At 46.9% G+C, this 144179-nt stretch overlaps 1 protein-coding gene and 1 non-coding gene across 2 annotated transcripts; one reads left to right on the top strand and one right to left on the bottom strand.

Moving 5' to 3' along the window:
• Window positions 1–42997: 42997 nt before the first annotated feature.
• On the top strand, window positions 42998–132002 carry WNT10A (Wnt family member 10A). Its single transcript, XM_038748344.1, has 4 exons — window positions 42998–43204; window positions 50188–50450; window positions 112940–113304; window positions 131176–132002. Exons 1-4 carry the CDS (start codon window positions 43116–43118, stop codon window positions 131656–131658), a joined length of 1200 nt encoding a protein of 399 aa, XP_038604272.1. The 5' UTR covers window positions 42998–43115; the 3' UTR covers window positions 131659–132002.
• On the bottom strand, window positions 56454–56590 carry LOC119935060. The gene has a single exon (XR_005453070.1). It is a non-coding gene; the product is annotated as a small nucleolar RNA SNORA68 (small nucleolar RNA).
• Window positions 132003–144179: the final 12177 nt, after the last annotated feature.

The following is a 144179-nucleotide window of genomic DNA, read 5'->3' as shown; positions in this document are numbered from 1 at the left end:
TGACTCTGCCAAATGTCAGCTGTGTGACTTTGGGCAAGTCACTTAACCCCTCTGTGCCTCAGTTACCTCATCTGTAAAAGGGGTATTAAGACTGTGAGCCCCCCCCCCCCCCCCTCCGTGGGACAACCTGATCACCTTGTAACCTCCCCAGCGCTTAGAACAGGGCTTTGCACATAGGAAGCGCTTGCACATATTTACTATTCTATATATTTTATTTTGTTAATATGTTTTGTTTTGTTGTCTGTCTCCCCCTTCTAGACTGTGAGCCCGCTGTTGGGTAGGGACTGTATATATTGCCAACTTGTACTTCCCAAGTGCTTAGTACAGTGCTCTGCACACAGTAAGTGCTCAATAAATACGATTGACAATGAATGAATGCCATTATTATTATTAATAAATATCATTAAAAAATGAGTCATCCATTTTGCATACAAGCCACATTCTTTGATTCATTCATTCATTCAATCAGATTTATTGAGTGCTTACTGTGTGCAGAGCACTGCACTAAGCACTTGGGAAAGTCCAATACAACAATAAACAGAGACATCCCCTACCCACAATGAGCTCACAATCTAGAGTGGGGTGGACAGACATCAAAACAAATAAAATGACAGACATGTACATAAGTACTTTGGGGCTGGATCTGGGAAAGAGCAAAGGGATAAATAAAATTCCACTTTGGCCTATTTAGTCACGCAGGCATTCAGAGGTGAATCTCACCGTCGGTTATTGTGATATTGTTCTAAGCACCGTTCTAAACATTGGGGTAGATTCGTTCATTCATTCAGTCGTATTTATTGAGCGCTTACTGTGTGCAGCGCACTGTACTAAGCACTTGGGAAGTACTCTAATCCGGTTCATTCATTCAATCGTATTTATTAAGCGCTTAGCACAGTGCTCTGTACACAGTAAGTGCTCAATAAATAAGATGGAATGAATGCTTCCTGTGTAGAGCACTGTACTAAGCACTGTACTAAGTGCTTAGAAAAGTCCAATTCAACAATAAACAGTGACATCCCCTGCCCACAATGAGCTCACAGTCTAGAGGGGGGGAGACAGACATCAATACAGATAAATAAAATGACAGATAAAGACGTATCTTTATGTCCCCTCCTTCCTCTTCCCCTCCTCAACCTCCCCATCCCCCCGCCTTACCTCCTTCCCCTCCCCACAGCACCTGGATATATGTATATATGTTTGTACATATTTATTACTCTATTTATTTTACTTGTACATATTTATTCTATTTATTTTATTCTGTTAATATGTTTTATTTTGTTGTCTGTCTCCCCCTTCTAGACTGTGAGCCCGCTGTTGGGTAGGCACCGTCTCTGTATAATAATAATGATAATGATGGCATTTATTAAGCACTTACTATGTGCAAAGCACTGTTCTAAGCACTGGGGAGGTTACAAGATTATCAGGTTGCCCCTCATGTTGCTCACAGTCTCAATCCCCATTTTACAGATGAGGGAACTGAGGCACAGAGAAGTTAAGTGACTTGCCCAAAGTCACACAGCTGACAATTGGCAGAGTTGGGATTTGAACCCATGACCTCTGATTCCAAAGCCTGTGCTCTTGCCTACTGAGCCATGCTGCTCTGTATGTTGCCAGCTTGTACTTCCCAAGCACTTAGTACAGTGCTCTGCACACAGTAAATGCTCAATACATACGATTGAATGAATGAATATGTTTGTACAGATTTATTACTCTATTTATTTATACATATTTATTCTATTTATTTTATTTTGTTAATATGTTTTGTTCTCTGTCTCCCCTTCTAGACTGTGAGCCCACTGTTGGGTAGGGACCGTCTCTATATGTTGCCAACTTATACTTCCCAAGTGCTTAGTCCAGTGCTCTGCACACAGTAAGCGCTCAATAAATACGATTGAATGAACATAAGTCCTGTGGGGTGGGGAGGCTGGAGGTTGGGGGGAGAACAAAGGGAGCAAGTCTGGGTGACCCAGAAGGGAGTGGGAGATGAGGAAAAGTGGGGCTTAGTCTGGGAAGGCCTCTTGGAGGAGATGGGCCTTCGATAAGGCTTTGAAGAGAGAGGAGAAGTCATTGTCTGGTGGATTTGAGGAGGGAGGACATTCCAGGACAGGCAGGACGTGGGCCAGTGGTAAGTGACGAGACAGGGAGATTGAGGGTCCTGTTACCTCATCTGTAAAATGGGAAGGAAGACTGGTGAGCCCATGAGGGACAGGGACTCTGTCCATCTTGATGTGCTTCGATCCACCCCAGCACTTTCTACAGTGCCTGGCACACAGTAAGTGCTTAACAAATACCATTATTATTATGTATTCATTCATTCATTCATTCAATCATATTTATTGAGTGCTTACTGTGTGCAGAGCACGGTACTAAGCACTTGGGAAGTACAAGTTGGCAACATCTAGAGACGGTCCCTACCCAACAGTGGGCTCACAGTCTAGAAGGGGGAGCCAGAGAACAAAACAAGACATGTTAACAAAATCAAATAAATAGAATAAATATGTACAAATAAAATAAATAGAGTAATACATATGTACAAACATCTATAGAGGTGCTGTGGGGAGGAGAAGGAGGTAAGGCAGGGGGATCCGGGGGAGAGGAGGGGGCTCAGATGAGGAAACTGAGGCCCAGAGAAGTGAAATGATTTGCCCAAAGCCACTCAGCAGACACGTGGTGGAGCCAGGATGAGAACCCAGGGCCTTTGAATCCCAGGCTCAAATTCCACTAAACCGTTGCAGTGTGCTAGACTCAATCCAGTGCTCGGCACGCAATAAGCGTGCAATAAATACGATTGATTGACTGATAGACCTTCCTCCTCTTCGGAGATGAAAGACAACTGTCTGTTTGGCCAAGAAGAGCAGCGGGAAGGTGCTCTTGATTGGAGGAATGTCTTGTGCAGAGGTTCAGAGAGTCAAGGAAGAGAGTAGGTTTGCCTTGCTCCAGGGGAGAGGAGGTAAAAGTGAGTAAGCAGGGATAATAATAATAATCATCATCATCATCAATCGTATTTATTGAGCGCTTACTATGTGCAGAGCACTGTACTAAGCGCTTGGGAAGTACAAATTTGCAACATATTATGGTATTTGTTAAGTGCTTACTACGTGCCCCGCACTGTTCAAAGCACCGGGGTAGATACAAGGCTATCAGGTTGTCGGGGCTCACAGTTTTAATCCACATTCTACAGATGAGGTAACTGAGGCACAGAGAAGTGAAGTGACTTGCCCAGAGTCACACAGCTGACAGCGGCGGAACGGGATTAGAATCCACGACCTCTGACTCCCAAGCCCGGACTCTTTTCACTAAGCCACACTGCTTCTCCATAAGTTTGCAGGCAAGCAAGTTTCCAAGCAAGCAGAAAGAGCCCGGCGTGTCGTGAGTTCTAATCCAAGCTCCACCACTTCTCTGCTGGGTGACCGTTACTTTCATTCATTCATTCAATCATATTTATTGAGCGCTTACTGTGTGCAAAGCACTGTACTAAGTGCTTGGGAAGTACAAGTTGGCAACATGTAGAGACGGTCCCTACCCAACAGCGGGCTCACAGTCTAGAAGGCGGGCTCCCAGTATAGAAGGCAACAAAACAAAACACGCGGACAGGTGTCAAATTCGTCAGAACAAACAGAACTAAAGCTAGATCAATCAATCAATCAATCAATCAATCACATTTATTGAGTGCTTACTGTGTGCAGAGCACTGTACTAAGCGCTTGGGAAGTACAAGTTGGCAACATATAGAGACAGTCCCTGCCCAACAGTGGGCTCACAGTCTAAAAGGGGGAGACAGAGAACAAAACCAAACATACTAACAAAATAAAATAAATAGAATAGATATGTACAGGTAAAATAAATAAATAAATAGAGTAATAAATATGTACAAACATATATACATATATACAGGTACATCATACCTGTAGGTAGATGCACATCATTAACAAAATAAATAGAATAGTAAATATGTACAAGTAAAATTACAAGTTACTTGACCTCTTTGGGCCTCCGTTACCTCATCTGTAAAATGGGGATGAAGACTATGAGCCCCATGTGGGTTAGGGACTGTGTCCAACCTGATTAGCTTGTACAGCGCTTCGAACAGTGCCTGGCACATAGTAAGTGCTTAGACTGTGAGCCCACTGTTGGGTAGGGACTGTCTCTATATGTTGCCAACTTGTACTTCCTAAGTGCTTAGTACAGTGCTGTGCACACAGTAAGCGCTCAATAAATACGATTGATTGATTGATTAACAAATACCATTATTATTAATAACACAGGCTTGGCAGTCAGAGGACCAAGGTGTGCTAATCACGTCTTGGGTTTTTTAAAATTGTACTTGTTAAGTGCTTACTATGTGCCAGGCACTGTACTAAGCTTTAGGATTGATGCATGACCGTAAAGTTGGGCAAAGCCCCTGTTCCACCTGGGGCTCACAGTTCAAATCACTCGCCTGCTACTTGTCTGCTGGGTGACCTTAGGCAAGTCACTTCACTTCTTTGTGTCTCAATTTCCTCATCTGTAAAATGGGGATCCAATCGACTGGGAGCCATGTGGTGAAACAGCGACTGTATCTGACCTGATGATCTTGTCTCTGCCCCAGTGCTTGACACATAGTAAGCACTTAACAAATACCATTCATTCAATCGTATTTATTGAGCGCTTACTGTGTGCAGAGCACTGTACTAAGCGCTTGGGAAGTCCAAGTATTATGATGATTAGAGGAGATGGGAGATGCTGAAACGGAGAAGCCACCCGTAGTTTCCAAGTTTTTATTTTGGGGAATGGACAAGGAAGAGCTTTGGATAGATAGATAAAATAAAATATTCATTTTATTTTGTTAGTATGTTTGGTTTTGTTCTCTGTCTCCCCCTTTTAGACTGTGAGCCCACTGTTGGGTAGGGACTGTCTCTATATGTTGCCAACTTGTACTTCCCAAGCGCTTAGTACAGTGCTCTGCACACAGTAAGTGCTCAATAAATACGATTGATGATGATGATGATAGAGAAGCAGCGTGGCTCAGTGAGAAGCAGAGTGGCTCAGTGGAAAGAGCCCAGGCTTGGGAGTCAGAGGTCATTCATTCATTCATTCATTCAATCGTATTTATTGAGCGCCTACTGTGTGCAGAGCACTGTACTAAGCGCTTGGGAAGTACAAGTTGGCAACACATAGAGACGGTCCCTACCCAACAGCGGGGTCACAGTCTAGAGGTCATGGGTTCTAATCCCGGCTCCGCCACTTGGCAGCTGTGTGACTTTGGGCAAGTCACTTCAATCAATCAATCAATCAATCGTATTTATTGAGTGCTTACTGTGTGCAGAGCACTGTACTAAGCGCTTGGGAAGTACAAGCTGGCAACATATAAAGACACTTCTCTGTGCCTCAGCTTCCTCATCTGTAAAATGGGGATTAAGACTGTGAGCCCCATGTGGGACAACCTTGATTACCTTGTATCCTCCCCAGCACTTAGAACAGTGCTTGGCACATAGTAAGCGCTTAACAAATGCCATCATTATTATTTTTATTATTATTTAAAGCACTCAATCAACACGCCCCTTTCTACCTCACTTGGCAGATCTCCTCTGTGCTCTGAACATAGTAAGTACTTAAGAAATACTATTGATTGATTGATTGATAGAAGTAGTAGTAGTTGCAGCAACAGTAATAGCTGCAGTAGTAGTAATAATAATAATAACAGTGGTACTTGTTAAGGGCTTATGATGTGCCAGGCACTGTACTAAGCACTGGGGTAGATACAAGCAAATTGGGTTGGACACAGTCCCTGTCCCAGATAGGACTCCTAGTCTTAATCCCCATTTTGCAGATAAGGGAACTGAGGCACAATGAAGCCAAGTGACTTGCCAGCAGGCAAATCACAGAGCCGGGGTGAGAAACCAGGTTCTCTGACTCACTGAACTGGGTTCTTTCCAGTAGGCCATACTACTAGAGAAGCAGCGTGGCTCAGTGGAAAGAGCCCGGGCTTCGGAGTCAGAGATCATGGGTTCAAATCCCGGCTCCACCAACTGTCAGCTGTGTGACGTTGGGCAAGTCACTTCACTTCTCTGGGCCTCAGTGACCTCATCTGTAAAATGGGGATTAAGACTGTGAGCCCGCCGTGGGACAACCTGATCCCCTTGTAACCTCCCCAGCTCTTAGAACGGTGCCTTGCACACAGTAAGTGCTTAATAAATGCCATTATTATTAGTAATAGTGGTGGTAGTAGTAAGCAGTGACAGTGGTATTTAATCAGTCAAGCAGTCGTATTTATTGAGCGCTTACTGTGTACACAGCACTGTAAGTGCATGGGAGAGGATTATAGAGCGATAAGCAGACACAGTCCCTGCCCAAAATGAGCTGACCATCTAGGGGGGAAACAGACATTACTAGAAATGAATAAATGACAGATTTTGCCATAAGTGGTGTGGGGCTGGGAGGGGGGATGAATAAAGGGAGCAAGTCAGGGGGACGCAGAATAGTAGTAGTAGTAATAGCATTTATTAAGCGCTTACTATGTGCAAAGCACTGTTCTAAGCGCTGGGGAGGTTACAAGGTGATCAGGTTGTCCTACTGGGGGCTCACAGTCTTAATCCCCATTTTCCAGATGAGGGAACTGGGGCGCAGAGAAGTGAAGTGACTCGCCCAAAGTCACACAGCTGACAATTGGCAGAACCGGGATTTGAACCCATGACCTCTGACTCCAAAGCCCATGTTCTTTTCCACTGAGCCACGCTGCTTCTCTAGGGAGTGGGAGAAAAATTTACTGTTGCCGAGCACTGTACTAAGTGCTTGGGAGAGTATAGTAGAACAATAAACAGACAGATTCCCTGCCCACAAATGAGCTGACAGTCTAGAGGGGAGACGGACATGATTAGAAAGAAATAAATGACAGGTTTGTACATGATTCATTCAATCGTATTTATTGAGCACTTACCGTGTGCAGAGCACTGTACTAAGCGCTTGGGAAGTACAAGTTGGCAACATATAGAGACGGTCCCTACCCAACAACGGGCTCGCAGTCTAGAATAAGTGGTGTGGGGCTGGGAAGGGGGATGAATAAAGGGAGCAAGTCAGGGAAGTACAGTGCTAAGCGCTTAGTACAGTGCTTTATCCACAGTAAGTGCTCAATAAATACGATTGAATGAATGATGCAGATGGGAGTGAAAGAAGGGGAGAGGAGGGCTTAGGGAAGGCCTCCTTGGAGGAGATGTGCCTTCAGTAAGTAGTAGTAATAGCAGTAGCAGTTGCAGTAGTAGTAGCAGTAGCAGTAGTAACAGTAGCAGCGTGGCTTAGTGGAAAGAGTCCGGGCTTGGGAGTCAGAGGTTGTGAGTTCTAATCCCAGCTCCCCCACTTGTCAGCTGTGTGAGTTTGGGCAAGTCACTTCATTCATTCATTCAATCGTATTTATTGAGCGCTTACTGTGTGCAGAGCACTGGACTAAGCACTTGGGAAGTACAAGTTGGCAACATATAGAGACGGTCCCTACCCAACAGCGGGCTCACAGTCTAGAAGGGGGTGACGGACAACAAAACAAAACATATTAACAAAATAAAATAAATAGAATAGATATGTACAAATAAAATAAATAAATAAATGTTCATTCATTCATTCAATCGTATTTATTGAGCGCTTATTGTGTGCAGAGCACTGGACTAAGCGCTTGGGAAGTACAAGTTGGCAACATATAGAGACGGTCCCTACCCAACAACGGGCTCACAGTCTAGAAGGGGGTGACAGACAACAAAACAAAACATATTAACAAAATAAAATAAATAGAATAAACATGTACAAATAAAATAAATAAATAAATATTCATTCATCCATTCAATCATATTTATTCAGCGCTTACTGTGTGCCGAGCACTGTACTAAGCACTTGGGAAGTACAAGTTGGCAACATATAGAGACGGTCCCTACCCAACAGCAGGCTCACAGTCTAGAAGTTGTCTCATCTGTAAAATGGGAATTAAGACTGTGTGCCCCACATGGGACAACCTGATCACTTTGTATCTACCCCAGAGCTTAGAACGGTGCTTGGCACATAGTAAGTGCTTAACATATAATAATAATGGCATTTGTTAAGCACTTACTATGTTCGAAGCACTGTACTAAGCGCTGGGGGGGGATACAAGGTGATCGGGTTGTCCCACGTGGGGCTCACAGTCTTAATCCCCATTTTACAGATGAGGTAACTGAGGCCCAGAGAAGTGAAGTGACTTGCCCAAAGTCACCCAGCTGACAAGTGGCGGAGCCGGGATTAGAACCCATGATCTCTAACTCCCAAGCCCGTGCTCTTTCCACTGAGCCACGCTGCATTATTATTTGTAGTAGTCATATGATTGGTAGTAGTAGCAGCATTTATTAATCAACTATGCTCGTTGGGGGGAAGAATGAGTTTGTTTTTATGTTATCTTCTCCCAAGCACCTAGTACAGTGCTCTGCACACAGTAAGCGCTCAATAAATACGATGGAATGAATGAATCACTTGGTGCAGTGCGCTGTACTAGCCTCCTGGGAAGCCCAGAATAGCCAAGTGCCACCTTTCCTACCTACAAGGAGCTGGTAGTCCACAGGGGATGGCACACATCAACATCATCATCATCAATCGTATTTATTGAGCGCTTACTATGTGCAGAGCACTGTACTAAGCACTTGGGAAGTACAAATTGGCAACATATAGAGACAGTCCCTACCCAACAGTGGGCTCACAGTCTAAAAAGTGGGCTCACAGTCTAAAAAATACACCCATAAAAAACACAAAAAACATAAAAAAAACCCATAAAAAACACATAAAAATATCCAGCATGGCTCGGTGGAAACAGCCCAGGCTTGGGAGTCAGAGGTCATGGGTTCGGATCCCGACTCCGCCACATGTCTGCTGTGTGATCTTAGGCAAGTCGCTTGGGCCTCAGTTACCCCATCTGTAAAATGGGGATGAAGACCGTGAGCCCCCCCGTGGGACAACCTGATCACCCTGTATCCTCCCCAGCGCTCAGAACAGTGCTTTGCACGTAGTAAGCGCTTAACAAATGCCAATTATTATTATTACGTCCACAGCGAGAGTGGCTCAAATGAATCATCGACGAAGGCAGCCAACGGGAGTGTTGAGGAGCCTCCAAACAGCTCCAGGGGGGGGAAAACAATGGCCTCACCCAACAGCTACTCCCACCATCCCTTTTGGGGGTCACCCCCCTGCCCCTCCTCTCAGCCCTCTCCGTTCTTGGGTTCCAAGTTGGGTTCCTCCTCTCTCCCTCCGCTCCCTCTTCTTTCTGGATCCCAGTCCGGCTCCCTGCCCACTGTGCTGGACGCCGGGCCGGCGCCCAACCAGGACACCTGGGTTCCATGCTCCAGAAGGACGAGGCGTCCCCTCCCGCGACTCCCAAACTCCAGATGTGTTGGACAGAGTTCACGCCTCCTCCTCCCCAACTTCCTCGGCACATCTGGCCCTGGGGCAGACTGACCTCGGACTGTTGGGAAGAGAATGGGACCCAGGTGTCCCGCTTCCCAGTGCCAACTCCCTCCCCTGGGCCCTGTTCCTTCCTCCTCCTCCTCCTCCTCCTTCGCCCCCACAGATGGAGGAAAGGGCAGTTGTTTGAGCGGGGAGGGCGTCCACGTCAGGAAGGAAAGGAGGAGTCTAAACCACAAGGAAAATAGGGGACCAGACCGCGGCCTAGTACAGCCTGGAAGCCGGAGGACTTGGATTCTAATCCCGTCTCCTCCTCTTGTTGGCTGTGTGACCTTGGGCCACTCACTTTTCTTCTTTGGCCCTGGGTTACCGCAATCTGTAAAATGGGGATTAAGACTGTAAGCCCACTGTTGGGTAGGGGCTGTCTCGATATGTTGCCAATTTGTACTTCCCAAGCGCTTAGTACAGTGCTCTGCACATAATAAGCGCTCAATAAATGCGATTGATGATGACGATGATGATGTGGGACAGGGATGGTGTCTGACCTCATTATCTGGTATCTGCCCCAGCACTTAATAGAAGCAGTGTGGCCTAGTGGAAAGAGCCTGGATTTAAGGGTCAGAGGTCGTGTGTTTTTTATAATGGCATTTATTAAGTGCTTACTATGTGCAAAGCACTGTTCTAATCAATCAATCAATCAATCGTATTTATTGAGCGCTTACTGTGTGCAGAGCACTGTACTAAGCACTTGGGAAGTACAAGTTGACAACATTTAGAGACAGTCCCTACCCAACAGTGGGCTCACAGTCTAAAAGGGGGAGACGGAGAACAAAACCAAACATACTAACAAAATAAAATAGAATGGATATGTACAAGTAAAATAAATAAATAAGTAAATAGAGTAATAAATATGTACAAACATATATACATATATACAGGTTCTTTGGCCCTGGGTTACCGCAATCTGTAAAATGGGGATTAAGACTGTGAGCCCCATGTGGGACAGGGATGGTGTCTGACCTCATTTTCTGGTATCTGCCCCAGCACTTAATAGAAACAGTGTGGCCTAGTGGAAAGAGCCTGGATTTAGGAGTGTTTTTTATAATGGCATTTATTAAGTGCTTACTATGTGCAAAGCACTGTTCTAATCAATCAATCAATCAATCGTATTTATTGAGCGCTTACTGTGTGCAGAGCACTGTACTAAGCGCTTGGGAAGTACAAGTTGGCAACATATAGAGACGGTCCCTACCCAACAGTGGGCTCACAGTCTAAAAAGGGGGAGACAGAGAACAAAACCAAAACATACTAACAAAATAAAATAAATAGAATAGATACGTACAAGTAAAATAAATAGAGTAATAAATATGTACAAGCATATATACATACATATATATATATATATATATATAGGGATGGTGTCTGACCTCATTATCTGGTATCTGCCCCAGCACTTAATAGAAGCAGTGTGGCCTAGTGGAAAGAGCCTGGATTTAGGAGTCAGAGGTTGTGTGTTTTTTATAATGGCATTTACTAAGTGCTTACTATGTGCAAAGCACTGTTCTAAGCGCTGGGGAGGTACAAGGTGATCAGATTGTCCCACGTGGGGCCCACAGTTTTCATCCCCATTTTACAGATGAGGTAACTGAGGCCCAGAGAAGTGAAGTGACTTGCCCAAAGTCACACAGCTGACAATTGGCAGGGCCGGGATTGGAAGACCTGACCTCTGACTCCAAAGCCCGGGCTCTTTTCACTCGCCACGCTGCTTCTCACTAATCACGCCTCTACCACTTGTCTGCTGAGTGACTTTGGGCAAGTCACTTCACTTCTCTTGGAGTCAGAAGTCATGGGTTCAAATCCAGGCTCTGCCAATTGTCAGCTGTGTCACTTTGGGCAAGTCACTTAACTTCTCTGTGCCTCAGTTGCCTCATCTGTAAAATGGGGATGAAGACTGTGCACCCCCCGTGGGACAACCTGATCACCTTATAACTTCCCCAGCACTTAGAACGGTGCTTTGCACATAGTAAGCGCTTAATAAATGCCATCATTATTATTCTCTGTGCCTCAGTTACCGTATCTGTAAAATGGGGATTAAGACTTTGAGCCCCATGTAGGACAACCTGCTTACCCTGTATCTACCCCAGCGCTTAGAACAGTGCTTGGCACATAGTAAGCACTTAAAAATACCATAATAATAATACTTATTATTAATAAAGGCCACAATTATTTAGTAATAATCAATACTTAATAATTAGTAATAATTCATTATTTAGCAGCATGGCCCATAATAATTCAATATTTAGCAGCGTGGCCTAGTGGATAGAGCACCGGCCTGAAGTCAGAAGGACCTGGGTTCTAATCTCAGCTCTGCCCCTTGTCTGCTGTGTGACTTTGGGCAAGTCACTTCACTTCTCTGTGCCTCAGTTACCTCATCTGTACAATGGGGATTAAGGTCGTGATCCCCATGTGGGACAGGGAGTGTGTCCAACCTGATTAGCGTGGCTCAGTGGAAAGAGCACGGGCTTTGGAATCAGAGGTCAGGGGTTCAAATCCCAGCTCCACCAGTTGTCAGCTGTGTGACTTTGGGCAAGTCACTTCACTTCTCTGTGCCTCAGTTACCTCATCTGTAAAATGGTGATTAAGACTGCGAGTCCCCTGTGGGACAACCTGATCACCTTGTAACCTCCCCGGTGCTTAGAACAGTGCTTTGCACATAGTAAGTGCTCATCAGCGCTTAGAACAGTGCTTTGCACATAGTATGCACTCATCAGCGCTTAGAACAGTGCTTTGCACATAGTAAGCGCTTAATAAATGCCATTAAAAAATAAATGCCATAAGTATTATTGTTATTATTCATTCATTCATTCATTCATTCAATCGTATTTATTGAGCGCTTACAATAAGCGCTTAAGGAAAGCGATTGAACTGAACGAACGAATAAAAAAACAAACCAGAACAAATCAATCAATCGTATTTATTGAGCGCTTACTGTGTGCAGAGCACTGTACTAAACGCTTGGGAAAGTCCAATGCAACAATAAAGAGTGACAACCCCTGCTCCACAATGAGCTCACAGTCTGGGGGCAGAGGAGAAAGACAACAAGACAAGTAAACAGACATCAATACAAATAAATAAAATAGCAGATAGATATATAAGTGCTGAGGGGCTGGGAGAGGGGGAAAGAGCAATAATAATCAATAATAATAATAATAATCAATCAATTGCTGCGGGTTTGTGCAGCAATTCCCCATCACGACACCGGAGGGCGCGCTAAGCCTAATTTCCCCAATATAACGCTCCCTGTGGGCCTGGATTTTCATTCATTCATTCATTCATTCAATCGTATTTATTGGGCGCTTACTGTGTGCAGAGCACTGGACTAATCAGTCAATCGATCGTATTTATTGAGCGCTTACTGTGTGCAGAGCACTGGACTAATCAATCAATCAATCGTATTTATTGAGCGCTTACTGTGTGCAGAGCACTGGACTCAGCGCTTGGGAAGTCCAAGTTGGCAACATCTAGAGACGGTCCCTACCCAACAGTGGGCTCACAGTCTAGAAGGGGGAGACGGAGAATAAAACCAAACGTATTAACAAAATAAAATAAATAGAATAGATATGTACAAGTCGGCAGCATATAGAGACGGTCCCTACCCCACAACGGGCTCACAGTCTAGAAGGGGGGAGACAGACAACAAAACGAAACATAACAGGTGTTAAAATCGTCAGAGAAAATAGAATTATAGCCGTATGCACATTATTAACAAAATGAATAGTAAATATGTACAAGTAAAATAAATAGAGCAATAAATCTGTACAAATATATACAAGTGTTGTGGGGAGGGGAAGGAGGTAGGGCAGGGAGATGGGGAGGAAGAGAGGAAAAAGGGGGCTCAGCCTGGGAAGGCCTCCTGGAGGAGGTGAGTTCTCAGTAGGACCTGAATAATAACAATAATGGTGCTATTTGGTAAGCAGTTACTAGGTGCCAAGCACCGTTCTTAGCGCTGGGGTAGATACAAGGTCATCAGTTTGTCCCACGTGGGGCTCACAGTCTTCATCCCCGTTTTACAGATGAGGGAACTGGGGCCCAGAGAAGTGAAGTGACTTGCCCAAGGTCACACAGCTAAGTGTCTATATGTTGCCGACTTGTACTGCCCAAGCGCTTAGTACAGTGCTCTGCACACAGTAAGCACTCAATAAATACGATTGAATGAATGAATGATTGAATGAAAGTGGTGGAGCCGGTATTTGAACCCACGACCTCTGATTCCAAAGCCCGGGCTCTTTCCACTGAGCCACACCTTATTGAGCACTTACTCTGTGCAGAGCACTGAGCAAAGTGCTGAGGAGAGAACAATAAAGGTCCTGAAGCTCTGCTCATCTTATATGTCTCCTATCCTCAAAAACCTCCACTGGCTCTCTCCTTCTCTTGGCATCCTTCATTCATTCATTCAATAATATTTATTAAGTGCTTACTGTGGGCAGAGCACTGTACTAAACGCTTGGGAAAGTCCAATGCAACAATAAAGAGTGACCCCCCTGCTCCACAATGAGCTCACAGCCTGGGGGCAGAGGAGAAAAACAAGACAAGTAAACAGACATCAATACAAATAAATAAAATGGCAGATAGATATATAAGTGCTGAGGGGCTGGGAGGGGGGAAAGAGCAATAATAATCAATCAATCAATCAATCAATGGTATTTATTGAGTGCTCACAGTGTGTAGAGCACTCTACTAAGTGCTTGGAAGAGTACAATAAAACAGAGTTAGTAGACCTGTTCCCTACCCACAACAAATTTAATTATAACAATAGCAACAGCAACAACAACATTCATTCATTCAATTTATTTATAGTAATAATGATAATAATGATGGTATTTGTTAAGCGCTTACTATGTGCAAAGCACTGTTCTAAGCACTGGGGAGGTTACAAGGTGATCAGGTTGTCCCACGGGGGGCTCACAGTCTTCATCCCCATTTTACAGATGAGGGAACTGAGGCACAGGGAAGTTAAGTGACTTGCCTAAAGTCACACAGCTGACAGTTGGCAGAGTGGGGATTTGAACCCATGACCTCTGACTCCAAAGCCCGTGCTCTTTCCACTGAGCCACGGGAGTGCTTACTTTGTGCAGCGCATTGTACTAAGCCCTTGGAAGAGTACAATACAACAATAAACAACAACAATAATAATAATAATAATAACAGTACTTGTTAAGCTCGTACTATGTGCCAAGCACTGCTCTAAGAGCTGGGGGAGACACATGGTAATCAGAATCAGCTTGGGGACAGTTCATGTCCCACATGGGGCTCACCGTCTAAATTGGAGGGAGAAAGATTTAATACCCATTTTTCAGATGAGGCAACTGAGGCACAGAGAGTGTACATATTTGTTACTCTATTTATTTTACTTGTACATGTCTATTCTATTTATTTTATTTTGTTGGTATGTTTGGTTTCATTCTCTGTCTCCCCCTTTTAGACTGTGAGCCCACTGTTGGGTAGGGACTGTCTCCATATGTTGCCAACTTGTACTTCCCAAGCACTTAGTACAGTGCTCTGCAATCAATCAATCAATCAATCGTATTTATTGAGCGCTTACTCTGTGCAGAGCACTGTACTAAGCGCTTGGGAAGCACAAATTAAGAGCACACAGTAAGCGCTCAATAAATATGATTGATGATGATGATGATGATGATGATGATGACTTTCTCAAGGTCATATAGTAGATATGTGGCAGAGGCAGGATTAGAACCCAGGACCTCCAACTCCCAGGCCCGGACTCTATCATCTAGGCCACGCTGCTTCTCAACATTGCATGAAAACAGAAACTGTGTGAAGGTTCTTCCTCCTTTCTGGCCCCACCCTTGTCTAATGATGGTATTTATTAAGCGCTTATTATGTGTCAAGCACTGCTCTAAGCACTGGGGTAGATCCAAGCTAATCAGGTCCGACACAGTCCCTGCCCCACATGGGGTTCACAGTCTTCATCCCCATTTTACAGATAAGGGAACTGAGGCACAGAAAAGTTAAGTGACTTGCCCAAAGTCACACAGCTGACACGTGGCGGAGCCGGGATTAGAACCCATGACTGTGAGCCCGCTGTTGGGTAGGGACCGTCTCTATATGTTGCCAACTTGTACTTCCCAAGCGCTTAGTACAGAGCTCTGCACACAGTAAGTGCTCAATAAATACGATTGAATGGATGAATGAATGAATAAAATGGGGATTAAGACTGTGAGACCCCTGTGGTACAACCTGATCACCTTGTAACCTCCCCAGCGCTTAGAGCAGTGCTTTGCACATAGTAAGCACTTAATCAATCAATCAATCAATCAATCATATTTATTGAGCACTTACTGTGTGCAGAGCACTGTACTGAGCGCTTGGGAAGTACAAGTTAGCGACATATACAGTCCCTACCCAACAGTGGGCTCACAGTGTAAAAGGGGCAGACAGAGAACAAAACCAAACATAGTAACAAAATAAAATAAATAGAATAGATATGTACAAGTAAAATAAATAAACAGAATAATAAATACGTACAAACATATATACATATATACAGGCTTAACAAATACCATCATTATTATTATATCCCAGTCAGCTGCTTTTGCGTGAGAAGCACTATGGCGTAATGGAGAGAGCAAAGACCTGGGGGTCAGAAGGTCATGGGTTCAAATCCTGACTCTGCCGCTTGCCTGCTGTGTGATATTGGGCAAGTCATTTGATTTCTCTGTGCCTCAGTTTCCCTCATCTGTAGAATGAGGATTGAGACTGTGAGCCCCACAAGGGGCAGGGACTGTGTCCACCTTGATTTGCTTCCATCCAATACAACATCTGGCACATAGTGAGCACTTAATAAATACCGTCATTATTATTATTTGCTCTTCCCGAGCCAATCTTCTTCCCGTATCTCGCTCTCAGTCTCCCAACACCATTCCCTTGCTTACACTGTTTCACTGGCTTGGAATTCCCCACCTTTCCCACGTCAAACAGATCACAGCTCTCCTCAACATTCAAATCCCTCCCCTCCTCAAATTCCGCTTCCTCCAGCAAGCCTTCCCTGATTAACTTGCCATCCACCTGGGCCATATCATCCCTTCTGCCAACTCTAGCATTTCATAATAATAATAATAATAGTAGTATTTATTAAGAGCTTACTATGTGCAAAGCACTTTTCTAAGTGCTGGGGAGGTTACAAGGTGATCAGGTTGTCCCACAGGGGGGCTCACAGTCTTCAACCCCATTTTCCAGATGAGGGAACTGAGGCTCAGAGAAGTTAAGTGACTTGCCCAAAGTCACACAGCTGACAATTGGCAGGGCCGGGATTTGAACCCATGACCTCTGACTCCAAAGCCTGGGCTCTTTCCACTAATAATAATAATAATGACGATGATGATGTGGTACTTGTCAAGCCTTTTCCATGTGTCAAGCTCTTTGGGTTTATGAGATCATCAGGTTGGACACAGTCCCCATTGCTCATGGGGTTCACAGTCGAGGTAGAAGAAAGACAAGGTATCGAATCCCCATTTTACAGGTGAAGAAACTGAGGCCTAGGGAAGTTAAATTTTTTGCCCAAGGTCACATAGCTGGTGAGTGGCAGAGGCAGGATTAGAATTCAAGTCTTCTCACTCCTAGGCCTGTGCTCTGTCATTTAGGCCATACTACCACTATAATACTAATAATATAGTCTTTTAGACTGTGAGCCCACTATTGGGTAGGGACTGTCTCTATATGTTGCCAACTTGTACTTCCCAAGCGCTTAGTACAGTGCTCTGCACACAGTAAGCGCTCAATAAATACGATTGATGATGATGATGATAACAACAGTAATAAAAATTGTAGTATTTGTTAAGAGCTTACCCTGTGCCGAGCACTGGTCTAAGCACTGGGGTAGATACAAGGTAATCAGGTTGTCCCACGTGGGGCTCACAGTCTTCATCCCCATTTTACAGATGAGGGAACTGAGGCCCAGAGAAGTGAAGTGACTTGCCCAAGGTCACACAGTAGTCAAGTGGCAGAGCCGGGATCAGAACCCATGACCTCTGACTCCCAAGCACGTGCTCTCTCCACTAAACCACACTGCTCCTATTCATTCATTCATTCAATCGTATTTATTGAGCGCTTACTGTGTGCAGAACACTGTACTAAGCGTTTGGGAAGTCCAAGTTGGCAACATATAGAGACGGTCCCTACCCAACAGCGGGCTCACAGTCTAGAAGTCTACTATTATTATTATTGCTACTACCACTATTATTACTACTTCTTCTACTACTACTAATACCAATAATGATGGCATTTGTTAAGCACTTACAATTTGCGAAGCACTGTTCTAAGCGCTGGGGTAGATACAAGGTGATCAGATTGCCCCACGTGAGGCTCATAGTCTTCATCCCCATTTTCCAGATGAGGTAACTGAGGCCCAGAGAAGTGAAGTGACTTGCCCAAAGTCACACAGCTGACAAGCGGCGGAGCCGGGATTAGAACCCACGACCTCTGACTCCCAAGCCCGGGCTCTTTCCTCTAACCCACACTGCTTCCACTATTTCCACTACTACTATTACTACTATTATCACTAGTATTTCTACAACTATTACTACTATTACTACTAACATTTTGTTAATATGTTTGGTTTTGTTCTCTGTCTCCCCCTTCTAGACTGTGAGCCCACTGTTGGGTAGGGACTGTCTCTATATGTTGCCAACTTGGACTTCCCAAGCGCTTAGTACAGTGCTCTGCACACAGTAAGCGCTCAATAAATATGATTGATTGATACTACACGTGAGAAGCAGCGTGGCTCAGTGGAAAGAGCCCGGGCTTTGGAGTCAGAGGTCATGAGTTCAAATTCCAGCTCCGCCAGTTGTCAGTTGTGTGACTTTGGGCAAGTCACTTCACTTCTCTGGGCCTCAGTTCCCTCATCTGTAAAATGGGCATAAAGACTGTGAGCCCCCCTTGGGACAACCTGATCACCTTGTAACCTCCCCAGAGCTTAGAACAGTGCTTTGCGCATAGCAAGCGTTTAATAAATGCCATTATTATTATTATTACTACTACCACGGCTGATACTATTATTACTACTTCTTCTACTACTGCTAATCCTGGCTCCACTCCTCATGCGCTGTGTAACCTTGGGCAAGTCACTTCTCTTCTCTGGGCCTCAGTGACCTCATCTGTAAAATGGGGATTTCAGTCATTCAATCCTATTTATTGAGCGCTTACTGTGTGCTTACTGTGTGTTCATATTAAGTGGATGAAGACTGTGAGCTCCACAAAGGACAGGGACTGCGTCCAACCTGAGTTGCTTGGATCCACCCCAGCGCTTAGTACAGGGCCTGGCACATTCTAAGTGCTTAACGAATGCCATTATTATTATTATTATTATTTATTATTGTTTTTATTATTATCCCAGAGCAACCGACCCAGATAGGGGAGTGTGGAGGAATCCAATAAGAAGCTTGGTGCCAAGAAACAGGCCAAGAGGAGCAGAGAGACATTCTGAGTGGGGAGAGAGAAGAGGTCAGGAGAATATTCATTCATTCATTCACTCAATCGTATTTATTGAGCGCTTACCGTGTGCAGAGCACTGTACTAAGCACTTGGAAAGTACAATTTGGCAACAGATAGAGACAATCCCTACCCAACAACAAGCTCACAGTCTATAGAACGCCTGTCTATGTGCGGTCCAGCTGGGCAGATGAAATCATTCATTCATTAATTCAATCGTATTTACTGAGCACTTAGTGTGTGCAGAGCACTGTACTGAGCACTGTACAGCAATAAAGAGAGACCATCTCTGCCCACAATGAGCTCACAGTCTAGAGGGGGGGAGACAGACATCAACACAAGCAAACAGACATCAAATAAATACTTAAAATTGCAGATATGTGCATACGTGGTGTGCGGCAGGGAAGGGGGGAAGAGCCGAGGGAGCGAGTCAGGGTGATGCGGGAGGGAGTGGGAGATGAGGAAAAGGGGGCTTAGTCTGGGAATAATAATAATAATAATAATGATAATGGCATTTGTTAAGAACTTACTATGTGCAAAGCACTGTTCTAAGCGCTGGGGGGGATACAAGGTGATCAGTCTGTCCCACGTGGGGCTCACAGTCTTCATCTCCATTTTACAGATGAAGTAACTGAGGCTCCGAGAAGTTAAGTGACTTGCCCAAGGTCTCACAGCAGACATGTGGGGGAGTTGGGATTCGAACCCATGACCTCTGACTCCAAAGCCCGGGTTCTTTCCACTGAGCCACGCTGCTTCTCTAAAGGCCTCTTGGAAGGCCTCTTGGAGGAGACGGGCCTTCAATAAGGCTTTGAAGGAGGGGAGAGTCCTTGTCTGCTGAATAAGAGGAGGAAGGGCGTTCCAGGCAAGAGGTAGGATGTGGGCGAGAGGTTGGCGGCGAGATAGACGAGATTGAGGGACAGTGAGAAGGAGGCCCATTAGAGGACTTGGGCCTCAGTTCCCTCATCTGTAAAATGGGGATAATAATAATGGCATTTATTAAGCACTTACTATGTGCAAAGCACTGTTCTAAGCACTGGAGAGGTTACAAAGTGATCAGGTTGTCCCACTGGGGGCTCACAGTCTTCATCCCCATTTTACAGATGAGGGACCTGAGGCACAGAGAAGTTAAGTCACACAGCTGACAATTGGCGGAGCCTGCATTTGAACCCACGACCTGTGACTCCAAAACCCATGCTCTTTTCCACTGAGCCATGCTGCTTCTCTGATGATTCACAGGATTTCAGACCTTTATCAGACACATTTTCTGGGCATTTTCTGAAGACCGATTTTTGAGGCTTTGGCTTGGGAATATGCTTGTGTCCTGAAGAGGTTTATCTTACTTGTACTTCCCAAACGCTCAGTACAGTGCACTGTACACAGTAAGCGCTCAATAAATACAACTGTGAACCCCACGTGGGACAACCTGATGACCTTGTATCCCCCGCAGTGCTTAGAACAGTGCTTGGCACATAGTAAGCACTTAACAAATACCAACATTATTATTATTATTATGTGAGCTGGGTTGGAGGAGGACAGTAGCAAGGTGAGGTGCCAGGAACTGGGGCGGATACAAGTTAACAAGGTTGGACACGGTCCGTGTTCCACATGAGACTTGATCCCGATTTTACAGATCAATCAATCAATTAATCAATCAATCAATCGTATTTATTGAGCGCTTACTGTGTGCAGAGCACTGTACTAAGCGCTTGGGAAGTACAAGTCGGCAACACATAGAGACAGTCCCTACGCAACAGCGGGCTCACAGTCTAGAAGGGGGAGACAGAGAACAAAACTAAAACCAGATGAGGCAACTGAGGCCCAGAGAAGTGAAGTGACTTGCCTAGGGAAGCAGCGTGGCTCAGTGAAAAGAGCAAGGGCTTTGGAGTCAGAGGTCATGGGTTCAAATTCCGGCTCCACCAATTGTCAGCTGTGTGATTTGGGGCAAGTCACTTAACATCTCTGTGCCTCAGTTCCCTCATCTGGAATATGGGGATTAAGACTGTGAGCCCTCCGTGGGACAACCTGATTGCCTTGTAACCTTCCCAGCGCTTAGAACAGTGCCTTGCACATGATGATGATGATGATGATGGAATGCCCTCCCTCTGCCCATCCGCCAAGCTACCTCTCTTCCTCCCTTCAAGGCCCTACTAAGAGCTCACCTCCTCCAGGAGGCCTTCCCAGACTGAGCCCCTTCCTTCCTCTCCCCCTCATCCCCCTCTCCATCCCCCCATCTTACCTCCTTCCCTTCCCCACAGCACCTGTACATATGTATATATGTTTGTACATATTTATTACTCTATTTATCTTACTTGTACATATCTATTCTATTTATTTTATTGTGTTAGTATGTTCGGTTTTGTTCTCTGTCTCCCGCTTCTAGACTGTGAGCCCGCTGTTGGGTAGGGACTGTCTCTATGTGTTGCCGACTTGTACTTCCCAAACGCTTAGTACAGTGCTCTGCACATAGTAAGCGCTCAATAAATACGATTGATTGATTGATTGATTGCACGTAGTAAGTGCTTAATAAATGTCATTATTATTATTATTATTATTATTATTATTATTATTATTGTCATACAGCAGATGGGTGATGGAACCGAGATGAGAATCCAGCTCCTTCCGATTCCTCAACCCCGGCTCTAGACATTAGATAACTCTGCTTCTCTGAGATGGGGCAAGAAGGGGGAAGGGGGAAGGAAGGTGGCAAGGTCTGGTGGTTATCTATGTCTGTGGTGTGACCTTGGGCAAGTCACTTCACTTCTTTGTGCCTCAGTTCCCTCATCTGCAAAATGGAGATCGAGACGGCGAGCCCCACGTGGGACAGGGACTGTGTCCACCCTGATTTGCTAGTATCCACCCCAGCACTTAGTATAATAATCATAATGATGATGGCATTTGTTTAAGCACTTACTATGTGCCAAGCACTGTTTTTTTGTGGGTTTTTTTGATGGCATTTATTAAGCGCTTACTATGTGCAAAGCACTGTTCTAAGCACTGAAGAGGTTACAAGGTGATCAGGTTGTCCCACGGGGGGCTCACAGTCTTAATTCCCATTTTCCAGATGAGGTAACTGAGGCACAGAGAAGTGAAGTGACTTGCCCAACGTCACACAGCTGACAATCGGCAGAGCCGGGATTTGAACCCATGACCACTGACTCCAAAGCCCGGGCTCTTTTCCACTGAGCCACGCTGCTTCTAAGCGCTGGGGCAGATACAAGGTAATCAGGTTGTTCCACGTGGGGATCACAGTCTCACTGTCTCCCCCTTCTAGACTGTGAGCCCTCTGTTGGGTAGGGACCATCTCTGTTATGTTGCCAACTTGTACTTCCCAAGCGCTTAGTACAGTGCTCTGCACGCAGTAAGCACTCAATAAATACGATTGATTGAATGAATGAATGAATGAATGAATCCCCATTTTCCAGATGAGGTCACTGAGGCCCAGACAAGTGAATCAATCAATCAATCAATCGTATTTACTGAGCGCTTACTGTGTGCAGAGCACTGTACTAAGCGCTTGGGAAGTACAAGATGGCAACATATAGAGACAGTCAATCAATCAATCAATCTTATTTATTGAGTGCTTACTGTGTGCAGAGCACTGTACTAAGCACTTGGGCAGTACAAGATGACAACATATAGAGACAGTCAATCAATCAATTGTATTTATTGAGCCCTTACTGTGTGCAGAGCACTGTACTAAGCGCTTGGGAAGTGCAAGATGGCAACGTATAGAGACAGTCAATCAATCAATCAATCAATCGTATTTATTGAGCGCTTACTGTGTGCAGAGCACTGTACTAAGCGCTTGGGAAGTACAAGCTGCCAACATATAGAGACAATCCCTACCCAACAGTGGGCTCACAGTCTGGAAGGGGGAGACAGAGAACAAAACCAAGCATACTAACAAAATAAAATGAATAGAATAGATAGGTACAAGTAAAATAAATAAATAAATAAATAAAGAGTAATAAATAGGTATATTTATTTATACATATATACTTTTTTTTAAATCGTATTTATTGAGCGCTTACTATGTGCAGAGCACTGTACTAAGCGCTTGGGAAGTACAAATTGGCAACATATAGAGACAGTCCCTACCTAACAGTGGGCTCACAGTCTAAAAATGCATGCATGCATGTATGCATATGCATACATGTATATATGTATAAATAAACATACATATGTATATTTATATAAATATACACATATATTTATATATTATATTTATGTAACATAATATATTTATATATATTTATATAAATATAAATAAGTATACATATATATGTATATTTAAACTTATGTATAGATGTATATATGTATAAATAAATATGCATATGTATATTTATATGAATATACATATAAATATATATTTATATAATATATATTTATATATTTATAAAAATATAAATAAGTATACATGTATATATGTACTTTTAAACATATATACCAGTCCCTACCCAACAACGGGTGACTTGCCCAAAGTCACACAGCTGCCATGGCAGAGCCGGGATTAGAACCCACGACCTCTGACTTCCAAGCTGGGGCTCTTTCCACTAAGCCACACTGCTTCTCCTAAGCGCTTCACAGATACAATAATAATAATAATTCTAGTCATTATTATTATTATAATACAATTATACAATTGTATATACAATATATTATATTATACAATTATTACACAGTTGTATTATTATACAATTATTATACAATAATGCAATAGAGCTCATCTCCTCCAGAAGGCCTTCCCAGACTGAGCCCCTTCCTTCCTCTCCCCCTCGTCCCCCCTCCATCCCTTCCCCACAGCACCTGTATATATGTATATATGTTTGTACATATTTTTACTCTATTTATTTATTTATTTTTTTTATTTGTACATATCTATTCTATTTATTTTATTTTGTTGGTATGTTTGGTTCTGTTCTCTGTCTCCCCCTTTTAGACTGTGAGCCCACTGCTGGGTAGGGACTGTCTCTAGATGTTGCCAATTTGTACTTCCCAAGCGCTTAGTCCAGTGCTCTGCACATAGTAAGCGCTCAATAAATACGATTGATGATGATGATGATGATTACAATAATAATAGTAATAATTCTCCGCCTCCTCCTCTTGCGGTCCCCCAGGCCTCCCCCCCCCCACCAGCCCCAATTTCATTCCCAATCACTTCCAGCCTTCTCTCAATGGGACATTGGAGCCCCCTTCACCTCCTCCCCACTGGGCTTGGAGGGGGAGGGAAGAGAAGCAGCCCCAGATGTGTCTGCTGTTGTGTGTCTGACCACATCACAAGTCCATGTGTGTTGAGGTGGGGTCGGCTGGTGGGGAGGGGGTGGATTCCAGCCCCCCCAAGGCAGAAGGCCAAGGATCTGGGCTGGGCTGAGGTCCCAGGGATGGGGGGGGGGAGGAGAGAGGCCCGGAGGGACCCCCGCCTTTTTGTCCCCACAAAGGAACCAGGCTGAAGCAAGCCAGCCGGGTCCCGGGGCTAAAGAATAATAATAATAATGGTATTCGTTAACTGCTCACTATCATCATCATCATCAATCGTATTTATTGAGCGCTTACTATGTGCAGAGCACTGGACTAAGCACTTGGGAAGTACAAATTGGCAACATATAGAGACAGTCCCTACCTAACAGTGGGCTCACAGTCTAAAAGGGGGAGACAGAGAACAAAACCAAACATACTAACAAAATAAAATAAATAGACTAGATCATCATCATCATCATCATCATCATCATCAATCATATTTATTGAGCGCTTACTATGTGCAGAGCACTGTAGCGCTTGGGAAGTACAAATTGGCAACATAGAGAGACAGTCCCTACCCAGCAGTGGGCTCACAGTCTAAAAGGGGGAGACAGAGAACAAAACCAAACATACTAACAAAATAAAATAAATAGAATAGATCATCATCATCATCATCATCATCATCAATCATATTTATTGAGCGCTTACTATGTGCAGAGCACTGGACTAAGCGCTTGGGAAGTACAAATTGGCAACATAGAGAGACAGTCCCTACCCAACAGTGGGCTCACAGTCTAAAAGGGGGAGACAGAGAACAAAACCAAACACACTAACAAAATAAAATAAATAGAATGGATACGGACAAGTAAAATAAATAAATAGAGTAATAAATATGTACAAACATATATACATATATACAGGTGCTGTGGGGAAGGGAAGGAGGTAAGATGGGGGGATGGAGAGGGTGACGAGGGGGAGAGGAAGGAAGGGGCTCAGCCTGGGAAGGCCTCCTGGAGGAGGTGAGCTCTCAGCAGGGCCTTGAAGGGAGGAAGAGAGCTAGCTTGGCGGATGGGCAGAGGGAGGGCATTCCAGGCCCGGGGGATGACGTGGGCCGGGGGTCGATGGCGGGACCCATGTCCCAAGCCAAGCACTATGTGCCAAGCACTGTTCTAAGCGCTGGGGGGGATAAAAGATAATCAGGTTGTCCCACGTGGGGCTCACAGTCTTCATCCGCATTTGAGAGATGAGGTCGCTGAGACCCAGAGAAGTGAAGTGGCTTGCCCAAGGTCACACAGCAGACAAGTGGTGGACCTGGAGTTAGAACCCATGACCTGTGATTCCCAAGTCCGGGCTCTTGCCACTAAGCCACACTGCTAAAAGGATATATATATATATATATATATATATATATATATATATATATATATATATATATATTTGTACATATTTATTACTCTATTTATTTATTTATTTTACTTGTACATATCTATTCTATTTATTTTATTTTGTTAGTATGTTTGGTTTTGTTCTCTGTCTCCCCCTTTTAGACTGTGAGCCCACTGTTGGGTAGGGACCGTCTCTATATGTTGCCAACTTGTACTTCCCAAGCGCTTAGTACAGTGCTCTGCACACAGTAAGCGCTCAATAAATACGATTGATGATGATGATGATGGTAATAAGAATAATAATAATGATGGCATTTATTAAGCACTTACTATGTGCAAAGCACTAGTTCTTTAGTTCTTAGAACTAGCACTAGTTCTAAGCTCTGGGGAGGTTATAAGGTGATAATAATAATAATTATTATTATTATTATTATGGCATTTATTAAGTGCTTACTATGTGCAAAGCACTGTTCTAAGTGCCGGGGGGGGTAACAAGGTAATCAGGTTGTCCCACGGGGGGCTCCCAGTCTTAATCCCCATTTTACAGATGAGGTAACTGGGGCACAGAGAAGTAAAGTGGCTTGCCCAAAGTCACACAGCTGACAAGTGGCAGAGCCAGGATTTGAACCCATGACCTCTGACTCCAAAGCCAGGGCTCTTTCCACTGAGCCATGCTAAGGATGACAGGGTGGAGAGGGGTGGTCTCCTTGAAGTCTGGCATGGGAGGGTGGCATTGGCACGATGATATGAGGGCTAGGGGTGGGTCCCCCCCCAACCCCACCTGCTCCTCCAGTATCCCCTCCAGGCCCGCAACAGCTGTTCTTGAGGATCTGGGTTCTAATCCTGACTCTACCGCTTGTCTGCTGTGTGACAGTGAGTCACTTCACTTCTCTGGGCCTCGGTTACCTTATCTGGAAAATGGGGATTGAGACTGTGAGGCCCACGTGGGACAGGGACTGTGTGCAGCCCCATGCAGCCTGGGGTAGCAGTGTGGCTCAATGGAAAGAGCACGGGCTTTGGAGTCAGAGGTTGTGGGTTCAAACCTTGGCTCCGCCAGTTGTCAGCTGTGTGACTTTGGGTGAGTTACTTAACTTCTCTGTGCCTCAGTTACCTCATCTGTAAAATGGGGATTAAGACTGTGAGCCCCCTGTGGGACAACCTGATCACCTTGTAACCTCCCCAGCGCTTAGAACAGTGCTTTGCACATAGTAAGCGCTTAGCAAATGCCATCATTATTATTATGGGCTAGTGGATAGCGCATGGGCCTAAGAGTCAGAAGGATATGGGTTCTAAGCCCAGCTCTGCCACTTGTCTGCTGTGTGACCCTGGGCAAGTCACTTCTCTGTGCCTCAGTAACCTCATCTTCTAGACTTTGAGCCCACTGTTGGGTAGGGACCGTCTCTATATGTTGCCAACTTGTACTTCCCAAGCGCTTAGTACAGCGCTCTGCACACAGTAAGCGCTCAAGAAATATGATTGAATGAATGAATGAATTATTTGCCTGTATCCACCTCAGTGCTTAATACAGTGCCTGGCACATAGTAAGTGCTTAACAAATATTCCTTTTTTTTTCATCTCCCCCCTTTGCCCCCAGCTCAAGCATCCCCATTGTGGCCTAGCGGATACAGCCTGAGCCTGGGAATGAGAAGGTCATGGGTTCTCATCCCGGCTCCACCACGTCTGCTGTGTGACCTTGGGTGAGTCACTTCACTTCTCTGAGCCTCGGTTCCCTCATCTGCAAAATCGAGATTGAGACTGTGAGCCCTGTGAGGGACAGGGATGGTATCCAACCCAATTATCTTGTATCTACCCCAGTGCTTAGAACAGTGTCTGGCACATAGTAAGCGCTTAACAGATACCATTTATTATTATTATTATTACGGGAAGTGGGGGGAGAATGCAGGGGAGACCCTGGGATCAGAGAGGGAAGGGATACAGGGGTGGATCACTAGGAAAAAGCATGGCGGGGGGAGGAGAGAGAGTGAGAGTAGTAGGGAAGCAGCGTGGCTTAGTGGAAAAAGCACAGGCTTGGGAGTCAGAGGTCGTGGGTTCTTATCCCGGCTCCGCCACTTGTCAGCTGTGTGACTTTAGGCAAGTCATTTCACTTCTCTGTGCCTCAGTTACATCACCTGTAAAATGGGGATGAAGACTGTGAGCCCCACTTGGGACAACCTGATCACCTTGAATCTACCACAGTGCTTAGAACAGTGCTTGGCACATAGTAAGTGCTTAACAAATACTATCATTATTATTAGTAGTAGGGGAAAAGGGCAAACTAGGTGGGGGAGGGTCCAGATTTAGGGTCACTTTCAGCTTTTCCTCCCCATCTGGGCAGAGAATGATTAATAATAATAATGATGATGGCATTTATTAAGCACTTACTATGTGCAAAGCACTGTTCTAAGTGCTGGGATGGATACAAAGTGATCAGGTTGACGTGGGGCTCACAGTCTTCATCCCCATTTGACAGATGAGGGAACTGAGGCCCAGAGAAGTTAAGTGACTTGCCCAAAGTCACATAGCTGACAAGTGGCGGAGCCGGGACTCGAACCCTTGACCTCTGACTCCAAAGCCCGGGCTCTTTTCCACTGAGCCTCAGCTGCTTCTGTTTATTGTTCTGTTGTCCTCCCCCCCAGGGCTTAGCACAGTGTTTTATACACAGTAAGCGCTCAATAAATACGATTGACTGAATGAATGAGGTCCATCTAGACCAGCAGTGTGATGTGGTGGATAGAGCCCAGGCTTGGGAGTAAGGCGGTCATGGGTTCTAATCCTGCCTCTGCCACTAGTCTGCTGTGTGGCCTTGGGCAAGCCACTTAACTTCCCTGTGCCTCAGTTACCTCATCTGTAAAATGGGGATTATGACTGTGAGCCCCATGTGGGGCAGGGACTGTGTCCATCCTGATTGGCTTGTATCCACCCCCGTGCTTAGTACAGTGCCTGGCACATAGTAAGCACTTAGCAAGTACCATTATTATTATTGTATGACAATGCAAGCACTTAGTCCAATGCTCTGCACACAATAGGCGCTAAATAAATACGACTGAATGAATGACTGAATCTCCATCCCTCCCACACCCAGCCCAGAGAGGCTCCAGCATGTAATGCGCTGGAAAGTATGGTGACGGTTATATTCTGGGAATTGTAGTCTGGGACCACCCATCCCATTCATTTCTTCGTATTTATTGAGCGCTTACTGTGTGCAGAGCACTGGACTGAGCGCTTGGGAAAGGACAACAGAACGATAAACTGACATATTCCCTGCCCAAAATGAGCCAAATTCATTCGATTGTGTTTTATTCAATCATATTTATTGAGCGCTTACTATATATGGAACACTGTACTAAGCGCTTAGCACTAAACTTCTGTTTAATATATATATATGTATATATGTATATATATTTGTACATATTTATTACTCTATTTATTTATTTATTTATTTTACTTGTACATATCTGTTCTATTTATTTTATTTTGTTAGTGTGTTTGGTTTTGTTCTCTGTCTCCCCCTTTTAGACTGTGAGCCCACTGTTGGGTAGGGACTGTCTCTATATGTTGCCAATTTGTACTTCCCAAGCGCTTAGTACAGTGCTCTGCACATAGTAAATGCTCAATAAATACAATTGATTGATTGACTGATTGATTTAGGTGTCTGCAACTCCCAGACCTCCATCCTCTGACCCTTGGAGACCTCAGGAGTTGGCAATGAGAGAAACTGAGGAATAGAGAGGGTCCCAACTCCCCTCCCCCTGCCCCCAGCCCCAAGCCAGGGACAGGTCAACCTTGCCTTAATAGGGAGGGGCTGGGGGAGGCAGGTCCTAGAGGGAACCCAATCCCTCCCATCTAGGTGCCTGACTCATTATTATTATTTTTTTAAAATGGTATTTGTTAAGTGCTTACTATGTTCCGGGCACTGTACTAAGTGCTGGGGCAGATACAAGATAATAGGGTTGGACATGGTCCCTGTCCCTCATAGGGCTCACAGTCTTTCATTCATTCATTCATTCATTCAATCGTATTTATTGAGCACTTACTGTGCGAAGAGGACTGGACTAAGTGCTTGGAAAGCACAATTCAGCAACAGATGGAGACAATCCCTACCCAACAACGGACTCAAGGTCTATAATAATGATAATGATAGCATTTATTAAGCACTTACTATGTGCAAAGCACTGTTCTAAGCGCTGGGAAGGTTACAAGGTGACCAGGTTGTTCCACGGGGGTGTTCACAGTCTTAATCCCCATTTTACAGATGAGGTAACTGAGGCGCAGAGAAGTGAAGTGACTTGCCCAAAGTCACACAGTTGACAAGCGGCAGAGCCGGGATTTGAACCCATGACCTGTGACTTCCACTGAGCCACGCTGCTTCAGGTGCAAGGCAACAATAAGCAGATACATTCCTTGCCCACAACGAGCTTACAGTCTAGAGTGGGGGGAGACAGACACAAATGGAAAGAAATAAATGAGGGATGTGGACGTAAGTGCCGTGGGGCTGGAAGGGAGGATGAATAAAGGGAGCGAGTCAGGGTGAAGCAGAAGGGAGTGGGAGAAGAGGAAAGGGGGACTTAGTCAGGGAAGGCCTCTGGGAGGAGTTGGGGAGAATAAAGGATGCAAATCCAAGCACCTTTTGGGCCCACTTTCTCAGTAAGTAACAAGAGAAGTGATATCATCATCATCATCATCATCAATCGTATTTATTGAGCACTTACTGTGTGCAGAACACTGTACTAAGCACTTGGGAAGTACAAGTTGGCAACATATAGAGACAGTCCCTACCCAACAGTGGGCTCACAGTCTAAAAGGGGGATATCACACAGTGGTTAAAAAGATTCACTACTGCGAGCAGATGGATTTTTTTTTTTAATGAGGCGAGGGTTTGCAATGTTGCTTTTATGCGGCTCTTGTTTTCTCTCGATGATCGTTTCTTGTTTTCTTCTGAAAAAAGAAGAGAACTCAATGGAAAGAGCACGGGCTTGGGAGTCAGAGGTCATGGGCTCCAATCCCAGCTCTGCCGCTTGTCAGCTGCGTGGCTTTGGGCAAGTCGCTTAACTTTTTTGTTGTTCTGTTTTTAAGGTATTTGTTAAGCGCTTACTATGTGCCAGGCACTGTGCTAAGCACTAGGGGTGGATACAAGCAAATCAGATTGGACACACTTCAGCCCCTCATGGGGCTCCCAGTCCTTGTATTGTACTTTCCCAAGCACCCAGTACAGAGATCTGCACATAATAAGCACTCAATGAATATGGTTAATCCCCATTTTATAGATGAGGGAACTGAGGCCTGGAGAAGTGAAGTGATTTACCCAAGGGCAGACAGCAGACAAGTGGCTGTCCTGAGTGCTTGGGACAGTACAATATAACAGACACATTCCCTGCCCACAACGAACTTACGGTCTAGAAGGGGAGACAGATATTAATATAAATAATTGAATTACGGATATGTACTTTAGTGCTGTGGGGCTGGGAGTAGGATGAATGAAGGGAGCAAGTCAGGGTGATGCAGAAGGGAGTGGGAGAAGAGGAAAGGAGGGCTTAGTCGGGGAAAGGACTCTTGGAGGAGATGTGACAGCGTGGCTCAGTGGAAAGAGCACGGGCTTTGGAGTCAGAGGTCAGGGGTTCGAATCCTGGCTCCCCCACATGTCTGCTGTGTGACCTTGGGCAAGTCACTTAACTTCTCGGAGCCTCAGCTACCTCATCTGTAAAATGGGGATAATGACCGTGAGCCCCGCGCGGGACAACCTGATCACCTTGTATCCCCCCAGCGCTTAGAACAGTGATTTGCACATAGTAAGCGCTTAACAAATGCCATTGTTATTATTATTATTATTCTTCCCTGTGTCTCAGTTACCTCATCTGTAAAATGGGGATGAAGACTGTGAGCCCCACGTGGGACAATCTGATCACCTTGTATTCTCCCCAGAGCTTAGAACAGTGCTTTGCACATAGTAAGCGCTTAACAAATGCCATCCAAAAGAAGTGCAAGGGCGACACAGAAGGGAGCAGGAAAACAACCTGGGCTCCTCATTCATTCTATTGTATTTATTGAACACCTTCACTGTGCAGAGCACTGTACTCAGCGCTTGGGAGAGTACAACAGGACAATCAACAGACAGCATGGCTCACTGGAAAGAGCACGGGCTTTGAAGTCAGAGTTCATGGGTTCAAATCCCGGCTCTGCCAATTGTCCGCTGTGTGACTTTGGGCAAGTCACTTCACTTCTCTGGGCCTCAGTTCCCTCCTCTGTAAAATGGGGATTAAGACTGTGAGCCCCCCATGGGACAACCTGATCACCTTGTAAACTCCCCAGCGCTTAGAACAGTGCTTAGCACATAGTAAGCGCTTAATAAATGCCATCATCATCTTCATCTTCCCTGCCCACAAAGAGCTTATAGTCTAGGGGCTAAACAGCCACACTGCTTCTGGTTGCCTCCTCTTTTGAGTCCTGAACTCATCTCATCTCCTCCTCCCTACTGCTTCGCCCTCACTCGCTCCCTTTGCTCTTCCCCCCTTCCAGCCCCACACCACTTATCATCATCATCATCATCAATCATATTTATTGAGCGCTTACTATGTGCAGAGCACTGTACTAAGCGCTTGGGAAGTACAAATTGGCAACATATAGAGACAGTCCCTACCCAACAGTGGGCTCACAGTCTAAAAGGGGGAGACAGAGAACAAAACCAAACATACTAACAAAATAAAATAAATAGAATAGATATGTACAAATAAAATGAATAAATAAATAGAGTAATAATTTACTCTATTAAATTAGAGTAATTTAATAGATTTAAATTGCACATACATTATACATATACATATGTATATACATATATATGCATATATATGTATATATACACATATATACATATATATGTATATATATGTGTGTATATATACATATATATGTATATATACATATATATGTATATACGTATATATATGTACATATATACATATATACATATGTATATGTATATACATATACATATATATGTATATATATGTATATATACATATATACAGGTGCTGTGGGGAAGGGAAGGAGGTAAGATGGGGGGATGGAGGGGGGACGAGGGGGAGAGGAAGAAAGGGGCTCAGTCTGGGAAGGCCTCCTGGAGGAGGTGAGCTCTCAGCAGGGCCTTGAGCTCTCAGCAGGGCCTTATGTACATCTATGTCATTTTATTTATTTGCACTGATGTTCATGCAAACAATGATTGCATGATAATGATTGAATAATAATAGTGATTGCATTCATTCAACCGTATTTATTGAGCGCTTAATGTGTGCAGAGCACTGGACTAAGCGCTTGGAAAGTCCAATTGGGCAACAGATAGAGACAATCCCTACCCAACGACGGGCTCACGGTGGGAAGCAGACAACAAAACAAAACAAAACACGATTGAATGAATGATGTCTATCTTTCCCCCCCTCCGCCACCCCAGACCGTGAGCTCGTTGTGGGCAGGGACTGTCACTGTTGATGTTGGACTGGACTTTCCCCAGCGCTTAGTACAGTGCTCTGCACAGAGTAAGCGCTTGATAAATATGATTGAATGAATGAGTGGTGGTGAGGGGGAGGGGAGGCTGAGGAAGAGGAGGAGGGGTGGGGAGTTGGAGGGATGGCAGAGAGCTTGGACCAGGGTCAGGCGAGGCTTCAGCTGCTGTTTCCTGCTTCAGGCTGTTTTCCTCTAGTCCAGCCAGACGGTCTCCCCCCTTCCCCACACACCCCACCCCTGCAGCCCCCAGCCTTTAATTCCCCCCAGCTGCTCTGTCTGCAGACAGGGACATTCATTCATTCACTCCATCCTATTTACTGAGCGCTTACAGTGTGCCAAGCGCTTTACAAAGCGCTTGGGAGAGGGCAACAGAGCAACAAATGGACTCATTCCTGCCCCCAGTTAGCTCACAGTCTAGAGGGGGAGATAGACATTAACATAAATGATAAATAAGATATGTAGATCAATCCATCAATCGTATTTATTGAGCGCTTACTGTGTGCAGAGCACTGGACTAAGCGCTTGGGAAGTACGAGTTGGCAACATATAGAGACGGTCCCTACCCAACAGTGGGCTCACAGTGCTTGGGTAGAGAAGCAGCGTGGCCCAGTGGAAAGAGCCCGGGCTTTGGAGGCGGAGTTCATGGGTTCAAATCCCGGCTCTGCCAACTGTCAGCTGTGTGACTTTGGGCAAGTCACTTCACTTCTCTGCGCCTCAGTTACCTTATCTGTAAAATGGGGATTAAGACTGTGACCCCCCCGTGGGACAATCTGATCACCTTGTAACCTCCCCAGCACTTAGAACAGTACTTTGCACATAGTAAGCGCTTAATAAATGCCATTGTTATTATTATTAGTATCTGTAAAATGGGGATTAAGACTGTGACCCCCCCCCCAGTGGGACAACCTGATCGCCTTGTAACCTCCCCAGTGCTTAGAACAGTGTTTTGCGCATAGTAAGCACTTAATAAATTCCATTATTATTATTATCTGTAAAATGGGGATTAAGACTGTGACTCCCCCGTGGGACAACCTGATCACCTTGTAACCTCCCCAGCGCATAGAACAGTGCTTTGCACATAGTAAGCGCTTAATAAATGCCATTATTATTATTATTATTACGATCTGTAAAATGGGGATTAAGACTGTGACCGCCCCGTGGGACAACCTGATCACCTTGTAACCTCCCCTGAGCTTAGAACAGTGCTTTGCGCATAGTAAGCACTTAATAAATGCCATTATTATTATTATCTGTAAAATGGGGATTAATCAATCAATCAATCAATCAATCAATCGTATTTATTGAGCGCTTACTATGTGCAGAGCACTGTACTAAGCGCTTGGGAAGTACAAATTGGCATCACATAGAGACAGTCCCTACCCAACAGTGGGCTCACAGTCTAAAAGGGGGAGACAGAGAACAGAACCAAACATACCAACAAAATAAAATAAGTAGGATAGAAATGTACAAGTAAAATAAATAAATAAATAGATAAATAGAGTAATAAATATGTACAATTAAGACTGTGAGCCCTCCGTGGGACATCCTAATCACCTTGTAACCTCCCCAGCGCTTACAACAGTGCTTTGCCCATAGTAAGCACTTAATAAATGCCATTATTATTATTACAAATTGGCAACATATAGAAACCATCCCTACCCAACAACGGGCTCACAGTCTATATATATACACACACAGATATATACATTTGTGCTGTGGGGATGGGAGGGAGGATGAATGAAGGAGCAATTAAGAGCGACACAGAAGGTAGTGATTGTCTCTTTATTTACTGTATTGTACTTTCCTAGCGCTTAGTACAGTGCTCTGCACAGAGTAAGCCCTTGATAAATACGATTGAATGAATGAATGAATGAATGAATGAAAGGGAATGGGAGAAGAGGAGGCCTTCCCAGACTGAGCCCCTTCCCTCCTCTCCCCCTCATCCCCCTCTCCATCCCCCCATCTTACCTCCTTCCCTTCCCCACAGCACCCGTATATATGTATATATGTTTGTACAGATTTATTACTCTATTTATTTATTTATTTTACTTGTACATATCTATTCTATTTATTTTATTTTGTTAGTATGTTTGGTTTTGTTCTCGGTCTCCCCCTTTTAGACTGTGAGCCCACTGTTGGGTAGGGACTGTCTCTATATGTTGCCAACTTGTACTTCCCAAGCGCTTAGTACAGTGCCTTGCACACAGTAAGCGCTCAATAAATACGATTGATTGATTGAGGAGGGGAGGGTTTAGACAGGGAAGGCTTCTTGGAGGAGAAGGGCCTCCAGAAAGGCTTTGAAGTGGGGGAGAGCAATTATGTGTATGCTACGGTGTGCAGAGCAGTGCACTAAGCGCTTGGGAGAGTCCAATAGAGCAACAGAACGTATTCCCTACCCACAAGGAGCAAGGGGGACGGAACAGGGAGAGGTGGTTTCTTGGTCTCTGGTCTGTCCCACCTATACTGCCAAAGTCCCTGGGGAACTGGGGTCTCTGAGGGGGTCTCTGAGGGGGTCTCTAAGGGGGTCTCTGAGGGGGTCTCAGCTCCAAGGCCCCTGTAGGAGACTCAGTGGAGGGGAAGGAGCAAGGAGAGGTGGAGGCGAAAACCCAAAGCTCCACCCCTCCAGAGTAGAGAAGCAGCGTGGCTCAGTGGAAAGAGCCTGGGCTTCGAAGTCAGAGTCACGGGTTCAAATCCCAGCTCTGCCACTTGTCAGCTGTGTGACCTTGAGCAAGTCACTTCACTTCTCTGGGCCTCAGTGCCCTCATCTGTAACATGGGGGTGAAGACTGTGAGCCCCACGTGGGACAACCTCACTACCTTGTATCTACCCTAGCGCTTAGCACAGCGCTTGGCACACAGTAAGTGCTTAACAAATGCCAACATTATCATTACTATGAGGGGAATGTTGCTGATAAACCTTCACTTAATTTAAACCTTACCCCCTCTAGACTATAAACTCATTGCGGGCAGGGAACGTGGCTGCTAACTCTGTTGGATTGACTCTAGACTGTGAGCTCATTGTGGGCAGGAATGTGTCTGTTTATTGTTCTATCTTCCTCTCCCAAGCGCTTAGTAAAGTGCTTTGCACACACTAAGCGCTCAATAAATATGATTGAATGAATGGATGTTCCCAAGTGCTTAGTACAGTACTCTGCACATAGCAAGTGCTCAATAAATACCGGTGATTGAGTAACTCATCTCATGAGGCTGGGCGTCAGAGGATCTGAGTTCTAATCCCAGCTCTGCGACTTTTCTGCTCTGTGATAATAATAATAAATAATTGTGGCATTTGTTAAGCGCTTACTATGTGCCAGGCACTGTACTAGCGCTGGGGTGTATACAAGCAAATCGGATTGGACACAATCCCTGTCCCACATGGGGTTTACCATCTTAATCCCCATTTTATAGATCGGGGAATTGAGGCACAGTAGAATTAAGTGACTTGCCCAAGGTCACCCAGCAGACAAGTGGTGAAGAACCCAGGTTCTTCTGACTCTCAGGTCTGGGCTCTAGCCATTATAATATAATAATAATGACATTTATTAAGTGCTTACTATGTACAAAGCACTGTTCTAAGTGCTGGGGAGGTTACAAGGTGATCAGGTTGTCCTATGGGGGGCTCACAGTCTTCATCCCCATTTTACAGAGGAGGGAACTGAGGCCCAGAGAAGTGAAGTGACTTGCCCAAAGTCACACAGCTGACAGTTGGCAGAGCAGGATTTGAACCCATGACCTCTGACTTCAAAGCCGGGCTCTTTCCACTGAGCCACGCTGCTTCTCTAAGCTTATACTAAGCTGCTTCTTCACATCTCTGGGCCTGTTACTTCATCTGTAAAATGGCTATTAAGATGGTGGGGACATTCATTCATTCATTCCTTCAATCGTATTTATTGAGCGCTTACTGTGTGCAGAGCACTGTATTAAGCACTTGGGAAGTACAAGTTGGCAACATATAGAGACGGCCCCTACCCAACAGTGGGTCCACAGTCTAGAAGGGACATGGACATGAACTGTGTCCAGCTTGATTAGCTCGTATCCACACCCCGGTGCTTAGTACAGTGCCTGGAATAGAGTAAGTACTTTCCAAGTGCTTAGTATAGTACTATGCGTTCAGTAAGCATTCAATAAATGCAACTAGATAAATACGTTCAATAAATACGATTGATGAACTAGATGAATGAATAAAATAGCATAAACAACAACAACAGTACCAGCAAAACCTCCTCTTTCCCCAGTTCCCATCCCATCTCTGGAGTTTGGGGAGAGCGTTGTTGGTTATGTGTATCTATAATTCTATTTATCGATTTTGTTGCTTTTGATGCCTGTCTACTTGTTTTGTTTTGTTGTCTTGTCTCCCCTTTCTAGGCCGTGAGCCCATTGTTGGGTAGGGATTGTCTCTATCTGATGTCCAAATCTACGTTCCAAGCGCTTAGTTCAGTGCTCTGCGCACCGTGGGTGCTCAGTAAATATGATTGAATGAATAAATCGAGGGTCCCAGGCAAAAACACCCGTGTCCCACCTCCAGCCCTAACCCTCACCACCCCCAAGATCCACACCACATATATATGATATATAATAATGATGGCATTTATTAAGCGCTTACTATGTGCAAAACACTGTTCTAAGTGCTGGGGAGGTTACAATAATAATAATAATGGCATTTATTAAGCACTTACTATGTGCAAAGCACTGTTCTAAGTGCTGGGAGGTTACAATACTAATAATAATGGCATTTATTAAGTGCTTACTCTGTGCAAAGCACTGTTCTAAGCGCTGGGGAGGTTACAAGGTGATCAGGTTGTCCCAAGGAGGGCTCACAGTCTTAATCCCCATTTTACAGATGAGGTAACTGAGGCCCAGAGAAGTGAAGTGACTTGCCCAAAGTCACACAGCTGACAATGATCAGAGCCGGGATTTGAACCCATGACCTCTGACTCCAAAGCCCTTGCTCTTTCCACTGAGCCACGCTGCTTCTCTACAGGTGAACAGGTTACAAGGTGAACAGGTTGCCCCATGGGGTGCTCACAGTCTTAATCCCCATTTTACAGATGAGGGAACAGGCACAGAGAAGTTAAGCAGAGAAGTGAAGTGTATTTTACAAGTATTTTACTTGTACATATCTATTCTATTTATTTTATTTTGTTAGTATGTTTGGTTTTGTTCTCTATCTCCCCCCTTTTAGACTGTGAGCCCACTGTTGGGTAGGGACTGTCTCTGTATGTTGCCAATTCGTACTTCCCCAGCGCTTAGTACAGTGCTCTGCACATAGTAAGCGCTCAATAAATACGATCGATGATGATGATGATGATGATGATGAAGTGACTTGCCCAGAGTCACACAGCTGACAATTGGCAGAGGCAGGATTTGAACCCATGACCTCTGACTCCAAAGCCCAAACTCTTTCCACTGAGCCATGATATGTATGTATATATATATATCTCCCCAGGTCTCCTCCCCACCTTTCAGCCGCAGCCCTCACCCCAACCCTTCCAGCTTTGGGGATTGGAAAGTTGGGAAGCCTGAATAATAATAATAATAATGGTATTTGTTAAGCGCTTACTTTGTGCAAAGCACTGTTCTAAGCGCTGGGGAGGTTACAAAGTGATCAGGTTGTCCCACACGGGGCTCACAGTTTTCATCCTCATTTTACAGATGAGGTAACTGAGGCACAGAGAAGTGAAGTGACTTGCCCAAAGTCCCACAGCTGACAGTTGGTAGAGCTCGGATTTGAACCCATGACCTCTGACTCCAAAGCCCGGGCTCTTTCGACTGAGCCATGCTGCCTCTCAATAATGTTGGTATTTGTTAAGTGCTTACTATGTGCCGAGCACTGTTCTAAGCACTGGGGTAGATACAGGGTATTCAGATTGTCCCACGGGGGGCTCACAGCCTTAATCCCCAGTTTTACAGATGAGGTCACTGAGGCACAGAGAAGTGAAGTGACTTGCCCAGAGTCACACAGCCGACAAGTGGCGGAGCCGGGATTAGAACCCACGACCTCTGACTTCTAAGGCCGTACTCTTTCCACTGAGCCACGCTGCTTCTGATGTGATACTGTGAGCCCACTGTTGGGTAGGGGCCGTCTCTAGATGTTGCCAACTTGTACTTCCCAAGCGCTTAGTACAGTGCTCTGCACACAATAAGCGCTCAATAAATACGATTGAATGAATGATATGGCATGTGATGTGATGCGACGCAGACCCTCCCTACTGGGATTTCTCCCTCAAGCCTTGGGGACCCGGGGGGAAAGGGTCGAAGCCGCAACTCGGGAAATCAGACAGCTGCCTTGGGAAGCAGCGTGGCTCAGTGGAAAGAGCCCGGGCTTTGGAGTCAGAGGTCATGGGTTCAAATCCTGACTCCGCCAATGGTCAGCTATGTGACTTTGGGTAAGTCACTTTACTTCTCTGGGCCTCAGTGACCCCTCTCTAAAATGGGGATGAAGACTGTGAGCCCCTTGTGGGACAACCTGATCACCTTGTTACCTCCCCAGCGCTTAGAACAGTGCTTTGCACATAGTAAGCGCTTAATACATTATTATTATTATTATTATTATTATTACACGCACAAACACACACACACACATGCATGCACAAACCCATGTTCCGCCTCACACAATTCACAGAATTGCAGTTCATAAAAAACACCAAAACAGGTCTCTCCCTGTTATGCCCACGTACTAGACACACACACACACACACACACACACACACACACACACACACACACACACACAGTCGCTCCAGTGGACGCAATTCACAGAATTCCAGTTGTAGAAACACCTGGCCTTGCACGCATCATCTCTCTTGTCCATCACGTGCGCACACCTACATACACACACGCACGCACACATACGCGCACACAAGCACCCCACCCACCCTTCTAGACACACACAGACACACACAGACACACACACACACACACACTCCCTCGTGCACACAGATTACCCGAATTCATTTGTAGGAACCCCCATCCTCAGACGCATCATCTCTCTGCCCTTCTCTCTCTCTCTCTCTCACACACACACACACACACACACACAAAACACACTCGCTCCGGTGGACACAATTCACAGAATTCCAGTTGTAGAAACACCCAGACTCACATACATCATCTCTCTCTGTCCTACACCTCACACACACACAAGCAGACACACACAGACACACACACACACACACAAGCAGACACACACAGACACACACACACACACACACACAAAACACACTCGCTCCGGTGGACACAATTCACAGAATTCCAGTTGTAGAAACACCCAGACTCACATACATCATCTCTCTCTGTCCTACACCTCACACACACACAAGTAGACACACACAGACACACACTGGCACACACTCACACACTCACACACACACTCTGTCTCTCTCTCTCTGTCTCTCGCTCTGTCTCTCTCTCTCTCTCTCTCTCTCTCTCTCTCTCTCCCCCCCAAGCTCCGAGTCACCGAATCCACAGAATTCCAGTTTCAGCAACGCCCAGACTCGCATGTCTCTGTCCTATACCCTCACACACACACACACACGCACACATACGCAGACACACACAGACACGCACAAACAACACACAGACACACACATGCAGGCCCTCTCTCTGTCTCTCTCTGTCTCTGTCTGTCTCTCTCTCCCTCCCAGGCTCCAAGTCACCGAATCCACGGAATTCCAGTTTTGGCAACGCCCAGACTCACATGTCTCTCTCTGTGCTGCACCCTTACATACAGACACACAAACACAAACACACACAGAGACACACAGTCTCTCTCTGTCTCTCTCTGTGTCTGTCTGTCTCTCCCTCCCTCCCAAATCCCGAGTCACCGAATCCCCGGAATTTCAGTTCTAGTAACGTCCAGATTCGCATGTCTCTCTCTGTCCTACACCCTCACTCACACACACACACACACACACAGACACACAATCTCTCTCTGTCTCTCTATCTGTCTCTGTCTCTGTCTATCTCTCTCTCCCTCTCAAGCTCCGAGTCACCGAATCCACGGAATTCCAGTTCTAGCAACGCCCAAACTCGCGTGCCTCTCTCTGTCCTATACCCTCACACACAGACACACACACACACAGACACACACAGACACACACAGACGCACAATCTCTCCCGGTCTCTCTCTCTGTCTCTCTCTCCCTCCCAAGCTCCGAATCACCGAATCCACGGAATTCCAGTTCTAGCAACGCCCAAACTCTCGTGCCTCTCTCTGTCCTATACCCTCACACACAGACACACATACACACACAGACACACACGGACACACACAGACACACAATCTCTCCCTGTCTCTCGCTCTGTCTCTCTCTCCCTCCCAAGCTCCGAATCACCGAATCCACGGAATTCCAGTTCTAGCAACGCCCAAACTCGCATGCCTCTCTCTGTCCTATACCCTCACACACACACACACACATACACACACAGACACACACAGACACACAATCTCTCCCTGTCTCTCTCTCCCTCCCAAGCTCCGAATCACCGAATCCACGGAATTCCAGTTCCAGCAACGCCCAGACTCGCATGTCTCTCTCTATCCTTTACCCCCATATACACACACGCACACATACGCAGACACACACAGACACACAATCTCTCTCTCTCTGTCTGTCTGTCTCTCCCTCCCAAGCTCCGAGTCACCGAATCCACGGAATTCCCGTTTTGGCGACGCCCAGACTCACATGTCTCTCTCTGTCCTATACCCTCATATACACACACGCACACATACGCAGACACACACAGACACACAATCTCTCTCTCTCTCTCCCCCCCCCTCTCTCTCTGTGTCTGTCTGTCTGTCTCTCCCTCCCAAGCTCCGAGTCACCGAATCCACGGAATTCCAGTTCCAGCGACGCCCAGACTCGCATGTCTCTCTCTATCCTTTACCCCCATATACACACACGCACACATACGCAGACACACACAGACACACAATCTCTCTCTCTCTGTCTGTCTGTCTCTCCCTCCCAAGCTCCGAGTCACCGAATCCACGGAATTCCAGTTCCAGCAACGCCCAGACTCACATGTCTCTCTCTGTCCTTTACCCCCATATACACACACGCACACATACGCAGACACACACAGACACACAATCTCTCTCTCTCTGTCTATCTGTCTCTCCCTCCCACCCAGGCTCAGAGTCACCGAATCCACGGAATTCCCGTTTTGGCGACGCCCAGACTCGCATGCCTCTCTCTGCCCTACACCCTCACACACAGACCCACACACGCACACGGACACACACCCAGACACCCAATCTCTCTGTCTCCCTGTCACCCAGACACACAATCCCTCCGTCTCTCTGGCTGCCTGTCTCTGTCTCCCTCCCATGCCCCGAGTCACCGGGCCCCCGGCTATCCCCCAGTTCCAGCCCGGCCCAGCCTGGCCTGTGCCTCTCCGGATCCTGCACACACACACAGACAGACAGACAGACAGACAGACAGACAATCAATCAATCGTATTTATTGAGCGCTTACTGTGTGCAGAGCACTGTACTAAGCGCTTACAGGCAGACAGACACACACACATCTACACAGACCCACCCACCCCAACCCACCCACTAAGGCCCCAAAGCCCACGAGGGCCTGTCCTGGGATCCCCCACGGACCCCCACTCACACCCCCCCCACCCCCTCACACCCAGCCAGCCACACACCCGCACCCAGGCAGCCCCACCGAGCCACAGACACACGCCCCCCGCCCCTCCCTGGCGGCCTGTCCCGTCTTATGGCGTCACCCGGGGGTGGGAGGAGGTGGGTGGGGGCCTGGGGAGACACACACACACACACACACACACACACACACACACACACACACACACTCTTCCACCCACTCAGAGGGACTGAGAGAGCCCCCTCCCCACCCCCCTAGCCCCCCAACCGCCCCCCTCCCGGGCTGGGAGGGGATCCCCGGGGTGTCCGGAGTGGTGGGGGAGGTGCCCACCCTCTGCCCCACCCCCTGGCCACCCCTCCCCGGGGGCACTGCCCCATGGGGAGGGGAGGAGGGTGGCACCTCCCCCCGGAGCCCTGATCCTGGTGGCCGGTGCCCCCCGGGGGGGGAGCCCAGCGCGGGGCTCTGAGCCCCCTCCCCACCCGAGCCCTGGCAATGGGCAGCCCCCGGCCTGGGCCTCGACGCCGGCCCACTCTCTGTGCCCTCCTGCTGCTGCTGCTGCTGCTGGCCGCCGCCGTGCCCAGGTGAGAGATCTCCCCCCTCCTCCTCCTCCTCCTCCTCCTCATCATCATCATCATAAAGCGCCTACTATGTGCCAAGCACTGCTCTAAGCGCTGCGGAGGTTCCAAGGTGATCAGGTTGTCCCACAGTCTTAATCCCCATTTTCCAGATGAGGTCACTGAGGCCCAGAGAATAACAAAACTAATGATGGCATTGATAGAGCGCTTACTCAGTCGTATTTATTGAGCGCTTACTGGGTGCAGAGCACTGGACTAAGCGCCTGGGAAGTCCAAGTTGGCAACATATCCCCTGCTCACCTCCGACAGGCACCAGCCGGGCCCACCGAGGGACCAGAGGGGGGCTGCCCCCCCCAACCACCCACCCAACCACCCACCCATCGGGTGGCTCTGGCCGCAGGGAGGGTGGGGGGCGAGCAAATCAGGAGCCCACCCCTGCAGAGACAGAGACAGAGACAGAGAGACAGAGAGACCCCCCCTTCTCCTCCCTCAAGGGCGGGGCCTGGGGGGGGGGGTGGGGGAGAAAGGAGGGGTCAGAGAAGGGGTGCAGCGGGCAACTCAATCAGTCAATCAATCAATCAATCAATCGTATTTATTGCTCTGCACACAGTAAGCGCTCAATAAATGCGATTGATGATGATGCAGAGCACTGTACTAAGCGCTTGGGAAGTACAAGTTGGCAACATATAGAGACAGTCCCTACCCAACAGTGGGCTCACTCGCCCCAACAACAATAATAATAATGATGGTATTTGTTAAGCGCTTACTATGTGCAAAGCCCTGTTCTAAGCGCTGGGGGGGAACACAAGGAGATGAGGTTGGCCCACGTGGGGCTCACAGCCTTAATCCCCATTTTACAGATGGGGGAACTGAGGCCCAGAGAAGTGAAGTGACTTGCCCCAGGTCACACAGCAGACACGTGGGGGAGGTGGGATTCAAACCCGTGACCTCTGCCTCCCAAGCCCGTGCTCTTTCCACTGAACCACGCTGCTTCTCTATGATGGTATTGGTGAAGCACTTACTATGTGCAAAGCACTGCTGGGGAGATTACAAGGTGATCAGGCTGTCCCACGGTGGGCTCCCAGTCTTCATCCCCATCTTCCAGATGAGGGAACTGAGGCCCAGAGAAGTGAAGGGACTCGCCCAAAGTCACAGAGCTGACAGCTGGCGGAGGTGGGATTTGAACCCATGGCCTCTGACTCCAAAGCCCCGGCTCTTTCCACTGAGCCACGCTGAGCCGAGGCTGGGGTGGGAATCTCTCTGGGTCTGCCCCACTTTGGGAGGGGATTTGGGGGGCCTCGTGGGTCAGTTGAGGGTCTCTGGGAGGGGGGAACCCAACGTAGGAAAGGTCTTCTGGTGGGGAGGGGGGCGGCGGTAGGAGTGTGTGTGTGTGTGTGTGTGTATGTGGGTGAGAGTGCGTATGTCTGTGCATGTTCATAAGAGTGGAATTTGGGGAGTGCGTTGGGCTGACCATGAGGGCCAGTTGTGTGTCTCTCAGAGGGTCTGGAGCCCATGTAGGAAAGGGCTTCCCCTGGGGAAGTATCGAAGTGTGGTGTGCGTGTGTGTGTACATGCACATGAGTGACACTTTGAGAGAGAGTTTGGGTGACCTTGGGGGCCGGTTGTGTGTCGTCCAGGGGAGACTGGGGGTACCCATGTAGGAAAGGGCTTCTGTTGGGGGTAGGTATTAAGGTCTGTGTGTGTGTGTGCACTCCCATAAGAGTGACCCTTTGAGAGAGAGTTTGGGTGACCTTGGGGGCCGGTTGTGTGTCTCCTGGGGAGACTGGGGGTTCCCATGTCAGAAAGGCCTTCTGCTAGGAGTAGGTGTTAATATGTGTGTGTGTGTGTGTGTGTGTGTGTGTTTGCATGCAGTCCCATAAGAGTGACCCTTTGAGAGAGAGTTGGATGACCTTGGGGGCCGGTTGTGTGTCGTCCAGGGGAGACTGGGGGTACCCATGTAGGAAAGGGCTTCTGTTGGGGGTAGGTATTAAGGTGTGTGTGTGTGTGTGTGTGTGTGTGTGTGTGTGTGTGTGTTTGTGTGTGCACTCCCATAACAGTGACCCATTGAGAGAGAGCTTGGATGACCTGGGGGGCCGGTTGTGTGTCTCTGGGAGGGGCTGGGGGTGCCCATATAGGAAACGACTTCTACTGGGGGTGAGTGTTAAGGTCTGTGTGTGTGCTCACACATAAGTGACCCTTTGAGAGGGAGTTTGGGTGACCCCATGGGCCAGTTGAGTGTCTGGGGTAGCCAGCATGGCCTAATAATAATAATAATGTTGATATTTGTTAAGTGCTTACTATGTGCAAAGCACTGTTCTAAGCACTGGGGAAGATACAATGTGATTATGTTGTCCCACGTGGGGCTCACAGTCTTAATCCCTATTTTACAGATGAGGCAACTGAGGCATAGAGAAGTTAAGTGGCTTGCCCAAGGTCACACAGCTGAAAAGGGGCTGAGTGGGGATTCGAACCCATGACCTCTGACTCCCAAGGCCGTGCTCTTTACACTGAGTCAGAACACGGGGTTGGGAGTCAGAGGGGATGAAGTGTTCTAATCCCTGCTCCGACGCTTGTCTGCCGTGTGGCCTTGGGCAAGTCACTTCACATCGCTGGGCCTCAGTTCCCTCATCCTTAATAATGATGGCATTTATTAAGCGCTTACTATGTGTAAAGCACTGTTCTAAACGCTGGGGAGGTTACAAGGTGGGTCAGGTTGTCCCACGGGGGGCTCACAGTCTTCGTCCCCATTTTCCAGATGAGGTAACTGAGGCCCAGAGAAGTTAAGTGACTTGCCCAAAGTCACACAGGGGACAAGTGGCAGAGCCAGGATTAGAACCCATGAGCTCTGACTCCCAAGCCTGGGCTCTTTCCACTGAGCCACGCTGCCTCTCCAGGAATAATAATGTTGGTATTTGTTAAGCTCTTACTATGTGCCAAGCACTGTTCTAAGTGCTGGGGTAGATACAAGGTGATCAGGTTATCCCACACGGGGCTCACAGTCTTCATCCCCATTTTCCAGATGAGGGAACTGAGGCCCAGAGAAGTTAGGTGACTTGCCCAAGGTCACACAGCTGACAGGTGGCGGAGCCGGGACTAGAACCCACGACCTCTGGCTCCCCAGCCCGTGCTCTTTCCATTGAGCCACGCTGCTCTTCTGTCTGCTGGTGCACCTTGGGCAAGTCACTTCACTTCTCCGGGCCTCAGTGACCTCATCTGTCAAACGGGGATTGAGACTGTGAAGCCCACATCATCATCATCAATCGTGTTTATTGAGCGCTTACTGTGTGCAGAGCACTGTACTAAGCGCTTGGGAAGTCCAAGTTGGCAACATATAGAGACAGTCCCTACCCAACAGTGGGCTCACAGTCTAAAAGAGGGAGACAGAGAACAAAACCAAACATACTAACAAAAAGGGACTGTGTCTGATCCAATTTGCTTGTATCCACCCCAGCGCTTAGTTCAGTGCCTTGCATACAGTAAACACTGAACAAAAACCATAATTGTTATACAAGGTGATCAGGATGCCCTCCCCGCCAGTCTAATCAATCAATCAATCAATCAATCAATCGTATTTATTGAGCGCTTACTGTGTGCAGAGTACTGTACTAAGCGCTTGGGAAGTACAAGTCGGCAACACATAGAGACAGTCCCTACCCAACAGCGGACTCACAGTCTACCCCCTTTCGACCTACTCCACATCCCTCCCCGTTGCTAAGTGACTCGCCCACCCCCAATCCCCCCCATCTCTAGACTGTAAGCTCATCCCTAGACTGTAAGCTCATCGTGGGCAGGGAATGTGTCCATTCTACAGAAGCAGCAAGGCCTAGTGGAAAGAGCCCAGGCCTGGGAATCAGAGGCTGTGAGTCCTAATCCCGGCTCTGCCCCATGTCTGCTGTGTGACCTTGGGCAAGTTACTTCACTTCTCTGGGCCTCAGTGACCTCATCTGTCAAATGGGGATTGAGACCGTGAGCCCCCCGTGGGACGACCTGGTCACCTTGTAACCTCTCCCCAGCACATAGTAAGCATTTAATAAATGTCATTATTATTATTATTATTATAACTCAGCTCCCCTGACTTTCAGGTCTGCAAAATCTTTCCCCCTTCCAGACTGTGAGCCCACTGTTGGGTAGGGACCGTCTCTATATGTTGCCAACTTGTACTTCCCAAGCGCTTAGTACAGTGTTCTGCACACAGTAAGCGCTCAATAAATACGATTGATTGATTGATTGATTGACAGGGACTGTGTCTAACCTGATTACTTGTACCTACTCCAATGCTTAGAACAGTGCTTGGCATATAGTAAGTGTTTAACAAATACCACAATTATTATTATTATTATTGCTATACTGGACTCTACCGAGTTCTTAGTCCAGTGATGATGATGATGATGATGGTATTTGTTAAGTGCTCACTATGTGCAAAGCACTGTTCTAAGCACTGGAGGGGATATAAGGTGTTCAGGTTGTCCCGTGGGGGGGCTCACAGTCTTAATCCCCATAATAATAATAATAATGGCATTTATTAAGTGCTTACTACGTGCAAAACACTGTTCTAAGTGCTGGGGAGGTTACAAGGCGATCAGGTTGTCCCACGGGGGGCTCACAGTCTTCATCCCCATTTTACAGATGAGGGAACTGAGGCACAGAGAAGTGAAGTGACTTGCCCAAAGTCACACAGCTGACAATTGGTGGAGCCGGGATTAGAACCCATGACCTCTGACTCCCAAGCCTGTGCTCTTTCCACTGAGCCACGCTGAGCACCACAAACAGTAAACACTCAATAAATAAACTTGCTGTGGGCAAAGAATGCATCTATTTATTGTTTTATTGTGCCCTCTCAAGTGCTTAGCCTAGTGCTCTGCACACAGTAAGGGCTCAGTAAATAAGCTTGTTGTGGGCAGGGAATACATCTGTTTTCTGTTGTATTGTGCCCTCCCAAGCACTTAGTACAGTGCTCTGCACACTGTAAGCGCTCAATAAATAAGCTTGTTGTAGGCATGGAATGCACCTGTTTATTAATAATGTTGGCATTTGTTATGCACTTACCATGTGCCAAGCACAGTTCTAAGCACTGGGGAGGTTACGAGATGATCAGGTTGTCCCACGGGGGGCTCACGGTCTTAATCCACATTTTACAGATGAGGGAACTGAGGCACAGAGAAGTGAAGTGACTTGCCCAAAGTCACACAGTTGACAAGTGGTGAAGCTGGGATTAGAACCCATGACCTCAGACTCCCAAGCCTGGGCTCTTTCCACTAAGCCACACTGTGGGGCTACTAAGCCACGCTGTGGGGCTACTCTCTCAAGTGCTTAGTCCAGTGCTCTGCACAGAGTAAGCGCTCAAAAAATAAGCTTGTGTGGGCAGAGAATGCATCTACTGCATTATTATTGTTATTATTATTATTATTATTATTATTATTATTATTGAAGAAGCAGCATAGCTCAGTGGAAAGAGCCCGGTCTTTGGAGTCAGAGGTCATGGGTTCAAATCCCGGCTCCACCAATTGTCAGCTGTGTGACTTTGGGCAAGTCACTTCACTTCTCTGGGCCTCAGTTACCTCATCTGTAAAATGGGGATTAAAACTGTGAGCCCCCCGTGGGACAACCTGATCACCTTGTAACCTCCCCAGCAGTTAGAATAGTCCTTCATTCATTCATTCATTCAATCGTATTTATTGAATGCTTACTGTGTGCAGAGCACTGTACTAAGTGCTTGGGAGGGCACAATACAACAGAAAACACATGTGTTCCCTGCCCACAACAAGCTTACTTACTGAGCCCTTACTGTGTGCACTAAAATAATGATAATTATGGCATTTGTTAAGCCCTTACTATGTGCCAAGCACTGTTCTAAGCACTGCGGTAGCTATGAGATAATCAGGTTGGACACAGTCCCTGTCTCATATAGGGCTCACACTCTTCATTCCCATTTTCCAGAGGAGGGTACTGAGGCCCAGAGAAGTGCAGTGACTTGCCCGAGGTCCCCCAGCAGACAAGTGGCAGAGTGGGATTAGAACCCATGACCTCTTGATTCCCAGGCCCAGACTCTAGCCATTAGGCCACGCTGCTTCCCATATTGTGCTCTCCTTAGCGCTCAGCACACTGTGAGCCCATCTTCTTGACTGTGAGCCCGTCTTTTAGATTGTAAACCCACTGTTGGGTAGGGACCGTCTCTATATGTTGCCGACTTGTACTTCCCAAGCGCTTAGTCCAGTGCTCTGCACACAGTAAGTGCTCAATAAATACGACTGAAAGAATGAATAAAATGGGATTTAGACTGTGAGCCTCCCCGTGGGACAACCTGATCACCTTGTAACCTCCCCAGCGCTGGAACAGTGCTTTGCACATAGTAAGTGCTTAATAAATGCCATCATTATTATTATTAATTGGCAGAGTTAGGATTAGAACCTCCCCCTCTCCATCTTCCCTGCCTTACCTCCTTCCCCTCCCCACAGCACTTGTATATATGTATATATGCTTGCACATATTTATTACTCTATTCATATATTTATTTTATTTGTACATATTTATTCTATTTATTTTATTTTGTTGATATGTTTTGTTTGGTCGTCTGTCTCCCCCTTCTAGACTGTGAGCCCGTTGTTGGGTAGGGACCGTCTATATGTTGCCAACTTGTACTTCCCAAGCGCTTAGTCCAGTGCTCTGCACACAGTAAGCGCTCAATAAATACGATTGAATGAAAAAATATGATTGAATGAATGATTGAGAAAAGCAGCATCGCTCAGGGGAAAGAGCCCGGGCTTGGGAGTCAGAGGTCGTGGGTTCAAATCCGGTCTCCGCCACTTGTCAGCTGTGTGACTTTGGGCAAGTCACTTAACTTCTCTGTGCCTCAGTGACCGCATCTGTAAAATGGGGGTGAAGATTGTGAGCCCCACATGGGACAACCTGATCACCTTGTATCCTCCCCAGTGCCTTAACAAATATCAAAATTATTATTGTTACAACTGAACGAACCCCGTGCCCCCTCAGATCGGAGCCAAATGACATCCTGGGCCTGCGCCTGCCGCCGGAGCCGGTGCTGAACGCCAACACCGTGTGCCTGACCCTGGCCGGGCTGAGCCGGCGCCAACTGGACGTGTGTGTCCGTCGCCCGGACGTGGCCGCCTCGGCCGTCCAAGGTATCCAGATCGCCATCCACGAGTGCCAGCACCAATTCCGCCACCAACGCTGGAACTGCTCCAGCCTGGAGACCCGCAATAAGATCCCCTATGAGAGCCCCATCTTCTCCAGAGGTACCGCCCACCCCCCTCACCGACGGGACAAGGCAAACTTGGGCCTGTTATTCCGCGCTTTTTTAATGATTATTGTGACTAGTCAGTCGGGCAGTCGATCGTATTTACTGAACGCTTACCGTGCGCAGAGCACTGGACTAGGCTCTTGGGAGAGTTCTGTGAGCCTGTTGTTGGGTAGGGATTGTAGCTATCTGTTGCCGAATTGTACTTTCCAAGTGCTTAGTACAGTGCTTTGCACACAGTAAGCGCCCAATAAGTACGATTGAATGAATGATTGTGACTCAGGCAGTCGGGCAGTCGATCGTATTTACTGAACGCTTACCGTGCGCAGAGCACTGGACTAGGCTCTTGGGAGAGGACTGTGAGCCTGTTGTTGGGTAGGGACTGTAGCTATCTGTTGCCGAATTGTACTTTCCAAGTGCTTAGTACAGTGCTTTGCACACAGTAAGCGCTCAATAAGTACGATTGAATGAATGAAAGAATGAATGAGACTTCGATAGAACAATAAGCAGATGCATTCCCTGCCCACAACGAGCTTGCCGTCTAGAAGGAGCTTACAATTTAGAGGGATTATTATTATTATTATACTTATTAAGTGCTTGCTATATGCCAAGCACTGTTCTAAGTGCTGGTTGCCCCGCTAAAAGGAAGAGTCAAAGTTGGACAGGTCATTCTGAACTTTCTATTATTATTGTGATTATTCAGTTAGTCAGTCGTATTTACTGAGCGCTTACCACTGTACTAAACTCTTGGGAGAGGATGATAGAACAATGAACAGGCAAATTCCCTGCCCACAGTGAGTTTACAGTCTGGAGGGAGTTTATAGTCTGGAGGGAGTTTATAGTCTGGAGGGAGCTTATAGTCTAGAGGGATTATTATTATTATTATTATATGTATTAAGCACTTACTATATGCCAAGCACTGTTCTAAGCACTGGGGTACATACAAGGTTATGCTGGTCAGCATGGCATAATGCAAAGAGCTTGAGCCTAGGAACCCGAAGGATCTAATAATAATAATAATAATAATGGCATTTATTAAGCACTTCCTATGTGCAAAGCACTGTTCTAAGTGCTGGGGAGGTTACATGGTGATCAGGTTGCTCCACGGGGGGCTCACAGTCTTCATCCCCATTTTACAGATGAGGTAACTGAGGCACAGAGAAGTTAAGTGACTTGCCCAAAGTCACACAGCTGGCAGTTGGCGGAGCAGGATTTGAACCCATGACCTCTGACTCCAAAGCCTGGGCTCGTTCCACTGAGCCACGCTGCTTCTGAGTTCTAATCCCAGTTCTGCCACTTGTCTACTGTGGGACCTTGGCAAGTCCCTTAATTCATTCAATCATTCATTCATTCAATTGTATTTATTAAGCGCTTACTGTGTGCAGAGCACTGTACTAAGCGCTTGGGAAGTACACATCGGCAACATATAGGGACGGTCCCTACCCAACAAGGGGCTCACAGTCTAGAGCTCGGGCTTTGGAGCCAGAGGTCAGGGGTTCAAATCCCATCTCCGTCAACTGTCAGCTGTGTGACTTTGGGCAAGTCACTTCACTTCTCTGTGCCTCAGTTACCTCATCTGTAAAATGAGGATTAAGATTGTGAGCCCCATGTGGGACAACCTGATCACCTTGTATCCCCCCAGCACTTAGAACAGTGATTTGCACATAGTAAGCACTTAACAAATAACCGTCATTATTATCATTATTATTATTATTAGAGGGGTGGAGACAGACATCAGTACAGATAAATAAAATGACAGGTATATGCATAATTGTTGTGAGGCTGGGAACAGGGGAAAGACAAAGGGAATAAGTCAGGGTGATGCAGAAGGGAGTGGAAGATGAGGAAAAGTGGGGCTTAGTCTGGGAAGGCCTCTTGGAGGAGGTGTGCCTTCAATAAGGCTTTAAAGAGGGGGAGAGTCATCGTCTGGCAGATTTGAGGAGGGAGGGCCGTTCCAGGCCAGAGGCAGGATATGGGCCAGGGGTCGGCAGCGGGACAGTATTTATTAATTATTACTCTATTTATTTATTTATTTATTTTACTTGTACATATCTATTCTATTTATTTTATTTTGTTAGTATGCTTGGTTTTGTTCTCTGTCTCCCCCTTTTAGACTGTGAGCCCACTGTTGGGTAGGGACTGTCTCTATATGTTGCCAACTTGTAATTCCCAAGCGCTTAGTACAGTGCTCTGCACACAGTAAGCGCTCAATAAATATGATTGATTGATTGATTGATTGACAGGCGGGACAGAGGCCCAGTGAGAAGGTTAGCGGCACCAGAGGAGTGAAGTGTGTGGGCTGGGATGGAGAAGGAGGGAAGCGAGGTGAGATAGGAGAGGCAAGGTGATGGTGGACTTTCAAGCCAACGGTGAGGAGCTTTTGTCTGATACAGAGATGGACGGGCAACCACTGGAGATTTTCGAGGAGGGGGTTGACATGTCCTGAACGCTTTTGTAGAAAGATGATCCGGGCAGCAGAGTGAAATATGGATTGGAGTGGGGAGAGACAGGAGGTTGGGAGATCAGCAAGGAGGCTGATGCAGGAATCTAGGCCGGATAGGATGAGTGATTGGATTAATGTGGTAGCAGTTTGGATGGAGAGGAAAGGGCGGAGAGGAAGGGGCCCAGTCCTCTGGGCCTCAGTTCCCTCATAATATGGAAAATGGGGATTGAGACACTGAGCCCAATGTGGGACAGGGACTGTGTCCAACCGATTTCCTTGTATCCCCCTAGCACTTAGTCCAGTACCTGGCACACAGTAAGTGCTTAACAAATACCATAATTATTATTAGTATTATTATTTATTCAGTGCTTAATGTAAATATCTATTCTATTTATTTGATTTTGTTAGTATGTTTGGTTTTGTTCTCTGTCTCCCCCTTCTAGACTGTGAGCCCACTGTTGGGTAGGGACTGTCTCTATATCTTGCCAGCTTGTACCTCCCAAGAGCTTAGTACAGTGCTCTGCACACAGTAAGCGCTCAATAAATACGATTGATTGATTGACTAAGCTCTTGGGAGTATTCATTCATTCATTCAGTTGTATTTATTGAGCGCTTACTGTGTGCAGAGCACTGGACTAAGCGCTTGGGAAGTACAAGTTGGCAACATATAGAGACGGTCCCTACCCAACAGTGGGCTCACATTCTAGAAGGGGGAGACAGAGAACAAAACAACATATATTAACAAAATAAAATAAATAGAATAAATATGTTCAAGTAAAATAAATAAATAAATAGTAGAACAATAAACAGACAGATTCCCTGCCCACAATGAATAGAGAAGCTGCATGGCTCAGTGGAAAGAGCCCGGGCTTGGGAGTCAGAGGTCATGGGTTCAAATCCTTACTCCACCACTTGTCAGCTCTGTGACTTTAGGCAAGTCACTTAACTTCTCTGTCGCTTAGTTACCTCATCTGTAAAATGGGGATTAAGACTATGAGACTCACGTGGGACAACCTGATCACTTTGTATCCTCCCCAGTGCTTAGAACAGTGCTTTGCACATAGTAAGTGCTTAACAAATGTCCTCATTAATTAATTAATTAATGAGCTTACAGTGTAGAGGGATGATTATTATTATCCTTATTGTACTCATTAAGCTCTTACTATGTGCCAAGCACTGTTCTAAACACTGGCTGCCCCACTGACAGGAGGAGTCAAACTTGGTCACACTATCATGCACTTTTTATTATTACTCTGATTATTCAGTGAATTAGTCAGTTGGATTTATGATTGCTTACTGCGTACAGAACACTGAGCTCAGCGCTTGGGAGAGGATAGTACAACAATAAACAGACACATTCCCTGTCCCCAGCAAGCTTACAGTCTAGAGGGAGCTTACAGTGTAGAAGGATTATTATTATTATTATTATTATTATTATTATTATTATTATTTTACTTGTACATATCTATTCTATTTATTTTATTTCGTTTGTATGTTTGGTTTTGTTTTCCGTCTCCCCCTTTTAGACTGTGAGCCCACTGTTGGGTAGGTTCTGTCTCTATATGTTGCCAACTTGTACTTCTCAAGCGCTTAGTACAGTGCTCTGCACACAGTAAGTGCTCAATAAATATGATTGATTGATTGATTAGGATCTAATCCTGGCTCCACTACTTGTATGCTGTGTGACTGTAAGGCGAGTAATTTCACTTCTCTGTGTCTCAGTTCCCTCATCTGCAAATTGGGGATTCGATACCTGTTCTCCCTCTGACTTTGACTGTGAGTCCCATGTGTGATGTGATTATCTTCTATAATAATAATAATAAAATAATAATTTTGATATTTGTTAAGTGCTTACTACATACCAGGCACTGTGCTAAGCCCTGGGGCGGACACAGTCCCTGTCCCACTTGGGGCTCACAGTCTCAATCCCCATTTGACAGATAACTGAGCCCCGAAAGTGACTTGCCCAAGGTTACACAGCAGACAAGTGGCAGAGCTGGAATTAGAACTAATGACCTTCTGAGTTTTAGACTGTGAGCCCACTGTTGGGTAGGGACTGTCTCTATATGTTGCCAATTTGTACTTCCCAAGCGCTTAGTACAGTGCTCTGCACACAGTAAGCGCTCAATAAATACGAATGATGATGATGAGTCCCAGGCCTGTGCTCTACCCACTACACCATGCTGCTTCCAGCGCTTAGTACAGTGCTTGGCACATAATAAGGGCTGAACAAATACCATCATTATTACTATTATTATATGTTGTGAGGTCACATGTTCAGAGTGTCTAGAAGGGATGAGGTGGTAGTTAATAATAATTATAATAATTATTATTGTTATAATTATGGTACTTGTTAAGTGTTTACTATGTGCCATGCACTGTTCTAAGCACTGGGGTAAGTGCAAGTTAAGCAGGTTGGATACAGTCCCTGCCCCACATTGGGCTTACACTCTTAATCCCCATTTTTTACAGATGAGGTAACTGAGGCCCAGAGAAGCGAAGTGACTTGCCTAAGGTCAAGAAGCAGACAAGTAGTGGTCCCAGGATTAGAACCCATGACCTTTTGACTCCCAAGCCAAGGTTCTAGCTACTACATCGTGGTGAGAATAGCAATTAGGGAAAGAGTCCTGGCGAAGAGAGGATTTCAGGAGGGATTTTAAGGGTCTCTCAGACTTGAAGGGGGAGGAAGTTCTTGGCAAAGAAGAAGGGTGGGGGTGGGGGGCATGGGTGGGAGATATAGGAACAAGGCACAGAGAGTAGGTTGGCTTGTCAGGAATGAAGACTGTAAGCTGGAGGATAGTGAGAAAAGAGAAGCAGTATCATCATCATCATCACCAATCGTATTTATTGAGCGCTTACTATGTTCAGAGCACTGTACTAAGCACTTGGGAAGTACAAATTGGCAACATATAGAGACAGTCCCTACCCAACAGTGGGCTCACAGTCTAAAAGGGGGAGACAGAGAACAAAACCAAACGTACTAACAAAATAAAATAAATAGAATAGATATGTACAAGTAAAATAAATAAATAAATAAATAAATAGAGTAATAAATATGTACAAACATATATACATATATATAGGTGCTGTGGGGAAGGGAAGGAGGTAAGATGGGGGGGATGGAGAGGGGGAACTGGGAGACAAAGAACCTGAGTTCTAATAATAATAATAATAATAATGGCATTTATTAAGTGCTTATTATGTGCAAAGCACCATTCTAAGCACTGGGGAGGTTACAAGGTGATCAGATTGTCCCACCGGGGGCTCACAGTCAATCCCCATTTTACAGATGAGGTAACAGGCGCAGAGAAGTGAAGTGACTTGCCCAAAGTCACACAGCTGATAATTGGCGGAGCCGGGATATGAACCCATGACCACTGACTCCAAAGCCCGCGCTCTTTCCACTGAGCCACGCTGCTTCTGCTGGAATAACACCTTAAATGCCAAAATCGTAGTAGTGTATTATGAGCAGCTTATTGATCTTTCTGGGCTGTTTCAAAGTTGCAGAGTTTAAGATTGCTTCACCTTCCAAATTCCCACCAGAACAGCTTCCTAGGTGTGTGTAGACCCTTCTATTTCACTTTCATGAGCACTTTAACCAGCTCCTGAAAGGCGACAAGATACATATAATGTTAGCACCCCAGATAAGATCATTATTAATGGAAAACAATGATCTTTGGGGTTCGGGGTGCTAATAATAGTAATGATGGCATTTATTAAGCACTTACTGTGTGCAAAGCACTGTTCTAAGCGCTGGAGAAGTTACAAGGTGATCAGGTTGTCCCACGGGGCGTTCACAGTCTTAATCCCCATTTTACAGATGAGGTAACTGATGCACAGAGAAGTTAAGTGACTTGCCCAAAGTCACACAGCTGACAATTGGCAGAGCCAGGGTTTGAACCCATGACCTCTGACTCCAAAGCACGTGCTCTTTCCACTGAGCCAAGCTGCTTCTCAGCTCGACCACATGTCTGTCGTGTGCGTGACTTTTGGCTAGTCTTTTCACTTCCTCATTTTTTGCTGTGAGGTCACATGCTCAGATGGTCCAGGAGTGATGAGGTGGTAGTTAATAATAATAACTATTATTATTATGGTACTTTTTTGATGGCATATATTAAGCACTTACTATGTGCAAAGCACTGTTCTAAGTGCTGGGGAGGTTACAAGGTGATCAGGTTGTCCCATGGAGGACTCACAGTCTTAATCCCCATTTTACAGATGAGGTTACTGAGGCACAGAGAAGTTAAATGACTTGCCCAAAGTCACACAGCTGACAACTGGAAGAGCCGGGATCCGAACCCACGACCTCTGACTCCAAAGCCCGGGCTCCTTCCACCAAGCCACGCTGTACTTGTTAAGCACTTATTATGTGGCAAGCACTGTTCTAAGCACTGGGGTAGATACAAGTTAAGCAGGTTCCTTAGCTGATCCGTAAAATGGGAATTAAGACCATGAGCCCCAATGTGGGACAGGGACTGTGTCCAACCTGATTAGCTTGTATTTACCCCAGCGCTTAGTACAGTACCTGGAACACAGTAAGCACTTAAATACCTTTTTTTAAAAAAAGGTAAAGTAGTTAGGTAGTCAGTCGGTCAACCGTAAGAGGACAATAGAACAATAAACAGATGCATTCTCTGCCTACAGTGAGCTTATGGTCTAGAGGGGGAGACAGACATTAATATAAATAAATAATGAATAAGTGTAAATAATAATAAATATGAAGTAAAAAGGAGAGAGTGAGCACGGAGAAGTTAGGGGTTTCTGCTTGGTGCAGAGAGGAATGAGTAATCACTGGAGGTTTTGGAGGAGGGGGGAGACTGAGAAGCAGTGTGGCTTAGTGGAAAGACCCCAGGGTTGTGGGTTCTAATCCCCGCTCCGCCACTTGTCAGCTGTGTGACTTTGGGCAAGTCACTTAACTTCTCTGTGCCTCAGTTACCTCATCTGCAAAATGGGGATTGAGACCGTGAGCCCCATGTTGGACAACCTGATAACCTTGTATCTACCCCAGTGCTTAGAAAAGCACTTGGCACATAGTAAGCGCTTAACAAATACCATCATCACCATCATCATTATACACAACATTTTAGAAAAATGAACTGGGTTCATAGTGAAGGACAGACTGGAGAGGGGAGAGACGGGAGGCAGGGAGGTCAGAGAGAAGACTGAGGCAGTAGTTAAGGCAGGGTACGGAGTCTGAAGGTCGTGGGTTCTAATCCCGGCTCCGCCACTTGTCTGTTGTGTGGCCTTGGGCAAGTTCATTCATTCATTCATTCATTCATTCATTCAATGGTATTTATTGAGCGCTTACTGTGTGCAGACCACTGGACTAAACACTTGCAAAGTACAATTCGGCAACAGATGGAGACAATCCCTACCCAACAACGGGCTCACGGTCAAGAAGGGGAGGAGACAGACAACAAATCAAAACAAGTAGGCAGGCATCAATAGCATCAAAATAGATGAATAGGATTATAGATATGCACATCATTAATAAAATAAATAGAATAATAAATATGTACAAATGTACACAAGTGCTGTGGGGAGGTGGGGGGGCAGCAGAGGGAGGGAGTAAGGGTGATGGGGAGGGGAGGAGAAGAGGAAAGGGGGCTCAGTCTGGGAAGGCTGCTTGGAGGAGGTGAGCTTTTAGTAGGGCTTTGAAGCAGAGGGGAACAGAGCTAGTTTGGCGGATGTGAGGAGGGAGGGCATCTAAGCCTTACTGTTCTACTTATTTTGTTAATGATGTACATATTGCTTTGACACCTGTCTACATGTTTTGTTTCATTGTCTGTCTCCCCCTTCTAGACTGTAAGCCCGTTGTTGGGTAGGGACCGTCTCTATATGTTGCCGACTTGTACTTCCCAAGTGCTTAGTCCAGTGCTCTGCACACAGTAAGCGCTCAATAAATACGATTGAATGAATGAATGAACGAACCTCATCTGAAAAATGCAGATTAAGAATGTAAGCCCCACATAAGACAGGGACTTTGTCCAAGCTGATTTACTTGGATCCACCGTAGAGCTTAGTTCAGTGCCTGGCACATAGTAAGCACTTAACAAATGCCATTATTATTATTATTATTATAAGTACTTGGATCAGAGTGGCCTTTTGGATTGAGGGGAAGGGTGGATTTTAGCAGGGTTGTGAAGGTCAAACTGACAGGATTTGATGAAAGACTGAACGTCCACAAGATTCCCTTCCACACACAAACCATTTCCTCTGAAAAGGAGCTTGAGATCTGCGCGGATTCCCAACTAAGCTCTCATTCATTCAATCGTATTTATAGAGCGTTTATTGGGTGTAGAGCTCTGTATTCAGAGCTTGGGAGAGTACAATATAACAAAAAACGGAGACATTCCCTGCCCACAACAAGCTTACAGTCTTGAGGGGGAGACAGATGTGACTAGAAATAAATCAATGAGGGATGTGGACATAAGTGGTGTGGGGCTGGAAGGGGGTGATGAAGAAAGGGAGCAAGTCAGGGCGATGCAGAAGGGAGTGGGAGAAGAGGAAAAGAGGTTCTTAGTCAGGGAAGGCCTCTCAGAGAAAAGCTCTCATTTCCCCTGTTTTCTCATACTTCTGCATTGCTCTGGCACTTGGATTCATCCCCTTTAAACACTTGATATTATTAATAATAATAATAATGATGGCATTTATTAAGCACTTACTATGTTCAAAGCACTGTTCTAAGCGCTGGGGAGGTTACAAGGTAATCAGGTTGTCCCACGGGGGACTCACAGTCTTCATCCCCATTTTACAGATGAGGTCACTGAGGCACAGAGATGTTAAGTGACTTGACCAAAGTCACACAGCTGACAACTGGCAGAGATGGGATTTGAACCCATGACCTCTGACTCCAAAGCCCGTGCTCTTTCCACTGAGCCACGCTGCTTCACCCCAGCCTCAGCCCCGCAGCACTTATGTCAGTATCCCTAATTCATTTTAATGTCTGTCTCCCCCACTAGACTGGAAGCTTCTTGTGGGCAGGGAATGTTCCTACCGACCCTCTTGTATTGGACTCTTCCAAGTGCTTAGAGCAGCACTCAATAAATATGATTGATGGCTGGATTGACGGGCGGGAGGGAGGCGGGGAAAGAGAAGGAGGAATGAAGGATGATGCCAAAGTTGTGGAATTAGGGATAGGGAGGATGATTGTGTAATCCCGACTCTGCCACTGTCTGCTGTGTGACCTTGGGCAAGTCACTTTGCTTCTCTGTGCCTCAGTTATCTCATCTGTAAAATGGGGATTAAAAAATGTGAGCCCCATGTGGGGCAATCTGATTACCCTGTATCTACCCCACTGCTTAGAACAGGGCTTTGCACATAGTAAGTGCTTAACAAATACCATAATAATAATTATTATTACTACTATCAGCTGTGATGGGAAAGTTGGGTGGCAGAGAGGATTTGGGAGGGTCACTGCACCCCAACTTCCAATCTTGTACTCTACTCCCTGCACCCCAATTCGTGGTGTCATACCCCGCCCCTCAAACTTGCAATCCTGCTCCCTGAACTTGTACTTGAAGCATAATAATAATAATAATAATGGTAATTGTTAAGCACTTACTATGTGCCAAGCCCTGTTCTAAGCACTGGGGTAGATACAAGGTAAATCAGGTTGTCCACGTGGGGCTCACAGTCTTCATCCCCATTTTACAGATGAGGTAACTGAGGCGCAGAGAGTTAAGCAGCTTGCCCAAGGTCGCTCAGCAATCCAGTGGTGGAGCTGGGATTAGAACCCCCATCCTCTGACTCCCAAGCCCGGGATCTTGCCACTAACCCACACTGCACTGCCTTCTTATCCCTGCTCCTCCACTTGTCTGCTGTGTGGCCTTGGGCAAGTCACTTCACTTCTCTGAGCCTCAGGTCCCTCGTCCATAAAATGGGGATGAAGACTGTGAGCCCCTCGTGTGATAACCTGATTACCTTGTATCTACCCCAGTGCTGAGAACAGTGCTTGGCACATAGTAAGTGATTAACAAATATTATTGTTATTAATTATTATATTAATATATTATATTATAATAATCATATAATAATAACCCCTGAACTTATACCATACTCCCTGCACCCCAATTCCTGGACTCAAATCCTACTCCCTGCACCCTACTCCTCTGATCTCAATCCCTGTCCCCTGCACCCCAAAGCGTGACTCTGCCCCATGTTCCTCAATGGTGCCATTCTCCCCTCCCTTTGTCCACGCATAACCCACTTTTCTCTTAACCTCTGCACTCCAAATATACTCTGCACTCCAAATATAATAATAATAATGGAATTTATTAAGTGCTTACTATGTGCAAAGCACTGTTCTAATTGCTGGGGGAGGTTACAAGGCGATCAGGTTGTCCCATGGGGGGCTCACAGTCTTCATCCCCATTTTACAGTTGAGGCAACTGAGGCACAGAGAAGTTAAGTGACTTGCCCAAAATCACACAGCTGACAATTGGCAGAGTTGGGATTTGAACCCATGACCTCTGACTCCAAAGCCCATGCTCTTTCCACTGAGCCATGCTGCTTCAAATCCCCTCCACCTAAATATACCCCCACAAAGTAATTACCTCTACACACCCAACCTCTTACACTCTCTCACCCCAGGACCTACCTTCTAATAATAACTGTGGCATTTGTTAAGCACTTACTGGATGCCAAGCACCGTGCTAAGCACTGTGTTGCACACATGCAGATCAGGTTGGACACAGTCCCTGTCCCACATGGGGCTCCCAGTCTCAATCCCCATTTTATAGTTGAGGGAAATGAGACCCAGAGAAGTGAAAGAATTTGCCCAAGGTCACACAGCAGACAAGTGGCGGAGGCGGGATTAGAACCCACAACCTTCTGACTCCCAGGCTGGTGATCTATCTACCATACTGTGCTGCCTCTCTACCTCTTCCTTTGACCAGATGCCCACTCTTTGTTGCACTGAACCCTCAGTCCCCCTCCCCCCTGCAGCTATTGATGGGGAAACTGAGGTACAGGGGAGGGAGAGAGGTGAGGTGAAGTGTACAAAGCCCAGGCCTGGCAATCAGCAGACTTGAGTCCTAATCAATCAATCAATCAATCAATTAATCAATCATATTTGTTGAGTGCTTACTGTGTGCAGAGCACTGTACTAAGCACTTGGGAAGTCCAAGTTGGCAACATATAGAGACAGTCCCTACCCAACAGTGGGCTCACAGTCTAAAAGGGGGAGACAGAGAACAAAAACAAACATACCAACAAAATAAATGGAATAGATATGTACAAGTAAAATAAATAAATAAATAGAGTAATAGAGTAATCTCACCTCTGCCTCTTTCCTATAGTGTGACCTTGAGCAAGTCACTTCACTGGGCCTCAGTTTCCTCATCTGTTAAATGGGGATGGAGACTGTGAGCCCCACATGGGACAACCTGATTACCTTGTATCTATCTCAGGGCTTAGAACAGTGCTTGGCACATAGTAAGCGCTTAACAAATACCATTATTATTATTTCAAGTTAAACAGGTTGGACATAGTCTCTGTCCCACATGGGGCTCACACTCTAAATCCCCATTTAACGGATAAGGGAACTGAGGCAGAGATGTGAAGAGCCTAAGGTCACCGACCGGACAAGTGGTGGAACTGGAATTCGAACCCAGGTCCTTCTGACTCCTGGGCCTAGGCTCTATCCACTAGGCCAAGCTTCTTCACTTCATCTGTGATCCCCCCCCCCATGTGGGATGGGGATTATGTCTGACCTGATTTTGTTTCTAACTATAGAAGCAGCATGGCACAATGGATAGAGCATAGGCTTGAGAGTCAGAAGGTCTTGGTTTCTACTCCCGGCTCTGCCACTTGTCCACTGTGTGTCCTTGGACAAATCATTTTTCTTCTCTGTGCCTCAGTTCCCCCATCTGTCAAATGGGGATTGAGACTTTGAGCCCCATGTGGGACAGGGACTCTGTCCAACTGGATTTGCTTGGATCCACCCCAGAGGTTAGTACAGTGACGGGCAGACAGTAAACACTTAACAAATACCACCATTATTATTGATAATAATAATGCAGCTATTGACGGGGAAATTGAGATACAGGGAAGAGAGAGAGTTAAGGAGAAGTGTGCAGAGCCCAGGCTTGGAAATCAGCAGACTTGGGTCCTAATCCCAGCTCTACCTCTTTCCTGTGGTGTGACCTTGAGAAGAGGACAAGGAGGAGGCAGACAAGAGGAGGAGGAGGAGGGGAAGGAGAAACGGAAAGGAGGAGGGGGAGGAGGAGGAGAAAGGAGGGGTGGAAGAGAAGGAAGAGCAGATATTGATTATTATCAATAATAATGGTGGTATTTGTTAAGCTTACTATGTGCCAAGCGTTGTTCTAAGTGCTGGCACTGTTCTAAGCGCTGGATGGGAGAGGAGACAGTGGAGGCTCATGAGGAGAGGGAGGCCTCAGGGACAGAAAAGGTTCAGGAAGAGCTGGGGACAGGGGTCAAGAGAAGCGGTGTGGCCTAATGGGTAGAGCCTGGACCTATTATATTGTTATATTGTCCTCTCCCAGGCACTTAGTACAGTGCTCTGCAAACGGTAAGTGCTCAATAAATACGATTGACTGACTGACTGACCAGCCTGGGAGTCAGCAGGAACTGGGTTTTAGTCCCTGCTCCGCCGCCACTTGTCTGCTGTGTGACCTTAGGCAAGTCACATCACTTCTCTGGGCTTGTTACCTCATCTGTAAAATGGGGATGAAGACTGTGAGGACCATGTGAGACATGGACTCTGTCCAACCTGATTGGCTTGTACAGTGCTTAGTACAGTGCCTAGTACAGTATAGTAAATGCTTAACAAATACCTTAAAAAAATGATCCCCCAAGGGGCGATTTTGCCTTTTCTTCTCAGAAAGCAGCCCCTCCCCGGCTGCCTCCTCCAGAAAGTTCCCCCTCCCTCCGGGAATTCCATGAGGCAAAGAGAAGACTCTCATCACACAAACCTTGGGTCACCTTTTCCCTCCCCTCCCTGCATCCCAGCCTTTACATCTGTGGCATTGGGGAATGGCCAGAGCTGGGAGGCAGTTGGGATAGCTGCTGGAAGAGAGGGAGGAGGAGAAAGAGGAGGAAGAAGAAGAGAAGGAGAAGAAGAAAAGGGACAAGGGGGAGAAAGAAGGGAGGAGGAGAAGAAGAAAAGGAAGGGAAGAAGAGGAGGAGAATATAGAGGGCAAATGTGTCCGTTCGTTGTTGTATAGTACTCTCCCAAGCACTTAGTACAGTGCTCTGCACACAGTAAGCACTCACTAAATTATAGATATTTATTCACTCAATCACATCAATAAATACAATTGAATGACTGAGTATCCTTAATTTATTTATTTAGATTAATGCCTGTCTCCCCCTCTAAGCTGTAAGCTCGTTGTGGGCAGGGAATGGGTCTGTTTCTTGTTGGATTGTACTCTCCTGAGCGCTTAGTCCAGTGCTCTGCACACAGTAAATGCTTAATAAATGCAATTGATTGCATGAATGAATGAGACAGAAGAGAGGAGAAAGGAGTGGAGGAGGAGAAGGAGGAGGGGAAGAAGAGGAGGGGAAGAGGGCAAGGAAGAAACAGAAGAGAGGAGAAAGGAGAGGAGGAGGAGATGGAGATGGAGAAGGAGGAAGGGAAGAAGAGGAGAAGAAGAAAGAGGGCAAGGAGGAAACAGAAGAGAGGAGAAAGGAAAGGAGGAGGAGGAGGAGGTGGAGAAAAGGTGGAGGGGAAGAAGAAGAGGAGGCGAAAGGAGAAAACAGAAGAGAGGAGAAAGGAGAGGAGGAGGAAGTGAAGAAGATGAGAAGAAAGAGGGCAAGGAGGAAACCAGAAGAGAGGAGAAAGGAGAGGAGGAGGAGGAGATGGAGAAGGAGGAAGGGAAGAAGAAGAGGAGAGGAAGAAAGAGGGCAAGGAGGATACAGAAGAGAGGAGAAAGGAAAGGAGGAGGAGGAGGAGGTGGAGAAACGGTGGAGGGGAAAAAGAAGAGGAGGAGAAGAAATAGGTCAAGGAGGAAACAGAGGAGAGGAGAAAGGAGAGGAGGAGGAGGAAGTGAAGAAGATGAGGAGAAGAAAGAGGGCAAGGAGGAAACCAGAAGAGAGGAGAAAAGAAAGGAGGAGGAGACGGACAATGAGGAGGGGGGAAAGAGGAGAAGAGAGCAAGGAGGAGATAGATGAGAGGAGGAGAAGGAGGAGGAGGCGGGGAAGAAGAGGAGGAGGAGAAGAGGACAAGGAGGCAGACCAGAGGAGGAGGAGGGGAAGGAGAAACAGAAAGGAGGAGGAGGGGGAGGAGGAGAAAGGAGGAGGAGAAAGGAGGATGAGAAAGAGAAAGACGAGGGGGAGGAGGAGAAGGAAGAGGAGGAGGAAAAAGAAGAGGATGAGAAAGAGGAGAAGGAGGAGGAGAAGGAAAAGGAGGAGAAAGAAGAGGATGAGAAAGAGAAAGAGGAGGAGAAAGGAGGGGAAGGAGGAGGAAGAAGAAGAAGGGGGAGTGGGGAGCCGGAGTTTCCATTTGCTGTTGCCTTTGGGCTGTTTTCTTTAGCCCCTGCCTCGTCTGTTCTGCGGCCGTGTGCGGGGGGCGGGGGGCCCCAAGCCAGCCGCTCATCCATCAATCACCGCAGGCCGGCCCCCTCCCACCCCCTCCTTGGGTGTGGCGCTGGGGGACGAGGGGAGGAGGGGGGCCGCAGGCCGGAGGGGGAAACCGAGGCAGCCGGAGCCGCGCAGGCCGGGCCCCCGCGTAAATCTTTCGTCCCGCGCCCCCCGGCCGCACCTGAGCCCCTCCCGAGGAGGCGGGCGCCCCGCCCTCCAGCCCCGGGGAGCCCCCCTGGCCCCGGCCCCGGCCCGCCCCCTGGCCCTGGCCCTGGCCCCGGCCCACCCCCTGGCCCGCCCCCCTCCCCCGCTAGGCCCGGAGCTCTGTTTCTGGCTCTGCCCGGCGAGGCCCAGCCCTGACCCGCGTGTGGCGGCATGTACCGCGCCGTCTCATGACCCACCCACCCCTCCCCCCCAAAACACCCCTTTCCCCTAGTCCCCTCGTGCCCCCCGCCCCCTCTTCCCCAGCCCACACAAGTCCCCAGACCCCAGCTGCGCCTGGATACCCCCGGTCCCTCTCCATGGACGCCCCCTGATCACCCCAGGATTGCTTTCACCCCCCTCCCCAACACACACACACACACACACACACACACACACACACACTCTGCTCCGCTCCCTCTTTCATGCGGCCCTCCCACCGCCCCCAGCCCCCCGCAACCCACCCAACCATTTCCAACTGGCAGCTTCTACCGCCTCCCTTCCTTCTCCTTCCCTCTCTCTCCCCTTCCCTCTCTCTCCCTCTCAAGCGCTTTCCCTCTCTCCCCCTCTCCCTCTTAATCTCTCCCTTTCTTTCTCCTCCCTTTCCCTCTCCCATCTCTTTCCTTCTCTCTTTCACCCTCTCTCCCCCTCCCTCATTCCCCCTCTCCCTCTCTTTCTCTCCCTCTGCCCCCTCTCTCCCTTCTCTGTCCCCCTGCCTCTTCCCCCTCCCTTCTCTTTCCCTCTCTCTTTCACCCTCTCTCCCCTCGCCCTCTCTTTTTCTCTCCCTCTCCCCTCTCTCTTCTCTCTCCCCCTCTGCCACTCTCTTTCCCCCTTCCATCTCTTTCCCTCTCTCCCCTCTCCCCATTCCCCCTCTCCCTCTCTCTTTCTCTTCCTCTCCCCTCTCTCTCCCTTCTCTCTCCCCCCTTCCTCTTTCCTCTTTCCCCCTCCCTTCCCTTTCCCTCTCTCCTTCACCCTCTCTCCCCTCTCCCTCTCTCTTTCTCTCCATCTCCCCTCTCTTCTCTCTCCCCCTCTGCCTCTCTCTTTCCCCCTCCCTTCTTTTTCCCTCTCTCTTTCACCCTCTCTTCCTCTCTCACTCTTTTTCTCTCCCTCTCCCCTCTCTCTCCCCCTCCCTCTCTTTCCCTCTCTCCCCCCTCCCTCCCTCCCTTCCTCTCTTTTTCCCTCTCTATCCCCCTCTCCCTTTTCCTTCTCCCTTCTCTATCCCTTTTCCCTCTCTCTGCCCCCTCCCTTTCCCTCTCTTTCCTTTCTCTCTCCCTCTCTCTTTCACCCTCTCTTCCCCTCCCTTTCTCTTTCTTTCCCTCTCCCCTCTCTCCCCCCTTTCCCCCTCTTCCTTCTCTTTCCCTCTCTATCACCCTCTCTCACCTTCTCCCTCTTTCCCCTTCTCCCTCTTTCTCTCCCTCTCCCTTCTCTCCCCCCCCTCTGCCTCCCTCTTCCTCACTCTCCCTTCTCTCTCCCTTCTCTCTCCCTTCTCTCTCCCTCTCATTCTCCCCCCTCTCTCTCCCTCCCTCTTTCTGTCTCAATGCCTCAATCTCCATCTGTCTGCTCTGGCTCTACCTCTGTCTGTCCATCTCTTCCACCACCCCCCTCTTTCCCTCTCTTCCCCTTCTCTCCCTCTCTCTTTCACCCTCTCTCCCCCCCTCCCTCCCATTTTCTGTCTCTGTCTCAATCACAATCTCTGTCTGCTCTCGCTCTACCTCTGTCTGTCCTCCACCATCTCTCCCTCTCTCCCTCCATCCCCCCCTTTCTTTCCTCCCTCTGGAGTTTTCTCTGAATGTCCCTTTCTGAATCTGTCCATCTCTGTGGGTGTATTTCTCTGTGGCTTCTCTCTCTCTGGGTCTCTTTCCCTGTCTGTGTAGCTTTCATTTGCCCTGACTCTACCCATGGCTCTGTCTCTTTCTGAGCTTGATAATAATAATAATAATAATAATGGCATTTATTAAGTGCTTACTATGTGCAAAGCACAGTTCTAAGTGCTGAATGCCTCTGAGTCCCTGTCTGCCTCTTTTTAATTCCTGGCTCTCTAATAACAATAGTAATTCTGCTACTTGTTAGCGTTTACTTTGGGCCACTGTACCAAAACCCAGGAGTAGATATGAAATAATCCCAACAGACCCAATCCCTGTCCCGTGTGAGTTTAAATTGGACTCATTTAGGGGACTCCTTGAATCTCCATTTTACAGAGGAGGCAACTGAGGCACAGAGAACTGAAGTGACTTGCCCAAGGTCACAAATTAGGCAAGTGGCAGAACCGGGATTAGAACCCAAATCCTCTGATCCCCAGGGTAGGCTCTTACCACTCATGTTTTTTTGTTTCGTTTTGTTTTGTTTGATATTTGTTAAGCACCTACTATAAGCCGGGCACTGTTCTAAGCCCCAGGGTATATACAAAATAATAATAATAATGGTATTTGTTAAGCACTTATTATGTGCCAAGCACTGTTCTAAGCACTGGGAGAGATACAAGTTAATCACGTTGTCCCACATGGAGCTCATAGTCTTAATACCCATTTTACAGGTGAGGGAACTGAGGCACAGAGAAATTAAGTGACTTGCCCAAGGTCACACGGCAGATAAGTGGAAAGATCACGGGCTTGGGAGTCAGAGGATGTGAGTTCTAATTCCGGCTCCGCCGCTTGCCTGCTGGGTGACCTTGGACACTTCTCTGTGTCTCAGTGACCTCATCTGTAAAATGGGGATGAAGACTGTGAGCCCTTGGACACTTCTCTGTGTCTCAGTTACCTCATCTGTACAATGGGGATGAAGACTGTGAGCCCCCCGTGGGACAACCTGATTATCTTGTATCTACACAGTGCTTAGAACAGTGCTTGGCACATAGTAAGCGCTTAACAAATACCATCATCATCATCATCAGATAAGCGGTGGAGCTGGGATTAGAACCTATGACCTCTGACGCCCAAGCCTGGGCTCTTTCCACTGAGCCACGCTGCTTCTAACACAGTCCATGTCCCACATGGAGCTCACAGCCTTAATCCCCATTTTACAGCTGAGGGAACTGAGGCCCAGAGAAGTGAAGTGACTTGCCTAAGGTCACACAGCCGACAAGTGGCGGAGCCAGGATGAGAACCCTGGTCCTTCTATCTGTCATGCAGCTTCTCTGAGTTTCTGCCTATCTCAGAGTTTCTCCCCTCTGTCTCTCTCTCTCTCTTTGGGTCTCTGTTTCTCTCTGGAGCTCTAGGTCTCTCTGAATCTGTCTCTCTAAATATTTCGCTCTCTCTGAGTCTTTGGTACCCCGAATTCTTATCTGACTCTCCAAATCTCTCTATCTGGGTCTCTATCTCTGCCTCTCTGAGCGTCTGACTCTCTTAATCTCCGTCTCCCTGAGTCTGAATCACTGAATCTCCCCGACTTTGGCTAGAGGGAAACTCCTGTCCTCGGGGCTATGGAGTTAAAATAGAAGCTTAACCCAGCCCCACTGCCCCCACTTTTCCCTCCCCATTTTTCCCCTTTTATAAAGTCAGCTTTTCCCCCCAGGGGGAGGGGGAGTCCCAGGGGTGGGGTGGGGGTAAGAGCAGAGCAGGCGAGAGTCCCTCTCAAGGACACTCCACCACCCCAGTTGCATCTTTTCCTTCTTTGCAGAGAGGAAACTGAGTCACAAAACAGAAAAAGGCACCGGTCACCCCCTTGCCTCTTTCTCCTTTCTCTCTTCCCGCCCTTCTCCTTTCAGCCTCCATCTCCGGGGCTCTCTGTCCAACCCCTTTGGGCCGGATCTAGGGGCGGTGTATGAAAAGGAGAAGACGGAGGCTCAGCGAACAAGCCTGGGCCTGGGAGACCTCTTACCTTTTACTTTTATGGCATTTGTTAGTCAGTCAGTCACTCAGTTGTATTTATTGAGCACTTATTGTGTACAGAGCACTGTACTAAGTGTTTGGGAGAGTACGCTATAAGGCTTAGGCCTAGGAGTCAGAAGATCATGTGTTCTAATCCCAGCTACACCACAGATCTGCTGTGTGACCTTGGGCAAGTCCCTTAACTTCTCTGTGCCTCAGTTACCTCGTGTTTAAAAATTGGGATGAATGTGAGCCCCATGCGGAACAGGGACTGTGTCCAACCCGATGAACTTGTGTCTACCCCAGTGCTGAGAACAGTGCTTGGTATATAATAAGTGCTTTACGAGAACCATAATAATAATTATTATTATGATTATTAATAATATAATAGACAAGCTCTCTGCCATTCATTCATTCAATCGTATTTATTGAGCATGAACTGTGTACAGAGTTTGGTATTAAATGCTTGGGAGAATATACTATAATGAGAAGTAAAGACATTCTCTGTCCAAAACAAGTTTACAGTCTAGAAGTCGAGAAGCAGCTTGGCTCAGTGGAGAAGAGCATGGGCTTTGGAGTCAGAGGTCATGGGTTCAAACCCCAGCTCTGCCAATTGTGAGCTGTGTGACTTTGGGCAAGTCACTTAACTTCTCTGGGCCTCAGTTACCTCATCTGTAAAATGGGGATTGAAACTGTGAGCCCCACGTGGGACAACCTGATCACCTTGTAACCTCCCCAGCGCTTAGAACAGTGCTTTGCACATAGTAAGCTCTTAATAAATGCCATCATTATTATTATTATTATTAGAAGACTGTTAAGCACTTACTGTGTGCCAGGCACTAAGCGCTGAGTTAGTTATAAACTAATCAGGTTGGATATAGTACGCCCTACACAAGGCTCATAATCCCGATCCCCATTTTACAGTTGAGGTACCTGAGGCCCAGAGAAGTGAAGTGACTTGACCGAGGTGACACAGCAGGCAGGTGGCGGAGCTGGGATTAGTGGCCTAGTAGACAGAGCCTGGGTTTTGGAATCAGAAGGACCTGGGTTCAAATCCCCACTCTGCCCCTTGTCTGTTGTGTGACCTTGGCCAAGTCACTTCTCTGGGTCTCATCCATAAAATAAGGATTAAGACTGTGAGTCCTATGTGGGGCAAGGACTTTGTCCAACCCGATTGGCTTGCATCCATCTCAGCGCTTAGTACAGTGCCTGGTCCATAGTAAATGCTTAATAAATACCCACAATTGTTATTATTATCATTATTATAGTTATTCTGACTCCCATGCCTGTGATCTCTCCAGGAGGCCATGCTGCATTACCTGGGCCAGGACTTCTCATTTTGGACAGCAGAGCAGGGGCCTCTCATTGAAACGCTCTTCCCCTAATAATAATAATAATAATTATGGTGTTAATTAAGCACTTACTATGTGCCAGGCACTGTACTAAACGCCGGGGTGGACACAAGTAAATCGGGTTGGACACGATCCCTGTCCCACGTGGGGCTCACAGTCTCCATCCCCATTGTATAGATGAGGGAGCTGAGGCCTAGAGAAGTGAAGTGACAAGCCCAAGGTCACACGGCAGACAAATGGTGGAGCCGGAATTAGAACCCAGGACCTGCTGACTCCAGGGCCTGTGTTCTATCCACCTGCTGACCCCTTCCCACCTGGACCTCGAGGTCCTCCCTTCCCTTGCTCCCAAAGGCCCAAGAGGAGAAACCCTCCATATTCCTCTGGAGATGAGACAAGCCTAGACACGGTCAGAGAGGCCAAGATAGGGAGAGACAGAAGCTTAAACTCAGTTTACCCTGCTTCCTTCCCCCTTTCCCCTTCTCCAGGGCTGCAGAGTCAATCAGTCCATCAATCCTATTTATTGAGCGCTTACTGCACGTCGAGACTATGCTAAACACTGGGGAAAGGCCACCAGAACCCTAAACAGAAACAGCGTGGCTCAGTGGGAAAGAGCACGGGCTTTGGAGTCAGAGGTCATGGGTTCAAATCCAGGCTCCGCCAGTTAGCTGTGTGACTTTGGGCAAGTCACTTAACTTCTCTGGGCCTCAGTTCCCTCATCTGTAAAATGGGGACGAAGACTGTGAGCCCCCCCCCCCCCCCCCCCCCCCGTGGGACAACCTGATCATCTTGTAACCTCTCCAGCGCTTAGAACAGTGCTCTGCACATAGTAAGCACTTAATAAATGCCATTATTATTATAAACAGACACATTCCCTGCCCACAGTGAACTTACAGTCTAGAGGGGGAGACAGACAGGAGGAGAAGCAGCGTGGGTTAGTGTCAAGAGCCCGGGCTTGGAAGTCAGAGGTTGTGGGTTCTAATCCCGGCTCCGCCACTTATCAGCTGGGTGACTTTAGTCAAGTCACTTCACTTCTCTGCACCTCAGTGACCTCCTCTGTAAAAAAAACCCAGCATAGCTCAATGTAAAGAGCCTGGGCTTTGGAGTTAGAGGTCACGGGTTCAAATCCCGGCTCTGCCAACTGTCAGCTGTGTGACTTTGGGCAAGTCACTTAACTTCTCTGTGCCTCAGTTACCTCATTTGTAAAATGGGGATGAAAACGGTGAGCCCCCCGTGGGACAACCTAATCATCTTGTAACCTCCTCAGTGCTTAGAACAGTGCTTTGCAAATAGTAAGCGCTTAATAAACACCATTATTATTATTATTATTAAAATGGGGATGAAGGCTGTGAGCCCCACGTGGGACAACCTGATTACTTTGTATCTACCCCAGTGCTTGGAACAGTGCTTGGCACATAGTGAGCGCTTAACCAATATCATTGTCGTTATTATTATTATATAAATAAGTTTGTACAGATTTATTACTCTATTTTACTTGTACGTATTTACTATTCTATTTATTTTGTTAATGATGTGCCTATAGCTTTAATTCCATTTGTTCTGACGACTTTGACACCAGTCTACATGTTTTGTTTTGTTGTCTGGCTCCCCCTGCTAGACTGTGAGCCTGTCGTCGGGTAGGGACTGTCTCTATATGTTGACGAGAAGCAGCGTTGCTCAGTGGAAAGAGCCCGGGCTTTGGAGTCAGAGGTCATGGGTTCGAATCCTGATCCGCCACATGTCTGCTGTGTGACCTTAGGCAAGTCACTTAACTTCTCAGAGCCTCAGTTACCACATCTGTAAAATGGGGATTCATTCATTCAATCGTATTGATTGCTTACTGTGTGCAGAGCACTGTACTAAGCGCTTGGGAAGTACAAGTTGGCAACATCTAGAGACGGTCCCTACCCAACAGTGGGTTCACAGTCTAGAAGGGGGAGACAGACAACAAAACAAAACATGTGGTCAGGTGTCAAATCATCTTGGCTCAGTGGAAAAAACGTGGGCTTGGGAGTCACAGGTCATGGGTTCGAATCCTGCCTCCCCCACATGTCTGCTGTGTGACCTTGGGCAAGTCACTTCACTTCTCTGTGCCTCAGTTCCTTCATCTGTAAAATGGGGATTAAGACTGTGAGCCCCACATGGGACAACCTCATCTCCTTGTATTCCCCCCAGCGCTTAGAACAGTGCTTTGCACATAGTAAGCGCTTAACAAATACCAACATTATTATTATTATAATTAGAATAAATGACGACTGTGAGCCCCACGTGGGACAACCTGCTCACCTTGTATCCCCCCAGCGCTTAGAACAGTGCTTTGCACATCGTAAGCGCTTAACAAATACCAACATTATTATTATTATTATTATTATTATTATTATTATTATTATTATTAGAATAAATGACGACTGTGAGCCCCAGGTGGGACAACCTGCTCACTTTGTATCCCCCCCAGCGCTTAGAACAGTGCTTTGCACATAGTAAGCGCTTAACAAATGCCATCATTATTATTATTACTTCCCAAGCGCTTACTCCAGTGCTCTGCACACAGTAAGGGCTCAATCAACACGGTGGAATGGATGAATGAAGTTACAGATCAGAGGTCATGGGTTCAAATCCCGGCTCCGCCAACTGTCAATCAATCAATCAATCAATCGTATTTATTGAGCACTTACTGTGTGCAGAGCACTGTACTAAGCACTTGGGAAGTACAAGTCGGGAACACACAGAGACAGTCCCTACCCAACAGCGGTCTCACAGTCTAGAAGGGGGAGACAGACAACAAACCCAAACATATTAACAAAATAAAATCAATAGAATAAATATGTACAAGTAAGATAAATAAATAAATAGAGTAATAAATATGTACAAACATATATACATATATACAGGTGCTGTGGGGAAGGGAAGGAGGTAAGATGGGGGGATGGAGAATAAATGACGACTGTGAGCCCCAGGTGGGACAACCTGCTCACTTTGTATCCCCCCTGCTCACTTTGTATCCCCCACAGCGCTTAGAACAGTGCTTTGCACATAGTCAGCACTTAACAAATGCCATCCTTATTATTATTATTACTTCCCAAGCGCTTAGTCCAGTGCTCTGCACACAGTAAGGGCTCAATCAACACGGTGGAATGGATGAGTGAAGTTACAGATCCCCCCATTGCAGTTCCATCCCCCCATCTTACCTCCTTCCCTTCCCCACAGCACCTGTATATATGTATAGATGTTTGTACAGATTTATTACTCTATTTATTTATTTATTTTACTTGTACATATCTATTCTATTTATTTTATTTTGTTAGTATGTTTGGTTTTGTTCTCTGTCTCCCCCTTTTTAGACTGTGAGCCCACTGTTGGGTAGGGGCCGTCTCTATATGTTGCCAACTTGTACTTCCCAAGCACTTAATACAGTGCTCTGCACACAAGAAGCGCTCAATAAATACGATTGATTGATTGATTGATTACAGATCAGAGGTCATGGGTTCAAATCCCGGCTCCGCCAACTGTCAGCTGGGTGACTTTGGGCGAGTCGCGTCACTTCTCCGTGCCTCATCTGGAAAATGGGGATGAAGACTGTGAGCCCCAAGAGGGACAACCTGATCACCTTGTAACCTCCCCAGCGTTGAGGACAGTGCTCTGCACATAGTAGGCGCTGAAGAAGTACCATCATTATTATCTGGACAGCAGTGCCGCGGGGCTGGGAGGGTGGCGGGGAGGAGAGAGGACCCTGGCGTCCAGGTTCTCCAGGCCCAAGGGCCCGGAGAGCGGGTGGCAGCAGGCCCAGGGGAAGGCCACGGTGGCTTTGAAGCGTGGGGGCGAGTTGGGAGCCGCGGAGCCCCGGGAGGCAACTGGCTGGGCGCCAGGGGCTCCTGGGTTCACCTGCAGTTTAATGAGCAGGAGGCAGGCGAGGGGAGAGGCGGGTGCCCGGGGGAGACGTGTCCAGGCGGCGCCCAGCACCAAGGGAGGAGAACATGATCCATTCAGTCATTCAATCGTATTTATTGAGCGCTTACTGAGTGCAGAGCACTGGACTAGGCGCTTGGGAACTCCAAGTTGGCAACAGAGACAGTCGCCCCCTCCTACCTCACCTCCTTTCTCTCCTTCTCCAGCCCAGCCCGCGCCCTCCGCTCCTCTGCAGCTAATCTCCTCACCGTTAGGCCTCGTTCTCGCCTGTCCTGCCATCGACCCCCGGCCCATGTCCTCCCCCGGGCCTGGAATGCCCTCCCTCTGCCCATCCGCCAAGCTAGCTCTCTTCCTCCCTTCAAGGCCCTACTGAGAGCTCACCTCCTCCAGGAGGCCTTCCCACACTCAGCCCCTTCCTTCCTCTCCCCCTCGTCCCCCTCTCCATCCCCCCATCTTACCTCCTTCCCTTCCCCACAGCACCTGTATATATGTATAGATGTTTGTACATATTTATTACTCTATTTATTTATTTTACTTGTACATGTCTATTCTATTTATTTTATTTTGTTAGTGTGTTTGGTTTTGTTCTCTGTCTCCCCCTTTAAGACTGTGAGCCCACCGTTCGGTAGGTACTGTCTCTATATGTTGCCAACTTGTACTTCCCAAGCGCTTAGTACAGTGCTCTGCACACAGTAAGCGCTCAATAAATACAATTGATGATTGATTGATTCACTCATTCATTCCCTCCTTCCCCACATCCACCAAGCTAGCTCTCTTCCTCCCTTCAAGGCCCTACTGAGAGCTCACCTCCTCCAGGAGGCCTTCCCACACTGAGCCCCCTCCTCCTCCTTTCCATCCCCCCACCTTACCTCCTTCCCTTCCCCATAGCACCTGTATATATGTATAGATGTTTGTACATATTTATTACTCTATTTATTTTACTTGTACATATCTGTTCTATTTATTTTATTTTGTTACTTCCCAAGAGCTTAGTACAGTGCTCTGCACACAGTCAGTGCTCAATAAATACGATTGATTGATTGATTTTTACATATTTATTACTCTATTTATTTTACTTGTACATATCTATTCTATTTATTTTATTTTGTTACTTCCCAAGCGCTTAGTACAGTGCTCTGCACACAGAGCACAATAAATACGATTGATTGATTGATTTTACATATTTATTACTCTATTTATTTTACTTGTACATATCTATTCTATTCATTTTATTTTGTTACTTCCCAAGCACTTAGTACAGTGCTCTGCACACAGTCAGCGCTCAATAAATATGATTGATTGATTGATTTTTACATATTTATTGCTCTATTGATTTATTTTACTTGTACATATCTATTCTATTTATTTTATTTTGTTACTTCCCAAGCGCTTAGTACAGTGCTCTGCACACAGTCAGCGTTCAATAAATATGATTGATTGATTGATTTTTACATATTTATTACTCCATTTATTTTACTGGTACATATCTATTCTATTTATTTTATTTTGTTACTTCCCAAGCGCTTAGTACAATGCTCTGCACACAGTCAGCACTCAATAAATATGATTGATTGATTTTTACATATTTATTACTCTATTTATTTTACTTGTACATATCTATTCTATTTATTTGGTTAATATGTTTGGTTTTGTTCTCTGTCTCCCCCTTCTAGACTATGAGCCCACTGTTGGATAGGGACCGTCTATATATGTTGCCAACTTGGACTTCCCAAGCGCTTAGTACAGTGCTCTACACACAGTCAGCGCTCAATAAATATGATTGATTGATTGATTTTTACATATTTATTACTCTATTTATTTATTTTACTTGTACATATCTATTCTATTTACTTTATTTTGTTAATATGTTTTGTTTTGTTCTCTGTCTCCCCCTTCTAGACTGTGAGCCCACTGTTGGGTAGGGACCATCTCTATATGTTGCCAACTTGTACTTCCCAAGTGCTTAGTACAGTGCTCTGCACACAGTAAGCACTCAATAAATATGATTGATTGATTGATTTGTATGTATTTATTACTCTATTTATTTATTTTACTTGTACATATCTATTCTATTTACTTTATTTTGTTAATATGCTTTGTTTTGTTCTCTGTCTCCCCCTTCTAGACTGTGAGCCCACTGTTGGGTAGGGACCATCTCTATGTGTTGCCAACTTGTACTTCCCAAGTGCTTAGTACAGTGCTCTGCACACAGTAAGCGCTCAATAAATATGATTGATTGATTGACTGATTGATTGATTCATTCATTCATTCATTGAGCTTTTACTGTGTGCAAAGCACTGGACCAGGCGCTTGGGAACTCCAAGGTGGCAACAGAGACAGTCATTCATTCATTCACTGAGCGCTTACTGTGTGCAGAGCACTGGACTAGGCGCTTGGGAACTCCAAGTTGACAACAGAGACAGTCATTTATTCATTCATTCATTGAGCGCTTACTGTGTGCAGAGCACTGGACTAGGCGCTTGGGAACTCCAAGTTGGCAACAGAGACAGTCATTCATTCATTCATTCATTGAGCGCTTACTGTGTGCAGAGCACTGGACTAATCACTTGGGAAGTCCAAGTTGGCAACATATAGAGACGGTCCCTACCCAAGAGCGGGCTCACAGTCTAGAAGGGGGAGGCAGAGAACAAAACAAAACATATTAACAAAATAAAATAAATAGAATAAATATGTCCAAATAAAATAAATAAGTAGAGTAATAAATATGTACAAACATATATACATATATACAGGTGCTGTGGGGAGGCGAAGGGGGAGACAGACAACAAAACAAAGCATGTAGACAAGTGTCAAAGTCGTCAGAACAAATAGAATTAAAGCTATGTAATAATAATAATAATAGTGGTATTTTTTAAGCGCTTACTATGTGCAAAGCACTGCTCTAAGGGCTGGGAAGGTTACAAGGTGATCATGTTGTCCCACGAGGGGCTCACGGTCTTCAACCTCATTTTACAGATGAGGTTACTGAGGCCTAGAGAAGTGAAGTGACTGGCCCAAAGTCACACAGCGGACAAGTGCAGAGAAGCAGCGTGGCTCAGTGGAAAGAGCCCGGGTTTTGGAATCAGAGGTCATGGGTTCAAATTCCGACTCTGCCAGTTGTCAGCTGTGTGACTTTGGGCAAGTCACTTAACTTCTCTGTGCCTCAGTTCCCTCATCTGTAAAATGGGGATTAAAACTGGGAGCCCCACATGGGACAACCTGATCACTTTGTATCCCTCCAGCGCTTAGAACAGTGCTTTGCACATAGTAAGCGCTTAACAAATACCATCATCATTATTATTATTATTAAATGGCGGAGCCGGGTTTTGAACCCATGACCTCTGACTCCAAAGCCCGGGGTTTTTCCACTGAGACACGCTGCTTCTCCCAGGTAGAGACGGTCCCTACCCAACAATGGCCTTACAGGCTAGAAGGGGGAGACAGAGGACAAAACAAAGCATGGAGACAGATGTCAAAGTCGTCAGAACAAACAGAATTAAAGCTATATTTATTCAATCGTATTTATTGAGCGCTTACTGTGTGCAGAGCACTAGACTAAGCGCTTGGGAAGTACAAGTCGGCAACATATAGAGACGGTCCCTACCCAACAACGGGCTCACAGTCTAGAAGGGGGAGACGGACAACAAAACAAAACATGTAGACAGGTGTCAAAACCATCAGAACAAACAGAATTATATCTATGAGCACATCAGTAACAAAATAAATAGAATAGTAAATATGTACAAGTAAAATAAATGGAGTAATAAATCTGTACAAATATATATATATATACGAGGGTTGTGGGGAGGGGAAGGAGGTAGGGCGGGGGGGATGGGGAGGAGGAGAGGAAAAAGTGGGCTCCATCTGGGAGGGCCTCCCGGAGGAGGTGAGCTCTCAATAGGGCTTTGAAGGGAGGAAGAGAACTAGCTTGGTGGATGAGCTCACAGTCTAGAAGGGGAGACAGACATTAATATTATTCATTAATTCATTCATTCAATTGTATGTATTGAGGGCTTACTGTGTGCAGAACACTGTACTAAGTGCTTGGAAAGTACAGTTTGGCAACAGATAGAGAAAACCCCTACCCAACAAAGGGGTCACAGTTTATAACAATAATAATGGTGGCATTTATTAAGCGCTTACTATGTGCAAAGCACTGTTTTAAGCGCTGGGGAGGTTACAAGGTGATCAGGTTGTCCCACGTGGGGCTCACAGTCTTAATCCCCATTTTACAGATGAGGTCACTGAGGCACAGAGAATAATAATAATGTTGGCATTTGTTAAGCGCTTACTATGTGCAGAGCACTGTTCTAAGCGCTGGAAGTGAAGTGTGACTTGTCCAAAGTCACACAGCTGACAGTTAGCGGAGCCGGGATTTGAATCCATGACCTCTGACTCCAAAGCCAGGGCTCTTTCCACTGAGCCACGCTGCCTGGCACATAGTAAGCACTTAACAAATGCCACAATTATTATTATTAGAAACAGCGCAACCCAGTTCACGCTGTTCAGGCCTGGTGGAGGACGTGGGCCGGGGGTCGATGGCGGGACGGGCGAAAATGAGGCCCAGTGAGGAGGTGAGTGATGGCAGAGGAGCAGAGGGTGAGGGCTGCGATGGAGAAGGAGAGAAGGGAGGTGAGGGAGGAGGGGGCGAGGTGATGGAGAATGTTGAAGCCGAGATTGAGGAGTTTTTGCTTGATGTGGAAGTTGACAGGCAGCCACTGAGATTTTTGAGGAGGGGTGTAACAGGCCCAGAGCGTTTCTGCACTCCTCCCCCACACCCCACCCCACGACCCCCGGCCCTGGAGGGGAGAGGTCTTTGCTAGGAGACCCCCTCTCCTCCCCCCCCATTTAGCCAGAGAGGCCATTTACTGCTGGTGAAAGGGGTCCCTTGGGCTTGAATTTATTCCCTCCCACCTTAAGGGCCTGGAGGGGTTGGGAGGGATTTGGGGGGCTGGGGGTCCTTGGGGGGGTGGGTTGGGGAAGGGGGAGGAGAAATGGGGGGAGGGTCCCAGCCTCCCACCGGTCCCAGCTTCTCCCATCCTCCGCAAAGATGTTTTGGGGGTCGGTGGGCTGGGTGGGGGGAGCACAGATGGGGAGAGAAGGAAGAATTTAAGATCGAATAGGGGCAGGCCTCAGGGGTCCTGTTGCCCATCATCATCATCATCATCATCATCAATCGTATTTATTGAGCACTTACTGTGTGCAGAGCACTGTACTAAGCCCTTGGGAAGTACAAGTTGGCAACATATAGAGACAGTCCCTGCCCAGTCCAGGGATGACAAAACAACACACACATACTAACACATAGTAACTTAAACCCAAGATGTTGGTGATGGCTTGTGCTTAAAGCCCACACTTTTATTTTCATTTGTTTTAGACTGTGAGCCCACTGTTGGGTAGGGACTGTCTCTATATGTTGCCAATTTGTACTTCCCAAGCGCTTAGTACAGTGCTCTGCACATAGTAAGCGCTCAATAAATACGATTGATGATGATGATGATGACATACACACACACTCTCTCTCTCTCTCTCTCTCTCTCTCTCTCTCTCTCTCCCCGCCCCCCCCTGCACCCCCAAGAAGCAAACTGGGCAGAAAATTTGCACAGACCTGCGCCTATCCAACCAGACAGGCCTACAGACTAATGTCATGTGGCCTAGTGGATTAATAATAATAATAATAATAATAATAATAATAATAATAATAATAGAATTTATTAAGCGCTTACTATGTGCAAAGCACTGTTCTAAGCGCTGGGGAGGTTACAGGGTCATCAGGTTGTCCCACGTGGGGCTCACAGTCTTAATCCCCATGCAGATGCGGGATAGGCCTGGGAGCCATGGGACCAAAGTTATAATCCTGGCTCCATCGTTGGCCTGCTGGGCGGCCTTGGGTGGTCGCTTTCCCTCTCTGAGCCTCAGTTTCCGCATCTGTGCGATGGGGTTTCAGTACCTGTTCTCCCGCCTACTTAGATCGTGAGTCCCAGGTGGGAAAGGGGATTGTGCTCAGTGTGATTATCTTATATCAACCCCACCACTTAGTACAGGACCAGCACACAGTAAATGCTTAACAAATATCATTATTATTATTAAATTAATATTCATATTATTATTAAATGGAGCTTGAGACAATGAGCCCCACGTGGGACAATCCGATTACCTTATATCCCCCCCAGTGCTTAGAACAGTGCTTTGCACATAGTAAGCACTTAACAAATACTATTATTATTATTGTTATTTTTACAGACATAAGCAGACCTATAGTCATCTAGACTGTAAGCCTAGTATGGGCAGAAATTGTCTCTATTGATGAATTGTACTTTCCAAGCGCTTAGTGCAGTGATCTGCACACAGTAAGCACTCAATAAATATGATTGACTGAATACCCAGGCAGAAATTCAGTTAAGCAGATACTCTTCACTTAAACCAAAAAACACCTACTCTAGCACTCTGACTACCACAGACACTCAGACTTGTTAATAATGTTGGATTCAGATTCATTCATTCATTCAATCATTGGAGAAGCAGCGTGGCTCAGTGGAAAGAGCCCGGGCTTTGGAGTCAGAGGTCATGGGTTCAAATCCCGGCTCTGCCAATTGTCGGCTGTGTGACTTTGGGCAAGTCACTTCACTTCTCTGGGCCTCAGTTCCCTCATCTGTAAAATGGGGATGAAGACTGTGAGCCCCCCGTGGGACAACCTGATCACCTTGTAACCTCCCCAGCGCTTAGAACCGTGCTTTGCACATAGTAAGCGCTTAATAAATGTCATTATTATTATTATTATTATTATTATTATTATTGAGGGCTTACTGTGTGCAGAGCACTGTACTAAGCGCTTGGGAAGTACAAGTCGGCAACATATAGAGACGTTCCCTACCCACCAACGGGCTCACAGTCTGGAAGGGGGAGACAGACAGCAAAACAAAACCTGTGGACAGGTGTCAAGTCATCAGAATAAATGGAAGTAAAGCTAGATGCACATCATTAGCAAAATAAATAGAATAGTAAATATGTACAAGTAAAATAGAGTAATAAATCTGTACAAATATATACAAGTGCTCTGGGGAGGGGAAGGAGGTAGGGCCCGGGGGGGATGGGGAGGAGGAGAGGAAAAAGGGGGCTCAGTGTGGGAAGGCCTCCTGGAGGAGGTGAGCTCTTAGTAGGGCTATGAAGGGAGGAAGAGAGCTAGCTTGGCGGATGGGCAGAGGGACTGGGGGCATTCCAGGCCAGGGGGAGGATGTGGGCCGGGGGTCGATGGCGGGACAGGTGAGAAAGAGGCACAGTGAGGAGGTAAGTGGCAGAGACAGAGGGTCAGAAACTACCCCCCCCACACACACACACAAGCGCACACACACACACACACACACACACACACACACACACACACACACACATGCATTGTCACTTCACTTCTCTGGGCCTCAGTGACCTCATCTGTAAAATGGGGATGAAGGCTGTGAACCCCACGTGGGACAACCCGATCACCTTGTATCCCCCAGCGCTTAGAACAGTGCTTTGCACGTAGAGAGCTCGCTCTCTTCCTCCCTTCAAGGCCCTAATGAGAGCTCACCTCCTCCAGGAGGCCTTCCCAGACTGAGCCCCTTCCTTCCTCTCCCCCTCGTCCCCCTCTCCATCCCCCCATCTTACCTCCTTCCCTTCCCCACAGCACCTGTATATATGTATAGATGTTTGTACTTATTTATTACTCTATTTATTTATTTATTTATTTTACCTGTACATATCTATTCTATTTATTTTATTTTGTTAATATGTTTGGTTTCGTTCTGTCTCCCCCTTTTAGACTGTGAGCCCACTGTTGGGTAGGGACTGTCTCTAGATGTTGCCAACTTGTACTTCCCAAGCGCTTAGTCCAGTGTTCTGCACACAGTAAGTGCTCAATAAATACGATTGATTGATTGATAGTAAGTGCTTAACAAATGCCATTATTTTATTATTATTATTATTATTATTGTGTGGTCTAGTGGATAGAAGACAGCCTTGGGAGTCAAGGGACCTGGGTTCTAATTCCGGCTCCGCCACCTGTCGTGTGAACTTGGGCAAGACACTGCAATTCTCTGTGCCTCTGTTCCCTCATCCGTAAAATGGGGATTAAAACTGTGAGCCCCACATGGGACAGGGACTCTGTCCAACCTGATTAGCTTGGACCTACCCCAGCGCTTAGTACAGTGCCTGACACCTAGTAAACACTGGTACCATAAAAAAAATGATCATCATCATCAATCGTATTTATTGAGCGCTTACTGTGTGCAGAGCACTGTACTAAGCGCTTGGGAAGTACAAATTGGCAACACATAGAGACAGTCCCTGCCCAACAGTGGGCTCACAGTCTAAAAGTTACCATTCATTCATTCATTCATTCAATTGTATTTATTGAGCGCTTACTGTGTGCAGAACACTGTACTAAGCGCTTGGGAAGTACAAGTTGGCAACATCTAAAGACGGTCCCTACCCAACAGTGCGCTCACATACCAACTCAAGAACACACCCAGGCACCACACACTCACACATAATAATAATAATGGCATTTATTAAGCAATTACTATGTGCAAAGCACTGTTCTAAGCGCTGGGGAGGTTACAAAGTGATCAGGTTGCACCACAGGGGGCTCACAGTCTTAATCCCCATTTTACAGATGAGGGAACTGAGACGAAGAGAAGTTAAGTGACTTGCCCAAAGTCACACAGCTGACAATTGGCAGAGCTGGGGTTTGAACCCGTGACCTCTGACTCCAAAGCCCATCCTCTTTCCACTGAGCCACGTTGCTTCTCACCGTTAGAGGAGAATTCATTCAATCATATTTATTGAGCACTTACTATGTGCAGAGCACTGGACTAAGCGCTTGGGAAGTACAAGTCGGCAACATATAGAGATGGTCCCTACCCAACAACGGGCTCACAGTCTAGTACATAGTAAGTGCATAGTTGGCACATAGAAAGCGCTTAACAAATACTATAATTATTATTACTGTTCATTCATTTATTCATTCATTCAACTGCACTTACTGAGCACCCACTGTGCACAAAGCACTAAGCGTTTGGGAGAGAACAATAGAACAGTAAACAGTATATTCCCTACCCACAAGGAGCTTACAGTTCTAGACTGTGAGCCCGTTGTTGGGTAGGGATTGTCTCAATCTCTTGCCGAATTGTAATAATCATGATGACATTTATTAAGCACTTACTATCAATCAATCAATCAATCATATTTATTGAGTGCTTACTGTGTGCGGAGCACTGTACTAAGTGCTTGGGAAGTGCAAGTTGGCAACATATAGAGACAGTCCCTACCCAACAGTGGGCTCACAGTCTTAAAGGGGGAGACAGAGAACAAAACCAAACATACTAACAAAATAAATTAAATAGAATAGATATGTACAAGTAAAATAAATAAATAGAGTAATGAATATGTACAAACATATATATATATATAGATATATATATAGATATATACTATGTGCAAAGTACTGTTCTAAGCGCTTGGGGGATACAAGGTGATCAGGTTGTCCCACGTGGGGCTCACAGTCTTAACCACCATTTTACAGTTGAGGTAACTGAGGCCCAGAGAAGTTAAGTGGCTTGCCCAAGCTCACACAGCTGACAAGTGCCGGGATTCAAACCCATGACCTCTGATTCCCAAGCCCGGGCTCTTTCCGCCGAGCCATGCTGCTTTCCAAATGCTTAGTACAGTGCTCTCCACACAGTAAGCGCTCAATAAATACGATTGAACACTCTAGAGGAGGAGACAGGCATGAATAGAAATCAGTAAATGATAGATTTGGACATAATAATATTTAATATTAATTAATCAATAATAATTAATATATAATATATGATAATATTTAATAATGACAATAATAATTCCCCACATCCACCAAGCTAGCTCTCTTCCTCCCTTCAAGGCCCTACTGAGAGCTCACCTCCTCCAGGAGGCCTTGGCAGTCTGAGCCCCCTCCTTCCTCTCCCCCTCGTCTCCCTCTCCATCCCCCCCATCTTACCTCCTTCCCGTCCCCACAGCACCTGTATATATGTATATATGTTTGTACAGATTTATTACTCTATTCATTTATTTATTTTACTTGTACATATCTATTCTATTTACTTTATTTTGTTAGTATGTTTGGTTTTATTCTCTGTCTCCCCCTTCTAGACTGTGAGCCCACTGCTGGGTAGGGACCGTCTCTATATGTTGCCAAATTGTACTTCCCAAGCGCTTAGTACAGTGCTCTGCACACAGTAAGCTATGAATAAATACGACTGAATGAATAAATGAATGAATAATAATAATGATGGCATTTATTAAGCGCTTGCTATGTGCAAAGCACTGCCCTAAGCGCTGGGGAGGTTACAAGGTGGGAAGTGGCGTGGCTCAGTGGAAAAGAGCCCAGGCTTTGGAGTCAGAGGTCGTGTGTTCAAATCCCTACTCTGCCACTTGTCAGCTGGGTGACTTTGGGCAAGTCAGTTCACTTGAAGCAGCGTGGCTCAGTGGAAAGAGTGCGGGCTTGGGAGTCAGAGGTCATGGGTTCAAATCCCGGCTCTGCCACTTAGCTGTGTGACCTTGGGCAAGCCACTTTACTTCTCTGGGCCTCAGTTACCTCATCTGGAAAATGGGGATTAAGACTGTGAGCCCCAAGTGGGACAACCTGATCACCTTGTAGAGCCCGCAGCACTTAGAACAGTGCTTTGCACATAGTAAGCGCTTAACAAATACCACCATTATTATTATTATCCCCCTTCTAGACTGCGAGCCCACTGTTGGGTAGGGACCGTCTCTATATGTTGCCAACTTGTACTTCCCAAGCGCTTAATACAGTGCTCTGCACACAGTAAGTGCTCAATAAATACGATTGATTGATTGATCAGGTTGTCCCACGGGGAGCTCACAGTCTTCATCCCCATTTTACAGATGAGGGAACTGAGGCCCAGAGAAGTTAAGTGACTTGCCCAAGGTCACACAGCTGGTAATTGGCGGAAAAGGGATTATAAATGCTGTGGGGCTAGGAGGGACAGAAGGGAGGGACAGTGTGGGGAAGGGGCTGCTCTCTTCGACCCTCTTCTCCCCTGCCTCCTCCCCCTTCTCCTCCCCTTCTCCCCCTTTTAGACTGTGAGCCCACTGTTGGGTAGGGACTGTCTCTATATGTTGCCAACTTGGACTTCCCAAGCGCTTAGTCCAGTGCTCTGCACACAGTAAGCGCTCAATAAATACGATTGATTGATGGGGGTAGTCCCTGTCCTAGATCAAAGGCAGGATGGCTAATTGTGTGTCTTAATGAGCTGGGGCCCTGGGGCAACTTTGCCACTAAGCCACCCGCCCTCTTCTCCTCAGTGGCCAGCTGGTCTACTCAGGAGAAGCAGCGTGGCTCAGTGGAAAGAGCCCGGGCTTGGGAGTCAGAGGTCGTGAGTTCGAATCCCGCCTCTGCCACGTGTCTGCTGTGTGACCTTGGGGAAGTCACTTCACTTCTTCCCCTCTCTTTCCCCCGTCTTGCCTCCTTCCCTTCCCCACAGCACCTGTATATATATTTGTACATATTTATTACTCTATTTATTTATTTATTTTACTTGTACATATCTATTCTATTTATTTTATTTTGTTAATATGTTTGGTTTTATTCTCTGTCTCCCCCTTCTAGACTGTGAGCCCACTGTTGGGTAGGGACTGTCTCTATGTGTTGCCAACTTGTACTTCCCAAGCGCTTAGTACAGTGCTCTGCACACAGTAAGTGCTCAATAATTACGATTGATTGATTGATTGATTGATTCTCTGTGCCTCAGTTCCCTCATCTGTAAAATGGGGATGAAGACTGTGAGCCCCACGTGGGACAACCTAATCACTTTGTATCCTCAGTGCTTAGAACGGTGCTTGGCACATAGTAAGTGCTTAACAAATACCATTGTTATTCATTAGTATTTATTTATTCATTCATTCATTCAATTGTATTTATTGAGCACTTACTGTGTGCAGAGCACTAGACTAAGCGCTTGGGAAGTACAAGTCAGCAACATATAGAGACGGTCCCTACTCCGCAACGGGCTCACAGTCTAGAAGCAGCGTGGCTCAGTGGAAAGAGCGCGGGCTTTGGAGTCAGAGGTCATGGGTTCAAATTCCATCTCCACCACTTAGCTGTGTGACTTTGGGCAAGTCACTTCACTTCTCTGTGCCTCAGTTCCCTCATCTGTAAAATGGGGATGAAGACTGTGAGCCCCCCGTGGGACAACCTGATCACCTTGGAAGCTCCCCAGCACTTAGAACAGTGCTTGGCACATAGTAATAAATAATAATAATCAATAATTATAATTATCAATTATAATTAATAATCATGATTAATAATAATTAATAAACGATAGCATTATTATAATTGATAATAATAATAGAATTAATAAAATTAATCCGTAATAATTAATAATTATTGTTAATAATAATTAATAAGTGTTATCATTATTATTATTAGAAAGGGGAGACAGACAACAAAACAAAGCACGTAGACAGGTGTCAAAATCCTCAGAATAAATAGAATTACAGCTATATGTACATCATTAACAAAATAAATAGAATAGTAAATATGTACAAGTAAAATAGAGTAATAAATCTGTACAAATACATACTAGAAGAGTGCTTTGCACATAGTAAGCGCTTAATAAATGCCATCATCATTAATATTATTATACAAGTGCTGTGGGGAGGGGAAGGAGTTAGGGTAGGGGGGATGGGGAGGAGGAGAGGAAAAAGGGGGTTCAGTCTGGGAAGGCCTCCTGGAGGAGGTGAGCTCTCAGTAGGGCTTTGATGGGAGGAAGAGAGCTTAAGCGCTTACTGTGTGCAGAGCACTGTACTGAGCGCTTGGGAGAGGACAATACAACAATAAACAGTGACACACTCCCCTTCCCCACCTCAGCACCACCATGCCATCCAAGCCCAAATACTGAGGACCGGAGAGTGGGAGTAAAGTGGTCTTGATTCATTCTCCCCCTTCTAGACTGTGAGCCCACTGTTGGGTAGGGACCGTCTCTATATGTTGCCAACTTGGGCTTCCCAAGCGCTTAGTACAGTGCTCTGCACACGGTAAGCGCTCAATAAATACGATTGAATGAATGAATGAATTTGACTATATTTATGGAGCATTTACAGAGCTCTGTAGTAATGAGAAGATGAAGAGTTGTGGCAACCGTCCCTTCCTCCTTGAAACACTTTCAGGCCTTGATTAATCAAAGTTCTCACTTGGTTCTCCTCCTACCTTCACTTTCAGAGAAGCAGCATGGCTCAGTGGAAAGAGCCCGGGCTTGGGAGTCAGAGGTCATAGGTTCCAATCCTGACTCTGCTACTTATCAGCTGTGTGACTTTGGGCAAGTCACAACTTCTCTGTGGGGCTTGAGACTGTGAGCCCCACGTGGGACAATACTGAGAGCTCACCTACTCCAGGAGGCCTTCCCAGACTGAGCGCCTTCCTTCCTCTCCCCCTCGTCCCCCTCTCTATCCCCCCCCATCTTACCTCCTTCCCTTCCCCACAGTACCTGTATATATGTATATATGTTTGTACATATTTGTTACTCTATTTATTTATTTATTTTATTTGTACATATCTATTCTATTTATTTTATTTTGTTAGTATGTTTGGTTTTGTTCTCTGTCTCCCCCTTTTAGACTGTGAGCCCACTGTTGGGTAGGGACTGTCTCTATATGTTGCCAACTTGTACTACCCAAGCGCTTAGTACAGTGCTCTGCACACAGTAAGCGCTCAATAAATACGACTGATGATGATGATTACCTTGTATTCCCCCCAGTGCTTAGAACAGTGCTTTGCACCTAGTAAGCATTTAACAAATACCATTATTATTATTGTTACTATTTTTTAAGTGCTTTCCACTTGCCAGGTACTGTACTAAGGGCTGGGGTAGATTCAAGATAATCATTCAATCGTATTTATTGAGCGCTTACTGTGTGCAGAGCACTGTACTAAGCGCTTGGGAAGGACAAGTTGGCAACATATAGAGACGGTCCCTACCCAACAGTGGGCTCACAGTCTAGAAGACGCAGTCCCTGTCCCAAATGGAGTCCCCAGTCTCAATACCCATTGGGCAGATGAGGGAACTGAGGCCCAAAGAAGTGAAGAGACTTGCCCAAGGATACACAGGAGCTGACTGGTGGAGCCGGAATTAGAACCCAGGTCCTTCTGACCCTTAGGCCCATATTCTATCCACTAGGCCATGCTGCTTCTCACTGTACTAAGCGCTTGGGAGAGTACAATACAACAATAAACGGATATAATTCCTGCCTAGAATGAGCTTACAATCTAGAGGCATGGAGACAGATATTAAAATATATCAATAAATTACAGTTATGGACATTACTTTGTATCTATCCCAGTGCTTAGAACACTGCTTGGTACATAGCAAGTGCTTAATAAAATAATAATAAAAAATAATGATGGCATTTGTTAAGTGCTTACTATGTGCAAAGCACTGTTCTAAGCGCTGAAGCACTGTTCTAAATGCTGATAATAATGGCATTTATTAAGCACTTACTACGTGCAAACACTGTTCTAAGCGCTGGGGAGGTTAGAAGGTGGTCAGGTTGTCCCACGGGGGCCTCACGGGCTTCATCCTCATTGTACAGATGAGGTCACTGAGGCCCAGAGAAGTGAAGTGACTTGCCCAAAATCACACAGCTGACAAGTGGCGGAGACGGAATTTGAACCCATGACCTCTGACTCCAAAGCCCGTGCTCTTTCCACTGAGCCACGCTGCTTAACAAATACCATCATCATCATTATTATTTTCCCTTCCTTCCCCCCTCCCCCAATTCATTCATTCAATCAATCGTATTTATTGAGCCCTTACCGTTTGCGAGGCACTGTAATAAGCGCTTGGAAGAGGACAATACAATAGACACGTTTCCTGCCCTCAATGAGCTTAGAGTCTCCAGAGGGAGAGACCAATTGATACAGTAAGCAGAGATACTAAAAAATAAGAGATCCAGGGATCTTGGGATGTGCCCAGGTTTGGAGGACAGACTGTGAGCCCGCTGTTGCCGACTTGTACTTCCCAAGCGCTTAGTACAGTGCTCTGCACACAGTAAGCACTCAATTAATATGATTGATTGATTGATTGGAGGAGGGGGTTGGGGAATTCTGGAGGAGTAGAGGCAGAAGGAATGTGGGGAGTGGTCTCATTGGGGGTGGGAACTCTCCAGGCTGGGGTCTTCAGTGGAGGGTTGGAGGTGGTGGAAGGACAGCTCTTGCCCCAGGAATTCATTTCACTTCGACTTCTTCTCTTTACCCCCTTCCCTTCCAATAATAATCACCAATGGGATATTGGCTGAATAATAATAATAATAATGACATTTATTAAGCGCTTACTATGTGCCAAGCACTGTTCTAAGCACTGGGGAGGTACTCCTTGCCATCACTGTGCTAAGTGCTGGGGCCTATACAGGCAATAATAATTATTATTATTATTATGGTACTTGTTAAGTACTTATTATATGCCAAGCACTGTTCTAAGTGCTTAATCAATCAATCAATCAATCAATCAATCATATTTATTGAGCGCTTACTGTGTGCAGAGCACTGTACTAAGCGCTTGGGAAGTACAAGTTGGCAACATATAGAGACAGTCCCTACCCAACAGTGGGCTCACAGTCTAGAAGGGGGAGACAGAGAACAAAACCAAACATATTAACAAAATAAAATAAATAGAATAGATATGTACAAGTGAAACAAATAAATAAATAGAGTAATAAATATGTACAAACATATATACAGGTGCTGTGGGGAAGGGAAGGAGGTAAGACGGGGGTATGGAGAGGGGGATGAGGGGGAGAGGAAGGAGGGGGCTCAGTCTGGGAAGGCCTCCTAAGTAGATGTACTTCCCAAGTGCTTAGTACAGTGCTCTGCACACAGTAAGCGCTCAATAAATACGATTGATTGATTAAGTAGATACAAGTTAATCCGGTTGGACACAGTCCTTATCCCCCCCACAGTCTTAATCCCCATTTGAAAGATGAGGTCACTGAGGCCCAGAGATGTGAAGTGGCTTGCCCAAGGTCACGCAGTAGACATGAGAAGCAGCGTGGCGTAGTGGATAGAGCACGGACCTGAGAATCAAAAGGTCTTGGGTTCTAATCCAGGTTCTGCTGCTTGTCTGCTGGGGGATTTAGGCAAGTCACTTCACTTTTCTGGGCCTCCATGAGCTCATCGGTCAAATGAGAATGAAGACTATGAGCCCTAAGTGGGACAGGGCCTGTGTCCAACCCAATTTACTTGTATCGATCTAAGCACTTAGTACAGTGCCTGACGCATAGAAAGCACTTAAGCTTAATGAGAAGAAGTCTGGCTCAGTGGAAAGAGCACAGGCTTTGGAGTCAGAGGTCGTGGGTTCAAATTCCGTCTCCGCCACTTAGCTGTGTGACTTTGGGCAAGTCACTTCACTTCTCTGGGCCTCAGTTACCTCATCTGTAAAATGGGGATTAAGACTGTGAGCCCCCCGTGGGACAACCTGATCACCTTGTAACCTCCCCAGCGCTTAGAACAGTGCTTTGCACATAGTAAATGCTTAATAAATGCCATAATTATTATTAACAAATACACCATTACTGCTATTAATCCCCATTTGACAGATGAGCTGAAGCCCAGAGAAGCAAAGCGACTTGCCCAAGGTCACCCAGCAGACACTAGAGAAGCAACGTGGCTCAGTGGAAAGAGCCCGGGCTTTGGAGTCAGAGGTCATGGGTTCAAATCCCAGCTCTGCCAACTATCAGCTGTGTGACTGCCAACTTGTACTTCCCAAGCGCTTAGTACAGTGCTCTGCACACAGTAAGCGCTCAATAAATATGATTGATTGATTGATTGACTTGGAGCAAGTCCCTTCACTTCTCTGTGCCTCAGTTACCTCATCTGTAAAATGAGGATTAAAACTGTGAGCCTCCTGTGGGACAACTTGATCACCTTGTAACCTCCCCGGCGCTTAGAATGGTGCTTTGCACATAGTAAGCGCTTAACAAATACTATTATTATTATTATTATGTGGCAGAGCTGGGATTAGAAATTCAGGTCCTTCTAACTCCCAGGCACAGACTCTATCCACTTGGACACACTGCTGCTGCTGCTGCTGCTTCTTCAATCATATTTATTGAGCACTTACTGTGTGCAAAACACTGAACTAAGCGCTTAGCACTGTTCTGAGCTTCCCAGATGGGACAAAGTCCACCGGGATTCTCCCAGTCCAACCGGGCCCAGTCTTCGGACCTTTACAGTGAAAGGGACCAGGGGAAATCAGGCGTCCCCCTGTTGCCAGACAGGCCCAACTTGTTGGCCCCGTTGGCCCAGGGCAAGGCGTCCTCTGGATTCCCTGAGAGGATGGGGCTTTGAGATCCCGAGATGAAAGCAGGGTATAAACGCCTCGGGTGTGCTCTCTGCCTGCCTCCATTTCTCACTCCTCTGATGCTCCCACACCTCAGTCCATCCTAATAATCACCCGCATCATCGTAATAATTGTGGTGTTTGTTGGGAAGCAGCCTGGAGTCCTGGATGGAGCCCGGGAGGCAGAAGGTGGTGGGTTCTAATCCCCACTCTGCCACTTGTTTGCTGGGGGACCTTGGGCAAGTCGTTTCACTTCTCTGGGCCTCAGTTCCCTCATCTGTAAAATGGGGATGATGACTGTGAGACCCACCCGGGACAACCTGATCACCTTGTATCCCCCCAGTGCTTAGAACAGTGCTTTGCACATAGTAAGCTCTTAACAAATGCCATCATTATTGTTATTATTAAGCGCTTACTATATGCAAAGCACTGTTCTAAGCACTGCAAGGTGATCAGGTTGTCCCACGGGCGGCTCACGGTTTTAACCCCCATTTTACAGATGAGGTCACTGAGGCCCAGAGAAGTTAAGTGACTTGCCCAAAGTCACGCAGCTGACAGTTGATGAGCTGGGATTTGAACCCATAACCTCTGACTCCAAAGTCAAGGCTCTTTCCACTAATCCACGCTGCTTCTCAGAGATGGAAACTGGGAGCCCCATGTGGGACAGGGACTATGTTCAACCCGATTTTCTTGTATCTACCCCAGTGCTTAGTACAGTGCCTGGCACATAGTAAGTGCTTAGCAAATGCCACAATTATTATTATTATTATTATCCTTGGTGGGGGGAGTACAAGGGGCGTGGCTCAGTGGAATGAGCCCGGGCTTTGGAGTCAAAGGTCATGGGTTCAAATTCCGGCTCCGCCACTTGTCAGCTGTGTGACTTTGGACAAGTCACTTCATTTCTCTGGTCCTCAGTTACCTCATCTGTAAAATGGGGATTGAGAATGTGAGCCCCCGTGGGACAACCTGATCACCTTGTAACTCCTCCAGCGCTTAGAACAGTGCTTTGTACATAGTAATTGCTTAATAAATGCCATTATTATCAGCACTTAGAACAGTGCTTTGCACATAGTAAGTGCTAAATAAATGCCATTAAAAAAAAGGGGAGGGTACAAGCTACTGCTTCTCTGGGCAAATGTGATCAGTCTCATGGGCTGCCTTTTTAAAATGATATTTGTTAAGCACTTAAATACCATTATTATTATTAGTAGTAGTAGTAGTAACAATTATTAAGCACCTATTGTGTGCACAGCACTGTGCTAAGATTAGGAAAAATTATATACAGTCCCTCCTCAAGGAACTCAAAATCTAAGGAAGAAACAGGGAGAGAGGACTAGCGAAAGACAAATAAGGAGAAATGAAACAATAAAACAAAACAACACAAAAGCAGCATTCATTCATTCAATTGTATTTATTGAGCGCTTACTATGTGCAGAGCACTGTACTAAGCACTTGGGAAGTACAAGTTGGCAACATATAGAGACGGTCCCTACCCAACAACGAGCTCACAGTCTAGAGTAGCCCGGGCCTGGGAATCAGAAGCCCTGGGTTCTAATCCAGACTTGTCTGATGTATATATGTATATATATATACATGTACATATGTATATATGTATATGTATATATGTCTATCACCTGTATATATGTATACATGTTTGTATATATTTATTACTATATTATTTATTTATTTATTTTACTTGTACATATCTATTCTATTTATTTTATTTTCTTAATATGTTTGGTTTTGTTCTCTGTCTCCCCCTTCTAGACTGTGAGCCCACTGTTGGGTAGGGACTGTCTCTATATGTTGCCAACTTGTACTTCCCAAGCACTTAGTACAGTGTTCTGCACACAGTAAGCACTCAATAAATACGATTGATTGATTGATTGATTGATTGCTGTGTGAATTGTTTTGGTTTTTTTAAATGGTATTAAGCGCTTACTATGTACCAGGCACTGTACTAAACACTGGGGTAGGCACAAGCTAATCAGGTTGGACCCAGTTCCTCTCCCACATGGGGCTTACAGGCTTCATCACTATTTTGCAGAGGAGGTAACTGAGGCACAGAGAAATGAAGTGACTTGCCCAAGGTCACACAGCAGGCAATTGGCGGAGCTGGGAGTAGACTCCCGGGCTCTACCCGCGCCATGCTGCTTGTCGTGCTATTCTTCGTGGCTCAGAGCCCAACAATCATGGTAGCAGCCATGATTCATTCATTCCTTCATTCATTCGTATTTATTGAGCACTTATTGTGTGCAGAGCACTGAACTAAGCACTTGGGAAGTACAAGTTGGCAACATATAGAGAAGGGCCCTACCCAACAATGGGCTCACAGTCTAGAGGGGGAGACAGAAAACAAAACAAAATATGTGGACAGGTGTCATCATTAGAATTAAGTGCTTAGTACAGTGCTCTGCACACAGTAAGCACTCAATAAATATGATTGAATGAATTAGAATAAATAGAAGTAAAGCTAGATAATGATGATGGCATTTGTTAAGCGCTTCCTATGTGCAAAGCACTGTTCTAAGTGCTGGGGAGATACAATGTGATCAGGTTGTTCCACGTGGGGCTCACAGTCTTAATCCCTATTTTACAGATGAGGTAACTGAGGCACAGAGAAGTGAAGTGACTTGCCCAAGGTCACACAGCTGGCAATTGGCAAAGCTGGGACTTGAACCCATGACCTCTGACTCCAAAGCCCATGCTCTTTCCACTGAGCCACGCTGCTTAGATGCACATCATTAACAAAATAAATGGAATAGTACATATGTACAAGTAAAATAAATAGAGTAATAAATCTGTACCAACATGATGGTTACGGTTCCAGCAGCTGCCAGGTCCCTCTCAACATTGTATGCTTAGAACAGTGCTTTGCACATAGTAAGTGCTTAACAAATGCCATCATTATTATTATTATTGTTACGTTGTGGAGAGGGTGAGAGGTTGTTGTGGAAAGAGAGGGAGGTCACTGTGGAGAAGCGGGGAGGTTGCTGTGGACAGGGCGGAAGGTTGTTGTGGAGAATGATAATAATAATAATAATAATAATAATAATTCATTCATTCATTCAATTGCATTTATTGAGCGCTTACTGTGTGCAGAGCACTGTACTAAGTGCTTGGGAAGTACAAATTGGCAACATATAGAGACTGTCCCTACCCACTAACGGGCTAACTGTCTAGAATGGGGAGACAGACAACAACACAAAACAAGTAGACGGGAGTTTTGTGTGTAATTACTATTCTATTTATTTTGTTGATGGTGTGTATCTAGCTTTATTTTTATTTATTCTGGTGATTTGATACCTGTCCACATGTTTTGTTTTGTTGTCTGTCTCTCCCTTCTAGACTGTGAGCCCATTGTTGGGTAGGGACCGTCTCTATATGTTGCCGACTTGTACTTCCCAAGCGCTTAGTACAGTGCTCTGCACACAGTAAGCGCTCAATAAATACGATTGAATGAATGAATAATTACAGTATTTGAGAAGGGGGAGGTCACTGTGGGTAGGGTGGGAGGTTGTTGTGGAGAGGGTGGGAGGTCTCTGTGGAGAGGGTGGGAGGTTGCTGCGGGCAGGAGGTCATTGTGAGGAAGGGGGAGGTTGCTGTGAAGAAGAGAAGCAGCATGTCTCAGTGGAAAGAGCTCGGGCTTTGGAGTCACAGGTCATGGGTTCAAATCCCAGCTCTGCCAATTGTCAGCTGGGTGACTTTGGGAAAGTCACTCCACTTCTGTGAGCCTCAGTTACCTCATCTGTAAAATGAAGGATTAAGACAGAGCCCCCCCATGGGACAACTTGATCACCTTGTAACCTTCCCATTTATTCATTCATTCATTCATTCATTCGTATTTACTGAGCGCTTACTGTGTGCAGAGCACTGTACTAAGCGCTTGGGAAGTACAAGTTGGAAGTTCCCAGTGCTTAGAACAGTGCTTTGCACATAGTAAGCACTTAATAAATGTTATCATTATTATTAAAGGGGGGAGGATACTGTGTAGAGGACTGGAGGTCATCGTGAAGAGGGCAGGCGGTCGCTTTGGAGAGGGAGGGACGTTGCCGTGGAGAGGGAGGGAGGTTGCCGTGGAGAGGGAGGAAGGTTGTCGTGGAGTGGAGGAAGGTCACTGTGGAGAGGATGGGAGGTCGTTGGGGAGAGGGCCGGAGGTCTCTGTGGAAAAGGGGGGAGGTCTCTGTGGAGAGGGTGGGAGGTCACTGTGGAGAAGTGGGGCAGTAGTTGCGGAGAGGGTGGGAGGTTGCTGTGCAGTGGGTGGGAGGTCATTGTGGAGAGGGCCGGAGGTCACTGTGAAGAAGGGGGGCAGTCTCTGTGGAGAGGGCTCACTCTCACTCTCACTCCTCACTCTCGGCTTCAAAGCTGTCCATCACCTCTCCCCCTCCTACCTCACCTCCCTTCTCTCCTTCTCTGGCTCAGCCCGCACCCTCCACTCCTCTGCTGCCGCTTACCTCTTCACTCTACCTCATTCTCTCCTGTCCCGTTGCCGACCCCCGGCCCACGTCCTCCCCCTGGCCTGGAATGGCCTCCCTCTGCCCATCCGCCAAGCTAGCTCTCTTCCTCCCTTCAAGGCCCTACTGAGAGTTCACCTCCTCCAGGAGGCCTTCGCAGACTGAGCCCCTTCCTTCCTCTCCCCCTCATCCCCCTCTCCATCCTCCCCATCTTACCTCCTTCCCTTCCCCACAGCACCTGTATACATGTATATATGTCTGTACATATTCATTACTCTATTTATTTATTTTACTTGTACATATCTATTCTATTTATTTTATTTTGTTAGTATGTTTGGTTTTGTTCTCTGTCTCCCCCTTTTAGACTGTGAGCCCACTGTTGGGTAGGGACTGTCTCTATATGTTGCCAACTTGTACTTCCCAAGCACTTAGTACAGTGCTCTGCACACAGTAAGCACTCAATAAATACAATTGATTGATTGATTGATTGACTTGACACCCGTCCACATGTTTTGTTTTGTTGTCCGTCTCCTCCTTCTAGACTGTGAGCCCATTGTTGGGTAGGGACCGTCTCTATAGGTTGCTGACTTGTACTTCCCAAGCGCTTAGTCCAGTGCTCTGAACACAGTAAGCGCTCAATAAATATGATTGAATGAATGAATGAATGAATTAATGAATTGTGGAGAGGGTGGGAGGTCACTGCGGAGAGGGTGGGAGGTCACTATGGAGAGGGTGAGAGGACGCTGTGGAGAGGACAAGAAGTCATCGTGGAAAGGGTGGAAGGACGCTGTGGAGAGGGTGGGAGGTCATTAAAGAGAGGGTGGGAGGTCATTAAGGAGAGGGTGGGAGGCTGTGGAGAGGGTGGGACGTCATTGTGGACAGGACAGGAGGTTGCTCTGGAGAGGGAAGGAGTTCAGTGTGGAGAAGGCTGGAGGTTGCCATGGAGAGGTGGGAGGTCGCGGTGAGGTGGGGCCATTTGCTGTAAAGGCCTTCCCAGACTGAGCCCCCTTTTTCCTCTCCTCCTCCCCATCCCCCCCACCACCTCCTTCCCCTCCCCATAACACCTGTATATATGTTTGTACAGATTTATTACTCTATTTTACTTGTACATATTTACTATTCTATTTATTTCATTGATGTGCATATAGCTATAATTCTATTTGTTCTGATGATTTTGACACCTGTCCACATGTTTTGTTTTGTTGTCTGTCTCCCTAGTCTAGACGGTGAACCCTTTGTTAGGTAGGGACCATCTCTATATGTTGCCAACTTGTACTTCCCAAGCGCTTAGTACAGTGCTCTGCACACAGTAAGCGGTCAATAAATAGGATTGAATGAATGAATGAATGAATGAATGAAGGAGGGGAGGTCGCTGTGGGGAGGGTGGAAGATCATTCATTCATTCAATCGTATTTATTAAGCACTTACTTTGTGGAGAGCAATGTACTAAGCATTTTGGAAAGTACCATACAACAATAAAGAATGACAATCCCTGCCTACGATGAGCTCACAGTCTAGAGGGGGGAGGCAGACATCAATATAAATAAATACAATTAAAGATATATACATAAGTCCAAGTTGGCAACATAGGGAGATGGTCCCTACCCAACAGCGGGCTCACAGTCTAGAAGGGGTAGACAGACAACAAAACAAAACATATTAACAAAATAAAATAAATAGAATAAATATGTACAAGAAAAATAAATAAATAGAGTAATAAATATGTACAAACATATATACACACATCCTCCCCCTCCCCAGAGTGGCTCAGTGGAAAGAGCCCGGGCTTTGGAGTCAGAGGTCATGGGTTCAAATCCTGGCTCCACCACTTGTCAGCTGTGTGACCTTGGGCAAATCATTTAACTTCTCTGTGCCTCAGTTACCTCATCTGTAAAATGGGGATTAAAATTCTGAATGCCCTGTGGGACAACCTGATCACCTTGTAACCTCCCCAGCGTTTAGAACAGTGCTTTGCACATAGTAAGCGCTTAATAAATGCCATCATTATTATCAATCAATCAATCATATTTATTGAGCACTTACTGTGTGCAGAGCACTGTACTAAGCGCTTGGGTAGTACAAGTTGGCAACATATAGAGACGGTCCCTACCCGACAGTGGGCTCACAGTCTAGAAGGGGGAGACAGAGAACAAAACCAAACATATTTACAAAATAAAATAAATAGAATAGATATGTACAAGTAAAATAAATAAATAAATAGAGTGATAAATATGTACAAACATATATACATAAATACAGGTGCTGTGGGAAGGGAAGGAGGTAAGGCTGGGGGGATGAAGAGGGGAAGGAGGGGGAGAGGAAGGAGGGGGCTCAGTCTGGGAAGGCCTCTTGGAGGAGGTGAGCTCTCAGTAGGGCCTTGAAGGGAGGAAGAGAGCTAGCTTGGTGGAAGGGCAGAGGGAGGGCATTCCAGGCCAGGGGGATGACTTGGGCTGGGGGTCGACGGCGGGACAGGCAAGAACAAGGTACGGTGAGGAGATTAGCGGCAGAGGAGCGGAGGGTGCAGGCTGGGCTGTAGAAGGAGAGAAGGGAGGTGAGGTAGGAGGGGGCCAGGGGATAGACAGCCTTGAAGCCGAGGGTGAGGAGTTTCTGCCTGTTGCATAGGTTGATTGGTAGCCACTGGAGATTTTTGAGGAGGGGAGTAACATGTCCAGAGCGTTTCTGGACAAAGACAATCCGGGCAGCGGCGTGAAGTGTGGATTGAAGTGGGGAGAGACAAGAGGATGGGAGATCAGAGAGGAGGCTGATACAGTAGTCCATACGGGATAGGATGAGAGCTTGAACGAGCAGGGTAGCGGTTTGGATGGAGAGGAAAGGGCGGATCTTGGCAATGTTGCGGAGCTGAGACTGGCAGGTTTTGGTGACGGCTTGGATGTGAGGGGTGAATGAGAGAGCAGATGACACCAAGGTTGCGGGCCTGTGAGACGGGAAGGATGGTAGTGCCTTCAACAGTGATGGGAAAGTCAAGGAGAGGGCAGGGTTTTGGAGGGAAGACAAGGAGTTCAGTCTTGGACATGTTGAGTTTTAGGTGGTGGGCAGACATCCAGATGGAGATGTCCTGAAGGCTGGAGGAGATGCGAGCCTGGAGGGAGGGGGAGAGAGCAGGGGCAGGGATGTAGATCTGGGTGTCATCAGCGTAGAGATGATAGTTGAAGCCGTTGGAGCGAATGAGGTCACCAAGGGAGTGAGTGTAGATCGAGAACAGAAGGGGACCAAGAACTGAACCTTGGGGAACCCCCACAGTAAGGGGATGGGAGGGGGAAAAGGAGCCTGCAAAAGAGACTGAGAATGAACAACCGGAGAGATAAGAGGAGAACCAGGAGAGGATGGAGTCTGTGAAGCCAAGGTTGGATAGCTTGTTGAGGAGAAGGGGGTGGTCCACAGTGTCGAAGGCAGCTGAGAGGTCGAGGAGGATTAGGATAGAGTAGAAGCCTTTGGATTTGGCAAGTAGGAGGTCATTGGTGACCTTAGAGAGGGCGGTTTCCGTGGAATGTACGCGATGGAAGCCAGACTGGAGGGAATCGAGGAGAGAGTTGGTGTTGAGGAATTCGAGGCAGCGTGTGTAGACAACTCGTTCAAGGAGTTTGGAAAGGAATGGTAGGAGGGAGATGGGGTGATAACTAAAAGGTGAGGTGGGGTCAAGAGAGGGTTTTTTTAGGATGGGAGAGATATGGGCATGTTTGAAGGCAGAGGGGAAGGAACCGGGGGAAAGTGAGTGGTTGAAGATGGAAGTTAAGGAGGGGAGTAGGGACGGAGCGAGAGATTTTATGAGATGAGAGGGAATGGGGTCAGAAGCACAGGTGGCCGGAGTAGCACTTGAGAGGAGGGAGATGAGCTCCTCTGAGGATATTGCTGGGAAGGATGGGAGAGTAGCAGAGAGTGTTGAGAGCTGGGGGGTTGGAAAAGCAGGGGGAGTGACTTTGGGGAGGTCAGACCTGATGGATTTAATTTTGTTAATGAAGTAGGAGGCCAGATCGCTTGGGGTGAGGGAAGGAGGAGGGGGAGGAACCGGGGGCCTGAGAAGGGAATTGAATGTACGGAAGAGCTGACAGGGATGAAGGGCATGGGTGTCAATAAGAGAGGAGAAATAGTTTTGTCTGGCAGAGGAGAGGGCTGAGTTAAGGCAGGAAAGGATAAACTTGAAGTGAACGAGGTTGGCATGGTGTTTAGACTTTCGCCAACAGCGTTCGGCAGCTCAAGCATAAGAGCGAAGGAGGCGGACAGTGGCAGTGATCCAGGGCTGTGGGTTAGTGGTACGAGAGCGGCGAAGGGAAAGGGGAGCGAGTGAGTCTAGCTGAGTAGAAAGGGTAGAGTTGAGAGCAGCAATCTGATCATCAAGATTGGGTAGAGAGAAGAGGGAGGCGAGGTGGGGTGTGAGGCGCTCGGAAAGATGGATGGGGTCAAGAGAGCAGAGATCTCTGTGAAGGAGTAATATGGATTTACAAGGGAAAGGAGTGTGAGTGAGGAGGCAGGTGAGAAGATTATGATCAGAGAGAGGGATTTCAGAGTTGGACACAGTGCAGCGGTAGGAGATGATGAGGTCGAGGGTATGACCAAGTTGGTGAGTGGGCGAGGTGGGGTGGAGCAAGAGGTTGGCAGCGTCAAGGAGAGATAGAAGGCGGGTGGCAGAGGAGTCACCAGGGATATCCATGTGGATGTTGAAGTCTCCGAGGATCAGAGTGGGCATGGAAAAGGGGAGAATTATTAAGTCCTGTGGAGCTGGTTCGGGGGGAGAGCACAAAGGGAGCAAGTCAGGGTGTGGCAGAAGGGAATGGGAGATGAGGAATGTGCATCTAGCTTTATTTCTATTTATTCTGATGCCTGGACACCTGTCCACATGTTTTGTTTTGTTGCCTGTCTCCCCCTTCTAGACTGTGATCCCGTTGTTGGGTAGGGACTGTCTTCATATGTTGCCAACTTGTAATTCCCAAGCGCTGAGAACAGTGCTCCGCACACAGTAAGCGCTCAATAAATACGATTGAATGAATGAATGAATGAAAAGTGGGGCTTAGTCTGGGAAGGCCTCTTGGAGGAAATGGGCCTTCAGGAAGGCTTTGAAGGGGGGTAGGTCACTGTGGAGGGGGGGAGGTGGCTGTGGATATCCTTGCAGGGGCAGAGGCTGAGGCCCAGACTAGAATCAAACTTGACTACGTCCATACTGGATTTGAACTGAATCAGCCACTTTTCCTCTCTGTCTGGGGCGGATTCAGGCCTAGGACTAGAGCAGACCAATAGGGAAGCTGTGAGCCATGTGCTTTTACTTCATCAATCAATCAATCAATCTATCTATTTTTGGTATTTATTGAGTCCTTATGGTTTGCAGGGCACTGTATTGAGTGCTTGGGAAAGTACAGTAATAATAATAACAATAATACTTATGGTATTTGTTGAGCACTTACTATGTGCCAAGCACTGTTCTAGGTGCTGGGGTAATAATAATAATCATAATAATAATAATGGTATTTGTTAAGCACTTACTATGTGCAAAGCACTGTTCTAAGCGCTGGGGAGGTTACAAGGTGATCAGGTTGTCCCATGTGGAGCTCACAGTCTTAATCCCCATTTTACAGATGAGGTAACTGAGGCCCAGAGAAGTGAAGTGACTTGCCCAAAGTCACGCAGCTGACAAGTGGAAGAGCCGGGATTTGAATAATAATAATAATAATCATGATGGCATTTATTAAGCACTTACTATGTGCAAAGCACTGTTCTAAGCACTGGGGAGGTTACAAGGTGATCAGGTGTCCCACGGGGGGCTCACAGTCTTCATTCCCATTTTACAGATGAGGTCACTGAGGCCCAGAGAAGTGAAGTGACTTGCCCAAAGTCACACAGCTGACAAGTGGCGGAGCCGGGATTTGAACCCACGACCTCTGACTCCAAAGCCCAGGCTCTTTCCACTGAGCCACGCTGCTTCTCTAGAAGCAGCCCGGATACCTCCCGGGCCTGGGAGTCAGAAGGTCATGGGTTCCAATCCCAGGTCTGCCACGTGTCTGCTATGTGACCTTGGGTAAGTCACTTCACTTCTCTGGGCCTCGGTTCCCTCATCTGTAAAATGGGGATTGAAACTGTGAGCCCTGTCTGGGACAGGGATTGTGTCCAGCTCAATTTGTTACAGTGCCTGGCACATAGTAAGTGCTTAAACAAATATCATCATTATTGTTATTATTATTATTCTCCCAAGCACGTAACACAGCACTCTAAACGGAGTAAGCTGTAGACTCCTTGAGGCAGGAATTGTGTCTCTTTAAGCTCTTAGTACAGTGCTCTGTGCACAGTAAGTGCTCAATAAATACGATTGATTGATTGATTGATTGATTTACTTTGTTGGACTCTACCAAGCGCTTAGTTCAGTGCTGTGCACAGAGTAATAATAATAATAATAAAACTGTGGTATCTGTTAAGTGCTTACAATGTGTCAGGCACTGTACTAAGTGCTGGAGTGGTACAAGCAAGTCAAGTTGGACACAGTCCTGGTCACACATGAGGCTCTCAGTCTCAATCCCCATTTTAAAAGTGAGATCACTGTTGTCCAGAGAAGTAAAGTGATTTGCCCAAAGTCACACAGCAGACAACCACCGTGGCTAGTGGAAAGAGCCCGGGCTTTGAAGTCAGAGGTCATGGGTTCAAATCCTGGCTCCTCCACTTGTCAGCTGTGTGACTTTGGGCAAGTCACTTCAGTTCTCTGGGCCTCAGTTCCCTCATCTGTAAAATGGGGATTAAGACTGTGAGCCCCCTGTGGGACAACCTGATCACCTTGTAACTTCCCCAGCGCTTAGAACAGTGCTGTGCACATAGTAAGCGCTTAATAAATGCCATTATTATTATTATTATTATTATTATTATTCAGTCAATCATATTTATTCATTCATTCAATCGTATTTATTGAGTGCTTACTGTGTGCAGAGCACTGTACTAAGCTCTTGGGAAGTACAAGTCTGCAACATATAGAGATGGTCCCTACCCAACAACGGGCTCACAGCCTAGAGGGGGGAGACAGACAACAAAACATGTACATAGATTAAGACAAAATCTTAACCCCTATTTTACAGATGAGGGAACTGAGGCAAAGAGAAGTTTAGTGACTTGCCCAAGGTCACCCAGCAGACAAGTGATGGAACTGGGATTAGAACCGAGGTCCTTCTAACTCCCAAGACCATGTTCTGTCCACTAGGCCAGGCACTCGTCCACTGGGTGACCTTGGTCAAGTCATTTCACTTCCTCTATGCTTCAGTTACCTCATCTACAAAATGGGGATGAAGACTGTGAGCCCTATGTGGGACAGGGACGGTGTCCAGTGTGATTAATTTGTATATGCCCCAGAGTTTAGAACAGTATTTGGCACATAGTAAGTGCTTAAGAGGCACCATTATTATTATTATTATTATTTATGTGGTATTAAAAAGGAACAGGAAGGTGACCTTCAACAAGGGGGAAGGTTGAGGAGAGAGAGGAAAAGAGTGGCTTCATTGGGCTGCAGAATGAATGGGGAGGGAAGTTCGATCTAATAATCTTGGTATTTGTTAAGCGCATACTATGTGTTTGGCACTGTAATAAATGCTTAGGTGGAGTCAAGCAATCTAGATAGCAACAACAACAACAACAATAATATTCATTAATTCATTCAATCATATTTATTGAGTGCTTACTCTGTGCAGAGCATTGTACTTGGGAAGGTACAATACAACAATAAGCAGACACAATCCTTGCCCACAATAATAATAAATAATAACCATAATTGAGGCACTTGTTAAGCACTTACTATGTGTCTGGAATTATACTAAGCACTGGAATGGATAGAAGCAGTCTGGATAACAATAATGATAATAATCGTGGTTTTTTTTAAGTGCTTACTATGTGTCTGGCATTGTACTAAGCATTGGAGTGGATGCACTGGAATGGATAGAAGCAGTCTGGATAACAATAATGATAATAATCGTGTTTTTTTTAAGTGCTTACTATGTGTCTGGCATTGTACTAAGCATTGGAGTGGATGCAATTAATATAGAGAACAATAATAATAATAATTGTGGTATTTGTTAAGTGCTTGCTAGATGAGCAGCGTGGTTTAGTGGAAAGAGCCTGGGCTTGGGAATCAAAGGTCGTGGGTTCTAATCCCAGCAACACCACTTGTCTGCTGTGTGACTTAGGGCAAGTCACTTCACTTGTCAGTGCCTCAGTTACCTCATCTGTAAAATGGGGGTGAAGACTGTGAGCCCCATGTGGGGAAATCTGCTTACCTTCTATCCACCCCAGCGCTTAGAACAATGCTTGACACATAGTAAGTGCTTAACAAATACCATTATCATTACTATGTGTCTGGCACTGTATTAAGCACTGGGATGGATACAAGGAATCTAAATATCATTAACAACAGTAACAATAATAATAATAATGGTGTTTGTTAAGCACTTACTTTGGGCAAAGTGCTGGGGTTAGTATGGGACAAGTAAATCAGACATAGTCGGACAAGTAGAGTGGCTTAATGGAAAGAGCACAGGCCTGAGGGTGAGAAGACTTGGGTTCTAATCCAGGTTCTGCCAACTGTATGCTGTGTGACCTTGGTCAAGTCGCTTCACTTCTCTGTGCCTCAGTTTCCTCAACTGCAAAATGAGGATTAAATCTTACTCCCCCCTACTTTTACCATGAGCCCCATGTGGGACAGGGACTGTGTCCAACTTGATAAACTTGTATCTACCCCAGTGCTTAGAACAGTGATTGACACAAAGTGAGTGCTTAACTAATACCATAATTAAAATAGTCCCTGTCTCTCAAGGGGGCTCCCAGTATAAGTAGGAGGGAGAAAAATAATGAACCCCCATTATGCAGATGAAGAAAGTGAGTCCCAGAGAATGATCATAATAATAATAATAATTGTGGTATTTGTTAAGCGTTTACTATGTGCCAGGCACTGCACTAAGCTCTGCAAGCAAATTGGGTTGGATACAGTCCCTGTCCCATACAGGGCTCACAGTTTTAATCCCCATTTTACAGATGCGGTAATTAAAGCCCAAAGAAGTGGAGTGACTTGCCTAAAGACACAGCAACAGACAAGTGGCAGAGCAGGGATTAGAACCCAAGTCCCTTTGACTCTCAGGCTTGGGCTCTAGCCATTAGGCCATACTTCTCCCAAGCACTTAGTACAGTGCTTTTCACATTGCAAGTGTTCAGTAAATACCTAGGAGAAGCACCATGGCCTGTGAGAAACAGCGTGGCCTTGTATGAGAAGCCACATGGTTTGGGAGTCAGAGGGACCTGGATTCTCATCCGGGCTCTAACACTTTCATTCAATCAATCAATCAATCAATCAATCAATCATATTTATTGAGTGCTTACTGTGTGCAGAGCACTGTACTAAGCGTTTGGGAAGTACAAGTTGGCAACATATAGAGACAGTCCCAACCCAACAGTGGGCTCACAGTCTAAAAGGGGGAGATAGAGAACAAAACCAAACATACTAACAAAATAAAATAAATAGACAAAATAAAATAAATCATCAATCGTATTTATTGAGCGCTTACTATGTGCAGAGCACTGTACTAAGCTCTTAAATAATAAATTCATTCAGTCATTCATTCAATTGTATTTATTGAGCACTTACTGTGTGCAGAGCACTGTACTAAGCACTTGGAAGAGTACAATACAACAATAAACAGACACATTCCCTGCCCACAGTGAGTTCGCAGTCTAGAAGAGGGGAGACAGACATCAATACAAATAAATAAACTACAAATAACTGCTGTACTTGTTTGCTGTGTGATCTTGGGCAAGTCACTTCACTTCTCTGGGCCTCAGTGACCTCATCTGTAAAATGGGGATTAAGACTGTGAGCCCCACGTCCAACATGATTACCTTGTATCTACTCCAGCGCTTAGTATAGTGCCTGACACATAGTAAGCACTTAAATACCTTAAAAAAATGATAAGAACTCATGTTCATTGGGTTGGGGTTAACAAGAAGAGCTGAAATGACAGTTGAGGGAGAAACATGGTGGGAAGACGAGTACAAGCTCTTAGTACAGTGCTCTGCACACAGTAAGCGCTTAATAAATATGATTGAATGAATTAATCAGAGAAGTCCTCCTGGAGGAGATGTGATTTCAGAAGGGCTTTGAAGATAGGGAAAGTGGTGGTGTGCCAAATGTGACATGGACACATTCCCGTTCCCATTCCACATTAGAAGCAGTGTGGCTCAGTGGAAAGAGCCCGGGCTTTGGAGTCAGAGGTCATGGGTTCAAATCCCTGCTCCGCCACTTGTCAGCTGTGTGACTTTGAGCAAATCACTTACCTTCTCTGGGCCTCAGTTACCTCATCTGTAAAATGGGGATTAAGACTGTGAGCCCCCCGTGGGGCAACCTGATCATGTTGAAACCTCCTCAGTGCTTAGAACAGTGCTTTGCACATAGTAAGTGCTTAATAAATGCCACCATTATTATTATTACTGTGGGTCTAGGAGGTGGGAAGAGGAAAGGGAACAAGTCAGGGTGATTCACGTGGCTCAGTGGAAACAGCCTGGGCTTTGGAGTCAGAGGTCATGGGTTCAAATCCCGACTCTGCCAACTGTCAGCTGTGTGACTTTGGGCAAGTCACTTAACTTCTCTGGGCCTCAGTTACCTCATCTGTAAAATGGGGATTGAGACTGTAAGCCCCTCGTGGGACAACCTGATCACCTGGTAACCTCCCCAGCACTTAGAACAGTGCTTTGCACAGAGTAAGCGCTTAATAAATGCCATCATTATTATTATTATTATGCAGAAGGGAGTGGGAGAGGAGGAAAGGTGGGGCTTAGATTGGCAAGGCCTCTTGGACGAGAAAAATCTCCAGTGGTTGCCTATCAACCTCCGTATCAAGCAAAAACCCCTCACTATTGGCTTCAAAGCTGTCCATCACCTTTCCTCGTCTTACCTCACTTCCCTTCTCTCCTTCTCCAACCCAGCCCACACCCTCCGCTCCTCTTCCGCTAACCTCTTCACTGGACCTCATTGTCATCTGTCCCGCCATCGACCCCTGGCCCACATCCTACCTACGGCCTGGAATGCCCTCCCTCCTCAAATCCGCCAAACTAGCACACTTCGCCCCTGCAAAGCCCTACTGAAAGCTCACCTCCTCCAGTAGGCCTTACCGGACTAAGCCATCCTTTTTCTCAGCTCCCCCTCCCCTCCCCATCACCCCCACTCACTCCCTCTGCTCTACCCCCATCCCCGCCCCACAACACTTGAGTGTATAGGTGTACATATTTATAATTCTATTTATTTTTATTAATAATGTGTATATTTATATAATTCTATTTATTTATATTGATACTATTGATGCCTGTTTACTTGTTTTAATGTCTGTCTCCTCCCTTCTAGCCTGTGAGCCCACTGTGGGCAGGGATCATCTCTATTTGTTGCTGAATTGTACTTTCCAAGTGCTTAGTATAGTGCTCTGCACACAGTGAGCGCTCAATAAATATGATTGAATGAATGAACGGGCCTTTAATAAAACTTTAATGGGTGGGGGGAGTCGTTGTGTGTGGGATTTGAAGAGGGAGGGCATTCCAGGCCAGAGGCAGGATGTGGGCCAGGGGTCCGCAGAGAGACAGGAGATATCAAGGCGAGGCAGGGGAGATGGAGGCCCAGTGAGAAGGTTAGCAGTAAAGCAGTGAAGTGTATGGGCTGGATTTTTTTGAGGAGTGGGGTGACATGTCCTGAACATTTCTGTAGAAAATTGATCCAGGCAGCAGAATGAAGAATGGACTGGAGAGGGGAGAGGCAGGAGGCTGGAAGGTCAGCAGGAGGCTGATGCAGGAATCCAGGCTGGAAGAGATGAGGGATTGTATTAACGAGGTAGCAGTTTGGATGGAGAGGAAAGGGTGGATTTTAGCCGTGTTGTGAAGGTGGGGCTGACAGGATTTGGTGAAGGATTGAATATGTGGGTTGAATGACAGAGAGGACTCAAGGATGAGCTGAGGTTGCGGGTTTGTGAGACAGAAAGGATGGTGGATCCTTCTGACTCCCAATCTCGTGTTCTATCCACTTAGACCACACTGCTTCTCAGCTGTTCTGTTATATTGTACTCTCCCAAGCACTTAGTACAGAGCTCTGCACTGAGGGATTGATTGATTGAGATAAAGGAGACCAGGACACAGAGATCAAAGCCCAGGAATGAGTGTCTCCGTTGTCGCAGGTCCCCCAACGATGTCCCCCTGCTTCCAGGACCACAGTGTTAGGGAGAAAGTCCTGGGTTCTAATCCCATCTCTGCCACATGTCTGCCTTGTGACTTTACTATTTTGTGCCTCAGTTACCTCATCTGAAAAATGGGGATAGGAGTGGGAGCCCCATGTGGGACAGGGACCGTGTCCAACGATTTACTTGTATCTATCCCAGTGCTCAGAACAGTGCTTGGCACAAAGGAAGCACTTAACAAGTACCATAATTGTAATTATTATTAGAGAGACAGGGACCCTGTCAAACCTGCCCTACTCTCCACTCAGTACCTCGGAAAAACTGAGCTACATTCATTCATTTGTTCATTCAATCATAATTAGTGAGCGCTTACAGTGTGCAGAGCACTGTACTAAGCGCTTGAGTGAGGACAATGTAACAGTAGACAGACACATTCCCTGGCCACAGAGAGCTTACAGTATAATAATAATAATAATGATGGCATTTGTTAAGCGCTTACTTGTGCCAGGCACTGTACTAAGCGCTGGGGTAAATACAGGGTAATCAGGTTGTCCCACGTGGGGCTCACACCTTTAATCCCCATTTTACAGATGAGGGAACTGAGGCCCAGAGAAGTGAAGTGACTTGCCCACACAGCAGACTAGTGGAGAAGTCAGGATTAAAACCCATGTCCTCTGACTCCCAAGCCTGTGCTCTTTCAAGTAAACCACGCTGATGAGTTACTGGATTGAATCCTCACCCAATTCCTGGAGTTCTCACCTCCAGGCTTCTGGGAAGGGAACATGTCTACCAACTCCACTTTACTGTCCTCCCCAAAGTGCCTAGTACAGTGCTTTGCACACAGTAAATGCTTAATGAATACCATTGATAATGATGGTGATGACAGGCAAGGATCCCTTTTGCAAGTGTGAGCTCTTACTGGCAGGGTTTTATTTTAGGTTTTTTTTTCCAAGTGCTCAGTATAGATAGTGCTCTGTACCAAAGTAAACACTCAATAAATACCAAGGGTTGATTGAGGGATTGCTTTCCTGCAGGGACCTGAGTTTGAAGCTGAACGCCTCTGCTCCTTTAAGCGTTTCTACATATGGACAGAGCACGGCCCGGGAGTCAGAAGTCATGGATTCTAATCCTGCTCCACCCCTTGTCTGCTGTGTGGCCTTGGACACATCTCATCAATTCTCTGGGCCTCAGTTACTCCATCTGTAAAATAAGGATGAAGACTGCAAGCCATACATTGGACAGGGATTTGCTCATATCCATCCCAGGGCTTAGTACAGTGCCTGGCACGTAGTAAGGGTAGTAAGCGCTTTACAAATACTCTCATTACTATGATTATTTTTCTGCAGTGGGGGGGCTTCTCTGATCAGCTGTCTTCCGCAACCCTGGAGGACTTCAAGGGTGGTCTTCCCTGAGAAGATTCAATCAGCTGGTTGTAAAGTTTTAATTGAACTCCCGGAGGCAGACCCATATTCAGTGCTTAGAGTTCTTGTCAGAGAATCAGTCAGTGGCATTTATTGAGCACTTACTTTGGGCAGAGCACTGTGCTAAGCGCTTGGGAGAGTACCATACAATAGATTTGGCAGACACGATCCCCTCCCTCATAGAACTTCAGTCTAACAGACAGAGGATGGAGGCGAGAGGGTTTTTTTTTTTCTCATGGCATTTATTAAGCACTTACTATGTGCAGAGTACTGTTCTAAGCGCTGGGGAATTTACAAGGTGATCAGGTTGTCCCACGTGGGGCTCACAGTCTTCATCCCCATTTTACAGATAAGGGAACTGAGGCCCAGAGAAGTTAAGTGACTTGCCCAAAGTCACACAGCTGATGAGTGGTGGAGCTGGGATTTGAACCCATGACCTCTGACTCCAAAGCCCGGGCTCTTTCCACTATATACACCGTCATTATTACCATTATCAGTTGAAATGGGTCGGGACTTTAGTGTGGGTGGGGTGAATCAGGGAAGACTTTCTGGAGGAGAGCTTTGGAGTCAAGAGGTGTTGAAGGTGGAGGGGGGTGGGAGAGTCTGGTTGCAGATATCCACTCTCCACCCTGACCCCCTGACCGCCCCCGGCCCCCTCTGCCCCGCCCTGAGGGTCATGGGTTCTTCACTTGTCTGCTGTGTGACCTTGGGCAAGTCACTTCACTTCTCTGGGCCTCAGTATCCTCCTCTGCCAAATGGGGATTGAGCCCCATGTGGAACAGGGACTGTGTCCAACCTGACGTACGTGTATCCACCCCAGCGCTTAGCACAGTGCCTGGCACACAGTAAGTGCTTAACAATTACCGCAATTATTCATTCAATCATTTACTGAGTGCTTACCATGTGCCCATTGTTATTATTATTAATTATTATTATTATCCCCACCCTGGCCCCCTCTCTACCCCCCTCCCCGCTCCCCCCATTCTGGCCCCCCTGCTTCACCCTAATTCCTCTCCCATCACCCCTCTCCCCTCCCTGACTTCCTCATCCCCCTTGTCCCTCACCCCACCCTTGACCCCTCTCCCTTCTCCCACCCCTCTCCCCTCCCCTCTCCCCTCCCCCCCTCCTCGCCCCTCACCCTTTCAACCCCGTCTTTCCTCCCCTCTCCCCCCCCATGACCCGCTCTCCCCCTGACTCTCGCCCCTTTCCTCCCCTCCCTTCCTTGACCCTTTCCCCCACAACTCCACCCCCCCTCGCCCTGCCCTGACTCCCTTTCCCCTCCCCTTACCCCCTCCCCTCCCTCACCCCTCCCCCTCCTCTCCTTGACCCCCTCTCCCTTCCCTGACCCCCCTCCCTTGCCTTTCTCCCTTCCCCTCTCCCCTTCCTGACTTCTTCCTCCCCCCTTGCCCCTCCCTGACCCCCTCTCCCTTGCCCTCGCCCCCTTCCCCTCTTGCCCCTCCTTGCCCCCCTCTCCCTTGCCCTCTCCCCTCTCCCCTTACCTATCACCCTGCTCTGACCCTCTCCCCTCCCCTTTCCCTTCCCCTCTTGCCCCTCCTTGCCCCCCTCTCCCTTGCCCTCGCTCCCTCCCCTCCCCTCTTGCCCCTCCTTTCCCCCCCTCCCCTCCCCTCTCCCACCTCTCCTCCCTGACTCCCTCACACCTCCACTCGCCCCTCTCCCTTCCCCTCTTGCCCCTCCTTGCCCCCCTCTCCCTTGCCCTCTCCTCCTCCCCTCCCCTCTTGCCCCTCCTTGCCCCCTCTCCCTTGCCCTCTCCTCCTCCCCTCCCCCTTGCCCCTCCTTTCCCCCCTCCCCTCCCCTCTCCCATCTCTCCTCCCTGACTCCCTCACACCACCACTCGCCCCACTCCCTTCCCCTCTCGCCCCTCCCTGCCCCCCTCTCCCTTACCCTCGCCCCCTCCCCTCTTGCCCCTCCTTGCCCCCCTCTCCCTTGCTCTCTCCCCTCTCCCCTTACCCCTCACCCTGCTCTGACCCCCTCTCTCATCTCTCCCCCCTGACTCCCTCACACCTCCTCGCCCCTCTCCCTTACCCCCTCGCCCCTCCTTGCCCCCCTCTCCCTTGCCCTCGCCCCCTCCCCTGTTACCCCTCCTTGCCCCCTCTCCCTTGCCCTCTCCCCTCTCCCCTTACCCCTCACCCTGCTCTGACCCCCTCTCTCATCTCTCCCCCCTGACTCCCTCACACCTCCTCGCCCCTCTCCCTTACCCTCTCACCCCTCCTTGCTCCCCTCTCCCTTGCCCTCGCCCCCTCCCCTGTTACCCCTCCTTGCCCCCTCTCCCTTGCCCTCTCCCCTCTCCCCTTACCCCTCACCCTGCTCTGACCCCCTCTCCCCCGCACCTCTCCTCCCTGACTCCCTCACTCCTCCACTCGCCCCTCTCCCTTCCCCTCTCACCCCTCCTTGCCCCCTTCTCCCTTGCCCTCGCCCCCTCCCCTCTTGCCCCTCCTTGCCCCCCTCTCCCTTGCCCTCTCCCCTCTCCCCTTACCCCTCACCCTGCTCTGACCCCCTCTCCCCTCCCCTCTCCCACCTCTCCTCCCTGACTCCCTCACACCTCCACTCGCCCCTCTCCCTTCCCCTCTCGCCCCTCCTTGCCCCCCTCTTCCTTGCCCTCGCCCCTCCCCTCTTACCCTTCCTTGCCCCCCTCTTCCTTGCCCTCTCCCCCCTCCCCTTACCCCTCATCCTGCTCTGACCCCTTCTCCCCTCCCTTCTCCCACCTCTCCTCCCTGACTCCCTCACACCTCCACTTGCCACCGTCTCCCTGTCCCCCGGTGCCCCCCGGTGCCCCCCGCCCTGTCCCGGTCCTTCCAGGTTTCCGTGAGAGCGCCTTCGCCTATGCCATCGCAGCGGCGGGAGTGGTCCATGCCGTGTCCAACGCGTGTGCCCTGGGCAAGCTGCGGGCCTGTGGCTGTGACCAGGCCCGACGTGGGGACCAGGACACATTCCGCCTCAAGCTGCACCGCCTGCAGCTACACGCTCTGCAGAGCCGCAAGGGACTGAGCCACGGTGTCCCCGAGCGGTCCCTGGGCCGGCCCCAGGACTCGTGGGAGTGGGGCGGCTGCAGCCCCGACGTGGGCTTCGGGGAGAGGTTCTCCCGCGACTTCCTCGACTCGAGGGAGCCCCATCGTGACATCCACGCCCGCATGAGGCTGCACAACAATCGCGTCGGGAGGCAGGTACGGACCCACAAACCTCCACCCCACCGGGACCGGTCATTCCATCAGAGATCTGGGTTCGAATCCCGGCTCTGCCAATTGGCAGCTGGGTGACTTTGGGCAGGCCACTTCACTTCTCTGGCCTCCAGTTCCCTCATCTTTACAGTGGGGATGAAGACTGTGAGCCTCTGGTGGAACAACCTGATCTCCTTGTAACCTTCCCAGCACTTAGAACAGTGCTTTGCACATAGTAAGCACTTAATAAATGTCATTATTATTATTAGTAGTAGTAGTAGTATTCAATCCTATCTATAATAATAATAATAATAAAGAGAAGCAGCGTGGCAGGTCAGTTTTCAGCTGGGTGACTTTGAGCAAGCCACTTCACTTCTCTGGCCTCCAGTTCCCTCATCTGTACAATGGGGATGAAGACTGTGAGCCTCTGGTAGGACAACCTGATCTCCTTGTAACCTCCCCAGGGCTTAGAACAGTACTTTGCACATAGTAAGCACTTAATAAATGCCATTATTATTATTATTTGTAGTAGTATTCAATCCTATTTATAGTAATAATAATAATAAAGAGAAGCACCGTGGCTCAGTAGAAAGAGCACAGGCTTTGGAGTCAGAGGTCAATTGTCAGCTGGGTGACTTTGGGCAAGCCACTTCACTTCTCTGGGCTCCAGTTCCCTCATCTGTACAATGGGGATGAAGACTGTGAGCCTCTGGTGGGACAACCTGATCTCCTTGTAACCTCCCCAGCGCTTAGAACAGTGCTTTGCACATAGCAAGCGCTTAGTAAATGCCATTATTATTATTAGTAGTAGTAGTATTCAATCCTATTTATAGTAATAATAATAATAAAGAGAAGCAGTGTGGCTCAGTAGAAAGAGCATGGGCTTTGGAGTCAGAGGTCAGTTGTCAGCTGGGTGACTTTGGGCAAGCCACTTCACTTCTCTGGGCTCCAGTTCCCTCATCTGTACAATGGGGATAAGACTGTGAGCCTCCTGTGGGGCAACCTGATCTCCTTGTAACCTCCCCAGCGCTCAGAACAGTGCTTTGCACATAGTAAGCGCTTAATAAATGCCATTATTATTATTATACAATCCTATTCATAATAATAATAATAATGATAATGAAGAGAAGCAGCGTGGCTCAGTAGAAAGGACATGGGCTTTGGAATGAGAGGTCAATTGTCAGCTGGGTGACTTTGGGCAAGTCACTTCACTTCTCTGGGCTCCAGTTCCCTCATCTGTACAATGGGGATGAAGACTGTGAGCCTCCTGGAGGGCAACCTGATCTCTTTGTTACCTCCCCAGTGCTTAGAACAGTGCTTTGCACATAGTAAGCACCTAATAAATGCCATTATTATTATTAGTAGTATTCAATCCTATTTATAATAATGATAATAATAAAGAGAAGCAGCGTGGCTCAGTAGAAAGAGCACGGGCTTTGGAGTCAGAGGTCAGTTGTCAGCTGGGTGACTTTGGGCAAGCCACTTCACTTCTCTGGCCTCCAGTTCCCTCATCTGTACAATGGGGATGAAGACTGTGAGCCTCCTGTGGAGCAAGCTGATCTCCTTGTAACCTCCCCAGTGCTTAGAACAGTGCTTTGCACATAGTAAGCACTTAATATATGCCATTATTATTATTATTATCATTATTATTCAATCCTATTTATAATAGTGATAATAATAAAGAGAAGCAGCATGGCTCAGTAGAAAGAGCATGGTCTTTGGAGTCAGAGGTCAATTGTCAGCTGGGTGACTTTGGGCAAGTCACTTCACTTCTCTGGCCTCCAGTTCCCTCATCTGTACAATGGGGATGAAGACTGTGAGCCTCCTGTGGGACAACTTGATCTCCTTGTAACCTCCCCAGCGCTTAGAACAGTGCTTTGCACATAGTAAGCGCTTAATAAATGCCATTATCATTATTATTCAATCCTATTTATAATAATAATAATAATAAAGAGAAGCAGCATGGCTCAGTAGAAAGAGCACGGGCTTTGGAGTCAGAGGTCATGGGTTCAAATCCCTGCTCCGCCAATTGTCAGCTGGGTGACTTTGGGCAAGTCACTTCATTTCTCTGGGCTCCAGTTCCCTCATCTGTACAATGGGGATGAAGACTGTGAGCCTCAGGTGGGGCAAACTGATCTCCTTGTAACCTCCCCAGTGCTTAGAAAAGTGCTTTGCACATAGTAAGCACCACCTTCCCTTCCCCACAGCACCTGTATATATGTATATATGTTTGTACATATTTATTACTCTATTTATTTATTCATCTTACTTGTACATAACTATTCTATTTATTTTATTTTATTAGTATGTTTGGTTTTGTTCTCTGTCTCCCCCTTCTAGACTGTGAGCCAGCTGTTGGGTAGGGACTGTCTCTATGTGTTGCTGACTTGTACTTCCCAAGCGCTTAGTACAGTGCTGTGCACACAGTAAGCACTAAATGCAATTGATTGATTGATTGATTAATAAATGCCATCATTATTATTCAATCCTATTCATAATAGTAATAATAATAATAAAGAGAAGCAGTGTGGCTCAGAAGAAAGAGCCCGGGCTTTGGAGTCAGAGGTCATGGGTTCAAATCCCTGCTCCAACAATTGTCAGCTGAGTGACTTTGGGCCAGCCACTTCACTTCTCTGGGCTCCAGTTCCCTCATCTGTACAATGGGGATGAAGACTGTGAGCCTCCTGTGGGGCAACCTGATCTCCTTGTAACCTCCCCAGCGCTTAGAACAGTGCTTCACACATAGTAAGTGCTTAATAAATGCCATTATTATTATTATTATTATTCAATCCTATTTATAATAATAATAATAATAAAGAGAAGCAGCATGGCTCAGTAGAAAGAGCCCTGGCTTTGGAGTCAGAGGTCATGGGTTCAAATCCTGACTCCACCAGTTGTCAGCTGGGTGACTTTGGGCAAGTCACTTCACTTCTCTGGGCCTCAGTGACCTCATCTGGAAAATGGGGATTAAGACTGTGAGCCCCCCTTGGGACAACCTGATCACCTTGTCACCTCCCCAGTGCTTAGAACAGTGCTTTGCACATAGTAAGTGCTTAATAAATGCCATTATTATTATTATTATTATTATTATTATTATTATTCTCTGGGCCTCAGTTACCTCATCTGTAAAATGGGGATTAAGACTGTGAGTCCCCCTTGGGACAACCTGATCACCTTGTAACCTCCCCAGCACTTAGAACAGTGCTTTGCAAGTAGTGATAATAATAATTATAATAATAATAATAATGGCATTTATTAAGCGCTTACTACGTGCAAAGCACTGTTCTAAGCGCTGGGGAGGTTACAAGGCGATCAGGTTGCCCCACGCGGGGCTCACAGTCTTAATCTCCATTTTACAAATGAGGTAACTGAGGCACAGAGAAGTTAAGTGACTTGCCCAAAGTCACACAGCTGTCAATTGGCAGAGCCGGGATTTGAACCCCTGACCTCTGACTCCAAATCCCGTGCTCTTTCCACTGAGCCACGCTGCTTCCCGTGTAGTAGGTGCTTAATAAATGCCATCAGTATTATTATTATAATAATGATGAGGGCATTTGTTAAGCCATATTCAGTGCTTAGAGTGCTTGTCAGGGTATCAGTCAGTGGCATTTATGAAGCGCTTACTTTGGGCAGAGCACTGTGCTAAGCGTTTGGGAGAGTACCATACAGTAGAGTTGGCAGACATGATAATGATAATAATAATAATAATAATGGCATTTGTTAAGCATTTACTATGTGCCAAGCACTGTGGAGGATACAAGGTGATCACATGTTCCCACGTGGGGCTCACAGTCTTCATCCCCATTTGACAGATGAGGGAACTGAGGCATAGAGAAGTTAAGTGACTTGCCCAGAGTCACCCAGCTGACAATTGGCAGAGTGGGATTTGAACCCATGACCTCTGACACGCAAGCCAGGCTCTTTCCACTGAGCCATGCTGCTTCTCATGATTCCCTCCCTCATAGAACTTCAGTCTAACGGACAGAGGATGGAGGCGAGGGGGTTGGGGAAAACAATCGAGCGATCAATCAGTGGTAATAATAATAACAGTAATAATAATAATAACAACACAGCAGACAAGTGGTGGAGCGGGATTAGAACCCATGGCCTTTTTACTCCCAGGCCCGGGTCGGTGTCATTCAATCCTATTTATAATTCATTCATTCATTCAATCGTATTTATTGAGTGCTTACTGTGTGCAGAGCACTGTACTAAGCGCTTGGGAAGTCCAAGTCAGCAACATCTAGAGACGGTCCCTACCCAACAGCGGGCTCACAGGCTAGAAGGGGGAGACAGACAACAAAAATAATAATGATGGCATTTCTTAATAACCCGCCTGGACCGGTCATTCAATCCTATTTATAATAATAATAATAATGATGGCATTTGTTAAGTGCTTATTATGTGCCAAGCACTGTTCTAAGCGCTGAGGAGGATACGAGGTGATCAGGTTGCCCCACATGGGGCTCACAGTCTTCATCCCCATTTTACAGATGAGGGAACTGAGGCCCAGAGAAGCGAAGTGACTTGCCCAAAGTCACACAGCTGACAAGGAGTGGAGCCGGGATTGGAACCCATGACCTCTGACTCCCAAGCCCGGGCTCTTTCCTCTGAGCCACACTGCTTCTCTATGGAGCGCCTTTATGGAGCACTTACTGGGTGCAGAGCAAACCCCCCACTCAGGACCAGTCACTCAATCCTATTTATTGAGTGCCTCCTGTGTGCAGAGCACTGGACTAAGCACTTTAGGACTAAGCATCATCCCTCGGCACCCGCCCCCCGCCCCCAGGACCATTCTTTCAATCCTATTTATTGAGCACCCACTGTGTGCCGAGTACTGGACTAAGCATTTAAAGACTGAGGGCCACCCCTCGGCCCACCACCGCCCCGAAGACCTCCCACTCAGGACCAGTCATTCAATCCTATTTATTGAATGCCCACTGTGTGCAGAGCACTGGAATAAGCATTTAAGGACTGGGACCACCCCACACTCCCCGAAGCCCCCCCGCCCCCGAGGCAGGACCATTCATTCAATCGTATTTATTGAGCACCCACTGTATGCAGAGCACTGGACTAAGTGCTTAAGGACTAAGGACCACCCCACATTCCCGAAGACCCCCCCCCCCCACTCAGAACCATTCATTCAATCCTATTTACTGAGCTCCTCCTGTGTGCAGAGCAGTGGACTAAGTGCTTAAGGACTAGGGACCACCCCCCACCCCCCAGAAGACCCCCAACTCAGGACCGTTCATTCAATCCTATTTATTGAGCGCCTCCTGTGTGCAGAGCACTGGACTAAGTGCTTAAGGTCTAAGGACCACCTCTCGCCCTCCCTCCCCAAGATCATTCATTCAATTCTATTTACTGAGTGCCTCCTGTGTGCAGAGCACTGGACTAAACGTTTAAGGATTAAGGACCACCCCTCGTTCCCACCGAAGACCCCCCAACTCAGGACCATTCATTCAATCCTATTTATTGAGCGCCTACTATGTGCAGAGCACTGGACTAAGCGCTTAAGGACTAAGGATAACCCCTCGCCCCCCGAATAATAATAATAATGATGACATTTATTAAGTGCTTACTATGTGCAAAGCACTGTTCTAAGCCCTGGGGAGGTTACAAGGTGATCAGGTTGTCCCACGGGGGGTGGGCTCACAGTCTGAATCCTCATTTTACAAATGAGGTAACTGAGGCCCAGGGAAGTGAAGTGACTTGCCCAAAATCACACAGCTGACAATTGGCAGAGCCGGGATTTGAACCCATGACCTCTGACTCCAAAGCCCGGGCTCTTTCCACTGAAGACCCCTCAACTCAGGACCATTCATTCAATCCTATTTACTGAGCGCCTACTGTGTGCAGAGCACTGGACTAAGCGCTTAAGGACTAAGAATCACCCCTTGCCCCCCGAAGACCGCCCCCCCCCCCCCCCCACACTCAGGACCATTCATTCAATCCTATTTACTGAGCGCCTACTGTGTGCAGAGCACTGGTCTAATCGCTTAAGCACTGAGGACCACCCCTCACCCCCTCACCCCCCAAAGACCACACTCAGGGCCATTCATTCAATCCTATTTATTGAGCGTCTCCTCTGTGCAGAGCACTGGACTAAGCACTTAAAGACTAAGGACCACCTCTGCCCCCGCCCTCCCCCATCATTCATTCAATCCTATTTACTGAGTGCATCCTGTGTGCAGAGCACTGGACTAAGCGCTTAAGGACTAAGGACCACCTCCCACCCCCCGAAAGATAAGGGCCACCCCCCGCCCCCCAAAGACCTCCCACTCGGGACCATTCATTCAATCCTATTTATTGAGCGTCTCCTCTGTGCATAGCACTGGACTAAGCACTTAAGGACTAAGGACCACCTCTAGCCTCCTCCCCCCCCAGGATCATTCATTCAATCCTATTTACTGAGCGTCTCCTGTGTGCAGAGCACTGGACTAAGCGTTTAAGGATTAAGGACCATCCCTCGCCCCTCCCCCCCCCCCCCCCCCCCCCCACTCAGGACCATTCATTCAAACCTATTTACTGAGCACCTACTATGTGCAGAGCACTGGACTAAGTGCTTAAGGACTAAGGATCACCCCTGGCCCCCCAAAGACTCCCCCACTCAGGACCATTCATTCAAACCTATTTACTGAGCATCTACTGTGTGCAAAGCACTGGACTAAGCGCCTAAGGACTAAGGACCACCCCTCGCCACCCCCCCCCCCCGAAGGCCCCCCCCCGACAGGACCGTTCATTTAATGGTATTTATTGAGCTCCTACTGTGTGCAGAGCACTGGACTAAGCACTTAAAGGACTAAGGACCACCACTCCCCCCCCCCCCCCCCCCCCGCCACAAGACCCCCCACTCAGGACCATTCATTCAATCCTATTTACTGAGCGCCTTCTGTGTGTAGAGCACTGGACTAAGCCCTTAAGGACAACCCCTCACCCCCCTCCAAGACCCCCCACTCAGGACCATTCATTCAATCGTATTTATTGAGCACCTCCTATGTGCAGAGCACTGGACTAAGCGCTTAAGGACTGAGGCCCACCCCTCACCCTCCCACCCTCTTATCAGCCACTTCTCTGATGGGTGACCTTGGGCAAGCCACTTAACTGGTGGCAAGAGTTATGTTGCCAACTTGTACTTCCCAAGCGCTTAGTACAGTGCTCTGCACACAGTAAGCGTTCAATAAATACGACTGAATGAATGAAAGAGCCCGGGATGGGGAGTCAGAGGTCGTGGGTTCTAATCCCGTCTCCGCTACTTGTCTGCTGTGTGACTTTGGGTGAGTCACTTCACTTCTCTGGGCCTCGGTGACCTCATCTGGAAAATGGGGATTGAGACTGTGAGCCCCACGTGGGACAACATGATCACCTTGTATCCATCCCAGTGCTTAGAACAGTGCTTGGCACATAGTAAGCACTTAATAAATAATATCATTATTATTAGCAGTAGCAGTAGACTGTGAGCCCGTTGTTGGGTAGGGACCGTCTCTATATGTTGCCAACTTGTACTTCCCAAGCGCTTAGTACAGTGCTCTGTGCACAGTAAGCACTCAATAAATACAATTGAATGAATAAATACGATTGAATGAATGAATGAATAATAGTAGTAGTAGTAGTAGTAGTACAGTGCCCCAGCGCTTAGTACAGTGCCCCCAGCGCTTGGTATAGCGCCTCCATTCATTCATTCATTCATTCAATCGTATTTATTGAGTGCTTACTGTGTGCAGAGCACTGTACTAAGTGCTTGGGAAGCACAAGTTGACAACACATAGAGACGGTCCCTACCCAACAACGGGCTCACAGTCTACTACTACTAATAATAATAATGATGTTATTTATTAAGTGCTTACTATGTGCCAGCACTGTTCTAAGCGCTGAGGTAGATACAAGGTGACCTTGTAGGTCCCGAAACCAACCCCTTGCCCACATAATAATAACTGTGCCATTTGTTAAGCGCTTACTATGTGCCAGGCACTGTACTAAGCACCGGGGTGGATATGAGCAAATCGGGTTGGACACGGTCCCTGTCCCACGTGGGGCTCTGTGTCAATCCCCATTTTACAGATGAGGGAACTGAGGCGCAGAGAAGAGAAGTGACTTGCTCAAGGTCACACAGCAAACAAGGGGCGGAGATGGGATTAGAACCCACGACCTTCTGACCCCCGAGCCCGGGCTCTATCCACGACGCCGTGCTGCTTCTCTGCGGGCCTGCCTCTGTGATATCAGAGGAATCAATCAATCAATCAAACATATTTATTGAGCGCTTACTATGTGCAGAGCACTGTACTAAGCGCTTGGGAAGTACAAATTGGCAACATATAGAGACAGTCCCTATCCAACATTGGGCTCACAGTCTAAAAGAAGCCGCGTATCCTGGCGGAAAGAGCCCGGCCTGGGAATTGGAGGATCTGGGTCCTAATCCTGGCTTTGAGTCGTGCCCGCTGTGTGGCCTCAGGCAAGTCACTTCGCTTCTCTGTGCCCCAGTTTCCTCACCTGGAAAACGGGGATTCAATACCCGTTAATTTATTGAAGTCAATTAATAAATTCAATTTATGGAGAAGCAGCGTGGCTCAGTGGAAAAGAGCCCGGGCTTTGGAGTCAGAGGTCATGGGTTCAAATCCCGCTCCGCCACTTGTCAGCTGGGTGACTTCGGGCAAGTCACTTCACTTCTCTGGGCCTCATCTGTAAAATGGGGATGAAGACTGGGAGCCCCATGTGGGACAACCTGATCACCTTGTAACCTCCCCAGCGCTTAGAACAGTGCTTTGCACTTAGTAAGCGCTTAATAAATGCCATTATTATTATTATTATTATACCTGTTCTCCCTCCCTCTTAGCTTGTGAGCCCCAGGACGGGGACTGTGTCCACCCTGATTAATATAGCTTGGCATGTCATTTTTAGACTGTGAGCCCACTGTTGGGTAGGGACTGTCTCTATATGTTGCCAATTTGTACTTCCCAAGCGCTTAGTACAGTGCTCTGCACATAGTAAACATTCAATAAATACGATTGATGATGATGATGTCATTAGGGCGTAATAAATACCATCAGTATAATTATTATTATTATTAGAGGCAGGCGGGATTTGATGTGTTAATAGGTGTTGGGGTCTAGAAAGGGAACACTGACTTCTTCCATCAATAGAATTCATTGAGTGTACATATCTACTATTCATTCAATCATATTTATTGAGCGTTTACTGTGTGCAGAGCACTGTACTAAGCGCTTTAAGACAGTGCCTGGCACATAGTAAGCGCTCGTAGAGAAGCAGCGAGGCTCAGTAGAAAGAGCCCGGGTTTGGAAGTCATAGCTCATGGGTTCTAATCCTGCTTCTGCCTAGTCAGCTGGGTGACCTTGGGCAAGTCACTTCACTTCTCTGGGCCTCAGTGACCTCATCTGGAAAATGGGGATTAGGACTGTGAACCCCACGTGGGACAAGCTGATCACCTTGTGTCTACCCCAGCGTTTAGGACAGTGCTTGGCACAGAGTAAGATCTTAACAAATGCCATCATCATTATTATTCTTATTAGCTGTAGTAGTAGTAGTAGTATAGTACCCCCAGCGCTTAGTATGGTGCCACCAGCTCTTAGTACAGTGCCCCCAACGCTTAGGACAGTGCTCCCAGCGCTTAGTACAGTGCCTCCAGCCATTAGGAGCAGTGTGGCTCAATAGAAAGAGCCCGGGCTTTGGAGTCACAGGTCATGGGTTCAAATCCCTGCTCCACCACTTGTCAGCTGTGTGACTTTGGGCAAGTCACTTCACTTCTCTGTGCCTCAGTTCCCTCATCTGTAAAATGGGGATGAAGGCTGTGAGCCCCCCGTGGGACAACCTGATCACCTTGTATTCCCCCAGCGCTTAGAACAGTGCTTTGCACAGAGTAAGCACTTAATAAATGCCATTATTATTATTATTATTATTATTGTGGGTTCAAATTCTGTCTCCACCACTTAACTGTGTGACTTTGGGCAAGTCACTTCACTTCTCTGTGCCTCAGTTCCCTCATCTGTAAAATGGGGATGAAGGCTGTGAGCCCCCCGTGGGACAACCTGATCACCTTGCATTCCCCCAGTGCTTAGAACAGTGCTTTGCACATAGTTAAGCGCTTAACAAATATCATTATTATTATTATTATTATTATTAGGACAACGTCTGGCACATAGTAAGTGCTTGTAGAGAGACAGTGTGGCTTAATGGCTAGAGCCCGGACTTGGGAGTCAGAGGTCATGGGTTCTAATCCTGGCTCCACCGCTTGTCTGCTGTGTGACCTTGGCCAAATGGCTTCACTTTTCTGTGCCTTCATCTGGAAAATGGGGATTGAGACTATGAGTTCCATGTGGGACAACCTGATCACCTTGTATCTACCCCAGTGCTTAGAACAGTGCTTGGCACATCGTAAGCACTTACCATAGTAGTAGTGGTAGCAGCACAGTGGTCCCAGCGCTTAGCACAGTACAGTACATGAAAAGCAGCATGGCCCAGTGGCAAGAGCCCAGACTTGAGAGTCAGAAGTTGTGGGTTCTAATCCGGACTCCGCCAGTTCTCTGTGCCTCAATTCCTCATCTGTAAAATGGGGATGAACACTGTGAGCCCCATGTGGGACAACCTGATGACCTTGTATCTACTCCAGCGCTTAGAACAGTGCTTGGCACACAGTAAGCGCTTAACAAATACCAGTATTATTCTTATTATTACAGCGCCACCAGCTCTTAGGACAGTGCCTCCTGCATTTAGGACAGTGCCAGGAACGTAGTAAGCGCTCGTAAAGAAGCAACGTGGCTTAGTGGAAAGTGCACGGGCTTGGGAGTCAGAGGACGTGGGTTCTAATCCCGCCTCCACCACTTGTCAGCTGTGAGAGTTTGGGCAAGTTGCTTCACTTCTCTGGGCCTCAGTTCCCTCCTCTGGAAAATAGGGATTGAGACTGTGAGCTCCACGTGGGACAACCTGATGACCTTGTATCTACCCCAAAGCTTAGAACAGTGCTTGGCACATAGTAAGCGCTTAACAAATACCATAACAATAATAACAAATACCATCATTATCATTAATAACAAATACTAGTATTATTATTGATAATAACTTCTCTGTACCTCAGTGACCTCATCTGTAAAATGGGGTTTAAGACTGTGAGCCCCATGTGGGACAACATGATTACTTTGTAATGATGATGATGATGACGATGATGATGATGGCATTTATTAAGCGCTTACTACGGAGGCTCAGGAGAAGCAGCGTGGCTCAGTGGAAAGAACCAGGGCTTTGGAATCAGAGGTCATGGGTTCAAATCCCGGCTCTGCCAATTGTCAGCGGTGTGACTTTGGGCAAGTTACTTCACTTCTCTGGGTCTCAGTTCCCTCATCTGTAAAATGGGGATGAAGACTGTGAGGCCCCTGTGGGGCAACCTGATCACCTTGTAATCTCCCCAACGCTTAGAACAGTGCTTTGCACATAGTAAGTACTTAATAAATGCCATCATTATTTTGTGCCAAGCACTGTTCTAAGCACTGGGGAAGTTACAAGGTGATCGGGTTGTCCCACATGGGGCTCACAGTCTTAATCCCCATTTTACAGATGAGGTCACTGAGGCACAGAGAAGCTCAGTGACTTGCCCAAAGTCACACAGCTGACAATTGACAGTGCCAGGATTTGAACCCCTGACCTCTGACTCCAAAGCCCATGCTCTTTCCATTGAGCCACACTGCTTCTCACACTGCTTTGTATCTACCCCAGTGCTTAGAACAGTGCTTGGCACATAGTAAGTACTAAACAAATACCATTATCATTATTATTATTACTAGCAGCATGGCTCACTGGAAAGAGCATGGGCTTTGGACTCAGAGGTCATGGATTCAAATTCTGGCTCCGCCAATTGCCAGCTGTGTGACTTTGGGCAAGTCAGAACTTCTCTGGGCCTCAGTTCCCTCATCTGTAAAATGGGGATGAAGACTGTAAGCCCCCCGTGGGACAACCTGATCACCTTGTAACCCCCGCAGCGCTTAGAACAATGCTTTGCACATAGTAAGTGCTTAATAAATGCTACCATTATTATTATTATCGGTGCCAGATCCCACCCTCATTCCCACCATCAGGTCTCCCAGGCGTCGGGCAGGAGAGAAGGACCCCCAAAATGACACCCTCCCCCACTTTCCCCCCTCTCCCTTTTCATTCATTCAATCATGTTTATTGTGCACTTACTTTGTGCAAAGCATTGTACTTACCTCCTAGGGGCAAGATATAATAATGATAATAATTGTACATATCTCTCTGTACCCTAGTTTCCTCATCTGTAAAATGGGGAGAAGATACTTGCTCTTTCTACCTCTTAAATTGTGAACTCTAGATGGGACAGAGGCCGTCTGATTGGATTGTCTTGTGTCTACCCAGGGCCTAGCAAAGTATTTTTTAATAATAATAATAATAATAATAAAAATAATAACAATAATAATGGCATTTGTTAAGTGCTATGTGCAAAGCACTCTATTTCTTTATTTATTTATTTTATTAGTACATATCTATTCTATTTATTTTATTTTGTTAGTATGTTTCGTTTTGTTCTCTGTCTCCCCCTTTTAGACTGTGAGCCCACTGTTGGGTAGGGACTGTCTCTATATGTTGCCAACTTGTACTCCCCAAGCGCTTAGTACAATGCTCTGCACACAGTAAGCGCTCAATAAATACGATTGATGATGATGATGATGATGATGATGATAATAATAATGGTACTGGTTAAGCACTTATTCATTCGTTCAAGCATGGGGCTCATACTCTAAATCCCCATTTTCCAGATGAGGTAACTGAAGCCCAGAGAAGCGAAGTGACTTACCCAAGGTGTGACACAGCAGACGTATGGCAGAGGCAGGATTAGAACCCATGATCTTCTGACTTCCAGGCCCAAGCTCTATAGTAATAATAATAATGATGATGGCATTTGTTAAGCGCTTACTAGGTACCAAGCACTGTTCTACTCACTGGGGAGGATATGAAGTGATCAGGTTGTTCCACATGGGGCTCACACTTTTAATCCCCATTTTCCAGATGAGGTAACTGAGGCATAGAGAAGTTAAGCGACTTGCCCAAAGTCACACAGCTGACAGGTGGCGGAGATGGGATTAGAACCCGTGACCTCTGACTCCCAAGCTCAAGCTGTTCTCACTGAGCCAAGCTGCTTCTCTATCCCCTCTGCCATGCTGCTTTTCCCAAGAGCATGGGTTTGGGAGTCAGAAGGTCATGGGTTCTAGTTCTGACTCCACCACCTGTCTGCTGTACATATCTATTCTATTTATTTTATTTTGTTAGTATGTTTGGTTTTGTTCCATGTCTCCCCCTTTTAGACTGTGAGCCCACTGTTGGGTATGGACTGTCTCTATATGTTGCCACCTTGTACTTCCCAAGCGCTTAGTACAGTGCTCTGCACACAGTAAGCGCTCAATAAATACAATTGATGATGATGATGATGATGCTGTGTGACCTTAGGCAAGTCGCTTCACTTCCTCTGGGCCTCAGTTCCCTCATCTGGAAAATGGGGATGGAGACTATGAGCCCTACGTGGGACAGGGCCTGGGTTCAACCTGATTGGCTTGTATCCACCCCAGTGCTTAGAACCGTGCTTGGCACATAGTAAGTGCTTAACAAATACGATAATAATAATGATAATGATGATAATTCATTCATTCAATCGTATTTATTGAGCGCTTACTGTGTGCAGAGCACTGTACTAAGTGCTTGGGAAGTACAAGTTGGCAGTATATAGAGCCGGTCCCTTCCCAACGGCAGGCTAACACTCTAGAAATAATAATAATAATGGTAATTGTTGTTGAGCGCTTACCAATCAATCAATCAATTGTATTTATTGAGAGCTTACTGTGTGCAGAGCACTGTACTAAGCGCTTGCAAGCTTGCCAGTTGCAGAGCACTGTGCTAAGCACTTGAGAGAGGACAATAGAACAAAAAACAGTCATATTCCCGGCCAGCAAGGAATTGATAGTCCTTCCACCTGTCCCTGCCCCACCCCATCCCTCTCTCCCAAATCCAGCTCATTCACAGCCTTAATCCCCATTTTCCGGATGAGGTCACTGAGGCCCAGAGAAGTGAAGTGACTTGCCCAAAGTCACACAGCGGACAAGTGGTGGAGCCGGGATTAGAAGCCATGACCTCTGACTCCCAAGCCTGGGCTTTTTCCACATTGAGCCACGTGGCGAGCTTACTGTGTGCAGAGCCTGTGCTAAGCGCTTGGCTAAGCGCTTATGTTGCCAACTTGTACTTCCCAAGCGCTTAGTACAGTGCTCTGCACAAAGTAAGCGCTCAATAAATACGATTGATTGATTGATTGAGAGTCCAATAGAGCCATAAGCAGACACATTCCCTGTCCTCAACGAGCTTGCACCTACTCTCTTCCCCTCCCCATCCCTCTCTCCCAACTCCAGCTGCTTTCCCATTCATTCATTCATTCATTCATTCATTCACTCACTCACTCACTCACTCACTCACTCACTCAACTGTATTTATTGAGAGCTTACTGTGTGCAGAATACTGTGCTAAGCGCTTGGGAGAGTCCAATAGAGCCATAAGCAGATGCATTCCCTGCCCTCAACGAGGTAGAAAAGTGCTTTGCACATAGTACACTGTGAGCCCACTGTTGGGTAGGGACTGTCTCTATATGTTGCCAATTTGTACTTCCCAAGCGCTTAGTACAGTGCTCTGCACATAGTAAACGCTCAATAAATACGATTGATGATGATGATGATAGTAAGTGCTTAATAAATGCCATCATTGTTATTATTATTATTATACCGACTCCCTTCCCCTCTGCATCCTTCTCTCCCAACTTCAGCTCCCCTTCCTCCCCTCCCTCATCCCCCGCACCCTTGACCCACCCCGCACTTTCTCCGCCCATACTCGATCCCCTGGGACCCCCTGATCCAGGGCCCTGGGTGTAAACTGAGGGCACCCCATGACGCCTAAATCAGTTCCATTACATTCATTCATTCATTCAATCGTATTTATTGAGCGCTTACTGTGTGCAGAGCACTGTACTAAGCGCTTGGGCAGTACAAGTTGGCAATATAAATATCCCTCCCGCTCTTGGCCCCTTCTTCCCCCCAACCCCATCATCCCCTGCAGGCTCTCTGTGGTCGGCCCTCCCCCTCCCTCATTAAAGTAGTGTGGCCTACTGGTTTGGGAGTCAGAAGACGTGGGTTCTAATCCCGGCTCCGCCACTTGTCTGCTGTGTGACCTTGGGGAAGTCACTGCACTTCTCCGGGCCATCTGGAAAATGGGGATTAAGACTGTGAGCCCCATGTGGGACAACCTGATTACCTTATATCTACCCCAGTGCTTAGAACAGGGCTTGACACATAGTAAGCACTTAACAAATACCGTTATTACTATTATAGGTTCTAATTCCATCTCCACCACTTGTCTGCTGTGTGACCTTGGGCAAGTCACTCCACTTCTCTGGGCCTCAGTGACCTCATCTGGAAAATGGGGATTAAGACTGTGAGCCCCATGTGGGACAACCTGATTACCTTATATCTACCCCAGTGCTTAGAACAGGGCTTGACACATAGTAAGCACTTAACAAATACCATTATTATTATTATAGGTTCTAATTCCATCTCCGCCACTTGGCTGCTGTGTGACCTTGGGCAAGTCACTCCACTTCTCTGGGCCTCAGTTCCCTCACCTGTAAAAAATGGGGATAAGACTGTGAGCCCCATGTGAGATAACCTGATTACCTTATGTCTACCCCAGTGCTTAGAACAGGGCTTGACACACAGTAAGCACTTAACAAATACCATTATTATTACTATTATTATAGGTTCTAATTCCATCCCCGCCACTTGTCTGCTGTGTGACCTTGGGCAAGTCACTCCACTTCTCTGGGCCTCAGTTCCCTCACCTGTAAAAAATGGGGATTAAGACTGTGTGAGCCCCATGTGAGATAACCTGATTACCTTATGTCTACCCCAGTGCTTAGAACAGGGCTTGACACACAGTAAGCACTTAACAAATACCATTATTATTATTATAGATTCTAATTCCATCTCCGCCACTTGTCTGCTGTGTGACCTTGGGCAAGTCCCTCCACTTCTCTGGGCCTCAGTTCCCTCACCTGTAAAAAATGGGGGTTAAGAGTGTGAGCCCCATGTGGGATGGAGACCATGTCCAGCCTGGTTAACTTGTCCAACGTAGTTACAGTGCTTGGCACAGAGTGAGCGCTTAACAAGTACCAGAATTATTATTATTATTATTATAACGACCGAGTCCGTTGGCAAGCAGGTGTTCGGGCCTGCTGGATTCGGGGGCCGTCTAAAGGGGCCCACCGTTGCCCGGACATGGAGAACCCTGAAGTCCAGGCAGCCACTCCCCAACCACAAACACACAAATACACACACACACCCCTTTTCTCTATAGTCCCAAGCAGCAGAGGGGGTCCTCCCATCGCCCCCCTCTGCTTTTCCAGGCCCTAATCCTGATTTCCCGGCTCCCAAACCTCCTGCAGCCTCAGTTTCCCTCCGCTTTCCAGTGGGATTGAGGACCCAGGGGACCAGCTGCACTGCTGAAGACCTCTCCCCTCCCTCACTACCCTGCCCCCCAGCCCCCCACCAGGGAAGGAGGGATTTCCCCAGAGAGTCGGGATCCCCCTCAGGAAGCAAAACAGCCGGACGGAGAGGAGGGGGGCTCACCGAAGTCGGGCAGGATGGGGGAAAGCCCCCAGCCTCAACCGCTTCCTGCAGCTGTTGAGGAAAGAGGGGTGGGGAGGTGGGGGATTTCCCAGGGTTGGGGGCGAGGACTTGGTGGGGGGTCGGTGATGAGAGAGGAGCGTGGCTCAGTGGAACAAGCACGGGCTTTGGAGTCAGAGGTCATGGGTTCAAATCCCAGCTCTGCCAATTGTCAGCTGTGGGCAAGTCACAACTTCTCTGTGCCTCAGTCACCTCATCTGTAAAATGGGGATTAAGACTGTGAGCCCCCTGTGGGCTCGCAGGGACAACCTGATCACCTTGTAACCTCCCCAGTGCTTAGAACAGTGCTTTGCACATAGTAAGCGTTTAATAAATGCCATTATTATTCCAACTTGTACTTCCCAAGTGCTTAGTATAGTGCTGTGTACACAGTAAGTGCCTAATAAATACGATTGAATGAATGAATAAATGAATGAGGAGGGAGGCCATGGGGGATGGTTGAGGGGGTGAATTGAAGGAGATATTCTTGACCAGGAAGGTGGCATTGTTCCAGAAAGGCTTGGGTGTAATAATAATAGTAATAATAATGATGATGGTATTTGTTAAGCGCTTACTATGTGCCAGGGACTGTACTAAGAGCTGGGATGGATACAAGCAAATCGGGTTGGACGCAGTCCCTGCCCCATGTGGGGCTCACGGTCTCAAATCCTCATTTTCCAGATGAGGGAACTGAGGGCCAGAGAATAATAATAATAATGTTGGTATTTGTTAAGTGCTTACTATGCGCCAAGCACTGTTCTAAGCACTGGGGTGGGGGATACAAGGTAATCGAGGTTGTCCCACGTGGGGCTCACAGTCTTCATCCCCATTTTCCAGATGAGGGAACTGAGGCCCAGAGAAGTGAAGTGACTTGCCCAAAGTCACCCAGCAGACAAGCGGCAGAGCCGGGATTAGAACCCATGACCTTCTGTCTCCCAGGCCTGGGCTTTAGGCACTATGCCATGCGAGGGCGCAGCTATGGAGTGGGGCGGGGGGGGTGTAGGAGGGACCCCTCGATGGTGGGCAATATGGTGCCAACTTGTACTTCCCAAGCGCTTAGTACAGTGCTCTGCACACAGTAAGCGCTCAATAAATACGATTGATTGATTGATTGATTGATTGGGCAGAGCCGCCCCTCACCCTTTCCTCCCCTGCCCCACAGGCCGTGCTGGACAACATGAGGCGGAAGTGTAAGTGCCACGGCACGTCGGGGAGCTGCCAGTTGAAGACGTGTTGGCAGGTGACCCCCGAATTCCGGGTGGTGGGCACCCTGCTCCGTGCCCGCTTCCAACGCGCCACGCTCATCCGCCCGCACAACCGTAACGGGGTCCAGCTGGAGCCAGGGGCCCCGGGACCCCCGGGACCGGTCGCCCGGCGTCGCGCCAACCCCTCGGACCTGGTGTACTTCGAGAAATCCCCCGACTTCTGCGAGCGGGAGCCGAGGCTGGATTCCGCGGGCACGGTCGGCCGTCTGTGCAACAAGAGCAGCACGGGCTCCGACGGCTGCGGGAGCCTCTGTTGCGGTCGAGGGTACAACATCCTGCGCCAAACGCGCAGCGAGCGCTGCCACTGCCGCTTCCACTGGTGCTGCTACGTGCTCTGTGAGGAATGCCGCATCACCGAGTGGGTCAGCGTCTGCAAGTGACATGGACGCCCACCATCCCTCCCCAGTCCTGAGAATCGGAACCACTCCCTGGCCCCCCAAAACAGCTCCATTGTCACCCACCCACTCGCCCACTGTCGCCCGGGAGTTGAGACGGAGACTCACGCTCACCCGTGACAAGGGTCACGAATCGGGGCGTCCCCAACCCTGAGTGGGACCCTGAAAGGCCCTGGAGATTGGGATCGGGATCTGGGAAGGCCTCTTAAAGAGGAGTGGGATCAAGAAAGGCCCTGGGGAGCCAGGAAGGCCTATTAAAGAGGAATGGGACCCAGAAAGGCCCTGGGGATTGGGATTGGGATCTGGGAAGGCCTATTAAAGAGGAGACACTACAGGCCGAAGTGATTGTGTGATTTTTTTGGGTGGGTGGGGGGCTGGGGAAAGGGAGTGTGAGGCTTAGGAGCAGGGGGGCCTAGCGGACAGACCACCAGCCTGGGAGTCAGAAGGACCTGGGTTCGAATCCCAGCTCTGCCACTTATCTGCTGTGGGACTTTGGGCAAATCGTTTCATTTCTCTGGGCCTTGGTTCCCTCCTCTGGAAAATGGGGATGAAGACTGAAAGCCCCATGTGGGACAGGGACTGTGTCCAACCTGACTAGATTGTATCTGTCCCAGCTTGGTACATAGTAAGCGCTTAACAAATGCCACAATTATTATTATTGTTGTTGGAAGACTGTGAGCCCCAAGTGGGATAGGGACTGCGTCCAACCTGACTAGTTTTTATCTACCCCAGAGCTTAGAATGGTGCCTGGCACATAGTAAGCGCTTAACAAATACCAAAATTATTAGTATTTGGGGATTAAGACTGTGAGCTCCATGTAGGAAAGGGATTGTGTCCAACCTGATCAGTTCATATCTATCCCAACGCTTAGAACAGAGTTTGACACATGGTAAGCCCTTAACGCTTATTATTATTATTATTATTATTATTATTATTATTAGCCCACATTCTGGTGGATGGCAGGAACTCACTCTTCTCATCTCCAGCCCTGGAGTTTGGTTGGGGAGAGCAGGAGAAGGACTCCACGGAGATTCCTCGGGTCGGGTCCCCAAAGGAAAAGAGAGCAAGATAGGTAGAGAGCGAATAGTGGCCCCTTACTGGCCTGGCATGGCTTGGCCCACTCTGGCAGGGTCAGTAGTAATAATAATAAGAAGAAGAATTATGGTATTTAATAATAATAATAATGGCATTTATTAAGCGCTTACTATGTACAAAGCACTGTTCTAGATGCTGGGGAGGTTACAAGGTGATCAGGTTGTCCCACATGGGGCTCACAGTCTTAATCCCCATTTTCCAGATGAGGGAACTGAGGCACAAAGAAGTGAAGTGGCTTGCCTAAAGTCACGCAGCTCCACCACGATTTGAACCCATGACCTCTGACTCCAAAGCCTGGGGTGCTTGTCACACAGCAGGCAGGTGGAGGAGCATGGGATTAGAACCCTTGACTTTCTAACTCTCAATCAATCAATCAATCATATTTATTGAGCGTTTACTGTGTGCAGAGCACTGTACTAAGCGCTTGGGAAGTACAAGTTGGCAACATATAGAGACAGTCCCTACCCAACAGCTCTAGCCATTACACCACACTGCTTCTCGGGGAGGGACAGGGTGGGGCGGAAAGGCGGGAAGGAGGAGAGGAGGCTGGACTCTTGAATCCCATGTGCCCATTCTCCCTTCTCGGTCTGGGGGAGGTATGGAGACCCCAGCCCCCATCCAGGCCTAGCCTCTGTACCCTTCCCCTGGGGCTTGGGGAGGGGCTGCCAGCATGGAATATGGAGGAGCAGGTGGGTTTCCAGTCTAGAGGGGGAGGCATCCTTACTTGGATCAGAAAAGACCACCCCCTAACTACAAAGATCTCCCATTCATTCATTCATTCATTCATTCATTCATTCAATCGTATTTATCGAGCACTTATTGTGTGCAAAGCACTGTACTAAGCACTTGGAAAGTACAGTATAGCAATAAAGAGAGATAATCCCTCCCCACACTGGGCTCACAGTCTAGAGGGGGGAAGACAGACATTAGTACAAGTAAACAGGCATCAGTATAAATAAATAGAACCACAGATAATAATAATGGCATTTATTAAGCACTTACTATGTGCAAAGCACTGTTCTAAGCACTTGGGGGGGGGTTACAAGGTGGTCAGGTTGTCCCTCGTGGGGCTCACAGTCTTAACCCCCATTTTACAGATGAGGGAACTGAGGCCCAGAGAAGTGAAGTGACTTGCCCAAAGTCACCCAGCTGACAATTGGCAGAGCTGGGATTTGAACCCGTGACCTCTGATTCCATCATCAATCGTATTTATATATTGAGCGCTTACTGTGTGCAGAGCACTGTACTAAGCGCTAGGGCTCTTTCCACTGAGCCACGCTGCTTCTCTGTATATATACTTATATACAGATGAGCCAGCACTGCCCTCCTGGGGACCCAGGAATTCTCCTCTCCCAGTTCCTTGGGATCCAAAAAGCCTGGGGATAATAATAACATTGGTATTCGTTGAACATTTACCATGTGCGAAGCACTGTTCTAAACTCTGGGGAGGCTACAAGGTGATCAGGTTGTCCCACGGGGGGCTTACAGTTTTAATCCCCATTTTACAGATGAGGGAACTGAGGCACAGAGAAGTTAAGTGACTTGCCCAAAGTCACATAGCTGACGACTGGAGGAGCTGGAATTTGAACCCATGACCTCTGACTCCAAAGCCCGGGCTCTTTCCACTGAGCCACGCTGCTTCTCCGAATGAAGGTGAGAAACAGCAAGGTGTAGTGGAAAGAGCCCAGGCCTGGGAATCAGAAGGACTTGGGTTCTAATCCCTGCTCTGCCCTTGTCTGTTGTATGATCTTGGGCAAGCCACTCCACTTTTCTGTGCCTCATCATCATCATCATCATCAATCGTATTTATTGAGCGCTTACTGTGTGCAGAGCACTGTACTAAGCGCTTGGGAAGTACAAATTGGCAACATATAGAGACAGTCCCTGCCCAACAGTGGGCTCACAGTCTAAAAGGGGGAGACGAAACCAAACATACTAACAAAATAAAATAAATAGAATAGATATGTACAAGTAAAATAAATAAATAAATAAATAGAGTAATAAATATGTACAAACATATATACATATATACAGGTGCTGTGGGGAAGGGAAGGAGGTAAGATGTGGGGGATGGAGGGGGGACGAGGGGGAGAGGAAGGAAGGGGCTCAGTCTGGGAAGGCCTCAGTTATGTCATCTGTAAAATGGGGATTTAGACTATGATCCTCATTCATTAATTCAATTCATTCAATCGTATTTATTGAGTGCTTACTGTGTACAGGAAGAAGCGTGAGAAGCAGCGTGGTTCAGTGGAAAGAGCATGGGCTTTGGAGTCAGAGGTCATGGGTTCAAATCCCCGCTCCACCACTTGTCAGCTGTGTGACTTTGGGCAAGTCACTTAACTTCTCTGTGCCTCAGTTCCCTCATCTGTAAAATGGGGATTAAGACTGTGAGCCCCCCGTGGGACAACCTGATCACCTTGTAACCTCCCCAGAGTTTAGAACAGTGCTCTGCACATAGTAAGTGCTTAATAAATGCCATTATTAATCCCGGCTCTTCCACTTGCCTGCTGTGTGACCTTGGGCAAGTCACTTAACTTCTCTGTGCCTCAATTACCTCATCTGTAAAATGGGATTAAAACTGTGAGCACCATGTGGGACAACCTGATTAGCCTATATCTATCCCAGCTCTTAGAGCAGTGCTTGGCACGTAGTAAGCATTTAACAAAAACACCACAGTAACAATAATAATCGTAATGCAGAGCACTGTAGTAAACTCTTAGGAAAGTACAGCACAGCTATAAACAGTGACATTTCCTGCCCACAAAGAGGTTACAGTCTAGAGGACGAGTTTACATTCATTCATTTGGTAGAATTTGAGTGTTTACTATGTGGAAAGCACTGTAGTAAGTGCTTGGAAGAGTACAACTGTAAACTGGGGGTCCGGAGGTCAGGAACTAGGCCGAGAGCAAGGGAAAAAGTCATCCAGGCTTGGCCCTTCCTCTCGACAACCCATCCTTTACATCCCTCAACCATCCCCAGTTTATTTTCTGTCAACTGGTGAGGAAGGGGAGTGGTTCCCCTGACCTCCATCTCCACCCATTAATAATAATAATAATAATAATGATGGTATTTGTTAAGCTCTTACTATGTGCCGAGCACTGCTCTAAGTGCTAGGGGGGATACAAGGTAATCAGGTTGTCCAATGTGGGGCTCACAGTCTTAATCCCCATTGTACAGATGAGGTAACTGAGGCACAGAGATGTTGTGACGCCCAAATCATCATCATCAATTGTATTTATTGAGCGCTTACTGTACTAAGTGCTTGGTAAGTCCAAGCTGGCAACATGTAGAGACAGTCCCTACCCAACAGTGGGCTCACAGTCTAAAAGGGGAAGACAGAGACCAAAACCAAACATACTAACAAAATAAAATAAATAGAATAGATGTGTACAAGTAAAATAAATAAGTAAATAAATAGAGTAACAAAATCTTCAAATAGAGTAACAAATCACATAGCTGACAAGTGGCAGAGCCGGGATTAGAACCCATGCCCTCGGACTCCCAAGCCCAGTCTCTTTCCACTGAGTCACGCTGCTTCTCTTGGTATTTGTTATGTGCTTACTATGCGCTAGGCACTGTACTAAACTCTGGGATAGACGCAAGCTAATCAGGTTGGACACAGTCCATGCCCCACTTGGGGCTCACAACCTTCATCCCTGTTTTACAGATGAGGTAATTGAGGCCCAGAGAAGTGAAGTGACTTGCTCAAGGCCACCCAGCAGACAAGTGGCAGAGTGTGGATTAGAACCCAAGTCCTTCCGAGTCCCAGGCCCCGGGCTCTAGTCACTAGGCCGTCCTGACTTTTCCTTACCTTTCATTCATTCATTCAATTGTATTTATTGAGGGCTTACTGTGTGCAGAGCACTGTACTAAGCGCTTGGGAAGTACAAGTTGGCAACATATAGAGACGGTCCCTACCCAACAGCAGGTTCACAGTCTGATCTCCCCAAATCTTTCCCTCCAAGTCAGCTCCTTGGATCAATCGTTCAATCGAATGATGGTATTTACTGAATGCTTCTTGTGTACAGAGCACAGACTGTGAGCCTGTTGTTGGGTAGGGACCATCTCTATATGTTGCCAACTTGTACATCCATTCATTCATTCATTCATTCATTCATTCAATAGCATTTATTCATTCATTCATTCATTCAATCGTATTTATTGAGCGCTTACTGTGTGCCGAGCACTGTACTTAGCGCTTGGGAAGTACAAGTTGGCAACATATAGAGACGGTCCCTACCCAAAAACGGGCTCACAGTCTAGAAGGGGGGAGACAGACAATATAACAAAATATATTAGCAAAATAAAATAAATAGAATAGTAAATATGTACAAGTAAAATAAATAGAGTAATAAATCTGTACAAACATATATACAGGTGCTGTGGGGAGGGGAAGGAAGTAGGGTGGGGGGGGATGGGGAGGAGGAGAGGAGGGGGCTCAGTCTGGGAAGGCCTCCTGGAGAAGGTGAGCTCTCAATAGGGCTTTGAAGTACTTCCCAAGTGCTTAGTACAGTGCTCTGCACATAGTTAGAGATGCAGCGTGGCTCAGTGGAAAGAACACAGGCATTGGAGTCAGAGGTCATGGGTTCGAATCCCGGCTCCGCCACATGTCTGCTATGTGACCCTGGGCAAGTCACTTAATTTCTCGGAGCCTCAGTTACCTCATCTGTAAAATGGGGATGAAGACTGTGAGCCCCATGTGGGACAACCTGATCACCTTGTATCCAGCACTTAGAACAGTGTTTTGCACATAGTAAGCACTTAACAAATTCCATCATTATTATTTATTATTATTATTGGGAGTCAGAGGTCATGGGTTCAAATCCCAGCTCCGCCAATTGTCAGCTGTGTGACTTTGGGCAAGTCACTTCACTTCTCTGTGCCTCAGTTACTTCATCTGTAAAATGGGGATTAAGACTGTGAGCCCCTCATGGGACAACCTGATCACCTTGTAACCTCCCCAGTGCTTAGAACAGTACCTTGCACATAGTAAGCACTTACCAAAAGCCATTATTATTATTATTGTTATAATTATTATTATTATTATTATTATAAATATGATCGAACGAATAAATGAGAGTTCCACGTGACAATATATTATATTATTGGAGGGGTGGTTGTGTCTATGCCGGGCCTCATTAACCCTTGCTGTCCTGTCCTCTAAATTGGGCCCCAGGAGTCCTCAATCTTTCACCTCCTCCCTGACCCAAATGATTTAGGAGGGGCTGTCCAGACCTCAGGAAGTTGGTCCGAGAACACGGACCTGGGAGTCAAAAGGTCAAGGGTTCTAATCCTGACTCAGCCACTTGTCCGCTGTGTGACCTCGGGCCAGTCACTTCACTCCTCTGAGTCTCAGTTTCCTCATCTGTAAAAAGGGGGTCGAGATTGTGAGCCGGTTGTGGGGTAGGGACCGTCTCTATATGTTGCCAACTTGTACTTCCCAAGCGCTTAGTACAGTGCTCTGCACACAGTAAGCACTCAATAAATACGATTGAATGAATGAATGAATTGGGAGCCCCATGGGGGACAGGGACTATGTCCAACCTGATTTGCTTGTATCCACCCCAGCACTTAGTATGGTGCCTGGCACATAGTAAGTGCTTAACAGATACCATTATTATTATTATATATTATTATATTGCATTATATCATATCATATTATATTATATTATATAAGAGAAGCAGCGTGGCTCAGTGGGAAAGAGCCCGGGCTTTGGCGTCAGAGGTCTTGGGTTCAAATCCCAGCTCCACCACTTGTCAGCTGTGTGACTTTGGGCAAATCACTTAACTTCTCTGGGCCTCAGTTCCCTCATCTGTAAAATGGGGATGAAGACTGTGAGCCCCAGGTGGGACAACCTCATCACCTTGTATCCCCCCAGTGCTTAGAACAGTGCTTTGCACATAGTAAGCGCTTAATAAATGCCATTATTATTATTATTATGTTATATTATCCTGCTCCCAACCCCATCTGTTTTTTCGTGCCCTCTTTTCCCCCTCTCTTTTTTCTTGCTCCTCCCCCTCTCTCTTTCTTCCTGCCCTCCCACCCCCCCTTCTTCCTGCTCCCCATCCAGTCTCTCTTTTTTCCTGCCCCCCTCCACTCTCTCTTACTTCCTGCCACCATCCCTTCTCTCTTTCTTCCTGCCCCATCACATCTCTAATTTTTCCTGCCCCCCATTTTTTCCTGACCTCCTCCCCCTCTCTACTTCTTGCTGCCCCCTCTCTCTTTCTTCCTGCCCCATCACATCTCTAATTCTTCCTGCCCCCCCCTTTTTTTCCTGACCCCCTCCCCCCCCCCTTCTTGCTGCCCCCTCTCTCTTTCTTCCTGTCCCCTTCCACTCTCTTTCTTCCTGCCCACCCTTTCTTCCTGCACTATTACCTCTCTAATTTTTCCTGCCCCCAATTCCCTCTCTGTTTCTTCCTGCCCCCCATCACCTCTCTGTTTCTTTCTGCCCCCCCTCTGCCTCTCTAGACTGTGAGCCCGTTGTTGGGTAGGGACCGTCTCTATATGTTGCCGATTTGTACATCCCAAGCTCTTAGTACAGTGCTCTGCACACAGTAAGTGTTCAATAAATGTGATTGAATGAATTAATGATAATTATTATTGAATGGACCGGGGAGGGAAGGGAGGCTGCTCTCCTGTTAATGGGGAAAAACGGGGAGTACTCAAACCATGATTAGAGAAGAATCAGAAAGAAATAAATGGAAGAGGAGGAGAGTGAGAAAGGGAGGGCTGCAGAATTTGAGGGGGAAACAGGATTTGAGGGGAAAGGTTGGGGAAACCAGTACTCTCCCTAGCGCTTAGTACAGTGCTTGGCATGCAGAAAACCCTCAATAAATTAATTCATTCATTCAGTCGTATTTATTAGGTGCTTACTATGTGCAGAGCACTGCACTAAGCGCTTGGGAAGTACAAGTTGACAACATATAGAGACGGTCCCTACCCAACAACGGGCTAACGGTCTAGAGGGGGGAGACAGACAATGAAACAAAACATGTGGACAGGTGTCAAAATCGTCAGAACAAATAGAATGATAGCTATATGCACATCATTAATGAAATAAATAGAATAGTAAATATGTACAGGTAAAATAAATATGATTGACTGATGGATTCAGGGAATTGGCAAGGTTGAGGGGGTCTGAGAAGGGGGAACAGAAGTTGGGGGTGGGGGTGAAAGTTGGGGAAGGCCTGGAGTTCCAGGTCCAAAAAGGAGCTGAGGGTCTGAGTGGACTACCAGTTGGTTTTAGAATAGCCCAAGGAGGTGCGACTTTATAGAAGCTCCAGCCTGAGCTAAATGTACATAATAATAATAATAATAATAGTATTTGTTAAGCACTGACTATGTGCCAAGCCCTGTTCTAAGCACTGGGGTAGATACAAGGTAATCAGGTTGTCCCATGTGGGGCTCACAGTCTTAATCCTCATTTTACAGATGAGGTAACAGGCACAGAGAAGTTCATTCATTCATTCATTCAATCGTATTTATTGAGCCCTTACTTGTGTAGAGCACTGTACTAAGCGCTTGGGAAGTACAAGTTGGCAACATCTAGAGACGGTCCCTATCCAACAATGGGCTCACAATCTAGAAGGGGGAGACAGAGAACAAAACAAAACATGTTGACTGGTGTCAAGTCGTCAGAACAAATAGAAATAAAGCTAGATGCACATCATTAACAAAATAAATAGAATAGTAAATATGTACAAGTAAAATAAATAAAGTGATAAATCTGTACAAACATATATACAGGTGCTGTGGGGAGTAGAAGGAGGTGGGTGGGATGGGGAGGAGGAGAGGAAAAAGGGGGCTCAGTCTGGGAAGACCTCTTGGAGGAGGTGAGCTCTCAGTAGGGCTTTGAAGAGAGGAAGAGAGCTAGCTTGGAGGATGTGGCTTGCCCAAGGTCTCACAGCAAAGTGGCAGAGTCGAGATTAGAACCCACATCCTCTGACTCTCAAGCCCGGGCTCTTTCCACTGAGCCACGCTGCTTCTTACTAAGCCATGCCAGAGAAATATACCCAAACCATACAGAGAAACAGCGTGGCTCAGTGGAAAGAGCCCGGGCTTGGGAGTCAGAGGTCATGGGTTCGAATCCTGACTCCGCCACATGTCTGCTGTGTGACCTTGGGCAAGTCACTTAGCTTCTCTGAGCCTCAGTTACCTCATCTGTAAAATGGGGATTGAGATTGTGAGCCCCACGTGGGACAACCAGATCACACTGTATCCCCCCAGCGCTTAGAACAGTGCTCTGCACATAGTAAGTGCTTAACAAATGCCATCATTATTATTATTATTATTATGCTACACCTTTGGAAAGGTGGTGGGGAGGTGTGCCGAAGTTTTCATCCCCCTAAACATGACCTTGATCAGATCTGGACTGTTCCTTTCTTTTATTCATTCATTCATTCAATTGTATTTATTGAGTGCTTACTGTGTGCAGAGCACTGTACTGAGCGCTTGGGTAGGGGACAGTACAACAATAAGCAGACACATTCCCTCCTGACGATGACCTTACAGTCTAGAGGGGGAGTCAGACTTGTACTTCTCAAGCGCTTAGTACAGTGCTCTGCACAAAGTAAGCGCTCAATAAATACGATTGAATGAATGACAATTAATATAAACAAATAATTCACAGATATAATAAATAAATTACAAGCAGCATGGCTTAGTAGAAGCAGCATGACGTAGAGGCTAGAGCCAGGCCTGGGAATCAGAAGATCATGGGTTTTTATCCCGGCTCCACCACTTCTCTGCTGTGTGACCTTGGGCAAGTCACTTCACTTCTCTAGGCTTCAGTTACCTCATCTGTAAAATGAGAATTGAGATTGTGAGCCCCACATGGGACGGGGCCTGTATCCAACTCAATTCATTTGTATCCATCCCAGCGTGTAGTACAGTGCCTGGCACATAGTCAGTGCTCAACAAATATTATGATTATTATTATTATTATAAAATAAATTATAGTCCCTTGGTGAGGGGAGGGCCTTTCAGCTGAAGGGGATGAGAGAGGTGGGGAGAGGAGCCAGAAGGGAGGATGCTGAGAAAGAGGAAATGGAGGAAAAGGGGAGAAGTAGCTCAGTGGCTTAGACTAGGGCTGGGGAATGAGGGGCTATGTCCAACCATAGAGAAGCAGCGTGGCTCAGTGGCAAGAGCCCAGGCTTTGGAGTCAGAGGTCATGGGTTCGAATCCCAGCTCTGCCACTTGTCAGCTGTGTGACTTTGGGCAAGTCACTTAACTTCTCTGGGTCTCAGTTACCTCATCTGTAAAATGGGGATTAAGACTGTGAGCCCCACATGGGACAACCTGATCACCTTGTAACCTCCCCAGCACTTTGAACAGTGCTTTGCACATAGTAAGCGCTTAATAAATGCCATTAAAAATGATTTGCTTGTATTCATTCATTTGATTGTATTTATTGAGCACTGACTGTGTGCAGATCACTGTAGTAAGCGCTTGGGAAAGTACAATGTTTCTATGTACTTCCCAAGCACTTAGAACAGTGCTCTGCACACAGTAAGTGCTCAATAAATATGATTGATTGATTGATTGATTACAATACAATAATTAACAGTGACATCCCCTGCCTACAATGAGCTCTCAGTCTAGAGAGGGGGAGAAATGGATTATTATTAATTATTAGTAATAATAACTGCTGATACAAAAGAATCGCATCTGTCTATGAGATGAGGGATTGAGGATGGGGCAACCCAAAGGCAGGAGGAGGGACTAATAATTCTAATTATTGTGGTATTTGTTAACTGCTTGCTATTTTTAGACTGTGAGCCCACTGTTGGGTAGGGACTGCATCTATATGTTGCCAACTTGTACTTCCCAAGCGCTTAGTACAGTGCTCTGCACACAGTAAGCGCTCAATAAATACGATTGATGATGATGATGATGATGATGATGTGCCTGGCACTGTACTAAGCGCTGGGGTGGATGCGAACAAATCAAGTTGGACACAGTCCCTGTCCCATATGGGGCTCACAGTCTTAATCCCCATTTTCCAGGTGATGTAATTGATGTCCAGAGAAGGGAAGTGACTTGCCTCAGGTCGCACAGCAGGCAAGCGGCACAGTCGTGATTAGAACCCAGGTCCTTCTGACTCCCAGGCTCTGGCTCTAATCCATTAGGAGGCCCTGGCAACACCTCTGAAGTGGGTAGAGAGGGATTCTGAGGGGAGGTGTGAGCCCACTTTTGGGTAGGGACTGTCTCTATATGTTGCCAACTTGTACTTCCCAAGCGCTTAGTACAGTGCTCTGCACACAGTAAGTGCTCAATAAATACAACTGATGATGATGATGATGATGATGATGTGCCTGGCACTGTACTAAGCGCTGGGGTGGATGCGAACAAATCAAGTTGGACACAGTCCCTGTCCCATATGGGGCTCGCAGTCTTAATCCCCATTTTCCAGGTGATGCAATTGAGGTCCAGAGAAGGGAAGTGACTTGCCTCAGGTCGCACAGCAGGCAAGCGGCAGAGTCGTGATTAGAACCCAGGTCCTTCTGACTCCCAGGCTCTGGCTCTAATCCATTAGGAGGCCCTGGCAACACCTCTGAAGTGGGTAGAGAGGGATTCTGAGGGGAGGTGGTGAGGAGGTTGTAGGGGGGACAGGGGACAGGGTGACAGGGAAGGAGGAGGATTTTATTTTGTTAGTATGTTTGGTTTTGTTCTCTGTCTCCCCCTTTTAGACTGTGAGCCCACTGTTGGGTAGGGACTGTCTCTATATGTTGCCAATTTGTACTTCCCAAGCTCTTAGTACAGTGCTCTGCACATGGTAAGCGCTCAATAAATACGATTGATGATGATGATGATGATGATGAGTAACCAACCCAAGGACAGGGAATTCACCGCCAGAGAGGAGGAACCAGAGTTGGAACACAGGCGTCCAGCTGCCCAGCCACTGCTTCCTGAGTTCAGACAGGAAAAGGCTTGGGAAGTCAGGGGCTGGGGGAGGGAGGAGAGGGGCAGGCTGATGGAGAGGGAGGCGTGGGGTGGAATAATAATGATGGCATTTATTAAGCGCTTACTATGTGACCGGGCTCTTTCCATTAAGCAACGCTGCGTTCTGTAATCATCATCATCATCATCATGATCATCATCCCCCTTCTAGCCTGTGAGCCCGTTGTTGCGTAGGGACCGTCTCTATCCGTTGCCAACTTATACTTCTCAAGCGCTTAGTACAGTGCTCTGCACACAGTAAGCGCTCAATAAATACGATTGAATGAATGAATGAATGAATGAATGAATGAATGAATGAATGAATGAATGAATGAATGCAAAGCACTGTTCTAGAGAGGCCTGGGGTGGGGGTGGGAGAATTGGAGGGAGATTTGAGCTGAGGAAAGAAGGATAGAATAATGATAATAATAATGGTATTTGTTAAGAGCTTACTATGCGTCAAGCACTGATT

Source organism: Tachyglossus aculeatus, chromosome 1, assembly GCF_015852505.1.
Source record: "Tachyglossus aculeatus isolate mTacAcu1 chromosome 1, mTacAcu1.pri, whole genome shotgun sequence".
NCBI classification, from domain to species: domain Eukaryota; kingdom Metazoa; phylum Chordata; class Mammalia; order Monotremata; family Tachyglossidae; genus Tachyglossus; species Tachyglossus aculeatus.
The sequence above is the reverse complement of the archived record's forward strand: the minus strand, read 5'-3'. Positions and strand labels throughout refer to the sequence as shown.

Coding starts and splice junctions, on each gene's coding strand:
- WNT10A (XM_038748344.1), top strand. CDS start 43,116: ATGGGCAGCCCCCGGCCTGGGCCTCGACGCCGGCCCACTCTCTGTGCC. Junction 43,205..50,187: donor CTGGCCGCCGCCGTGCCCAG/GTGAGAGATCTC, acceptor GTGCCCCCTCAG/ATCGGAGCCAAATGACATCC. Junction 113,305..131,175: donor ACAATCGCGTCGGGAGGCAG/GTACGGACCCAC, acceptor CCTGCCCCACAG/GCCGTGCTGGACAACATGAG.